At 35.3% G+C, this 144,179-nt stretch overlaps 3 protein-coding genes across 3 annotated transcripts; 1 reads left to right on the forward strand and 2 right to left on the reverse strand.

The window, feature by feature from the left end:
- The first annotated feature begins 29,997 nt into the window (after positions 1-29,997).
- Positions 29,998-100,777, forward strand: LOC137410203 (uncharacterized). The gene is made up of 10 exons (XM_068095781.1): positions 29,998-30,110; positions 48,255-48,396; positions 49,447-49,551; positions 49,811-49,886; positions 54,318-54,459; positions 70,104-70,311; positions 79,130-79,240; positions 95,265-95,433; positions 97,384-97,473; positions 100,210-100,777. The coding sequence occupies exons 2-10, from the start codon at positions 48,267-48,269 to the stop codon at positions 100,328-100,330; spliced, it is 1,152 nt and encodes a 383-aa protein (XP_067951882.1). The 5' UTR covers positions 29,998-30,110; positions 48,255-48,266; the 3' UTR covers positions 100,331-100,777.
- On the reverse strand, positions 40,757-41,374 carry LOC137410200 (octapeptide-repeat protein T2-like). The gene is made up of 2 exons (XM_068095777.1): positions 41,218-41,374; positions 40,757-41,088 (listed from the first exon to the last, which is right to left on the reverse strand). The coding sequence occupies exons 1-2, from the start codon at positions 41,372-41,374 to the stop codon at positions 40,757-40,759; spliced, it is 489 nt and encodes a 162-aa protein (XP_067951878.1).
- On the reverse strand, positions 42,579-44,163 carry LOC137410201 (uncharacterized). The gene is made up of 2 exons (XM_068095778.1): positions 43,991-44,163; positions 42,579-43,002 (listed from the first exon to the last, which is right to left on the reverse strand). Exons 1-2 carry the CDS (start codon positions 44,161-44,163, stop codon positions 42,579-42,581), a joined length of 597 nt encoding a protein of 198 aa, XP_067951879.1.
- Positions 100,778-144,179: the final 43,402 nt, after the last annotated feature.

Here is a 144,179-nt window from a genome sequence, read left to right on the forward strand (position 1 = left end):
TGCTTAGCCATTCTAGTGTGAAGTGATGTCGACTTCTTTAACCAGAAGGCTTGAATCATGTCATGGCCAGGTGCTGCCCAGTTCTTCACACACTGCACTCTGCACTTGACGTCCACTTCACTGATGATGAGTCCTTGCTGAGCCACAGTGTGTTGGTGGCTTTCTTTGAGCCTCTTCAGCCAAGTTGCAGTGGTGTTATGAGTAGTCTCTTTTTCCCAGATGTCCTTCCAGAACTTTGAGGTGCTGGATTGGGGAGGATCTGACATTGACCTTCGCGTGCACCTTTGAGCTGGGAATACACTTTAGATGGATTATCGATGAACAGGTTTTTGATTCTCTTGTTATCCCTCTCTTTGGTATACCGCTTCAGTCGTGCCAAGAGTGCTGTTTGGCAGGTTCTAGAGCTTCTATTGTGGCTTCCCTTTTTGGACGCTCCAAACTGTGGTTAGATCTCTCCCTGAGCCTACTAACTTTCTTGCGCAAGTCTTTGATCTTATTTTGTAGTCTCAGCTGCCAAGATGGAATGGCTTGAAGCCTTGTTGACAATGGCTTAATACCCATCTCATCCAAGATGATGGTTGTCGTACTGGAGATTAGGGCATTATTCTCACTGATCGATGCCGTTGAGATCGACTCCAGTGCCAAAGTAATGTCTTCCAACAGCTTCTTGGGTATGGTCTTGCTAACTCTCCATAGTGGTACCTACTTCCATAATCATTAGAAGCTGGCATCTTGTTGGTGATATTTTATGCAAGCTCCTCCACTCTTGGGACAAGGTCAAAGTGCATGTCTTCTTCAACTCATGAGTCAACACAAGACCGTGTATGTGTGACTGTGTGTTGATATGCATTCCTCGTTGGTCGAGGTTACTTGGGTGAACTGTTCCCTAATTTCATCTACCTCAAGTTCTGATATGAAGTGGCGCTTGACTATGTTACTCCTCTGAGTCACAAGTTGCTTAACAGTTAGTGGCAAGTCAGGGTGCATGTTTATCCACAGTTGACACATCCTTCTCATATAGCCCCACTTTTGAGGTTCATTCATATAGTAGCACTGCATGAGGTCCGTGTTATCAGTCCGAGTCCATTTCATCCGTTTTGAACCAGTAGCCCATTTTTACTGCCTTGTTCTGGTTCAGCTACAAACAGTGCAGACCTTGTTTGACCTTGTTTGACCACCAGAAGGGTGCAGTTGCTGGGGTTTAAACCTAGGACCTAATGATCACTGTCCCGACACTTTACCAACGGCGCTATCTGTCCTGTTTATGTGGAATGCTAATTCTTAAGAATGACCATTCTGTGCTCACAGATGGCCTAAAATGCCAAATGGTGCCATCAAAAATATAGAAGAAAAGTGCAAGTACTTAAGGATCATGCAAAGCAGCATCAACCACGAAGTAGAGGTACGTCACAAAGCCATTACCAAATACAAGAAGCGTCTTCGGCAGGTCCTACGGAGTCAGCTTAATGTCAGGAATCATGTCATGGCAATAAATACCTACGCACTGCCTGTAATAAGATATCCAGCAGGCATAATAAAGTGAACTGAGGAAGCCATCAAGAAAACAAATATAGCAACTCGTAAACTACTGAACACGCATGGAGCGCTCTATCCAAAATCTGATACTACTAGATTGTATCCCGATAGGAAAGATGACGGTAGGGTACTCAAAAGTGTACAGAAGACAATGAGAGAGGAAGAACAAAGCATCAAAGCCTATGCAGCCTCCATGGCCACTTCAGATAAGTTGCTAGCTGAATTTATATCGGCTGCTCTGACAATGGAGCTTCGCCCCGATGATGAGGAAGGTGACTGGCCCATGAAACCTCTTTATGGTGCGTACCACTGACAAGTATCTAAAGTTGGCGATCTTCACCAGACATATATGTGGCTGAACAAAGGAAACCTAATGGCCAATACAGAATCACTACTTACAGCAGCCCAGGAGCAAGTGCTCCCAACAAGGCAATTCAAACAAAAATCTATCACACTAGAGATGATCCTAGATGCAGACTGTGCAAAGATGCGCCTGAAACCCTCCAACACATCATCAGTAGATGCAAACAGCTAGCAGGAAACTCATACACTGAGTGGCATAATAATGTCGCAGGTGTTGTGTATAGAAGTCTATGTGATGAATATAGCCTTAATGAACCACAATACTGGTGGGAAGCTCCTGGTAAAGTCAATGAAAATGACCGCGCAAAGATTCTCTGGGACTTCTACATCCGGACTGACAAGCATTTCCTAGCAAACCAACCAGATATAGTGGTGGTGGACAAGGAGAATAAGAAAGCTACTATAGTAGATATAGCAGTACCTAATGACTACAATATAGCCAGCAAAGAAAAAAGAAGGTAGAGAAATATCTCCTTCTTGAAGAAGAGATTGAAAAATGCTGAGATGTAAGAACAACTGAAATTCCAGTAGTCATTGGGGCACAGGGCACAGTAACACCGACGCGTTAAATGTGGCTTGCCCAGATACCAACAGCAATCAACTCAGATGAGTTGCAGAAAAGTGGGCTATTGGGAACAGCTAAGATCTTGCGGGGAGAGCTCAAATTGACAGGTCTCTGGTAGGAGACCCAAGTTAGAGCAAAAAATACCACCCATACGGGTTAACAGGGGTGAAGAAACAATGATATATATATATATATATATATATATATATATATATATATATATATATATATATATATATATATATATATATATATATATATATATATATATATATATATATATATATATATACTCAGAACTAAAACGTTGGCAACAATCTAACACTATTTAAATTTGTACAATTTAGCAACTGCACTCATCAGATAAAAATCGCGTAATAGAATATGCTTGTAAGGAATACATAATCAGATGGTTAAATTGCTTAGAAGAGATTACTAAAAATGAAAGCTGAAGCTTGTGAAGTGTTTTGTCAAGTACAAGGCTTGTAACATTATGATGTCAAGGCGTGTGCCTAAATGCACTTGAGCAATTCACCAGCAAACGATGAAATGGGAGCGCTCACAAATGCGAATAAAAGTTTGTATAATTAGCTTTTTTTGATTGTATGCTACAAGATGATATTAAAAAATTGTTCTTGCCTTTTTAACAGTAATATTTTACAATTTTTATATATAATTCATTTTATAACAGTTTTTATAAATTTTAATTTGGTAAATATTAATTGTTCTTACAATCTGGTCAACTTGCACAATGATTGACTCCCAAGTGTTGGTTTTTCACTGGATTTTTTGGTAATTCTTGCAGGTTATGTCATACAGAACTACGTACGATTTTATTAAATCTATGAACAATGGAGTGTTTGTTTTGATGAGGTTTCAAGTGTAACAAAATAACAAAATTTTGTTGCTATGCGCTGGTGAACCTCAATACAAAAAATTTACCGGCCATTGAATTGAATTCTGAGACAAACCAGCCTATCGAAAGGCATCTCGCATGCGATAACGTTGTGATAGAGAATGTCTAGTGTTATGGCTCTGCATGAGCTCGATGAGCAAGTTCTAGCTCAGATTAGCATCAAACAATGCGATATCGCACTAAGTATTGCCTGGTGTGTTTGTACCTTTGGGCTTTTGAAAGACTTTTATAATTGCAATTTTTATGTAAAATGTTTATAGCTAATTACAATTTTTTTAATATAAGTGTATAATACTTTGTAAACAAAATTCCAAAAAGAGGTAAGTTTTCCAAACAATTATAAGGTGCAGCCCGCACTTTTCACAATGACAACAATTTTCAAGCCTATTAAAACAATTTTCTTTGGAGAATCTGATTTACATATGTTGTAACTTACATGAGCTTTACATGAACATTAATAAAATTAAATGTTACGTCTGATGAACTTGAGAATAATTGAAATAAAACAAAATCCTGTAGCATATCAAATGAGATTTCTTCCAATTTTTTGTAAGCATCAATCTCTGATATCATTTTACCTCAATCAAGTGTACTACTATTTTGACTGTTTTTTTTGCAAAATATTCGATACACATTTGGTATATTTGCATGTTAATCAATGAAAAAACCAAAATGTTTCATAAAATAATTTTCTTGTCTGACAATCAGTAGTACTTTACCATCTGTAAACAGTTTGTTGTTAAATTCGGATTCATTACCTTTTGACCTGTGATCATTATCTAAGCTGGGTTTTTCAATTTTATTGAGTTCATAGTTGTCTTTTGTTTTCTTGGCTCGTTTTTGCACGCCTTCGCATTCCACAGGTTTCGCTGCAGCTGAAATAGAAAAAAAATTATAAAACAATCAAAATACAGCCAAGAAGTACAATGCTAGAACATCATTGTTTATATCTTGAAGCGAACGAATCTACAGCATTTGTCTTCAACTGATAAATCATAATATATACTGATATAAATTAATTCTTTTTTCTGCTGTTATTGTTACTAATATGTGAAGATCAAAAATACGCCTATGAAATAGTGCAAATATGAGTTTTAAAATTTTTTTACTGATGCAATACCATGTTGATTATTATAGTTATGTAAAACTGCAAAATTCATATTGTAAATTAGTGTAATTTTTGCTTAGTTTTAATCAATAGCGGAAAAAAAGTTCAGCGTCATCGTATTACTGTACTGAGTTTTTTAAAAATCATATTAAACTTGTGTACGACAATCCTATAGATCTTTAAATGGTACAAATGATTTTATTCCAATATCACTGTGTATAATTATATTTGTCCAGCCATTTGAATACTACGACAAAATAAGCAACTGTCAATGCATTGACCACTTTACTGTCAATAAAATATTATCTTCCTTGTGCGGATAACCAGAAAATTAATTTTTCAATTACCATTTTAATTTTTCCAACTCACGAAAAAAATCAAACAAGCAATCAATCAAGTAATACCCTAAACTGCAAAATGTGACACTACGACTGGGTTGATGGTAATGAGTACTAAACAACAAACTTGCGAGCAAATTTGATTGTTTTTTTTTGCTAAACACTTTAAACTATAAATTGGTTGTAGAAATTACAAGAAGGTGTGGCACAGCCATGTTTGAATTACATCTAGTAAATGTCAGAATTTCTGTTCAGACCAAATGCAGATGGAAATGATACAAACTACATGTTTACGAAATATATTAGCATTTACTTAATAAAATATTTATAATATTTGTAATAATCTATGGTTAAATCTTTTGAAAGGTTTGTTCTTTAAGTCTTTCAAGTTCTTAAGCAAAAAGTAAACAGTAGCACTGTTCTGATTTTAAAATCAAAGGAGAAGTAAGAAAGCTGCTCTTTCTTACATCGTGATACACATTTACAAAAGCAGCTGTAAGTTTCAAAGGTTTCACGGCCAGTAAAGAAAACGTTAAACTTGTGAATGAACACTTCCATAAAATAGGTTTTTTTGGCAATTGTTGTTGAAAAGATTTATTCATATTTCCAGAATTTATTTTGCCGATTGAAAACGTTTGTGAACTTTTAAAGAAAGGGTGTCAATCACTCCACATGATTTTGAACAAAATCAAAAAATATTAACCCAATATTAACTTTTGGTTAAAATCATTGAAAGATTATCAACAATAGCATTAAATAAACTATAGAATAAAATATGCAAAATAATTATATATCGAAACTTAACATTTTTCTTCATATTTAATATTTCTATTCATTTATTGTTATTTAGGTTGAACATTTATATATTAAAAAATAAATATGATTTTATCTGTATTCGTTAATGCATACATAAATGTACATACGTTTATAAATATTGATAATTAAAAAATATAGGTATTTTTATAAACATATACAACATTTACCAATGTTAGTTTTTTTAACCCTGACAGTAATTTTGGATTGAGTAGGATGTGCCGGAATAACAAATGACCAGTAATCTAAAATTCACACGCCTCTGTTTACAAATGCTGTTTTTAAGTAATACCATAAAGTAATCAAATAAATGGCTGCACAGGGCGTTAGACTTTCAACTATATATGTTTTTTCAATATTTGTCAAATATGTTCATCTATTTCTTTTGTTACTATAATAATCTTACTAGGAGGAGTTGATAAAAAATGGACAATACTCGTATGCTGGTAATTGTCCATAATATATTATTGAGATGCAGCTAAAAAAAATTGTGAGACTATTTATAACTTTACTGATGGTTTCTAATTGTATTGTAAATTCATGATGAGTGTATGCTCTATAGAGATGATGCCACTGCAAATATTTTTGAATGTATCGAGGACAGTAAAAATTGTTGTTGATTCTATCCGAAAAGCTGTGAAAATTTTTTTTAATTTTTGCTAACATTTGTGGGGTTTTGATAGTTTTTTGCTAATTTTTTTACAATATCATGGTATTATTAGCCTGTTTAATTTTTAGTATTTAATAAAAGTTGAAAAATTCCGATCATTGGACAAATTGTCCTAATATGTTGACACACAACAACAAGTACGACCGAAGTTCAAAGGAGTTAATGAAGGTTTCAGTTTATTTCAAACTGTTACTGGTCTACACATAGTTGGAGTATTTAAAATATCAAGGCATAATTTGAAAGAAAAAACAGTTTTATTTAAAAGACAAATGCTTTTAAAAGAACAACCACTTTCACAAACTATTTATCAAAACTACTTTTAGCTTGAGCTTATTGTGTCATGTATGATACAAAAACTGAAAAAAATACCACAACAGAGACTCCTTTCAAAACCGTCAACAACTAGCATTAAAATGTAATGGTAGAACCAAATCATAATGTCCCATTAACTAAAACAGGTTTTAAAACAATAATCTACCAAGCACAAATGACAAGACATGACACTAGAACTTCTGGAACCATTGTAGGACTTTGCAAATTGTATTTCATGACAGTATCTCGTAACCAGAAAGGATTTGAGCAGTAGACCAAAAGAAAATACTACAGAACTAAAAAAACACATTTAAACATTGACAAAAAAAACAAAATTGACTTCAAATTTGAATAGACTATTTTACAAAACACTAAATCTTACACCAACTTAAATAAAAATTGCACGTTGTAACTTACAGAATATTATTGCATAATTAACAATGGTTACTTGTAAAAAGGTTACTAAAGAACAGAAGTTATTTTATCATGGTTTTATTCCAAGTGTTTCCATCTATTAAATTTTGGTAAGAAAAATTAAGCTATTCAGATCACAAAAGAATCCATTGATTACGTAACCAAGGGGCTTTTTTGAAAAGCAACAATCTTGCTTTAGTTGTAGCTTACAGCTTGAACATTCATTAATTTTGCATACTAAACACTCAGTTCAAGCTATATTTTAATCTTTTACAAAATAAAACTCATTAGAAGAGATTACTGTTAAATTAGGTTATATGATAGGAACAATAGCTGTGTACATGCTTGTCAAGAAATTGTTATCACTGTCCATTTGAACGTTTCAACTTTATGAAAGTCGTTTATAATTGGTTTTCTTTTTTAGCATGACTATTTCTGTTTACAAAATAATTTAAGTGCATTTTATAATGTTTAATAATGATGAAAAGCCCTTTTATATGTGAATTTAGTCAAATGAGTTCTTAAATATTTTAGAATATATATAAATAATTGTTCCCGTTGCATCTTATAATGATTTGAAATGACAACAGGCATTATGCTTAGACTTTGTTGCAGTTCATTGCAGGCTGCTATAAGATTTTTACTCACAAGCTGTGATTGCTTAAATTATTTTAATCAAATTGATATTTTATTATTTAATAATACAATATTAATTTATTGTAACTATCTGTTTGTGTGCATCTAGTGCAGTCTGTACACTCCAATATTGTTAATTTGTTTTCTCCCCTTATTTTTAACTTTGTCGGTTTCGAATAAAACTTCAAAAAATAAAAAATAATGATAATAATCCTTAGTAATTTTGTGCAAATGTTTTTCACACATAGCTTTGGCTGATTCTTTAAAAACACCTTCAAGAAAAGGAGACTATTTTTGCCTAACACTACTTAAGCATAGGAAAAACTTTACGAAATGGACTCCCAATGATGTATGGTCAAAGATAGTGTATTTAATGTATGGTTACCACTTATATTATGATGTAGTCATCATATTGCTAGCTTCTAGCAATATGCTAGTAGCTAGTATGCAGCAATATGTTTGCTGGTAGTATTGAAACCTATGCGCACATGTAATTGTTGAGTAAAGGAAACTGTTATAAGTGAAGAATATCTAGTTTTGCTTGTTATTCAAATGAAAAGCACTTATTGAAATTCTGCAGTTGTTCAGGTCAACTGAAACCATTGCCTGGTGATTGAACATTATATGTTTACAGAATATATACACACTTGATACATTTAGAGTAGAAGTATATTTACATGTAGATTGGTGGTAAAACTTTTTTTAGATATTTTGAACAACTATTTAATTATTGTTGTAACAAGAAAATGGTAATTACTAAATTGCACTAATTTTATTGCAACGTAGCAAACGATGTCTAAACAATTGAAAAACTTTCAAGATTATATTAAAGCTCTGCCACCCCAGTTTGATTACACTAGAAAAAATTATATACCCAAGAAACATTATAAGAAAACGCTAACTTGTGTGGTAATTTATTTCTGACCAATTAAAAGTCATGTCTTGCAAAAGGCAATTTTCCAGAACCTTTCTTCTCTTCGAACGAGACTTAAATTTTTGTATCGTGTTTTTTGTTCAATGTTGTTGCAATCTTTGCTATTTTTGTTGCAGCACTGGCTCTCTTTCAGTTTAGAAAGTTTTTTAATATTTATTACTGTCATTTGTATGATACAATTTTATTTATAAGTCATGCTTAAGTTTTTCAGAGTTTCACATTAGGTTGTTTTTGTACTTTTTTGCATGATATAATTCTGTGCCATTTGCTTTTAGTATTTCCAAACTGATGTTGTGCTAAGTTACTACCTTTAACATCAAAATACAATTAAAAGAGCCAGCATTTGTCGTATAAAACTAAAGAATAGACGGATGTATTATTATTCAAAGAATCAAGTTTTTTGTAATGTGCTAAATCGGTTTGCCATAAGGTCACCTGATTTATGTGATGTTGTTTGTATTCTGTTGTTTGAATGCCCCTAATAATGTATTGGTAAACTGGGTTAGATTGGATAAAGAATAATGAACCAACAGCAAACAAATACCTAGTTATGAGAAAAAAAAGTGGGGCCAAAGCAAATGACACAAGGAAACATGTGACAACTGAATTGACAGTTTTATAGAATTCAGGGATTCAACTGGTTTACTGCTAGTTTATAATAATTAATAAACTACATTTTTATTCAGAGTAGGAAATTTATAACTCATCTTTATAAATGCTGCCTTGTAAATATTAATAAACTACTCTGGTAAGACAAAAGTCGAATTTAAAAAATTAGTTAACAAATGTGTGCATTTGAAATTGTAAAATAATGATATATGTTACGGAAAGTTGCTATGGTGCCATTAATAGCTAAGGAGTAAATAATTTTTTTTGGTTTTCACATGAATCAGTTTCAAAAAACTAAAATTATATGTTTTTTGTATTTCGAAACTGAAAAATCCCAACGTTCAATATTTAATTCATTGAAAATTGTTGTATACAAATGGCTGCAAAGTTAGTAGCTTATGATGAAATTTTACAAAAGTGGTTAACGGCAAATCTGAATATTTGCCTTTATAATTTTTACCCCAAACATAGCAATATATTAATAATCTTTGAAGTAGTTTTTAACACAAAAAGTACCGCCATCTCTTGGGCACTCCACTTCATTAAAGAAAGTCGAGGAATTTAAAACTTTTTAGCCGACATGCACTAATGATTTAGTTTGCATTGGTCATGAAGAACTTTAGCCAATAGCAAATCAGTTCAAATTTTTAACATATTTATACCTGATATATAAACATATCTGAGTTTCATTTAAATTGAAGTTTCTTGTAAAGCTGAACTGTTTTTCTATGCCATTGGGGCTCATAAAAAATAAAATAACTATAATTTGGGCTTTTCTGTTGAAACTTGCGTAGTACAACAACAGAAAACATTTATTTTAAATATATTTTCTGTATCTGATCTCTCCTAGTTTTTTTAAAATAATAACTATGCATTTTACTGCATTTTTATGTGCAAAAGTCAAATTTAGTTAACGCTTACCTCATTTCTAAGATGATTAATTTTTTTTCTTCTTTATCTTTCCATTCAGCAAACTTCTTCTGCGCTAGTGGAAGCAAACTCTCTTCAACATCAACACCAACGTGTAAGAAAAGATCTCCACATTTTGAATGCTTGTTGCATCTTAAACAAAAGTATACACATTGTAACAGCTGCCAGCAAGATTGATTTTCTAACTTTTATATGATTTTCAGTTTTCTTGGTATTCCTAGTGACAAGATAATTCTGATTATACAGCTGACAAAAGTTAACAAAGCTTTCCACTAGTGTTGGCTTGAACATGAAAATGTAAATTGAACAATGTTTCAATAATTTTATAAATTTAATTTATTTCTGCATTGTAGGTAGCCATTATGGTAATGAAACTGTCAACTCTGGAGAAAGATATTAAAATTCATGAAACTTCCAAAAATATTAGAATCTTCTAATAAAAGTGAACATTATTAAACATTTTTTTATTTTCTTGCACATCTATCTATGTCTCAGATGTTCCAATAGCTTATTTTAAAACTATCAAACATTAGAGATATTTGGTAATAAACATTAAAATGTTAGTTTAAAAAGTAGTTTTATCTCCTTGAAAGCCACTATAAATGCAAACTCTTTAATTTTTCCCGTCATGACACACTCATGTTTTTGAATTTTACAGCGTCAATTTTGCTACAATCGTTGGTTTATAGCAGTAGCTCAATTGGGATAAAAATCAGTCTCTACTTCTATTTTTTATAACTTATGTAACTCTACTTGTAAATACTTACATCTAAGACAGTATTTGAGTATGTGGACATTTAATATGATATTTTGTCTCTTTAAAATTAACATTTATCCTCGCTACACAAATTACTTAGTATTTTGTCATGACTTTTTTCATTTATAGAAACAAACTTTTCTTAAAAACAAAAATTAAAGTCATCGGTAGTTAGTGTTGGCTCAAATAGTTTGTTGGCTAGTCGAGGTTCATACTAAACAAGACAAGGTTCAACATTTACCACAAAGTTGAACATTTTCCAAAAAAGATTTTAAAGACTGTTATCAACAGTAATGTTGATTTAGAAACAATGGTCATATAGTCCTAAAATATAAATCAAAGCTCATCGTGAAATTTACTAGATACATTCATAGTACCTGTAGCAAACAAAGTGATCACAATGGGTGCAGTAGAAATCTAGTTTCCTGTCACACTCTTCCATCTGACACATATCTGAAAATACATGTACAATAATGAAAAATTCTTGAAAAAAATGTTGCTATTGCATTTGCACGACTGTATTTTATATACTTTAAAACACAACTTCACCTTATTCCATCAAACATCTTGTTATAATGCTTAAGTGCCAGTCTAATCCTTATTCCTTGCTCACAAAGTTCTCATATGTTTTCACAGTTTTAAAACGTTTAACAGCCGAATTAACAAAATTTGGTGCAACTCTAAAAGTTTGGTATTTTTTGCTACTACCAGAAGTTCCATGTCCTTTAGAGTAGTTTTCTGATTCAGCAGAGCATTTCAATGGTCTTCGGCAGAGAGGGCATGGAGGCTCACTTTCTTTAGAGCAAAGGATTCCTGCACAAAAGTATAAAAAAACTTCTTATAACCACCAAAACTGCAAGTAAGGTAAGGCTATCACAAAAAATATTTTTGATAGTTTTTTTGAAAACAAGATGTAACAAAACTTAATTTCAGAAAATGTTTGTTGTAGCATAGAGGCCCCAAACATCATTGGCAAGAATGGACAGAAACTACTGTAAGATGAGAAAATAGAACCATATAAATGGAACTAATTGGTAAGTTTTAAATTTTTGTCGTATCTTTGTTTTTTATTGTTTAAATAGTGTATTCTGATCGGGAGTTTATTTTGTTGCTGCCAAACTTAGCTACTGCGTTCTATTTATGTTTTGTTAATTTAATTTGACAATAGCTAGCTTTACTGATAAGTAAAAACTGTTTCAATTAGCAAAGATAGGTTAAGTTATATCATATTATCATAACATAAACTTTCCTCAATTCTAGATTTTGTTGGGTCTAGATCTCTTTGTTCTATGCTGAAAATATTTACAGTCGTTCAATTTAACCCTGTAAAAACACAAAATCTGCTCACAGAACCTACAAAACATTATCAAGAATTTTGACTGCATACAGTTTTCACTATTTTTAGTACATTTCGCAATTATTATATTCCTTATAACATATTGATGTCCCTCATTTTTAAACTACTCATTGAGATAAATTCAAACAACCAGTACAATAATTGACATTATGAAAGTGAGAAATATAATTAAAGCACATTACCTAGACAAGGATAACATATTGCATGTTTACAATCAGGCATTTCCAAATTGATGTGGTCAGAGCAAATGCAGCACTGCAACTCGGAACTTGAAGTTTGCATGGAATCAACAGTTGAACTGGAAACTGCCATAGTTTCTGTAGGTAAAAGCACAAATGAGAAATCTTTTCGCATTTGAGCTTTTTTCACTAATCATACAGCATTATACATTTAAGCAACTACCAATTAAGATCTATTTCCTAAGCAATGTGCTAAGCCAGTAATAATTGCCTAAGAGTGCCACTCTAAGTGTGCATATGATTATGCTTAATTTAGTCCGACTTACTGCTTATTTTATTACTAATTTCTAAGCATTGACATGCTTGTCCAGTTGGACTCTAAAATCTAAATATTCTGAAATTAGTATTTGCCAGTATGACTCAAAATTTTATTTAGATTTGATTGACAACTTAGCTAAATCAAACTCATTTTGAGCCTTCCTTTCACAAATTTTTGTTTGCTAATATGCCACTATGTGTGTACAGCTATATTTTAAATTTTTTATAACCCGATAAAGGTTGACTCAGCATCACGACTCATTTTTAGTACCATGATTAGTCTAATAAATAATGATGAGCATTTTGTCTATGGAAAATTTACACCAAAATGAGAAAGCCATTCGTTGATCTACATTGTTGATCTGCATTCAAATATGTAGATAAACACTAATGTGGTGTGTTAACACTAGTGGCTATTATTATTTCATATGAGGGTGTAGCCAATGTATTTCATTTTCAATGAAACAATAAAGTGATATATTTAAAAAAAAACTAAGAATATATTGATGCTAACCCTTGTTGATGATCACTAAAGCACTATTTAGAAGTATATATGCATATATCTGAGAACCACTGAAATGTCATTTAGCTAAAAAAAATTTGAAAAATCCCAAGTTGGTGCATTCAAAGAGCATTTAAATACCCATAACCAAGTTCCTTAACATACTATCTTTACTCATTTGCTTAACTATTGCACAATCCGGCTCATATGCATCTTTATCAAATTGCAAACTATCAAGGCATTAAAAATTACGCAAATGTAGGTTAAGTGTTTTAATTTACTAACAACAGGGCAAATTCTTAGTTCATGTGTCAGCATCAAATACTAGATTTTATTATATTTATTTCTAACTTTTATTCTTGTGGTGGCTCAGCCTCATCCAAAGGAAGAACATGTTTATGTCTTACAGCAATGTGATGCAATTGATTGCCTAGTGGCTTATCAACTGTTTATAGCAAGAATGTAATCAGACACTACAGAGAGTTTTATCTACGTTTTATTGTCAGTTTTATGGCCCAGTGGCTTTATCAAGCATTCATGGCAGACAAGTTGGTCACAGGTATCAAGCTAATTTTGGGCTGTGTGGAAAGGTAAAAAATCCTATCTAGTTATAATGGACTAAATTGTTAACTGAAGAGTTTAACACTCCCATTTAGATAACAAGCTAAAGCTTGCAGATATATTTGTGTAATTCTCAGGAGCATGTAAGCAGTGACGATCAAATGTATTTGAGTTCATACTAGTACATGAAGCAGTTGAACAAGTTTTCTGTTCTGCAAAGTTTACTAAAAACATGAACAACAGCTTGAGTGATTTCAATAGAATAATGCACTCACTGGTTACAACTATCCTATTATTCAGGCTTTTGACATTGCAATATCAAACACGATGTTGTTTTAACATGCCATACAACATTTTTTTACCATATGACATCTGCAAAAGTGCTCTGAAAATTCAAGTTTGGCATTCGCTGTGCTGAATATTTTGGAACAATAAAGATATCAATGCACTATCTACCAAAAACCCTTCTGCAACACCAAAAAGGCATAGGATTTTTGCTATCTTTCAATTCAACGCTATTGATTTTAAGTTATGGTGATAACCAAACAAAAATCAGGTAGGTTATACAATTTTAGTCGACAAATTTACAGATCAGTGTGGTCGAATACATACAAAAACTCAGTTTAAAGGATCTTCATTAATCTACCGCATTTAAAATGGTTCAACATTTACGCTGTATGTCTGTATAAAAGTAAACAACCGCTTATAGTACGTGCAGCACATAGCGCGTTGTAATGTTATGTTTTTTTTGCGGATCATAATCACTAGGTACAATAAATACGGAAATCTTACTTTAGGTAACTTTAGTATGCTTTATATATATATACTAGGTTGACATACTAATTTGTTACAGATTTTACACATGTACATTGCACATGTTAAAGTTTGATGTTGATACCAAGGGTGTGTGAACTAGGGCTTTTATAACTCTATATATGACACCTTTTTTACGATTTCTAATCGTATGGCGAGGGCTTACTGTGTATACATATCAGTGTGAATATTAATGTCTAAACCTGCCGTTTTTTTATAATTGACATATAATAATTAGTTTAAAATGGCTCTGTGGATAAAACCTGAGCCTTTTCCTTTATATAAATATTATTAGTAAACCTACAGACTAACAATATAGATAAGTTCTTGTCAGCTTATATCATGCAACCTACATAGTTACAACTTCTAGTGGTTTTTGTTGTCCCCTGATTGACTCAGGTTAAAGTGTTGATACTGCCATTACAATTTTTTTTAATTTTTTCCAACCTTAGTTTGTAGATATTTTAATAATAACAGAACAAAAAGCCTAATGATCAAACAAGCTTGAATTAAACAATTGCCAACTTATGTTTTCAATGCAACTCAGCTTGCTGCGAAACTTTATGCTAGCGCAAGTGGTGCCATCATGTATGCCATATAGTTGACCAATTAGACGTGACCAAATGAAAACAAGAACCTTGATACTGTTAAAGAACTTACTCTTTTCTTTGATCATGTCTACATTTTTACTGTAGAAATATACTTAGTGCATCGCACCTTCATTTTAGTGTGAAAAGTTAACTGTAACTTCGTAGAGCTATTGACTGCAACATTTAACTTCATTGCTAGCAGTAGAAACACTTTAAACATAAACAATGGTGAAATCGCAACGAAAACAAACATCAGTTTACTGTATTATTATCTCAAGATTCTCTTTAAATTAATTGCAAATTGTTATTCAAGTGTACAAGTGGCAAATAAAGGGCAATATTTCAAAATTATTTAATAAAATATTGGGCTCGAGAAAAAAACCATTGGTTGTCTCAAACCTGAATAAGCACATTTCTAAACGCTGATCAAACATGTATCAACGATGTATTTTAAACGTTTCTAAAACTGCAAATTGAATTTCTTCATGGGCATTTAAAGGTTCTAACAAGAGTTTGCAAACAAATTATCATGATGCTAAGTTTTCTGTGAACAAAATTTTCAATAGTATAAAAATGTACTGAAAAAAACATGACTAATGAAAAATTACTCTTAACATGCAGCAAAAAGATGTAAATCATGTCAAAAATGTTAATATGATGACATTTAGCGAGTCAACCCTTAACTGCATGGTCATAATGACTAAACTAGTTCATGATTGTAACTGAAGGTCAAGGCTGGTAATTTTGTGGTGTGTAACTTTCATTTTTCTCACTGGTTGTATGCACAGAGTAAATGTATTTTATCTAGGAGCCTAAGAAAAATGTGCAAAAAGGTACAGTCAGTCCTTCTAGTGTAATAGATTTAGACAACCAAAATGTTAGATAGTTTGATGTTTAATATAACTGTTTTAGGTTTATAGAAAGTGTGGTTTAAAAGTGTACATTTATCTTAGCTGGCTGATGCGCTGAACAGCTTGCATTCAAAATCTTTGAATACAAACAACACTGCGTATTTTATTTATTTACAATTTTTACCTTAAGTCTTCATTTTTCTCAAGTAAACAGAATTTACTTATGTTAAGATTTTGGTAGTCTCGTTACATTCATCTCCTAATTCATTCAAATCTTAGTTAGTGTTTTTTAGGAATAAGATAAAGAAAACATATCGGTAAAATAAATTAGGATTATATAATTGCCAATTTATGTTCTTAAAGCAACTCATTTTGCTGTCAAACATTCTGTAAACAGAAAACGTTTAGTCATCAATTACATGCTGTAAATGAAAAATCAAACATGAAAAAGAAAAAACTACAATTTTTACTCTCCTGTCAAACTTACCCTTTTCTTTAATACATGCCAGTTCCTTTACACTGGAAATTTTGGTAACACACAACACTTTTGTTTAAAAACATTAAAACAAAGTTTTAACATAGTTTAGCGAATGACTGTTACAGTTAAAACCGTAGCAATCAGTACAATAACTTTAGATGCGGACATTGTTGGCAAAGTGAAGAAAGCAAACAATAATTTACTGTAATACTATGTCAAGAAGTTTTTCATAACAGCATGAAAATTGACATACATTGCAAACAAAAGTAATATTTAACAATTGGCTAATTACCCATGATGCTTGAGCAAAAAAAAACGTTGATTTATTAAAACCTCAGTAAGTACAGTTCTAAAAACTTATCAAACATGTACTGGTGACATATATTACATATATCTAAAAGTAAAAGTCAGTTAACTTCATCGAATATGTTGGCAATTGATTATCTGTAACTGGTATTTGTAAAACAAATAATTATGATGCTAGGTTTCCTGTACACCCAAATTAATTAGTACAATGATGCATTAAAAAGACATGGCTACTAAAATGTACTATAAACAAGCATCCATGTGATGTAACTAATGTCAATACTGTTAAAATGTGGCATTTAACTAGTCAATTCTTAACTGCATGGTTACAATACATGTAACTAAACTAGTTCCTGTTTGTAGCCAAAAGTCATCGATGTTAATTTTTTGTGTCCTAGCCATTATGTTGTCAATAGGTTGCATGTGCAGAGTGATTTTTCTTGGAAGTGGAGTGCATATGTGTGAAAAGGAACAGCCAGACCTTCAAGTTAATCAGATTTAGACAGCTGAAACCTTTGGTAATTTGATATTTACTTGAAGTTTTAGATTTAAAAAATGGGATTTTTGTATCTTAAACAGGCAAACCTGGTTTCATCTCAAAATTTAAAACACACTTAAACTTATACTCGGTTTTGCTTTAAGAGAACCAAATTGGCAGTGTTAAAGTAACAGGTGTTTTATTCATTAATATATCACAGCTTGCTATATAATGGAAACCAAATAAACCATTATGGTCAATCATTAAAATATCTGATAATCTAAAGCAATCTACTACTAGCAATACTAATAGCAAAACTTGAACTGATAATTGATGATTAACAACTTACTGGTGATTGTGTCCTGTTTAATTGCCCTGATTTACAAGCATCGATGAAAGACGTCAACTTCAGCGGAATAAAACTGCTAGTCTGTTTATCTAGCTATCCACTATTCAAATCGGCCACTTAGCTATCTGTGATGCACACACCTTACCATGTGGATACAGATAACAATATAGAGTTTTGACACAATATCATATAATCTGTTATGGCGAGTTGCCTGATGGCAATAAACGTGAAAGCCTAGATGTTACCATGACGCTACCAATTTATTAAGAAATTTAACAAATTAGAAGGTTCAGGAAAAAAGTTCTTGAAAATAAAAACAATGACTTCAATGGTATGGTTTCTGAGGCTGAATTGTAAACATGTGAAAGGACTAAATGCAGCACTAATTCACCAAATGAAAATTGGTTCAACAATAAACAACAACATGAGAAAGTTATTGCTTAAAAAAGACTTTTTAAAAGTCTCAATTGAACTCAAGCTGCTAATCTTCATGGTTATAAAATACTATTTTCATGTTATTCAGTTGGTGAGGCTTACTCAAATGAGATTCTTTAGAATTTCATTCAAGTGAATGAAATCTTTTGAGACTTTGATCACATTATTGGTTGATTCTTTTAATTTTATAACTTTCTTTAACATTGTAGACAAATGATGAGTTGCAACAAGCATAATTTTTGATACAATTTGGAAAAACCAAAATTACTCTAAATCTGTAACAAAATACAAACACTTTTATTATTCTCATTAACACCAGAAATATACCACAATAAGTACGTCAATAAAACAACAAATTTTTACCCAACATGCATTTTAAGGTTCCATTTTTATTATGCTTGTTTTTTGTAACTTCTGCTACTTCTTTACACAATTTAAACATACAAAATAAATTAGATTTGGTACATGACAAATATTCCAAAATGAACCGAATTAGTGCATGGCTATTTGTATTAGGCAGGAAAGTTTTAATACAACTCTAAGTTAAATATGTTTTGGAGAGAACTAAAAACCACACTCAAACAGATACTCTGAGATTTAATGGAAAACCAAAACTGCATACAGCATCCTGAGGGAGCCAGTTTTGGCACCGTCAATGTTCCTACTGCTGATCATTATATCTGACTAGTTATTTTCGGTTAGCAAGCCTCTAGAGAAAAACAAGGAATTCAATGTCTTTGCGAAGAACTGAAATCAAACACTGACATTGATGCATGAAACAAAAATTTGAAGGTCCCATGTTATGTAATTACCACTAAACTGGTTACAAAGGATAAACATAGAAAGATATTTATCAAACTGATGATAATTGCCTTGAAATGATTTCCGACTAATATATATGTATATATAAATATATATATATGTATATATAAATATATATATATAAATATATATATATATATATATATATATATATATACTAGGGTACTGTGATATTTTTTGAATATTTCTTACTTTAGTGGCTGCAGTGCCTGAAACAGCTGTATAATATGGAAAGCAAAAGCCCCACCGCCCATGGGAGTTTCAGCAGTTTTTTCGCGTGACTGCTGCTGGCAGCAAATGGTCATGCACCCCAACCATCTCATGAGGGCCCAATGTGTTTTAGGAGTCGACAGAGCGTTTGCCAGGTTAGAGAAAGTCAGTTTTAATTTTGGTGCATGACACTAGTGGTTCTATTCACAGCTGCTTTTTCTTTCCAGTTTGAGTGATCAGCTTCTTTGGCTTCCACTGGAGGAGAGAGGGTTGCGGGAAAGTGCCGAGATCTGGGACTTACGGACCAACTTTCTGGTCACTGCAGTCACTAGACCATAGCTTTCCTGCATCAGTGATAACTCAATCCCAATGAAACTCACTAAAACTGAATAAAATGAACAGCCGACTGTTTATAAGGTTGTTTAATATTGTTTTCTCAATGAATTTGAAACAATTAAATGTTTATAAACTTATGTCAATCATTTCGAAATATTAGCTAACAAGCAGCTACTGATGCATAATACTATATCAAACCTGTTTACCGGTTATATTACTGTTAACGATAAAATTTTACTAAATAAAGCATTCTAAAGAATTTTCATTACTAAAATTTTTCTGCTTTGTCTCGAAGGCTTTCGTGTAAATATTTCATAGTTTAAAATTCAGCATTTATTCTTCAAGCAAAACTATCTTTAAAAGATCTCAAGTTTCCTATTTTAATGACTAAAATATGTTGGAATAAGTTATTTTGTATGATGGAGTCATCCATCAATAGAATGAAATGAAAAAACTTTAAAGTTTTTGAAGCTGTTTTTTGGCTCTGAAGAAACTATTTAATTTTATAGCCATCAATTTACATATATTTGAAAACGTTCAGTTTGATAGTTTTAGCTACTATTAGCTTTTTTGCTTTTTTTTCCCTTTTGGGGTTAGTCTAAAGTGAAAAAAAAGAAATTAAGTTAAACATGTTTTAAGGGTTAAATACTAACAAAATTGTCAAAGCTTTTGAGACATGGAAATTTTCTTTAGGCAGCATTGTTACAAAAATACAAAGTTAAATCAAACTTTCACTGGAGAAAACTAAAGAGCTATAATGCAACCAAAAACTTTGAGAAGCATTGGAGGGACATATAACTGACAATATCTTGAAACATAAGCCAACCTAGACACTGTCAAGATGGAAATAGACACACCTAGCTCAGCTCCATACCTGAGTTTTTCCATTCAGTTGCGCAACCATGGTAGAGGTTCGAAAGACCAAACTTTGCCATGGATTGCGTAATATTAATGCCCAAGTTTTTTTGGCAATGCAAACGACTCAGGCATTTTAAACTGCAAAAGTAGCTGTGACTCTTTATATTAATAACAACTGAGCAAATTATTAGTTCAAATGTCAGCATCAAATAATGGCTGTCATTTAGTTTTAAACTGACTCACATTCTTCCAGTGGCTCAACTTCAGTTATGGCAAAGCAAAGTTTGGTGTGATGTATAAGTATATGGATAAGTGTACGAGAAAGTAAACAAACTACAGCAGGTAATCTATAAGCCCAAGTTTAATTTGAAGTACATCTAAAAATGAACTATTTATTACTACACAACACTTTACTAAGTCCCATGCCCACTCACTCATCAAACTCACAAGCACAATAATAATTTTTGAGTTTTAGAACTAATTTCTATTGGCTACTTTATACAATTTATTTAATTTTAATATCTGGTAAGCTCAGCTCATTCATAATGGCAACACATTACCGTAAACAACTTACAATTTTTCAAGCATAAACTCATTTTAACTTTAATCTTTTAAACTTAGCTTGGTTCTCTGTCAGTCTTGTTACTTCTTCATGCTAACAAATTAAATACAGATAATAAAAAAGATAAAATCATAAAACTTAAAAATTGCCTGAGATACTACAAAAAGTGGAAACGTTGTTATTTGCGTTAAGCATGATAGCTGAAATACATAAATTGGTCAAAATTCCAATGGAACAAGCTATGGAAAACTGAAGCAAAATATAACACCCTAAAGTCTAATATTATTAGCTTACTGATAACAGAGTAAATCTGTCAAAAGAAACCAATCCTATCAGTTTCATGTCGTAAAAACTTTTATTCATGCACAGGCCCCTCAGCTATTGCCAAAGCAGATAGTAAATTTTACTGCATTGTAATGCCTCAACTGCTTAGTTGCTTATTAAACATTACTAGCAGACATGCCATCAAGCGTGGCAGCCTCTCTTCGGTACATTTTACAGTCAAGTTGGCCAAAACTATCTATTTTTAGACAACTGGCAACACTAGAAACACTTACCTGATTAACTTAGACCAAGTCATTAACTTTACTGGGGAGTGTAACACCACTCTTAACTAACTCAGAGGCTGAAGCTTTCAGAACTATTAGTGTACTTCAGATTAGTTCATTGGCGCTCGTCTTCACTTGTCTTTGTTTATGTCTATTACAGCCAATGTGTTAATATAATGCATATATTATAACCAAATCAAAAACCAACTTTCAAAAGTTATATGTAGTATCATATAGCTATATAGATATAATTTGGAATAGTATTTCTAGAACTTGGCAAAAGAGAACTACCTACCTGAAAATACATCTGACATCAGGAGTTGAAAAAACCGTACCTACAATAATGACAACCCACAACTTTGTTTTACTTCGAATGTACTTTTTGCGTCATGCACCAAATTGTATGCCACACTCATATGATACCAAAAAGACAGGTAGAATTTTTCTGTTTCGGCATTGAGGTTATTTTTGCCGGATATTTTGAAAAGATGTGAATTTATATTTTTTTAGAATACATCTGAATACTCTTTTATAAAATGAATATGAATATATAGTATTATATTCATATTAACTTTTGCTCTTTTTCATGTTCACATCAGATTTTGGCTTTTTGCTGTCCACACCGGTTTGTTACATCACATTTGCTTTGTAATTAATTTATATCAATTATTGGCACTGCCATTACGTATTGTATTAAAGCGAAGCCCAAAGTTTTTATGCTAATTAATTTTGATTAAAAGCGCTATTGAATGTAAAAATACGGAGCTAATGACCAAACTGTGAATGGTTATCTAGTCATTATTGTCTGCTGATTACCCAGTTTTTCGTATGCTAAACAACTGCAGTTAAGAACGAGCTTCTCTCAAAACATTTATCTGAGGTATCGGTAATTTTCTACCATTTGTGATTTTTTATGCTTTTTTGGTCTTACTGTCCAATTCAAAACTTACGAACTTGACAGTTGTTAAAAAATTTACATCAAATTAAAGCATGGTCATCATGTGCTTAGTTCAAAGACAACAACAGAAAAGTAATGCAAAAGGCTCCAACTTCAATGGAATAGCAGCTATTGAAACAAAAACAAATACAGCAGTTCATAATTTGGTGGCAGCACAGATTTTTTTGCATTTCAACCTCGATCAAGCTGGGTTGATAGTAAACTTAGAAAAACCACAAACTCTCTGTACAACTAAACAGACATAAAGCTGACAAGTTTTGTTGAAAGGAAAAAAATATTGGCTCTGTCGAGGTACCTGTGAATACAGCTAGCTATGCTACCAAATTGACTTTTTTCATTCATTTACTCAACTACAGCAAATTTCAGTTTCAATGATGTTTATGGCAAAGCAAACTACTACTTTGGTATTTAAAATTACAAAAAAGTAGGTGCGATGCTCTATGTTACCAAAACAGGGCATATTCTTATTCCAAGTGTGAGCATCAAATACCATTTTTTTATATTTCTTACTGGTTTTTTTCAAGCGGTGGCTTAGCTTCAGCTATTACAAATTGATGCTTAAGTTTCAATGCAGTGTGATGCACTTAATTGTCTCGGGTCTAATGGAACAATTCTAGCATGTATGTCATCAGTCGTGTAATCTTCTCTAAAGCACATTGCCAGTCACAATTATTGAGCTGTTTTTGGATAAAAGGGAAGAGTAGAAGTTCTCATCTTATTATAATAGCTCACATCGTAAACTATCACTAAAGAGTTTAAACCCTATTAGTTAAATATCAGGCTAAAACTATCAGATCTATTTGTGTGATTCTTTCAAGCATGTAAGCATTTACTGTCAAACGAATTTGAGCGCATGCAAGTACATGAAGCAGTTGAATTATTATTCTGTATTAAAACTTTACTAGAAATGAAAACAGAACCTTTAGTAATTTTATTATCATGATGCACATATGGGTTACGATTACACCATTATACAGTCATTTTCCATTACAATGTCGAACAAAATGTTTTTTGTTAACGCCATAAAATATTTTTCCCGCATTGTGACATCACTAAGAATTGCTCCAAAAGTTCATATTTGACATTTGATGCACTGAACCTGTCAGAACGATAAAGCTGCCGATTTGCTATTGGCAAAAAACCGTTCTACAACAGCTGAAAGGGATATAATTTTTGCTTACTTTCAGCTCAATAATATTCATTTTAGTTTCAGTGCTGCCGCTATTAGTATTATGTTTTACTCAGCATATATACAAAGTGCTTGCTAAACGGCTTTTGATTGGACATTCAGTTTAAACTGAACACAGGTTAGTCTCTGACAACAAAATGTATGTACAATGTAACTCTAATAAGAAACTAACCTAGGATATGGTTTCGTTTCAACAAAGTAGAAAGTGGATCAAATAGAGACAGACACCACCGTTTGATTTTTTTTAACATTTTGCTATGTTTTCGTGAAGTTTTCATTTTTTAAGAAATGTCTGATTTGAATTTAAGATTATTATTTTGTCATTTACTAAATTAAATGTTAATTAAAAGTTAATAAATAATTTTTACTGCCACGGGTTTTACAATGCAGTAGAAGTAAAAAAAATATAAACAATAGATACTAAGTGTACCGTTTGTAACGTATCAAATCTTTCATTTTTGAAAGAAAGCTTTGCAGAGTAAGATACTGTTTTCATATAGCATGTATACAAAAAAATTTAATTTAAATAGAACTGGCAAAATATACATGTAGTTATCAAAAATTAGTTCTGGTTGGGTAAAATGAAAAAAAAAGAACGAGAAAATTGTAAATAAGGAAAATATGCGAAGGTTAGTTTGTATTTAGAGATTGTGGCACGCAAGCTGTTCAGCTCATTAGCCAGCAAAAATAAGCATACATTTCTTAACCATCCTTTTTATAAAACTTAACAGTTAATATAAGCATCAAACTACCTAGCGTTTTGGCTGTCTTAACTCTTTTGCTACCGGGCTCGGGTTACTTTTTATTTGTGGCCGGAAGCCGATACATCGGCTTTTAAACAGTGCGTTAGTTTATCTATGATTACTCAGCTTTCGCTTCAGACAGACCAATAAGATTTGATCTCCATGAAAACAAGGTTATTGCTAAAAATATAGACTATCGATATAGGCTAACGATATAGACAGATCAGCAGGCCTTTCACTAGCGGCTCACTGATTATCAAACAGAAAGTTCATCTCGGAAAAATCACGAACAAAAAGATTACCGCAATCATTTAAGCGTTAGGAGCTTCTAACATTCTCAACCATTGAAACTTAAGTATTTCTATATCGAGTAATTCTGAATCTCCTAGTGCATGTATTTCATGTGAAATTTGTAATAGTAACCGAATATTAAGGCGACAGTCAAAATACGACTATTGAAATCGCTGGCAAAATATTGTTGGTGTAGTATATAAATTATTTTACTGTTTTTTAAATGAAGTTAATTTAAGATATTTATAAATTTCCTAATAAGGTATCTTTTTTCAACAACCTGTTCATTAAATTAAGTAGATATTTCCTTTTTTTCAACTTATCACAAAATTAGTGACATTATTTGAACATTTGTGTGAACAGAAAAATTAATTTGGCAAAGCTAGAAATAATTTCGGTAGCGAAAGAGTTAAATTAACAAATTGGATGGTCTGACTGTACTATTTTACACACCTGCACAACCTTTCTAAGATAAACAAATTGGCTCTGCTCATACAACCTATTAGCAAAGTGAAGGCTAAGATGCCAGAAATTTTACATCAATGTAACCAATCAATGAAAACCATGCCTTTAAGGGTTTGCTTGTTAAATGTCACTATTTTAATAGAATGGTTTAAATGACATGGTTTACATTGTTTTGGTGCTTGTTAACCTTTTTACTGCCATCTATGTACAAGTTTAGCTTTTGGCCTATTGCCAGCCAGTTTACGAAAAATCGCCAGTTTTGTAGCATGATACATATTCACAATTATTTCAATTGTACACATCATTTATAAATCTTTTTTTACATATTTTATGCTGTCAATATGTTTAAAAACATAATCATGCCAAAAATATTTAATGTAGTTATGTTGTATGATTTGATAAAGCTATGCAGAGCTAAAGATATTCTAGTCGCAACACTACTATTAATTTATTCATCATCAGAGCAATCGCCATCATTATCTGTGCAATCATTAAAATCTGAGTCAGTTATAACTTCATCAACATAAATACTTCTTTGTCTTCCAACTCGGAAGGTACTCAGAATAAAACTAACTAGTTTAAACGTCAGAGTGAAAATATGTGCATTTTTGAGTTTGAAATTCCTGCACAAAGATCTAAAACGCTTGCAAATTTAGGCTAATTTTGCAGAAAATTCTTCGACCAACACTTTCAATACCATAATAAAAAATTTTGGTTATGTCGCCAACGAATAATAAAATTAAGTTACTATGCAATTGCTAGGAAATTTTCAAAAATGCACATGCGGCAGTCAACCATAGAATTTGCATAAATGTGCATTCGTCAGTAAAATGGCTAAGGGTACTCTTGCAATGGTCATGTATTTTTATTACATTACTGTAGGCCCACTCTCTACTTTTTTACAGGAATTTTAGCATCAAAATGATTTGGTTTATAAACTTTCGATGGGAACCATTTAATGTAAAATTGTACAAAAAAAGTATCTAACTTTTTGTTTTAAAAATATGTATAATATATGGTAACCTTGTAGTATTTAGTGGTTATGATCTGCAAAAAATGTAACATTACAATATACTGTGTAAAGTATATACCATAAGGATTTTTGACCTTTTGGACAGAAATATAACTTAATGATTGATTTATTTTAATCAAACTAAACTTACCAAACACACTCGAAGCTTAGTTTTAGTATGTATTCAACTAAAATGAACTGCAATTTTGTCGTCCTATAAAATTGAAACACCCACTTGTTTTCAGTTTGGTTTTTACTATAACTTAAAACCAACAATGTTAAACTGAAAAAAGCAAGCACCATACCCCTTTTCGGTGTTTGTAATGTTTTTTATTGGCAAATACCATATTTACATATTTATGGTTCTAACATATTCAACACAGCAAATGCTAAATTTGAATTTCGAGAACACATTTGCTGGTGTAAAATGGGAAATAAAATTTTGTTTCCCATGACGCACCCCTTTCATTCATTGTGGAAGAGTTTTTAGCAAATAGAGTATTTACATGTTATTGTTCCAAAGACATGCTGTATGGCGGCGTTAAAAAATATTTTGTTAGACATCGTAATGCGAAAAACACTGTATAACAGGTTAGTCCTATCTTGTGAGTGCGCTGCACTAATAAACTTACTTCAGCAGTCAATATTTTTTTATGGTAAACTTTACAATACAGAAAAGTTGTTTGATTTTTGAATTTTCTAGGATGAACTAAAATACATTTGACAGTAACAGCCTACATGCTCCTCCGAATTAAACAATTAGCTCTGAAAGATATAGCATGTTATTTAACTAGGAGTGATTGACTTTTCAGTACAATTAAAAATGTAGTCTATTATAACCACATAATGACCTTTACCCTCCCAATTGTCCAAAAATAGCTCAATAACTGTGGCCAACTTGGCTTTGTGATCTGTTTGAGAAAAAGTACACAATGGCAGATGACATGCTCGCTATAAATGCTTGATAAGACTCTAGGCAGCGTGTTTTGCTTGAATGCGAGTAAACACCACAATCAATAAGTTTATCTGAATTATAAAAAAATAGCTCCGAAGGCTTCTTCCTGTGAGCCTTTTGAGGGTGGGTGTTTAACCCATCAGTACAGTTAACCCTTTGAGCCTTGTCCGTGTTTGTCAATGTGTGTCGGGCACCCTGAGTGGTTTTTCCAATAATATGAAGTTTTTAAACTTTTATTAAATGTATCTAAATGTGCTCATTATATAATCATACTTGGTGAAACACCAGTTTAAAATTTTTACATTTCAGAGCAAATGCAATTTTACAAAAAAAACATTATTTCACCAGTAGTCGGAATTAAATCATAAAAATTTAAACAATTATAAAGTTCGTAAAAACCTTTACCATAGCATTATATTTATTGAGCAAAAGTTCATCATCGTTTTATGACTCTGAATAATCTAGAAAATTCTCGTAACCATGATGTGGTTCTTCATTTGTACCATAATCAAACGTGACCTACTCAAAAATTCCTTTCGATTTTTTCGCAATGTATTTCCAACAAAAATGTTTATTATAATGAAGGAAGTAGATAAAGATGTTTGAAAAAATTTAAAGTAAATGTAAATTTATCGATATATTGCCCTGCACAAAAACTAATCTGATGGTTTATGCTGTTGTCTAGAAACATTATTTGTAAACAGACCTTTGTGACACTGGGTTTGAAACACACTACTCAATTCCGAAATACTGGCCTTTACGGTTCAAAAGTGTTAAAGACTTAGTTAAGAATCACAAGATCAGAAATTCTACTTTTTAAAATTGTCTAAGAATAGCCAGATTACCGTGGCCAACTTGACTAAGTACATAAGAGAAGATGTCACGCCTGACAGCATGTCTTTCAGCAATCTACTATATAAATGGCAAAAAATCTGTCTGTATACTTGTGTGTATGTTAGTCCACCTTATAGAGTGGTCTCTCCTTTTCTTCAATTCAATCGTACAAAGCGATCTGAATTAATATAGGTAGTGAAATTTCTTTTCAGCCTATTAGCCGCTACTTTTTTCCCTATTTTGAGCCATGGGGCTTATTTAAAGACTGGCTTTTTTCACCGCCAGGGTGCTTTAACCAGAATCTCCGGTTAGTATGCCTCTGGCTGTTGAAAAAAACGAAAACATGCCTAATGGTACTGTTCAGATAGGCACTGGGTTAATAAGGGTCAATTATGTAGTAAATTAATTAAATTTACTACAAAATCTATTTTAAATAAATTAATGAGTAGTAAATTACATGTAATTAATATTTACTATTAATGTTCAGAGGGAAAATCACATGAACGTTTGTTTCTTGCGGCCACTGGAAACAACGTTGTTCTCGCCTACTACATTTCTGCTTCAAAAAGGTAAGTACTTTGATTTAATGTTGTATTGTCTAGAAATTGCCAAACCTCCACTACTTAACAATGTTGTATTTGTCACTGTTCATGACAGTAAACGTGTTTATTTTCTTCCGCAGCTGAGTAACTAATTTTTTTTGTATCTGCGTGTACTCTAACGTACTACTATGACACACCCCTTCAAATAAATTGTTATTGAGCAAACATAGCTACGCCTACAACAAAAGCGAATAGCTACTGCAACTTCTAGAAGAGCAAAAGCTGCTGAACAATCACAGCTATGTTGAAAGCGGGCCAGAATAGATGCTGCAGATGCTAGAAGTGCAGAGACTGCTGAACAAACACAGCTAGGTCAAGCGCAGGCCAGAATAAATTTTGCAGCTGTTAGAAGTGGAGGGACTGTTGAGCCAATCCAGCAGCGACTTAAACAAGTCAGAGCAGCTGCTACAGCTGTCAGACGTGCAGAAGCCTTTGAGCAAATGCAGCAGTGACAAGAACATGATGCGCTAGCTATAGCAGCTGCTTGGCGAGCCGAATTTCCAGAGCAGATGAAACGGCGACAACAGCAAGTTGCACTAATTACAGAGCGGCTGCCAGGCGTTGTGTATGGGCAGAAAACTTCGCACTTGACTACAGTTATGCAACACAGTATAGGATCAAATTTTTCTATGGGACGAATGTCCAAAAATGTTCCAGATGTAATGCCTTACGTTGGAACGGCCAGAGGCCATATATGTAGTTTATATAGTAGATTTTATTGAGAATAAGTTTTATCAACGCAACCACATTACTGCTGCACAGTTTGTGTATACCATGTCAAAACACAGGCTATAGGCAGAGAACCGGTGAGTCATGATTAGTGTTTTAAACATGTAGAAGTCTCAATTCAATAAATGCTGGCAATAGCTTAGCAATGCAAAAGCAAAATATTTTCTAGAATTTCTTTAAATAAATATGTAAAACTTTTCAATACTGCCAGTTTGAAGAACTTCAGTTTGCCTAGCAATGTTAATTTCATTATCAGTTCGGCGTACAAAATTAGGACAACTCCGATTTGAGTGGTTCGAAACTGATGCATTGTAGACTAGCTGTAAAACACATTGCATATTTCCATTGGTATCTCCTACATTATTGACATGTACGACTGCATATGTGTATGTAGTCTGATCAGCACAAAACTTTCAGTAAATTGCATATTTGGAGTTGTTTTAGAGTATGAAAGACATATCTCAATAAACCTACTGCTTACGTGAATCTGTTCCCGAACACGAGCAATGCAGGTAGTGTTTAATAAGCTAATAGACAGTAAAGTATGTCATATTGCAGTGAAACTCACTATCTCTTTGGCCATGACTAAGGCTGAAGCAATGCAGAGAAACATCAATTAAATAATAAGCTAGTTAGAAGCCTTAGCTGTCATCCAGAATGTCAACATAGCGTGTTGTTTACATCACGTTCTTGGTTAACCTTTCACCTCATCGCGTCTGCCTTCTGTCAAAGGTCCTATACTGTCATTTGCAGGCATAAATAAACTGGGTTAAGTCAATGACGGCTGTGTAGCTCTTTTGCATAGTTGAGTGCCAGATACTTGACAAGTAGCTTCATTGGGGATAAGCTGACGTCTTAACTCAACACTCATTATTCAGGTAGACAACCAATACTCATTAGTGTTTTCAGTGAGTTGTTTGCTGCTTGTCAACTCAATTACATTCCCATTACTGATCTAGTTTTAATTAAACATATAGCTGATATCTTAGCATCTACTAAAATGTATCACCTAATGGCCAATACAGTCATAGTAATATAAACGAGTTGAGCCAAAGTTTCATTCTTTGAATTTTTTTAGATACTTGTTTCAAACTACAGTAGTTTTTGTGTCTCTTGAAATCACTCACTTCCAATATTTCCAGTCAAGGCTCAAAATTCACTTTAAATTGGACAAATATTTTTACCATCTTGTTGTTGAAAGACTATAAACTACATTAGCGGTGTTTTTTAGTATATGAACTATTTGAGGTGAAACATAATATAATAAATGCCAGGTTTACCATGATGATTTAGAAATTCCCTGTTTTTCAAGTATTATATTCACTACATTGTTTTGTATTTGGATATTCACGAACTATTGTATAATTTACTTTATTTGCAACATCAAATCTTCCAAATCATCTACTCAGTTGCATTAATTCTTTACTTACAAACATTTGAGAATAGAAATCATGCTGAGCGATAAAAAATTAAAAAATTAAGTTCCTGACATGTTTAGACTACCTTTAATCTTTGACAGCCACATTACCTGTTTTACAAACTATGCTTAGGGTTTGTTAGCTACTAACTTGCCTGTCTGATATGTTCTCCATTTAGCTACTACTTTAAAATTAAAAACTAAACTTTGAGTAAATTACATGTATATAATACGTTGAAGACTGGATACATATCCAAACTGCGTTGCTTTAATGAACAAGTAAACACCCAACCATTCCAAAGTAGGTATCAGTAAAGACTTTCATCTTCATTTTCACATATTTGTGAAATAGGCCATGTCTATCTTGACATTGAAATATTCCGATATCTCCTCTATATGACAGCTATTATCCCATTCAGGGGAAAGTGTAACAGATCTACATACGTTTTATTTGTAATCATTTCTTAAGACATTCATTTACATAATAACTGCACTGAATCTTGACACAATCTTGTAAAGCACCCAGATGCCATCTGCGTCAATGGTAACCTTCTTTGTCCAACCATTGCGTCTTCAACAAAATTATAATAGTATTACTTATCATTTGTGTCCTTTTTGTATTTTGTGTTTGGCTCATTATACAGTATGGTTAATGACTATTATGCTAACAACGCTATATAAAGGAGAGATGACTTTTTATTAAGAGTGTGATCATTGTTAGCCTGTCAATACTCATGACAGTTTTGTTAATAAATGCTCTTAAGACCCGACACACTCTCTATCTCTCTCTCTCTCTTTCTTTTTCTCTCTCTCTCTGTGTCTCAAGACATTTTTAGGTTTTAGGAGTTAAAAGCCACCTTAGATCAGCATACCACGCTGTCACATATTTGCTATCAATTTCTCTATTATAAATATATATTATGGAGATCATGGCTTTCATTTCTCTACATTTATAAATGACAGGGCTAAGGACTATTAACAACTATGTAGAAAAAAAGTTAAAAAATAAATAATAAACTAATCTGAGGTTCTGGTTTTCTTACTATCCAATTCAAAAATATGTTTCATTTAATGTTTTGAAACATACAGATGCTATATAACAACATGGATATATTGATATAATTGCTCACCAATGAACACCCTGTTGCAATAAAAACTGACCAAAGCTTTATCTCTTTGTAAAAGAATTTGCCGGCTTCTACTTGGCACGTTCTAGAATTTTTCATACAGAAATAAATTGCATGTGGTTTCATTCAATTTTTCATTAGAGAAGGAAATCCACTATCCGAGAAGCGTATGGCCATTTGCTCTGATCAACTAAGTTTAGCACGCTCTTTTATATATAATAACATCACCTGTTCTAGCTAACGGCAATTGGTAAAAATACCGGCTAACAAGGTGAATAAACAGGATCACTAGTGCGTTGGCATGACAACAATTTAAATGACGATAAGTGATAGCATAACAAATAAAACAATGATATAATAAAAAGGACATACCATAAAAAATACAACAACATGAGTGATGACAAGTGACAGAACAACGAGTAAAACAGCGACAATAAGGACAACACATACAATAAAATAAGAAATGTAACGTCATGGCCCGGCTTCCACCAGAGGCATTATCTAATTAAACAACATGAGTGAAGCAACTAGCCAGGCCTATGTCTCAAGCTTCTCAACATGGTGTTCTAAGCAGCTAGTTTTTTGATTAAGCAAATGTTTGTCGCCAGTAGCTGGCGTATCCTGTTTCTGGTACTGCGGGCTGCCTTTTGGAACTGTCTCTTTTCTTGCTGAAGTTATCGCGGCTTGGCCTGAATATGGGTGACCAGCTGGAGGCTGTCCTAATAGAGTGGTCTGGCGGTCTGAACTAGGCTCCCAGGTTATCTGGTCTGTGGCTAGGTCATCATATCCTCTTGTTGTCTGATAGACCCAATCACCGTACCATTCCGGCTTTTTCCTAGTACGGGACAAATGATGATTTAGATCTTTTGTAGCGGTGCTGGGGTTTTCTAAGGCCTGGGGGGACATCGCTACGTGTCTAGAGTTCAGGTCTGTAGCTAACTCACCGGGGCTTTCTAGAGAGGAAGGGTTCATTTCCTCTCTAACTTTGCTTTGGGGAGGTGCTGCAGGAATTCTGGAGTTCGAACACTCATTCAAGTTTTCTTTTCTGGCATTGGTCTGTATAGTCACTTTTCCCATTTCGTCGAGCTTATCAGGTGGGCTCATTTGGGAAGGGAACTCCATTAATTCTTCCTAAATTTGTGAGCAGCTTTTTCATGAGAGTGGAGTCCTCTTGGCTTCTTTCATATTTGGCCCCTCTCGAGGCTCAAGCGTTGCTGGAGCACGGCTAGAGCTTCTTGGGCAAGCATGATTGGGTTTCAACCTGAACTCGTGTTGAGTCAAGGTTTGGCATGTCTTTCCACCACATAGGTGTGGTTGGGACAGGTGGTTATGACTTGGTAAAGGCCCATGAACTTAGCTTGTAGCTTAGCATTTGTACCCCCCCCACTTCACCACCGCCTGTTTATCAACCATACCTAATCCCCAGGTGCGAAGAGCGGTGGCTCTTCTCGGTCTGCCTGCCTAGTCGCCATCTACGCCTCCCTGAGGGCCTCATGCGCTTCTTCCAGCATCTGCTGCCTCCCCAGCACGTAGTGGCTGACTGATTGCATCTCCATGAAAGGGATTGACATTCTAACTGGTTGGGCAGATGCAACGCCCTGCCAAACACCATGCAGTTGGTCGTCTCGCCTGTCATGGTGTGGGGGGTGCCTCGATACGCCCACATGAGCCGGGGCAGGAGCTCATCCCATTCCTCCTGGCTTTGTTCCAACAACATGGCCCTCAAAGAGTCGCCCAGGCATTGATTGTACCTCTCTACAATCCTATTGACCTGGAGATGGTAAGGAGTATTCCGTGTCTTGCTCACCTTCCAGAGCTAGCAGAGCTCCTCCATTAGTTGGCTCTTAAATTGAGTGGCTTGATCTGTATGGATTTGCTCTGGAAGCTCCAGGAGCAGAACACTCTTTCATCGAGGGCACTGGCCACCACTGCAGCCGTGACCTCTGGGATGGTAATGGTATCCTTCCAGTGGGTAAAGTGGTCCGAGTGCACTAAGATTAATTTATTGCCCCTCCGGGTGGTAGAGAGGAGGCCTACCAGGTTGACGGAGACCTTCTGCCAAAATCCGCCAGCGTATAATCGATGTTGGCTTCCTGCAGGCTTGGTCCCTTTGTGCTTGGCAGCCTGGCACACCTCACAGCTGTTTACTAACCTGCGGTCAGTGGCTGTCCGTCTGGGCCAGTACTAGGTAAGCTGCAGGCGGCTTACCGTCCTCCCCACTCCAGAGTGAGTCATGGTATGTGTCTGCCAGATGACTTGCACCCTCATAGCTGGGGGGTACACGGCACACCACCGGATTTGAACATGAGGGGCAACTCTGGCTTTCAGCACATCATCCTGCCTAATTCTCAGGGATTCCCTTCTGCTATGCAGAACCCTAAGCTCCTGGCTCCTCAACTCCAACCGTTCCAGAGGCACTTCAGTGTGGCTCCGAAGTGCTCGGTACATTAGGGCTACGGCACTCTTGCCCTCGCTTTGAAGCTGAGTCAACTGGTTAGTTAGCTGAGCCAAAGTCTCAGGTCCTAGGGTGGTCTTGACTAACCTCGAGCCAGCCTTTACCCCCGTTGGGGCAGGGTGCCGGCCCGTATGGCAGGTCGTCTCGCGTGTGATCCTGGCAACCTCTGCCAAGCTCTTATGTCATTCCTGGTGGCGACTAATAGTGCTTTGGGTCATCACCTTCTCGATGTCAGGGAATCTCAGGATAGCCCCGATCGATCCCGGGTTGACCTTGGCTGTTTCAGTGAAAACAAGGGGTTGCACCCGTGGACCTGCCGTCTCGCGTGCAGACCTGACAATCCCTGACAGAACATGGTTTGTCCCGATCACCCTAGCTTCATTCTGGTCCTCTTGCTCTAACTCCAGCCGAGTTGGTCCTTCATCGTGGTACTCTTTCTGAGCACACTGTCGACAGTCTTTGCAGGTCTGTCTGCTTAAGCCATCAGCGTTGCGGTGCTTTAATCCTATGTGATGTTCCAGCTTATACTTGAATTTGGCTAGCACCTGTAGCCAATGCGCCACCTGGTAAGAGGGCTCCTTCTTGTGGTAGATCTATCACAGGAAGGCATGGTCCGTGCCAAGCCAAAACTCCTGCCCGTATAAGTATGAGCGGAAGTGTTTTACCGCCTTGACCACTGCCAACAGCTCTCTGTGTGTCACACAGTAGTTTTGCTCCGAGAGGGTGAGTGTTTTGCTGTAATAAGCAATCACCAGTTCTTGGCCGCGATACTGCTGTGACAGCTCAGTTCCTACGTCGCACCCGCTGGCATCCGTGTCCAGGATATAGGTATTTTCCGGATCAGGATACCCCAGAACCAGTGCGGCTAGAGTTGGGTCTCCAAATCAGGTGCAATAACAATCACTTCATCCAGGTATAATAGTAACGTTTGCCAGTGGAGCCTGTGCAACACCCTCTCCATCAATCGCTGGAAGGTTGTTGGGGCACAAGTCAGTTCGAAAGAAGGTCTCTCCATTTCCACAATCCTGAGCGAGTGATGAAGGCTGATTTTTCCCTGGCATCTTTGTCCAGCGGAACCTCCAGTTAACCTGAACTAATTAAAAAGAGTAGTTGAGTTTTGTAATACAAACTATCACATGTGCAATTTATTTTATGTTATTACTGGTCTATGCACAATATTTTTTCTTGTTATATTTTCCATATTTTATTTACGCAAAGCATTACTCATTAAATTGGTTAAAAATATCACTTCAGGCAACAGCAAGGCCATGCGTTTTAAAACATTTGTATAGCACTGCAAGGTTTTATAGACTTTGACATGTACAAACAACGAATAACAACGATAGTGAGTAATTAACTACTTGGCAAGATCACTAGCTACAATTTACAGCGTAATCTATTTAATCAAGCACGCACAACCACTTGCTAGTAGTGGGATGTCTACATTCATAGAGCTAGCAGTCTTTTTTTACTGCAAGATCAATTTAAAGTATTTCCTCTTTTTAATATTTTACGCACAAGTTATTTGAGGCAATAAAATTCCACAGCGCTTCTTCCTTCTTCTAATTTTTTTATAATGATTGCAACTCTAGCTTTTTTTATCTTTTTTCACTTTGCTCTTTTCTGCTCTTATTAATTGTGGTTTACCTGTCCTATATATCTATTTTGTTTCCTTTTAATTATAGCTAACATTGAAGTGTGTTATTATCACTACATACAAGGTTGCTTGCTTAAACCTTTTGAGCAGTATATACATCTATGCAGAATATGTATGCAGAACTGGCACTGCTGTAATCTCCGCATGATAGTTATAGGCGTCATTCTGGAAGTTAGACTTGAATTACTTCATATATGCAAGTACTTGATTTTTTTCTTCTTCCCTATTATACATTTTTTCTCTCCTCTCTCCCATTCTATTTTCATTCTTCTCACTTAGCTCAGTTTTTTTCTTGTTTGTCTCCAAATTCAATCATCTTCCCTGTATCCCATTCTTTCATCCTTCTTTTCTACCATTGTTATTTTTTTAAGATGCTGAATGGTGAGTAACTAAAAGACATAAAGATCATAATTGCTCAGTTATTCAGTAATTTTGATTAAGCTTTGTTCCTAAACTTACCACATTTTTTTCTGCATAACATACAACTACAAATGTAAAACAAAGCATTAGGCGGTACTATATGTTGCACTCGTTAAGTCTTTGAGTCCATATAAAATAGCATAAGCAGCGAAAGGCCTTATATTTTCATTTACTGCAAGAAAGCTTGTGCCTTTAGTCAGCAATAATTGCATTCCTGCTATGGTTAATGGTAAACCCGATAAGCTGAAACATTATGTTCCAGCATTACAAGTTGGCCTGTCCTCATACCAATCAGTCAGTAGAAAGCAAATTCACTAATAGGTTTATCAGTAGCAATGATAAATAATTACATGCTATCTTCTGTTTTATCTTCTTCTTCATTATGTTGGCTATCTTCTGAACCGTCTGCAAGGATTTGAGTATACTCAAATCAATAGCAACTGGCTGATCAAAACTAGTTAATCCATAATGAACTTCTAGTCCCTTGATCAGTCAGTCCAATGGCAAAAATGTTGCTGGAATGTTTTTCCATCGTTTTTTCCTCGTTTGTCCATTGGCCAATTGAGCTAATTTTTTGAGTTCTCTAGTCACTAAAGTTTGATTCTACGCCTGGATTTCAGTGTTTTTAATTTTTGATATGATAATCTAAATGTCAGTAAGTTAAACAAGCATTTTTGCATGTACAGTTTCAGGCTAAATAAATAATTAGAGAGCAGAATTTCAGTAAAAATGGCAGCTGATTAACTCATTCGCACCCGACTAATTTCCAGGCGATGAGCCCCAAAAAACCGCTCATTTTTCAGAAAGTTTCCATAATTCGAATCACTACTACAAGAAACAGAATTGAGAGAATTTACTCATTAAATTTTCACAAAAACCAATCACCTCTCTTCTTTCAAATGATATTGTATTCATATAGACAAATTTTATTAATCTCATGTAGATCTGTGTTTCAAAGAAGGAAATTTCAGAAAACCCTTGCACCTTAAAACTTGCAAAATATACAAAGTTTGACTAAATTATTTATTTATAGCATACAATACACAGTTATAAATATTATTTATACACATACAGTTAGTCATGAACATGAAAAATTATGAAACTCTAATTTCAAACTTTTGCTCACGAGTATCATCTTTTAAACCAAAACATAGCTAATCTGCATGCCAATATAACTCAAATAAGCTGCCATAAACATGTTTCAAATAACAAAAACTTGTTTAATAGTTCTGTTATCAACTTTTCAGACTATATATACAGCTCTAAGAATCAATATGTTGCTGTCAAAAGTGAATGATAACTTTAGGCTGATTACAGCTGACAGCCTAAAAAGTACATTTTTGTTGGAGCATAACGATTCAAATTGGCAGAATTAAAAGTTAATAAAAACTTTGAAACAAAATTTTTTTATTTCTAACTGGTCAAAAATGTCCTTCTATAATTTAGAAATAGCGATACAACGAGTAGATAAATTTCAGAGACGAGACAACTCGCGATGGATGCATAGCAACATTATAAATACGTGAGTTAACTCGCATCGGCTGCAATTGAGTTAATAGAAGGATCTAGTTATTTTTAAACTTTCAACGCAATTAATAATAATTTTGGTCACTTTACACACTTTTAATAGCGTCGACATGAGGTAGATCATATAAATTATATTGAAAGCATGACGTATTTACTTCATGTAAATATGTCACACTTTTCAGTTTGCTTGTGAGAAAGTACTCATAACCAAGCAGCTTATAAAGTTATGAGTACTTTATCATAGCTTGTTTGATTTGAAGAAAGTACTCATAACCACACTAGTTGGTCATTATAAAAACTTTCTCTTTGGTAATGTATAACTGACTAAAATGCCATCAATAATGGTCCTTTTGTGTTTACAAAAAACTTAACATTATGATATTTTTTGATGCAAACATAATGTAGGTATACCATTCAGCTATTATTTGAACTATGTATAACCCATTACCAATTTTTGTTTGATCACGTTGCTTTATAGAGTTTGGTGTTGAGTATGGTTTTGTTACATGTATAGAAAGATCATTTTTTCTCTTTCCAACAACAACATCTACCAACTGGTACAGATTACTTGTGGTTTTCCTGATTGAAAAATGTCTTAATAATATTCTTGCAGATAAATCTCTGAACAAGCCTGGTTTGCTTGCATCGCCAACCTATTTTTATTGATTAAAAACAGACTGTATAATTTAATAAATCTATCCATGAAGTCATCATATTTGTTTTTAAAACATAAATAAAACTGTTGTTAGCTAAAATATGTTTCTACTCCATGGTCGGTAGCAACAAGCAAAGCATGAGAAATATTATGTTCTATAGAAAAGGTTGCATTCAAAATTGAACTGTATAACTTAACTGGACTATTGAACCTTTAAAAAAGTCTATATTAGGCTGCACAAATTTTTTTAGATTTACAGCTCTACTAAGAATAAGCGGATACATGTACCTCAAGGTCAAGTATTCATGGTAAAGTGATAAGTAGCAAATGGGTAATGACCAATACAGACTAATTAGAAGGAAAATTTTATCTAGTAAATAATTTATTAAATTAGGCTATTTTTTTTCTATTTAATTAATATCAGCAATACAAGAAAAATGGTGTTCATATAGCTAAATGTTTTGGCAGAATTGTAGTTCAGTGTGATAAAATTGGCAGGTTAAAAGATTTTGTTTTAAAATATGCAAAAAATCATGAAATCAGTACTGAAGGTCCAATTTTAATGTAATTCACTTGTAAGACGGCTTTCAAGGTCAATAGTCATTTGTGAGATGCTGTTATGATTTGGGTATACTATATTTAATATTTTATATTGTAATCACCACAAAAAATCATTTCTAGCATAACAAAAAGTTATAACAGTAAACATAGCAGCATAACAGTCAAAAGATTTATAAAGTTATGGTTTGTGATCAAACCCTGGGTATTAAAGCGCTCAAGCAATTTTTGGTGCACTTAGTTTTGTCCCAAGCTCAAAAATTCATGATTCAAAAATTAATGTTATCCATGTCTAGTTCAGTACGTGAACTAAGTACTCTACTACTTACTACTTAAATTCATCTATCCAACTTTGTTTTTAACAATGTACACTACATGTATATAATAGCAGAAATGCTTAATGTATAAAGCAAACTTAAAAGTATATGATAGGTTGGATATACATAGTCGTGTTGTTGTTTTTTATTACAGTGTTGAATGAAAGAAAGAAACTGAAACTTGCAAAAATGTCACAGATCTTTTTATTGTCAGGTATTTAGCAGGATTCACCAAACTAACAAAAAACTGAGTCAATAATTTTAAAAGTTCTCCCTGCCATAAATATTATGAACTTGACATGAGAATGGGTGAGCCCTTACAGCGGTTTACATAAACTTACTTTTTTGTATTCTGGCATGTTTCAAAAAGCAACTTTGTAAAGACAATTGGAACAGCCCCTTTACAATGCACCACACAAAATCTCTATGGACAACAAGCGTGTGTTCAAAATAAATGTATTCATATTTGCATAAAATTTATTACAATCCAACATGTCTAACAGTGCACAGAGGTCTATGTTTTGACTGCCTATCTCTTTGTCTCTGTCTATTTTACTCTATCTCTCGTTCACCCGCTTTTGCACATTTTCAGTATAACTCTCCTTCTCACTGTCTGTCTTTCTCCCTCTTTCTCCCTCTTTCTCTCACTTTCTCCCTGTTTTTTCTTTCACTCTCTTTCTCTCTCTTTCTCTCTCCATCTCTCTCTTTCTCTCTTTCTCTTCCTCTCCTTCTCTCCCTCCCTCTCTTCCTCTCTCCCAATCTCCCTCACTCCCTCTCTCTCTCCTTTTCTCCCTCTCTGATCTCTCTTATCTCATCTTTTACCTTCACCTCCTTCTCTCATCTCTCTCATCTCTCTCATTTTTCTCATCCCTCTCATCTCTCTCATCTCTCTCATCTCTCTCATCTCTCTCATCTCTCCCATCTCTCCCATCTCTCCCATCTCTCTCATCTCTCATTTTTCTCATCTCTCCCATCTCACTCATCTCTCTCATCTCTCTCATCTCTCTCATCTTTCTCATCTCTCTCATCTCTCTCATCTCTCTCTTCTCTCTCATCTCTCTCATATCTCTCATATCTCCCATCTCTCTCAACTCTCTCATCTCTCTCATCTCTCTCATCTCTCTCATCTCTTTCATCTCTCTCATCTCTCTCATCTCTCTCATCTCTCGCTCTCTCTTTCTTTCTTTCTCTCTTTCCCTCTTTCTCTCGTTCTCTTCCTCTCCTTCCCTTTCTCCCTCCCTCTCTCCCTCTCTCCCTCTCCCCCTCTCTCCCTCTCCCTCCCTCTCTCCTTCCCTCTCTCCCTCCCTCCCTATCTCCTCCCTCTCTCTCCCTCTCTCCCAATCTCCCTCACTCCCTCTCTCTCCTTCTCTCCCTCTCTGATCTCTCTCATCTCATCTTTTACCTTCACCTCCTTCTCTCATCTCTCTCATCTCTCTTATCTTATCTCTCTCATCCCTCTCATCTCTCTCATCTCTTTCATCACTCTCATCTCTCTCATCTCTCTCATCTTTCTGATCTCTCTCATCTCTCTCATCTCTCTCTTCTCTCTCATCTCTCTCATCTCTCTCATCTCTCTCATCTCTCTTATCTCTCTCATCTCTCTCTCTTTCTTTCTCTCTTTCCCTCTTTCTCTCGTTCTCTTCCTCTCCTTCCTTTTCTCCCTCCCTCTTTCCCTCTCTCCCTCTCCCCCTCTCTCCCTCTCCCCCTCTCCCCCTCTCTCCCTCTCCCTCCCGCTCTCCTTCCCTCTCTCCCTCCCTCCCTATCTCCTCCCTCTCTCTCCCTCTCTCCCAATCTCCCTCACTCCCTCTCTCTCCTTCTCTCCCTCTCTGATCTCTCTCATCTCATCTTTTACCTTCACCTCCTTCTCTCATCTCTCTCATCTTTCTCATCTCTCTCATCTCTCTCATCTCTCTCTTCTCTCTCATCTCTCTCATCTCTCTCATCTCTCTCATCTCTCTTATCTCTCTCATTTCTCTCTCTTTCTTTCTCTCTTTCCCTCTTTCTCTCATTCTCTTCCTCTCCTTCCCTTTCTCCCTTCCTCTCTCCCTCTCTCCCTCTCCCCCTCTCTCCCTCTCCCTCCCTCTCTCCTTCCCTCTCTCCCTCCCTCCCTATCTCCTCCCTCTCTCTCCCTCTCTCCCAATCTCCCTCACTCCCTCTCTCTCCTTCTCTCCCTCTCTGATCTCTCTCATCTCATCTTTTACCTTCACCTCCTTCTCTCATCTCTCTCATCTCTCTTATCTTATCTCTCTCATCCCTCTCATCTCTCTCATCTCTTTCATCTGTCTCATCTCTCTCATCTCTCTCATCTCTCGCTCTCTCTTTCTTTCTTTCTCTCTTTCCCTCTTTCTCTCTTTCTCTTCCTCTCCTTCCCTCTCTCCCTCCCTCCCTCTCTCCCTCTCCCTCCCTCTCTCCTTCCCTCTCTCCCTCCCTCCCTATCTCCTCCCTCTCTCTCCCTCTCTCCCAATCTCCCTCACTCCCTCTCTCTCCTTCTCTCCCTCTCTGATCTCTCTCATCTCATCTTTTACCTTCACCTCCTTCTCTCATCTCTCTCATCTCTCTCATCTTTCTCATCTCTCTCATCTCTCTCATCTCTCTCTTCTCTCTCATCTCTCTCATCTCTCTCATCTCTCTCATCTCTCTTATCTCTCTCATCTCTCTCTCTTTCTTTCTCTCTTTCCCTCTTTCTCTCATTCTCTTCCTCTCCTTCCCTTTCTCCCTTCCTCTCTCCCTCTCTCCCTCTCCCCCTCTCTCCCTCTCCCTCCCTCTCTCCTTCCCTCTCTCCCTCCCTCCCTATCTCCTCCCTCTCTCTCCCTCTCTCCCAATCTCCCTCACTCCCTCTCTCTCCTTCTCTCCCTCTCTGATCTCTCTCATCTCATCTTTTACCTTCACCTCCTTCTCTCATCTCTCTCATCTCTCTTATCTTATCTCTCTCATCCCTCTCATCTCTCTCATCTCTTTCATCTCTCTCATCTCTCTCATCTCTCTCATCTCTCGCTCTCTCTTTCTTTCTTTCTCTCTTTCCCTCTTTCTCTCTTTCTCTTCCTCTCCTTCCCTCTCTCCCTCCCTCCCTCCCTCTCTCCCTCTCCCTCCCTCTCTCCTTCCCTCTCTCCCTCCCTCCCTATCTCCTCCCTCTCTCTCCCTCTCTCCCAATCTCCCTCACTCCCTCTCTCTCCTTCTCTCCCTCTCTGATCTCTCTCATCTCATCTTTTACCTTCACCTCCTTCTCTCATCTCTCTCATCTCTCTCATTTTTCTCATCCCTCTCATCTCTCTCATCTCTCTCATCTCTCTCATCTCTCCCATCTCTCCCATCTCTCCCATCTCTCTCATCTCTCATTTTTCTCATCTCTCCCATCTCACTCATCTCTCTCATCTCTCTCATCTCTCTCATCTTTCTCATCTCTCTCATCTCTCTCATCTCTCTCTTCTCTCTCTTCTCTCTCATCTCTCTCATCTCTCTCATCTCTCTTATCTCTCTCATTTCTCTCTCTCTTTCTTTCTCTCTTTCCCTCTTTCTCTCGTTCTCTTCCTCTCCTTCCCTCTCTCCCTCCCTCTCTCCCTCTCTCCCTCTCCCTCCCTCTCTCCTTCCCTCTCTCCCTCCCTCCCTATCTCCTCCCTCTCTCTCCCTCTCTTCCAATCTCCCTCACTCCCTCTCTCTCCTTCTCTCCCTCTCTGATCTCTCTCATCTCATCTTTTACCTTCACCTCCTTCTCTCATCTCTCTCATCTCTCTTATCTTATCTCTCTCATCCCTCTCATCTCTCTCATCTCTTTCATCTCTCTCATCTCTCTCATCTCTCTCATCTCTCTCATCTCTCTCATCTTTCTCATCTCTCTCATCTCTCTCATCTCTCTCTTCTCTCTCATCTCTCTCATCTCTCTCATCTCTCTCATCTCTCTTATCTCTCTCATCTCTCTCTCTCTTTCTTTCTCTCTTTCCCTCTTTCTCTCGTTCTCTTCCTCTCCTTCCCTCTCTCCCTCCCTCTCTCCCTCTCTCCCTCTCCCTCCCTCTCTCCTTCCCTCTCTCCCTCCCTCCCTATCTCCTCCCTCTCTCTCCCTCTCTTCCAATCTCCCTCACTCCCTCTCTCTCCTTCTCTCCCTCTCTGATCTCTCTCATCTCATCTTTTACCTTCACCTCCTTCTCTCATCTCTCTCATCTCTCTCATCTCTCTCATCTCTCTCATCTCTCCCATCTCTCCCATCTCTCCCATCTCTCTCATCTCTCATTTTTCTCATCTCTCCCATCTCTCTCATCTCTCTCATCTCTCTCATCTCTCTCATCTCTCTCATCTCTTTCATCTCTCTCATCTCTCTCATCTCTCTCATCTTTCTCATCTCTCTCATCTCTCTCATCTGTCTCATCTCTCTCATCTCTCTCATCTCTCTCATCTCTCTCATCTCTCTCATCTCTCTCATCTCTCTCTTTCTTTCTCTCTTTCCCTCTTTCTCTCTTTCTCTTCCTCTCCTTCCCTCTCTCCCTTCCTCCCTCTCTCCCTCTCCCTCTCTCCTTCCCTCTCTCCCTCCCTCCCTATCTCCTCCCTCTCTCTCCCTCTCTCCCAATCTCCCTCACTCCCTCTCTCTCCTTCTCTCCCTCTCTGATCTCTCTCATCTCATCTTTTACCTTCACCTCCTTCTCTCATCTCTTTCATCTCTCTCATTTCTCTCATCCCTCTCATCTCTCTCATCTCTCTCATCTCTCTCATCTCTCTCATCCCTCTCATCTCTCTCATTTCTCTCATCTCTCTCATCTCTCTCAACTTTCCCACCTCTCTCATCTTTCTCATCTCTCTCATCTCTCATATCTTATCTCTCTCATCCCTCTCATCTCTCTCATCTCTCCCATCTCTCTCATCTTTCCCATCTCTCTCATCTTTCTCATCTCTCTCATCTCTCTCATCTCTCTCATCTCTCCTTTCTCTCTCATTACTCTCATCTCTCTCATCTTTCTTATCTCTCTTAGCTCACTTATCTTCTTTTGTTCAAATTAATTTTGTCAGAATAACTAACTTAATGAAGCAGTGAAAGAGTTAAAGCAATGAGGCTTCTCAATGATTGGAAAGCACAAAAGCATAAAAGGCAAGATAATTGCCTGATGAGCTAGCAGCACAAGCTAAAGGTGAGGTCATAGAGAGTTTCAAACAAGGGCCGAAGTATCAGCATCGAGCCGAGGTCTGATGCTGGTACTTTAGGCCTCGGCTCCGGGTAGGCAGTTAAAACAACCCTAGCAGTCAGGCACAAGAGATGTGGGGCACTTTTTTAGCAGGTTGTTGGTGTTGGCTCAAACAGATAGCTCAATAGATGGTGCCGGTTTACTAAACCTCTAAAAGGTTCTGCAAAAAGAGGCAGAAATCAGCAAACAAGCGAACAGTCTTGAATCCATATTTGACTCGCTTCAAGCCTGGTTTGACCTTTTCTTATGCAGGTAAAGTGGACGCTAAGCGTAATTAAGCCAAGCCTGAGAGCACTATTTTTCAAAATTATGCCCGCCACATAAAATGTGTGGTCCAAATAGCATACAGAGACTTGCTTGTGTTCTACAAAGCAGATATGTCCAAAGAGATGTTTAGCAGCTCCATAAAAAACGTTGGTGTCTAGCGACACTTACCGGCAGTACTAACGGCTACGTCGAGAGAGGCAGTTTGAGCTGAGCCAGAGTATTTCTAAATCAAGCAGCAGAAACGATCTGCAATGGATGTCCTAGCCATTAACGGAGCTTTCAAAAAGCAGACTGCTCTGATAAAGGACTAGACTTTAAGTAAGTCCACACTGCTCATGCAAAAGCTGACACAGCAAGTCTAGCTACAGCAACAAAAACAGGGTCAGTCCGAAAGGCTATCAAGAAAAAACTCTTACAGTATTTAGGGTGTGGAGGTCAGGAACACAATTGTTGGAACTGCCCTATTAAGAAGCTTCAACACTGGGAAAGGGCAAAGAGCCACAACAGAAGCGTCGACAGAAGGTTGCTAAAGGCGCCTAACCATTATCTCCCCAGCAAAATAAGCTCAATTGGTGCCATGTCAAAAGCCTGTCTCAGGGGCTGGCCCAACATGTCACCAGCTAACGATGGCCCAGTAGAATACGTTATAGCCTGAAATAGGCCAACAAGTAATTGGGAAGTGAGACAGAGGAGGTTTTGCACTTTCTTCACTGTCGTTAAGGCCTAGCAAGACAACACATGTCTGATATAGTAGCAGGGCCAGTCTTCTGTGCAGATTAAAAATGGCTGAAGCATTTCCATGCCTGCCAGGCTGCCAGAAGTAACTAAGGCAAACACCATCTACCGTAGAAGCTCAGAGAAACCCAAACATAAAATGGTCCAGTGCCAAGATTCAAGATTATTGAGCTGAGCTAAAACCTGCATTATAATTTGAAAAACAAAGGGAAGAGTTTACTAATAATCTGGAAATTAGCCTAGAATTTGTGGCTAGGTTAAAAAACTGCAATGCTTCGGGAGAACCAGCTTTGCCCGTGAGTCCTCACCAGCTTGGCCTTGGAAATAGGTTCAAAGAGCATTGAGAGTCACTCGCAGCGACCCTCCGACAACTCATATCACTTGGCAAACAGTTCGGTATGAATAGTGAGTGTGGCTATTGGCAATAGTAGCCATTTTGGCCACCTTTTGGCGTAGGGGTACAGAGGCCAAAGAAAGCTGAAAATGTGCAAGTATTAGTGGGCCAGAGCCATTCGCTTCTGCACTATAAAGTAAGCATGTTCTTTCGTAGATACAGAGCATTGTTTCTATCACAGCCACCACTACCGGTATCCCAACTGAAGATTCTGTTGATATGGCTCAATCATTTGAAACAGTTAACTTTCTTGCAGATATCCTGATTCTGGTAGAGTCTAGAGACAGGAGAAGTGTTAGGCAGACTTGCTAAATTTAGACAAGGAGTCTGTGTAAGTATGTGAGAGCATGGAATCACCTATATCGATCAAAGTAGTGAGACCCTTCTAGCAACCATAATTATAGAATAGTTCTTTGGCCAGACTACTTCTATTGAAAAATCTGTTCCATAAAGAAAGGCTCATGTTGAAATACACCTGGTTTACACCCATACTGTTTTCCCTTAAGGACCTTTAAGGAGGCACCAAACAAGAAACAGTGAGACAACGTAGACTCCTCTCAAGATCCAAAACATCTCCGCTTGGTGAAAGCATTAAAAATAATTTTTTTGAAGAATCAAATAGATCTTTTGTTTTTAGAGAGGCACCCCTGGGAATCACCAGGCTCCGCTAAAACATCAGCTGTGTGCTGAGCCGAGGAAAGATATTATTCCTATAGAGTACTACTAGTGGCGACAGGAGCAAGCAGGTCCAGTACTTGTCACCTGTGTGGAGTTACTAGTAGCCCGTGAAAGAACCTGCAACACATTATGTGCATACTCGTTAATGGCAGCACGTCTCCTGCTACCAGGCCATGTCACATCGAAGAGCACACAGCAAAGCCAATTATAGAAGCGTGTTGTACCGAGGGAACAAGATCAAGTGGCAACATGTTCTGCAAACTAGAGAATGACTGGACAACCTTCCTAGGAAGTCATATACGCCTACTCAGAGTGTTGCTGATCAGCCCCTAGAAAGCCAGTGACCAAGTCAGACATCATGGGTGATCATGTATTCGAGACAGCTGCTCAAAAAGAAGAGTATTGCCGGAGCCAAAGCTGACTCAGAGGTCGCGAGTTGCCTCTTTAATGCCGAGCCATTCTGGATTGCTTGATACTCAAACTATAAGCCCGCTTCCAAGAACAGGTCAATACATGATCGACATGAGCAGCCTCGGCCTGACCAATAGACAAAGTGAAGGAGCATATTACGCAAGTCAAATCCTGTGCCAAGAAGTTGACTCGTCTGCTTGAAGTATCTGCATCCAACGGAGCTTTCTTCCAGCGGCACTAAAAAAGAGCCTGCCGATTACTGGAGAAAAGTCGCCACTGGCAGGCTTTAGCTCTCTGTACTGTGGCCTTAACTCGGACTAGGTCACTAAAAAGGGATAATCCAGCTTTTGACGATTCAGAGATCTATTGTAATGAGTCTGAGGTGCGCCAGCAGCAGCTCCCCTCTCTGGTACTCTCGTTTGCCAGCACAGGGTGAACAACACAAAGGGCCTTCACTAGATTGTGTAGCAGCAGGCGGTCCAGTAAACCATACAATCGATTTCAGGGCCTGATAATTTTCCATCATTCCATCAGGAGACTCATTGTCATTGAGCTAGATTGGCACAGGGGTCTGGCTAAAAATGAGCTGCAAGCCGAGACCGCAGGAGAAAGCGAAGCCTTCCATGCGAGCTGTCTATTTAACGATCCTGATGAGAAAAAAAATGCAGATATAGCGGTAATCTCTCAGGATGTTCTTATTTGTATGCACTCATATTGACTTCCTGCATTTGTATAAATATATCGCCCAAATATCTATTCACACTGTTGACACACTAGGTGTATTTTTTGAAGTAAAGGAAACCAACAGTTTCCTTTATAGCCATATCAGCAAACAAAAATGATTAAACACAAAATACAAGCTGTCCAAACAAAAAATGTACATCTAATTAAAACAATATTGTGACTTGTATCAGCAAATAATGGTACATTTGAATAGTGATATTTGAGCCAAATTTGATATGCAATAGTGCCCTTTGTGAAAATAGTTATAAGCTCCAGTAATTAGCCCCACTCAAGTCAGTAAAACTTGCTAACAGTAAAATTAGTAAAGTAGTTCAAAGAAAACTGGGTTTTTAAATTTTTTTGCAGATGGCAGGTGACACTCTTACGCAATAAATACTGAGTTAGCACATTGGGTAGAATTTGGGATTGGTTAAAATACATGTATAAATACCTTTTGCTTTACCCCAACATTACACTCAAACGCAAAAAAAGTTTCATCATTATTTATTTTAGCTTCAAAGAATAATGACTTCTTTCAGTCAAGAAATTAGCTCCTTGAATCCTAACAGTTCCGAGCTGCAGTGCTGCACCTGTTTTAATGATGTCAATCTGAAAATTTCAGACTGTAAACATGAAATCTGCCATCCTTGTCTAGGTAATGTGCCATGAATATATTTTTTACTTCTATCATACCTACTTTTTGAGATATAACAATGAAATATTTTAGAAACATATACTTTCGTTTAACCACACAGCTTGAAGAAAACAGAAAAAAATTATTTTACTGTTACGATCAATTTATTTTAGCCACATCAAATTATTCAAACAAAGTGATTCTACACAAACGGTAAAAAGCTATAAAAATCCCGCCCATCACACAATGTGGCCACCATTAGCTTGAAAACTATTGCGAAAACTATTGTGTTCAGTAATCATTGCTTGCTTTTTTGTTTCTTGAACATTTTTAGTTAATTTTCAAATTCAAATTTTTGTGGGTAAATCTGCCTAGCAGCCTGATTTTAACATAAAATATAATTTAAAGAGTGTTTACTTGGTTCACAGCAACGAATATTTTGTAAAGAAAGAGTGATAGTGGCCACCAAGAGTAATCCCTATCTCAAAAAGGTGTTGAGTTCTCAATTTTTGTGGAAATCACATTATAAAACTTTTGCAAATAGTTGCCATTTTTTTAAACAATTTCATAATATGTATTTTACTTACGTATGTGCAACTTTTGTCTTGAAAGAAATATCATGTATGGCTTTTCTTTTTTTAATAAGTTTTGATCGCTAGCACCTTTGAACACCATTCACCAATATTTTGCCATCAGCACCACATATCAGCAATGGTTTCCATTTTAGAAATTTAATTGTTGAAGTTCAGGATAAAAGCAGTACCTAATTTCTAATCAAAATAAAGTAATCTTGTTATTGAATATTACTTTTAAATAGTAAACAATTCATGAAGTTAGTAAAATTTTAAGTTTAAAATTTTGCATGCGTTTCATTTTAAGCGAATTAAAACAATCGCAGTTTTTCTTGCCACTCCTCACCATTTGAGTATTTGGTCATTAAGCTAGACTATTATACTTAAGCTGAAGTATACTGTTTGCATGTTTCTATAATACTTCCCAAAGTTTATTTTTAATGGCGGTGCCTGACTTACAGCCTTTGCAGTAATAAGAACTTACTTTATTTTTGTACAGAGCGCCTCCGCTTAGAAGAGAGGGAGCCTCCCTGCCCCGTCTGCCGAACGCCTTTGACATTTTCTGCTGAATCAGAGCAACACTCTAAAAGACGTGGAACTTATGGTAGTATTTAAAAAAGCAAACCTATTAGATGTGTAGCTATTTGTGGTCAATGGGCTATTGAATGTTTGAACTTATATAAAGCTACATGTAATAAATGTTTTTTGAATAAGGCATAATGAGTAAATTTGAATATATACTCCAGAACTATATTTTATTAGAGACAAGACAAGTTTATGTTACAGCATATAGAAAATTCAGCCTTACAACATGCAAGAGCCATAATTCTGAAGATATATGTTTATTTCATGCTAAATTTTAGATCTGTGTGAAATGAAAGACTGTGGCAGATATGTAGATTTCATGTGCACTCGCTGTGATCACTTCTTGTGCTACAGGTAACTTGTAAATTGATTTACTAAATTTCCTGATAAGTTTGAACATATATATGTTTCATAAAACATTATGATAATTCATGAAACTGTTTCATTGCATTTAAGTAGAAAAATGATTTGCATAGTAAGATAGTTGCTTTAAAATTTGGATACAAGTATGTTTTTCATTGAAAAAACTATTGCACTAAAATATGGAGAAGATAACTCTTGTTTTTACATGTGATTGTACATAACATTGTTTGTTAACAAATTAGTGTTTTACATGTATTTAAATTTTTTATGTTTTCATTGCATCAATGTAGACTGGCACAGATGTATATCCAAAGAACGACAAGTTTAAACATCTTCTATACATGTAGTTTTGCTAATAAGTTCCAATATTTTGATATACATTAGATATATTTCTTTAATAAGTCGTTTCCGCGTTCAATGAATCAATATTGAAATGGCTACTCAAATTAAAGATTTTTTAGTAAAATCAAGTTTACTGTACTGTTGTTTTGGTAGATAAGCAGTTCTAGTTAAGAACTTAAATTAAGTTCTAGTTAAGTTAGTTTCCAGTAAATAACTTGAAGTAAATGGCAACATCCATTAAGCAGTTCTGACAAGGCACATTTCATTAACAAGGATCAAAAGGTTGTATTAAAAATTTATTTTGGTTAGCGAGCATGCAGGGCAATAAAACAGCGTCTTATTATCTACGAGCTGCATTACCCGTGTTCGGGAACAGATTCAAGTCATGCAATAAGTTTATTGAGATTTTTCTTTCATACTGTAAAACATCTCCAAATATGCAGTTTACTGAACTTGTGTGCGTATCAGACTGCATACACATATGCAGTTGTACATGTCAATAATGTTGGAGAGAACAATAGAAGTATGAAATGTGTTTTACAGCTAGTCTACAATGCATCAGTCTCGAACCACTCAAATTCGAGTTCTCCTAATTTTGTACACCGAACTGATAATGAAATTGACATTGCTAGGCCAACTGAAATTCTCCAAACTGGCAGTATTGAAAAGTTTTACATATTATAAGAAAATCTAGAAAATATTTTGCTATTGCACTGCTGAGCTATTGCCAGCATTTATTGAATTGAGACTTCTTCATGCTTAAAACACTAATCATGATTCACCAGTTCTTCGTCTACAGCCTGTGTTTTGACATGGCATACAGAAACTGTTAAACAGTAATGTGGTCGTGTTGCTAAAATTTGTTATCGATAAAATTTACTATTTAAACTACATATATGGCCGCTTGCCTTTCCGATGTAAGGCATTACATCTGGAGCATTTTTGAACATTTGGCTCATAAAAATTCAGCCCTATACTGTGTTGCAGGACTGTAGTCAAGTGCAAAGTTTTCTGCCTATGCACAGAGCCGGGTAGCTGCTCTGTGATTGAGTGCATTTTGCTGTTGTCGCTGTTTTATCTGCTCTAGAATTTCAGCTTGCCAAGCAGCCGCTGTAGCTAGTGCATCATGTTCTTGTCGCCATTGCATCTGCTTGGAGGTTTCTGCATGTCTGTCAGCTGTAGCGGCTGCTCTGAACCATTTGAGTCGCTGCTGAGTCAGCTTAGCAGCCTCTGCTCTTTTAGCGGCTGCAGCATCTATTTTTGCCCGCTCTAGATGTACCTGTGTTTGTTCAGCAGTTTTTGCTCTTCTAGCAGTTGCAGTAGCTATTCGGTTTCGTCGTAGGCAGAGCTATGTTCGCTAATCAGTTTCTGCCCTTGTAGCAGCTGCCGTAGCTATTTTGGCCTGTTGTAGACATAGCCGTGTTTTCTCAACAGTTTCTGCTTGTCTAGCTGGCGCTTTGCAAATTCGGTCTTTTTTTCTATGGCAATCAATCTGTTCTTGCGTTTTGGCAGTAGGCTTTTTAGGAGGCATTGTACTGCTTCAATACTGTTGGAAGAGGTGAGCGTTTTAATTAGTAAAGCTGTCCAAATTATCTAATGTAACCTAATTTTATCTGTAGATCTTTTCAATGGAGGCAATGAGGTAGCAGGGTAGCTTACAGTGTTGTAGACCAAACATGAACATGAGTGATAATAGATGCATTCTTGCTTGTATGGCTCCCATATGCTTCGGGGACCTTTAAAAACAGGATTGCCATTGGATTATGTGTGCTGTTGTCTGCATCTGAATAAAATAATAAAAATCATGGTAGAGGCATCAATTAGTTTTAAGATGAACTTGTGCTGCCCACAGAAACATGCCAAAGAATGTCGTGCTATAATATATCTATGGGTAGATGCAGGAATGCCATGCTATTAGCTGTAAAAATTAAAAGTATAACCGAATCACTGGTCTCAGAGTTAAAACTTGAAAAAAATTGATGTTTTTTTCTCATGACAAAACTTGGAATAAGAAATTCAAATTTAATTACTATTTAAAAGTCATCGGGGCTTAATGAATAGACGCAATTCGACTCATTGGTTTCTAGTGCCAGAGCAGCAAAAAAATGTGGTGCAGTTAATTCTTGCCTAATGAGTAAGTTTAATAACACGCTGTAAAGAGCGTTCCTCCAAGTTAAAACTAATGAGTGTCACAACAAAATTAATTTGTGTAACTATATTTCAATGTAGGAATAAGTTTGCTATTGTTTGATCACCTCTAAACCATTTAAATGCAAAAAAAATGGTAGCCCTACTCAAGCTAAAATCGAGCAGGTGAAATTAGATATAATATCATTCATCCAAGAAAATTCTACCTCCACAGTCTGTCCAAAGAAACTTGATGCTGTCAATAACCAAGATAGCATTTCTAATGCCCGACTTCGGCTTCATAGCAGTGAAGGTAATCTACAATGAGTCAATAACAATTTATTTGAAGAAATGTGTGGTAGAGGTAAGTTAGAGTATTTGTAGCTAGAAAAAATTAGTAACTCAGCTGTGGAAGAAAATGAACATGTTTACTATCACAAAGAGTGAAAAAGTCAACGTTTCTAAGTAGTGGAGATGTGGCAATTCATAGACAATACAAAATTAAACGAGAAGTACTTACCTTTTTGAAGTGGGAAAATTAGTAGGCGAGAACAATGTTTTCTTTCAGTGGCTGCAAGAAACAAACGTTTACATGACCTTCTCTCTACGTATTGGCAGTATATATTAATTACATGTAGGTTACTACTCATTAATTTTTTTTAATTTTGTAGTAAATTTTGCTAACTTACTACATAACCGACGCTTTTTAACCCAGTGCCTAATGAAACAGTACCGTTAGGCATTGTTTCCGTTTTCCTTGCACTGCTAGAGGCGCACTAGCAGGACATAATACCCCTAGCTGTAAAAAAAAATCCTACAGAATAGTTGCTGTCTCTAAATACGCTGCATGGCTCAAAAAATTGAAAAAAAGTAGCGGCTAATAGTCCGAAAAATACGGTTATTAAATTTTACTACTCATATTAATTCAGTTGGCTTCGTACGACGGAAATTCGTACGACAAAAAAAGGAAAGACCGCTCTATAAGGTGGACAAACATCTACCCACACATATTGATGTTTATATAGTAAATTTAGTGTAACTCACCATTGCATGATTTGTGAATCGTTATATGCATCGGTCAGTGATAGACCATAGGTTCAAGTAATATTGCTGAACCAATCATTTTCTGTTTAGTGGAATGAATTTGATTAAAAGGCTACTGTGCTGCACATGCTGGCTGGTCTGTTTTTGTTGAGACAATGCCTTGTTGCTTTTAAACTTCAGGTGTTTTTAAAACAATATTTAAATTGTTGTATATTTGTTAAACAAACTAGTGAAGAATTGTTTACAGGTCCATTTTTTTTCTTGTAAACAATGGCAAAGCTCAGCACCTGAGATCTGCAGACAAGGAAAGTTAAAAGGGGCAATTGGGGGCTTTATGATTCCTTGACTCGAGATAACATATGGAATATATGACTGCAAACCTTAGATGCATCAATTCAAAAGTAGTAATCTAGTCAGACTAGTGTTTTTATTGAAACGGCAGCTAATGCCTATCAGTGGTGTAATTAAAATAAGATTGGTATCTGAACCAATCAGAGGAATACATGCCTAATTTTGAAATACATTAATTAAATATTTTATCAGGGAGACATGCAAGCGCTAGAGTTGAGACAACATAAAAAGATCAGAAGGACCAGTCTTTGGTGCAAATCTACCAGACAACCTGTCAATGTCAGTTTTTGGTAACCTTTTCAAGTCAGCATTAAATACAACTTTAGCGGGACAGCTTTTGGTCGGATTCATCCAGATTTTGGGCAAATTCAGTTGCACCCCTGTTTGCCATGATCAACCGACATATATTTTTATAACAAGTTATTTTTGTTCCTTTGATATAATAGTATATACTTTTTTCTACTCTTGTTGACACTAGTTGTCGGTACGACTTGAGATCGTGTATAAATCTTTCATATCGATCTTTCTGACCTTTTTTATATTATATTTTTATTCAAGATGCAACAAGAGTTCAAAGTGTGGAGAATCTAGTTCACACATGGGAGTAGATGTTGAGCAAGATTTACTACCACTAGCACGCCAAAAAATTTCTGAATGGCAAAGCAGCAAGGAGAAAGGAATAGATAATCTGAGAAGTGAGGTGAGTATTAATGAAAATATCAATGTTCAGCATAAAAATACATTACAAGAAAAAAATAGAACAGTTGAAATTAGATAGCAAGCCTTGATTCGATTTTTTAAATGAATACAATATGGAAGAACAGTGCCAGAAATTATACGTAAAAACATTGTTTGGTAGTTGTATTACACCAGTTCTAACAAATGAGCTCGACGCCATTATATTGTAATGTAAGTAATCCTAACTACCAGTTACACCGAAACTGATTAGTTTCACAATAAGCTTATGACTAAAGGCGATGCAATATACAAAAGAATTCAGAAGTTGACTTATTCTTTATTGAAGTTTTTATGTTCTAAGCTGAGCAAATTTGTTCTACACAATGTCTGCCAAATTAGAAATTTTGGCCTTTTAATTATGATCAGGGCTTTTAGGAAAATGACTTAGAACTTGATGCATAAACTATTACAAAAAGTAATTGTTTATGGCTATCTATCGGTTAAATTAATATTATCAAAGACAAACTTTCACATCTGCAGTGAGAAGCTTTTAGCAAAGTTTCCACATATTATGCCAACTTTTCAACCTATTATATATGATAAACTTTAAATAATAATGAAACTATTAGTTGTTGTGTATGGATCTGATGTTGAGTTACTATTTTTTAAACTATATATAATTAAATTAATTGATATAAATATTAATTAAAATAAATAATATAAACAATATACTTTAAACTAAAAGTAGTAGTTGTTTTGTTTTTGCTGCTACTCAGTCATTTGAAAACCATTACAAAATAGTTAGTAGTAGTTACAATTTGACAATTTTAAATGCACAAACCTAAAAGCTATTCTTTTGTTTCAGCGTTTGTCTCACAGTAATCATTTATGAAAATTTAAAACTCTGACCAAGATATTTTAGAAAATTTATGATCCAAACTTAAACAATTTTTTAATTATCATGATCCAGCAGTGAAACCATATATAACCTAAATTTCTATCAAGTTAAATTCTTAATCTACAAGTGAATGCTTTAGAAGACCACCCTCAATAACAACACAAAGTTTTGACAATAAATATATTCAGTAGTTGAGTAAGGGCACAGTAATCATGGATTTGAAGCTTAGGTGAAACTGAATAAAGAATCCAACGACACAAAGTGTTTTGTTGACTCGGATACACAGACACAGACACTGACAGCAATACATGCACACACAAAAACCTACAACACATCAAGTATCATGCACCTGCACTATGCATCACACACTACAAACCACTGATTACCCCTGGCCGATCACACTCCACACGCGCGCACACACAATTGTTGCACTAGCCCAGTCCTTTTCACGCACACATACACAACACAAACATGCGTACAATGCACACACATATAATGTATAAGTACACAACGCGCACACACACTCGTGTCACACTTGCACACTTACACACCATCCACATGCGCACAATTGCAGATGCAGGGGCATAATCACAAACTCCCAATTTACAAATCAGGGTTTATTAACATAGAAAAGATTCAACACAATTTTTAGTGGCATCTACTTTTGGTTAACTTTACTGAGTTCTCTTTGATTGTTTACTCAAACAATGTTTCACTCACTTTCACTCACTCATTTACTCACTGTTACACTCAATCACTTTAAATAAACTTCAGGTATTCTTGGGGGCACTTAAAAATAGAAATAATTGGTGTTTGAAGAAAAAAATTTCCACTTAAAAACTCTCCTTTCGAAATACTCAGCCAGTTAACATAAAGTATTCCTTCTCCTGATATATATATTTATTTCTATACCTATACATATATACCTATACCTGTATATATTTATTTCTATACCTATACATACATACATATATATATATATATATATATATATATATATATATATATATATATATATATATATATATTAGAAAATTAAATAGTCCACTTATATTTTATTCAGCTACTGGCAGTATCTTGCTTGTGCAATCCTCAGGCTTTAGACTTCAACTCTGAAGGTTGAAGTCTAAAGCCTGAGGATTGCACTAGCAAGAAGCTAAAACTCATTTAAAAAAACTAGCAGGGAACGCATACACTGAGCGGCATAATCATGTCGCAGGTATTGTGTATAGAAGTTTATGTGATGAGTATGGCCTTAATAAACCACAACACTGGTGGGAAGCTCCTGGTAAGGTCAATGAAAATAATTGCGCTAAGATCCTCTGGGACTTCTACATTCAAACTGACAAGCATGTCCTAGCAAACCAACCAGATATAGTGGTGGTAGACAAGGAGAACAAGAGGGCTACTATAATAGATATAGCAGTACCCAATGACTACAATATAGCCAGCAAAGAAAAAGAAAAGGTAGAGAAATATCTCCCTCTTAGAGAAGAAATTGAAAAGTGCTGGAATGTAAGAACAACTGTAATCCCAGTAGTCATTGGGGCACTGGGCGCAATAACACCGGCGCATAAAATGTGGCTTGCCCAAATACCAACAACAATCAACTCAGGTGAGTTGCAGAAAAGTGCGCTATAGGGAACAGCTAAGATCTTGAGGCGAGTGCTCAAACTCCCAGGTCACTGGTAGGAGACCTGAGTTAGAGCAGAATTTACCACCCATACGAGGTATCCGGGGTGAGGAAACAAAAAAAATATATATATATATACTCATGCTACAGACAGTACTGTTTCAGCTATTGAAGCCTCATCATATATATACGAGTATATATATATATATATATATATATATATATATATATATATATATATATATATATATATATATATATATATATATATATATATATATATATATATATATATATATATATATATATATATATATATATATATATTCGTATAGATATATATATATATATATTATATATGTATATATATTTATATATATATATATATTCGTATATATATATATTTATATATATCAGGAGCAGGAATACCTTACGTTTACTAGCTGAGTATTTTGAAAGAAAGATATTGTAAGTAGAATATTTTTTTCAAACACCAATTATTTCTATCTTTAAATGCTTCAAAAAATACCTGAAGTTTATTTAAACATGGCGTTATGAGTGAAACATTGTTTGAGCAAACATCAACGCAGAAAAGAGCTTTCATTTCATTTCCTGGATAATAGTGACTTCAAAAGTTTTGGAGCGGAGTAGCAAAGATGTATGTATATATATACATATATATATATATATATGTGTATATATATATTAGAAAATTAAATAGTCCACTTATATTTTATTCAACTACTGGCAGTATCTTGCTTGTGCAATCCTCAGGCTTTAGACTTCAACTCTGAAGGTTGAAGTCTAAAGCCTGAGGATTGCACTAGAAAGAAGCTAAAACTCTTTTAAAAACTTTTAAAAGTTAAATGAAAGAACTGCCACTAAACTTAGCAAGCACATATGGCAGTTAGAAGATTTTAACACCAATTATTCCATCAACTGCAGAGTACTTAAGCAGTCCAATTCTCTGGCCACTGGCACTAAAAAAAGGTGCCTGAAAGAAAGATTGTATATCATATACAGGCCACTCCTACCTTCATTGAACAAACGCAATGAGCTCATCAGTGCCTGCAGACACACTAGGAAATATCTACAAATATATATATACTAGCTGTACTACCCAGCGTTGCTCGAGAAACGAAATTTTTGTAATATTTTTGAACATAAGTCATTTCCACACCACCCAGGGGGTAGACAAATAGCGCATTACCCATTTTTAAGGTGGCCGGTTCCCCAGTAGGCATATAAACCACCACAAATGTATACATTTTTATGGTAGCTTTATGAATCTTCATATGCAGCACATAGATGCTACCTAGATGTTGTCTCAGTAATTAGAAATCACTTTTTGCATATTTGACTTTTTGTCTAACATGCTTCTGAGTCAATCTTGCTCATAGTGTTCTATTGTTGTATTAATATTTTCCCTTCACTATTACCTTTTCCCTTCACAATTAGGACTTTGTTTTATTTGTTTTTCTATCCGTTATAATAAAAATGTGTTCGCAAACAGATAAGTGATAAAATTAGAGTTAAAATATGTTAAAACAAAGAGTTAAAAAAACAATAAAAATTTTTTATAATATTATTATAAACAAAGAGAACTTTTTTAAATAGAAATGATTGAAGAAGTTATTTAATTTCAAAGAGCTAACGTAAAAACCATGATTGAAATAAAAGTTTTGTAATATTTGTGGACATGTCTTTTCCACACCACCCAAGAGGTAAACAAATGGTGCATTACCCATTTTTGTAAAGTGCCGGGTTCCCCAGTAGGCATATAGACCACCAAACATGTATACATTGTTTAATATCTCAAGAATTTTATTGTTGAAGTTTATTACATGACCATGGAAATATAAATTCAGAACATTTTATGAGCAAGGCAGTTTGTGCTATTCTAAACAATTTAAAGGAAAAATAAGACATCCGTAAAGGTGTTTAAACGTGAAATAATTAGCAAGAAATTGTTAAATGTAGTCTGTTCTACTACAATGATTGCAAAAAAATATGAATTGATAGAAATATGATATACAAAATGAAAAGCCAAAATATCATGAATAATAACAATGAAAAGTTGCTGTTGCTGAGGAAGATATCTTTGAAAATTTGCCGAGCATAATGCTAGTGTATCACTGAAGCGCTTGAGGGTAAACAATGTTCTTTGTCTGACCGAATAGCGAGAGAATGTATACACCATTTTTACTGGCTGCTCGGGATAGCGCAACATACAACTGTTCATGTGAAAAGCATGGTGTTAGGAGGTGATTGCTGACAGATTTAAGTGTTTGACCTTGGGATTTGTTGATAGTCAAAGCAAATGACAGTCTAACAGGAAACTGAATACGTTTAAATTGAAGTGGCACATTTGTCGGAATTAGTGGAATTCTAGGGATAAAAACTTTTTCACCCATCGCAGCTCCGGTAAGCACAGTAGCACAAATAAGATTTGGAGATAGATTTTCGATGATCAATCTTGTTCCATTACAAAGTCTAGGTAAATCCAAATTTTGAAGAAGCATAACTGGGGCACCAACGCATAGTTGAAGATTATGAGGAGGCATACTGGCAGGCTGTAAGAAGTTCAAGAATTCTGTAGGATAATTGACAGAGTCATTCTCTTCAACAACACAGTCTATGCTGAAGAATGAAGTCGTAGTCCCAGGAGTTTTTTCAAAAAGTAGTTGATTGATGTGGTCAACAGTGTCATTTTATGTGCCAGAATTACCTTTTTTTCCAGCCATTGGTGCTGACGATAGTTTTTGTGCATGTTTGGGTACACTTTTTGTAGTAAATTGTTTTCTGTGTCTACAATAAATCCACAATTATCAGGTAGAGAGATTAGCCCATTGTTAACTGGTAGCTTTCCCTCACCGATTTTTAAAAGTTGTGCAGAAAACTCCCCCATAGCGTCATCCCCTTCCATATGCACTCTCATATTTGTCGTTAGTTTACAAACTTCTACGCAGTGCCATATATAAGAATCCTTTAAGCAAGCTTTGAGTTCATCAGCTGGAGTTCCTTTAGGTATGACCGGTAGGATTTGACGAAAATCACCAGCAAGAAGTACACATACACCACCCATAAGTTTGTCACTGTTATAAAGGTATTTAAGCGTGCAATCCAGAGCTTCCAATGTTGCTTTATGTGTCATTGTGCATTCATCCCAAACAATTAATTTTGTGGTCTGTAACAATTGAGCCAATCCAGTACCTTTACGGATGTTGCAAACAGGAGTCTCCAGGCGTCCTATATCTAATGGTAGTTTAAACATGGAATGAGATGTTCTTCCACCTTCCAGCAACGTAGCGGCTATACCTGAAGATGCGACTGCCAGTTTGACTTGTCAGTTAGATCTGATTTTAGCAAACAAAAGATTGAGCAAGAAAGTTTTACCAGTTCCACCGGGAGTGTCCAAGAAAAAGATCGCTTCACTCTCATCATCCACAGCTTTTGAAATTTTTCCATAAACTAAATTCTGATCAAATGTGAGGTTTGGTTCGGTGCTGCTAACAAATCTATCTAACTTTGCCATGTCTTAGTTGGTTTCTCGTAGCAATTCTGTCTGTAGAAGCAGGTCTAAATCTCTGCATGGCGATGTGAATCCAAGTTGCTTTAGTCTCTTACCAGAAATGTTCATGACTTTGTCTTCTAAAAAAATCAAAGCTTTGTTGAAAATTTCAGCTGTAAAATTTAAAGAGATTTGCGGTTGAAATTGATTTAATTGTCTGTGTACATCATCACTCCTGCTTTTTCTATGATCTAGCCATAATTGCTTAGGATCAGAAAAATTGCAGCTAATAAGAATAACAGCAAACAGATTACGCAACCGAGAAGGTGAATCTGAAACTGAAGTTTCCTGAAGAGTGTTGTGCCACTGTCTGTCATCTTCTAGTAATCCTCGTTTGAGACATGCCTCCTTAAATGTTGAGCAAACGATTCTGTCGACAGTTCGAAGCTATTGAAATGAAGTAGGTCCTGTAACTTTGTGTAGTAAAATGCGCAAGTGAAAACATTCTACATTTGTTGGATGAACAGTATATACTCTTCCCAGCGCATCTGATGCACGTATGTGAGGCCAGTTTTCAACAACTTTTCCTTGTTTTCTAGATTGCCACTTTTTCTGTGCTGTCCATGTGTAGTAAGTAGGCATTTGATGATATAGGAGTGTTTGAGCAAACTCATCGTTTTGGCATGCTTTAAAAAATTCTGTTAAACTAGTCCTTGGTGGTTCCTGTGCACGTTGTTTGATGTTCTCCTCATTGAAGTATACTCGCTGTCCATTTTCCAGATGTGCACTAAGGTGTGTTACTGCAGGATGTCTCTGATGAACTGGCAAACCTAAAATCCTCCAAACAGCCTCATTGCTAGAAATATATTTACCAATTTGAAAAGTAGTAACTTCATCCCTGTTATTTTCTATAACAAAAGCTGCTTGATCACTACCTTTGTGAATGTATTTGCAAATGTATTTTATTGATTTATCCGAATGACAATATTCCACATTGAGATGGGTGTTAAAAATCTTCGATAGAAGAGGGCCGTATGGCACAATCCATCTGTTGTCAATTTCTATTTTTGTACCACCATGTTGAATTATTGCAAAATGTCCTCCCATCTCTGGCATTCGTCTTCTATACTGTGGATACCCATCATCAGCAGTCAGAGTGTCATGAATTAGTGCTCGCGGGTATTATTTGGTGCATTTTCCGTCTCTCATACAGGAAGAAAGGCGATTGAGGTTGCCACATGGTCCATGTATCATTTGCTTGGTAACGATGCTGTACAGAGTTGGGTCCTCCTCGTTATCTAGAAGTTCTGCAGATATTATTGAGTCGACCTGAAATGAGCGTATTTTTTCTACCAGCCATAGAAGAAGATGACAATGAGGCAGACCTCGTTTTTGCCATTCAATTGAATAAAGGAAACATTGAGCATCGCCAAAAACTTTTTCCTTGGTTAGCAAGTTGAGCAGTAGTTTCACTTTTAGCCCAAACACTCTAGCTACAACGTCATGTCTGTCATGAGCTGCTTGCCCACCTAGGAGAGCTTCTTTGATATCCGTCCATTTTAGATTGCACGTTGATGTTATAAATAGATCTGGTCTTCCATGTTGTCTGACATAGGTCATAGTATCTTGGACATACTCATGCATGTATCGAGGACTTCCAGTAAAGGAAGAAGGAAGAATGACTAATTGGCCGATGTTCTGTGCATCATCGTTTAGCATAGTGTCTCTTAGGTGAATGTAACTGTCAGCTCTAAGTCTTCTTTGTTAATGTCTAATATAAGCCAATCCTTCACTTTCAATTTTTGCGTACATGTCTGTCAGAAATTGATGGAGCAGGTGTCTGCATCTGAGTAAGTGGTTTGATCCTGTGTTTCGCATCATTATCCTAAAAGCATAAAAATCTATGGCAGATACTGTCTTCCTTTGTGCTTCATCACCTGTGTTTGGGTCCACCTGCCTAATTGTAAGATAATATCCATCTTGTCCTTGCCAGTATATGATTGGGTACTGTAGCGCATCATAGGATATATGCGTTTCAGAAACTCTTGTAAGTCCTGATTGTCGTTTGTGCAACACGATATCTCTCTTATCAAAGTCTTGTCCTACAATAACAATCGCTGGTTTGTCTAATTCGGATGCATTATATCTTCGTTCATGTTCTCCAGCTGGCCGCCTATCTGCACGAATTGCAATTTTCAAACTGTCATCTGTTAGATTTTCCATGGATGTTTTAAACTCCTGAACGTAGTTGTTGTAGCGGTGAAAAAAGTTTTGCAAATCATGGATGATGCTACGCCTGACACCTGAGACATTTTCACATCTTTGATTTACTTCGTCATCAGAATTGCCCATGAAGAAAATTTGCAAAAAACTTGTTGTTTTCGTTTTCAGCTGGCAAAAGCGATCCGTGCAAATGATAAATCTGTCCTTGCACTTTGAAAGTGGGCATAAAACCTTGCTCGCGAATTTCTGTTGATGCTCCAAAAGATGTCATCTGAAAACAATTGTTATATTTGTGAATGTTAGATAGAAAGTGGCGAGAATATGCATTATCTCCAATCATTAAACTTTGCAATGGTTCCAGGGATGCAGTAATGACTGGTATTTTGAATTTTCTATTAGCGCAACACATGCCTGGAGCTTCGTCCTTCCACTTGAGTGCTTGACATTAGTGACAAATTTTATTCATATTTCCTATTAAAAAAAAGAATCACTCTCATAATTAAAAGAGCAGTCGTACAAAAATGCTAGATTAAACTTTTCTCTCCAAGATGTGCATCTCCTTGCAGCAATCCTCTCTCAATCACACGCTTGTTTTTGAGCCTGTTGTTCGTCAGTCTCTAAAGATCTTACAGTTTCAATCCGCCCTCGATTACACACTAGTCTTTGTGAACATTGTTCATCAGTCTCCAAAGATCTTACAGTTGCAATCCTCCCTCGATTACATGCTTGTCTTTGTGCACGTTGTTTGTCAGTCTCCAACGATCTTACAGTTGCAATCCTCTCTCGATCACACACTTGTCTTTATGCATGTTGTTCGTCAGTCTCCAATGATCTTACAGTTTCAATCCTCTCTCGATCACACGCTTGTCTTTTTGCATGTTGTTCGTCGGTCTCCAAAGATCTTACAGTTGCAATTTGGTCTCGATCATACGCTTGTCTTTGTGCGCGTTGTTCTTCAGTCTGTGATGCTCTCTTTTCTCTAGCCTTTGCTAAGCGTTCATTTCTCTGCTGCTCAGTTTCCAAGGCTTTAGCAGCCGCTTTCCTCAGTCTGTTTTTTTAAGTCTTTCTTCTTTTTCCCGTGATGACTCACTGCAGGTTCTTTTCTTTGGAGGCATTACACAATGTGTAACTTTTGAGAATACATGTAATGAACAGATTATTAAAAAACGTAAAGAATGTAATAGGAGAATGTAAATCTAGATATATATTTCTCAAAATATATATCTAGATTTACCAATGCGTGTGTAAATATAAAATAATGAGGAATAACTGATACTTATAATGTTACACGATAAATCTTGCAGTAAATCTTACAGATAATCTAACAGATAATCTTACAGTAATCTTACGAATGTTTGTTGCAAAATTAATTACAAATTACTAATATTAATAATAAAGATTGGAAACTGACTAAGTAATAATAGCGGTGTTTGAAAATGAATAATGTTAAAACTTCAAACATGATACTCAATATACGTTTTAAAAAATGCAAGGTGAAACAATAACAATAATGAAACAAACTTTAAAAACTAATATTATAAACTTCAAAAGTTATGAGAAGTTTAAGAATGTAATAGGAGAATGTAAATCTAGATATATATTTCTCAAAATATGTAAATGATAAATTTTACAGATACTCTAACAGATAATCTAACAGATAATCTTACAAATGTTTGTTGTAAAATGTAAAATTAATTACGAATTACTAATATTAATAATAAAGATTGGAAACTGACTAAGCAATAATAGCGGTGTTTGAAAATGAATAATGTTAAAACTTCAAACACGATACTCAATATATACGTTTAAAAATATGCAAGGTGAAATAATAACAATAATGAAACAAACTTTAAAAACTAATAATATAAACTTCAAAAGTTATAAGAAGTTTAAGAATGAAATAGGAGAATGTAAATCTAGATATGTATTCCTCAAAATATGTAAATAATAAACCTTACAGATAATCTAACAAATAATCTAACAGATAATCTTACAAATGTTTGTTGTAAAATGTAAAATTAATTATGAATTACTAATATTAATAATAAAGGTTAGAAACTGAGTAAGAAATAATAACGGTGTACAAAAATGAATAATGTTGAAACTTCAAACACAATATTCAAACTATGTTTAAAAAGGGCAAGGTGAAATAATAACAGTAATGAAACAAACTTTAAAAACTAATATTAGAAACTTCAAAAGTTATAAAAAGTTTAAGAATGTAATAGGGGAATGTAAATCTAAATATAAATTCCTCAAAATATGTAAATGATAAATCTTACAGATAATCTAACAGATAATGTAACCGGTAATCTTACAAATGTTTGTTGTAAAATGTAAAAGTAATTACGAATTACTAATATTAATAATAAAGATTGGAAACTGACTAAGTAGTAATAGCGGTGTTTGAAAATGAATAATGTTAAAACTTCAAACACAATACTCAATATATACGTTTAAAAAAATGCAAGGTGAAATAATAACAATAATGAAACAAACTTTAAAAACTACTATTATAAACTTCAAAAGTTATAAGAAGTTCAAGAGTGTAAAAAGAGAATGTAAATCTAGATATATATTTCTTAAAATATGTAAATGTGTGTAAATACATGTATTAGATAGCGAGGAATAACTAATACTTGTAATGTTACACGCTAAATCTTACAGATAATCTTATAGATAATCTTACAAGTGTTTGTTGTAAAATGTAAAATAAATTATGAATTGCTAATTGGTTAGGTTTAGAAGGAAAGATGTTTAAGTTAGTACACAAAGCGAGCACTGATAGGAACTTTTGTGATTTTCTTGTGTGTTTGCGAACTTCGTATTATTCGTCTGTTGAGAAAAGGAAATTGCGCTTGGTAATATACTATATCGCTATTAAAATAAAGGTTTAATAACAAACTGGAAAATATTCATCCAAACAAAGATGTTTTAATTTAAACTAAAAGAAATAACGTAAAATATTTTTTAAACAAACAATGATTTAGTTCGTATTTAATGATTGTAGAACGCAAGGTACCAAATGAGAAGTCAAAAAACATAAGTCTCCTGAGCAGTGGAAATAAATTACTAACTAAATGTAGATGTAAAATAAACAGCAGGTATGTAAGGTACGAAATGTCGACGAAACGTATATACCCAGTTTGGTAACGTATATAATCTGTACAAAAATCATCAAAATTATAGTTCGAGATAATTTACCATAAAGACTTTCAAAAAAAGACGAAGAAGCATCGCATTGCATATACTTAGGTTCCAGAATATTTCCGAATAGTAGCATCCTAATTCGTGGACGCAAGGCTAAAATAAGTAGCACTGGTGTATCCAATAAATTCGTCGTGAGTTAAAATGCAGTTTTAATGGCAATGCTTTAATAGCTTTTTTTAGCACGGCTAATTTGTAGTTTGCACGCGCATAGCGTATCTGTTATATGAGAATTTATATAAAAACACACAGGTTTACTAAGGCGTTATAGCTCAGTGGTAAAGCTTACGGAAACGGTATACCAAATAGCCTGGAAAAACCGTTGTGAGTTCGAGTCCATCAGATGGCATAAAATCAAGATTTTAAGATCTATTGCCGGATTCTGATTAACGAACACACGACACACGGACTTTGAGAAATATATATATAGATATATGAATATATATATATAAATATATTTATATAACTAGAGTGTTGGATTAGGTTAATGTTACTTATCTTTTGTTCAGATTGATGTTTTTCTCTGGGGTCATGACATGTCTGTTTGTGCTGGTGCACTTTTAACCCTTTAGCGACCGCGCGCTTACGGCTGGAAATTCCCCAGCACACCAGAGCATATACTTTGGCGATTTGAGCCTTCGACACGACTACGTAAAAACTACATGAACTTTCATCAAAATTGAGGTAAATACATAAATTAACATGCATAGGAATGCTGAGAAATTTGTCTGCAAGCTGATACTTTTTTATGTAGATAGCTTGCAATTTCTTACCTGCAAAAGTCTCAATTCGTTGAAGCTACCTTTTTTTAATTTTTGTACACCATTTTCCATTGTATTTTATAATTAATAAAAGCAATTGAAAGTGTTGTATAAATAATGCATTGATTCATATGTTCGCAACAATTAGCAAAAAAATTAGTTGTCCTAGAGCATTGAAAGCGGAGTTATGAGCTCTGATGTATATCTGGAAATCCACTTGAAATGCTCGTGACGCCATGTCCATAAGCAGCACAAGACAGTCACCTGACATGGTTTTTCCAACTTTGGTGCAAATTGGAACAAAACTGCAAATGAATATGCATCTGAAAGCTGAGACATTTTCCTGGAGAATGAGATTTTTTCCTCCACACAGCTTGCAAAAACTTTGCAGCTAGAGATCTATATATACACAGTTACAGTTTTTTGCTCTGAATGTTTATGCATTTCATGAAACTATAGATTTATGCCATTTATGTAACAATTTTACATATAAAATCATTGCACAGATTCATGTGTGCTGCAGCAAAGATTAACTGGTTGTGTGCAAGAAGAATTAAGTCGTGAGTCTATATTCACACATTTGGTGAAGCAGCAAAAGACAGAAAGCAACATTTATTATAAGCAGACACAGCAAATCATAGCCTGCTAGATTGCAGAACAATATGAGAACTGAACACTTTGATTAGACTGCTGCTCTGAAGATGGCAGTGTACAGCAAATACAGCACATCGATGCACAACTAATACAATAGATTAGCAAATGTATGTACAAAAACTAGCAATACAAAGCAGTGAAGCATTTGCAGAAACTAAATAAAATACCATTTGTTAATAAATTTAGTTAGCATGGTAAGGATCGAAACATGACTCGCGCAAAGATATTCCACAAATGACTCTGCTGCCAGTCTCTTCAGCTTGCTCTTGCTCATCGACGATGTATACAGACAACTTGTGCACATAGCCAGAGACAGCAACGGAAAGCAAATAACTTAATTTCAAATTTAGATCTGTTAGATGGAATATATGGCCTGAAGCTGAGCCATCCTTTCCAATCTAGCAAGCTTTCATCTACAAATAAATTTATCAGACAGAAAAACAGGATAGAACTTGAACAATTTATTGCCAGCACGGTCTTCAAAATTGTATGTAAAGTGTAAACTTGCTTTTAATTTTATTTCTGTTTTTAATTTGATTAAAAATCAGTGTAGATAATAAAGGAATGTGGACTAGTAAGGCACAAAGTAGGCTTTTTGAGAATACCTATATGCAAAACTAAACAAACAACTCGCCAAATATTTATCATCAACAGGCTCCGAAGCATCGCAATGTTTTTGAAGGCCATATTTATTTGTTTCATTAAATATAACAGTTATAATGGCCGATCTAATAAAAAGCTTTATGTAATAAAACACTTACCTGTTTAAGAATTCGAACTTATACTCCTGCCAAGCTGTCATCAAAATGTAATTCTTTTAGTTTTAAATCTGCTCCTTTTCGATATCCATCATTATTCCCTGTTTCAATGCCAGCCGTTTCAGTCTCACTTTCGCAATCCAATTCACTCTGTTGAATTTCTTTTTTACTTTCATCGTCTTCCTCACATTCTTCTGCTTTAAAATCCTTTTCTTCACTTTCAAAATAGTCGGTATCTTCCAGTAAACAAATCGTTTTAGCAGCACTTGAAATATCACGTTCGTTCATGATGAGAAGCTTTTCATAAAGAACGATCCACTTCTGGCAACGTGTTCTTTTTGTACATGCGTATTAGAGACTAATTATTGGCTCAAAATAGTAGTATGATATCTTTTAAAGCTCCTGAAATTATTAATTAAAAATTTTAGTGCCGATTTTTAAAATGAATAAATAAATTTAAAAAATACCTATTGAAGACTCAGATCTGACGAGCATACACGAGTTTGGTGCACTGAGATTGCGCTCTCAACCCGTAAATTTACTGGAACGGGGTGGAACAGGTTAAGGTGACTTGTGTTAAATGGCTGGTGGGATTGCCTCTCCTGGTGTTGTTAGTGGTGTTTGTAGCTCCGCCTCTGCCTGGATCGTATTGGCTAAGAAGGTATTTCTTGGAGTGTCGGCATGTGTTGCTTATCTCATTTCTTTTGTTAAAGGTAGATGTTTCTGGCCTGAAAGTTCGGCACAGATGGCATTTCTTTGTTTGGTTTGAAAAATGTCTAGCTTTTTGCATAGTTTCCCATTTAATCTTGTAGCTTGTATTGTCATTCTTAAGTCTCCAGATGTGTTTACTAAGCTTTGTGCTGTTTTGTTTGTCACTGTGTATGAAAGAGGCCATGTGGTTTCTAAATCTGAAATTGAAGTCAGTTGTGCATAGTCCTATGTAGGCGCTCTCGGTGCCAATATCTTCTTTAGTCACTATGGCCTGGTATATTATGTTCGTAGTTGGGCAGTTTCCGTCTAGTGGGCAGTTGTTCCTCATTCTACAATTGCAGGCTCTACTATTAGTTGTGCTCTGCTGGTTGTTTAACAAGCGTCTGTTATGTGAGTTTATGTGCTGTTTCAGGCTAGACATTCAGGAGTAGCTGAGTTTTAGTGTGTGTCTGTTAAAGACTTTGTGCAGCAATTAGGCGGGAAGCGTGTATCTATAATGTTTATAAACTTTCTGCCTATGTTAATCTGTACGCTGGCATTAAAAGGTGGGTTGTACCATGCTACGTGTTGCTTATGCTGTCTTTTGTTAGTCGGTGGCTGAGTCGGGATGTGTTTGTATTTTAGTGTGTGGTTATAACCACTGCCATTGAGTGCTTTTTGGTAAGGTGGTGCTGCTTTGTTAAACTCTTGGTCATTACTGGACAATGTAGTTAGTCACAAGTTAATGTTCTTTGGTAGATTTTTTATTACCGTAGATGGGTGGTTATTGTTTTTGTGAACATATAGTGTTGTTTTGCTAGGTTTGGCATAGAGTGAGTAGGTGTTTGCGCTGAGGTTAAAGGTTACATCAAATAAATTTACAGACTTTTTATTTGCTTCGATGGTTAATTTTAGTTGGTGCTGATTAAATATTTTGCATATCAACTTCTTAAGTCATTCAATTTTTTTGGCCAGCTGTGCTGATAGCTAATCCATTGTCTCTGTATAGTCCGATGATTTTCAAAGCTGGCTGGGTAGCAGCAACAACATGTATGTGCCAACCAAATTGCATGTTTCGGCTCAGTCAAAGCTACCCATTGTTACGTCAAAGGTTTTGTTGCTAGAAGATTTTGTTCTTTTGTATATTTGATATTTTATATATATATGTACATATATATAATTTATATATATATATATATATATATACATCTTTATATGAGTGCTGTTAGCAGTAGGCCTGACCACTTATCTATTATACATCTATATATGTATATGTAAATACATATAATTATGACAGATGTAATTATGACAGACATATTATGCACACATAGATATCAAAGAAGGCAATGGAGCTGAGTGAACTCACCAAAGCTAGTGAAAACTTTTCGAGAGACAGAGCAAAGGAAACTTCAAACCTTATTCAAAAGCTACACTCATTATCAGAGCAAACAACAATGGAGCATGATACACTCTACTTATACCACGACTTGGAAAAGATTAAAGAATGTGATCTGATACATTTCATGCAACGAATTAAAAGTGAATACTAATAATTTGTTTATACAGTATATCAATCAAAGACGCTTGTAAGAACAAATATGATATATAGGTTTTATAAGAAAAAAAAACATACGGATTTAGCACTTTGGCTACCGTAAACGCATTCATGCATTGTCTAGGGTCCACTGCCATCGATGCACCTTTGCGTCTTTCCCAGCAATTGCATGGTAACTTAATTTTATTATTTGTTGACAACATAACCCACCACCTTGAAGACTTTTATAAAATTGACAGTGTTGTCTGAAGATTTCTCTATAAAATCAGCCTAAAACAACGAAGCAATTTTAAAATTTTGTTTGACAATTTCTAATTTAAAAGCCCACATTTTTTGTGTGTTTATGAAGTACCGCGGGCGATCCAGAAAACAGGTAAATAATTATGTTGATGACATTATAGCCAATTCATATTTAGATTTTTGTGATCATACAGGTAATTAAAATAGCAGTACTGTATCTGATAGTGGTGAAAGTAATAGTTTTGTAAGAGTAAGGAACATTGTGGAGGATCATTTTAGATTTGCATCGATCATAGCATCACATAGCTTTATCATCGCACAACGTATAGATCCGTTGAATTTTTGCATAACAATGTTGATTAAAATGTTGGCAAAATAAAATACACGTATGTAACAAAAATGTTCTAGAAAAAAATTGAAATTGAAAAAATACAGTATACATATCATGAAGCAATATCGGTTATTTTCAGCAAAATGGCTGGCACTAGGTCGATAGCTGAATTTGTACATGGTTGACAGCGAAAGGGTTAAGAATCTCAAGTATAAAAGGTACTTTAAGTTTGAATAAAACTTAGTTTGCATGGTTTACTTTGATATTGGTTCAAGCCTGTGATTGCTAGCATATTGAACACGCTTTTGGGCGCCAAGCAAATCGGAATAAACCAATAACTTCTAAATTTTATTAATACTTATGGAGAAAAACAACCATATTTTTTGGAAAGCTCATAAACAAGTAAGGTTTACAATAAAAACTAGATATCAGATCAAAACACCTTTCCAGCATCTGTGAATATTTATAAATAAAAAATGACTTGTTTTACGAAGGTGCTTATTATCAAGCTAACATTAAATATCTAAGGCTATCAGCTTTTTGAAACCGCTAAAAACTTTCACCAAACGAGCATTATAAGATTACAGAAATCTGTCATTTTTTTCTCTTTCAAAGTATATTTTTAGGCTACTCTATATTTTTATACCCATTGCATTCAAGGATTGCAACGCATTAGATGGAGTAGCATAAAATCAAATCAGGGAATAGTTTGAACGCTACCTCTTTTTATGAAAGGACTTCTGATATCTTATCCAAAAAAGGCAAAGTTCTTGTTATCTTCATCAACTTTTCGTATGAAAAAAACGCTATATAGCCGGTTGAATGACAGGTAACAGGATGGTGTGGGCCAGCCAGGTCAACAAGAACTTGAACAAGCAACTACTCCACAGAGTTCAAACGAGAGCATACCGAGCCTAGATGAGACTGAGTTAGCTGAAAGTATATCTGTCAACTGCCAGATAGTAAAGAACAGACCAGTCAGCCACCATGCTGCCCTCTAGAAGACTGAGCAGTCGACGCACCAGCAAAAGGTTAAGCTCAAGATATACATGTAAAGATAGAGCCCAACCCTGCCGCAACCATATATTAAAAAGATGAAAAGTATGTATAGCCGGAAGAACATGGGGAAGCCTTTTTGTACCCAGTTTACTTTATGCACAAACACTGGCAGCATTTCCCAACAGTTATATACATGTATATATATATATACATATATATATACATATATATATATATATATATATATATATATACAGATATATATACATGTATATGTATAATTGTTTCCTCACCCCGGATACTCCGTATGGGTGGTAAATTCTGCTCTAACTCGGGTCTCCTACCAGAGACCTGGGAGTTTGAGCACTCGCCTCAAGATCTTAACTGTTCCCAATAGCGCAGTTTTCTGCAACTCACCTGAGTTGATTGTTGTTGGTATTTGGGCAAGCCACATTTTATGTGCCGGTGTTATTGCCCCCAGCGCCCCAATGACTACTGAGATTACAGTTGTTCTTACATTCCAGCATTTTTCAATCTCTTCTCCAAGAGGGAGATATTTCTCTACCTTTTCCTTTTCTTTGCTGGCTATATTGTAGTCATTGGGTACTGCTATATCTATTATATTAGCTCTCTTGTTCTCCTTGTCTACCACCACTATATCTGGTTGGCTTGCTAGGACATGCTTGTCAGTTTGGATGTAGAAGTCCCAGAGGATCTTAACGTGGACATTTTCATTCACCTTACCAATAGCTTCCCACCAGTGTTGTGGTTTATTAAGGCCATACTCATCACATAGACTTCTATACACAACACCTGCGACATGATTATGTCGCTCAGTATATGCGTTCCCTGCTAGCTACCGCCATCTTTCCTATCAAGATACAATCTAGTAGTATCAGATTTAGGGTGGAGTGCTCCGTGCATGGTCAGCAGTTTACGAGTTGCTATATCTGTTTCTTTGATGGCTTTCTCAGTCCACTTTATAAAGCCTGCTGAATACCTTATTACTGGCAGTGCGTAGGTATTTATTGCCATGACTTGGTTCTTGGCATTGAGCTGGCTCCGTAAGACCTGCTGAAGGCGTTTCTTGTATTCGGTAATGGCTCTGTGATGTACCTCGGCTTCGTGGTTGATGTTGCTTTGCATAATCCCCAAGTACTTGTACCCTTTTTCTATATCTTTGATGGTACCATTTGGCATTCTTAGGCCATCTGTGAGCATAGAATGGCCTTTCTTAAGAACTAGCCTTCCACATTTCTCAATTCCGAATGTCATTCCGATGTCCTTGCTGTATACCTGAGTGAGGTGTATTGGCGAATCAATGTCCCTTTCTTTGTTAGAGTACAGCTTGATGTCATCCATGTAGAAGAGGTGGTTTATCTTGGTGCCACTCTTAAACTGGTACCCATATTGAGTCTCCTCCAGCATATTGCTTGGAGGGTTTAGGCATATGCAGAAGAGCAGCGGTGATAAGGAGTCACCTTGATAGATGCTTCGCTTGATTTGTACACTCGCCAGCTTTTTGCCATTAGCCTCCAGTTCCGTCTTCCATTTGGTCATTGACATCTTGATGAATGCCACAAGAGCAGGGTTAACATTGTACATACTGAGGCACTCAAGTATCCAACTATGGGGAATTGAGTCATAGGCCTTTTTGTAGTCAAGCCAAGCCATGGCAAGATTGGTTTGCCTTCTCCTGCTGTCTTGACAGACCGTTCGATCCATCAGTAACTGATGTTTAGCTCCTCGGGTGTTGCGACCGATTCATTTATGATCACTGGTCATATAGTGACTCATGTGCTCTTCCAGTTTGTCTGCAACTATTCCTGAGAGCAGTTTCCAAGTTGTGGGCAAGCACGTTATTGGTCGATAGTTTTTGGGAATCGGCCCCTGCTTTGGATCTTTTATCAGAAGTACAGTTCGTCCTTTGGTCAGCCATTCTGGATGGTCACCTTGTTCTATTAGGCATTCCATCTGCTTAGCCATTCTAGTGTGAAGTGATGTCAATTTCTTTAACCAGAAGGCTTGAATCATGTCATGGCCAGGTGCTGCCCAGTTCTTCATACGCTGCACTCTGCACTTGATGTCCTCTTTGCTGATGGTGAGTCCTTGCTGAGCAACAGTGTGTTGATGACTCTCTTTAAGCCTCTTCAGCCAATTTGCAGTGGTGTTATGAGTAGTCTCTTTCTCCCAGATGTCCTTCCAGAACTTTGAAGTGCTAGATCGGGGAGGCTTAGACATTGGCCTTTGCAGTTCACCTTTGAACTGGGAATACACTCTAGATGAAATATTGATGAACAGTTTGTTCATTCTCTTGTTATCCCGCTCTTTGGTGTACCGCTTCAGTCGAGCCGAGAGTGCTACTAGCTGCTGTTTAGCAGATTCTAGAGCTACTATTGTGGCTTCCCTTTTTGGACGCTCCAAACTGTGGTTAGATCTCTCACTGAGCCTACTAACTTTTTTGTGCAAGTCCTTGATCTTATTTTGTAGCATCAGCTGCCAAGATGAAATGGCTTGAAGCCTAGTTGGCAGTGGCTTAATATCCATCTCCTCCAAGATGACGGTTGCTGTGCTGTAGATTAAGGCATTAGTCTCACTGATTGATCCAGTTGAGATCGACTCCAGTGCCAAGTTAATGTCTTCTAACAGCTTCTTAGGTATGGTCTTGCTAACTCTTCGTAGTGGTACCCTGCTTCCATAATCATTAGCAGCTGGCATCTTGTTGATGATATTTTCCGCAATCTCTCTCACCCTTGGGTCAAGGTCCAAGTGCATGTCTTCTTCAACCCGTGAGTCAACACAGGATCGTGTATGCGTGACAGTGTGTGTTGATAGGCACTCCTCGTTGGTTGAGGTTACTTGGGTGAACTGTTCCCTAATTTCATCGACCTCAAGTTCCGATATGAGGTGGCGCTTGATAATGTTACTCCTCTGAGCTACAAGTTGCTTAGCGGTTAGTGGCAATTCAGGGCGCATGATTATCCACAGTTGACGCATCCTTCCCATGTAGCCCCACTTTTGAGGTTCACTAATAAAGTAGCACTGCATGAGGTCCGTATTATCAGTCCGAGTCCATTTCATCCGTTTTGAACCAGTAGCCCATTTTTCACTGCCTTGTCCTGGTTCAGCTCCAGGCAGCGCGGACCTTGTTTGACCGGGCGACGTCCGAGCCGGCATGGCTTTGGTTTTTGCACTCATCATAGAGGTTGTAGGCGTTATACAAGCAAGGGTCTTGTCCAAGGACCACCAGAAAAGTGCAGTTGTTGGGGTTTGAACTGAGGACCTAATGATCACGGTCCCGATACCTTACCTACTGCGCTATCTGTCCTGTATATATATATATATATATATAATTATATATATAATTACAATGTTCTACTTGATCAAGTGTTTGGTTTATTGCGGATCAGTAAAAGGTTTACAGTGGGTCTTTCAGACGGTTGGCAGCAATAGGGTCTCATAGATCATTGACATCGCCATAGCCATATCTGGGTATAGAAGGGTATCTGAAAGACTTATTTAAGGCTCTTGTAACAACGTATAGGAAGAAGCTCAGAAAACACAAGTTGCCCAAATCCAGATACACAAATACGGTAGCCTGTAGGAGGTACAGATGATTTTAAAGTAGCAGCCTGTTTCGGAACTTCCCATAATTTTCGTTTGAAAAGAGAATTCTCTAGCATGGCTACCAAACATGCTAGACAAGTAAAAAGAGTAAAAAAACTGTTAGAAAACTTGAAAATAGTTCCTCAGACCCCTGCCCAAGCTCACCAACTTAGATTTAAAAGGTATCCGAGGTAAATTTTTGAACAGAAGCAGCCATGACGTTACACTAAGAATATGAAACCGAGTTGAATCCTTTTTTGTTGTACTCAAAGCTTAGTTAAGCTTTTTTCTTTGGCATGATCAGACAGAACTAAGTAACCTGAAAAAAGCCACAGAAGTCACTTTCCAAATCATGTCTTCCAATTTGAGCAGCTACTCTTAAGAGGCCTATGACGATTGGCTGAACCCCAACCAGGCTAACCTGACAACCTCGGAGACAGTAGTGCTGACTACTTGTTGCTTTAAAGCCCTGAACAGTAGTAACACAATGAAATAGCATACCATTCAGCTATGCCAGTGAAACCAGTGCAGATTTCAGCTCAGAAGACCTTAAAGAGTGACAAAGAGGTGACAAAAATAAGCTCTACTACAGCCCCTAAAATAGGGAGGTGGGCCATATCTTCTCTGCCATGCTCACTTTGCCCCATCAATTGTCTAGAGGCTGATGGATAAGCTGATAGGCATCAGCGTCAGTCGCTGTTACTATATATGTGATCATGATCATGATGACATAATAGACATCGTAGTCATTGCATTAGACTTTGATACACATCACTGCAGGCTATAGGAGCTGCTCCAACGGCTAAAAATGGTTGAACTCAAGCTAAATAAAGCCAAATTCAACTTTTTTTAGTTGAAGGAGCATGACCAAGGCTACATGGTAAGCAAACCAAACATGACTATTGCCATGAAGAAGTCAAGAATGAATCGACAATGAACCACTTCATAAAAAATAGGTAAGCTGAAAGGCCGCCTGCTTATAGAAATATAGGGCCTCACAATTTGTACAAAGGCGGACCTTGCACAAATTCGCAAGCAAAAATAAACCCAGGGGAAGCAACAGGCCACTTAGGATGACCTAGTGGCAGTAATGCATCTTCTTCGAGATCATGGCGGATACCCCACTCCAAAACAGTCATATATTTTAGATATAGATGCAAGTTGAAGCTGAGCAATAGCCACACTGTCCAACGTACAGGACTAGTACAGAAATAGTGATTGTCTACCTCAGCAAGACCATGAAATCTGCCAAAACCAATACTCTGTCACACAGACTGCTCAGCAGACTCAAAGAAAGCCCAATAGCTGTCTCTGATAAAAAAGACTTGACTGTTTGGTCAACTTGCTTGTTTTAAAATGATGACCTTTTTCGACCAATGCCACCCTGTTACTTTGCAAAATGGCTATAGGGAAAACTAGCAAACACCTATGCAAACTAAAAATAAATTGACATTATGGATCCCTCAGTACTATTTTGGGCATCAGTCTTTTCTTGGAGCAACTCTCGGCTAACTTGGAAAACTCTAAAACCATATCATTACGATGAGCAGACGCGTCTAAACAATGCGTAAGCTAATCCCATACATTTCCAGCAAAGTAATTTATTATCAGACAAGCAGGGCTGAGCCCCATGGCCCTCTTTTGAAAAGAATTTCTATTAAAATCACAACCGAGAAGGTTGTGCTCAGACTTTTTGTGATAGGGCTAACCAGTAAAATTGTTTTTAGACTTTATACATTGTTTAAATGGACATCCAGCAGCAAGGTAAGCTTGATAATTCATTGAAGCCTATCATTATCTAGTTTGAATTTATAGAGGCAGGAGAGCAGGAGTAATTAAATGGCACTTTAAACTCGTATGAGTAGCTTGTGGTCATGTGTCAGAAAATCGTCACAGAAAAAAGGGCATGGTGATGGGAATTGGAAAAAGGTTTCACAAAAAATGGGTGAAGTGGTGAGGATCATTGAAGTTGGAGAAAGCTGAAAATGTGAGGCGCTTTGGTCACGCTAATTTCAAAGGTATCAAGTTTAAAATTTTTAAAACAGAGGGTGCTCATGTCAAATCACACTTGAGTAACACCCAACCTACAGGCAGAAAATCACCAGACTTGCAGTCTCAATGACTCTCAAAAAGCATTAACTAAAAGGAGCCATTAGCAAATCTATTTCAAACAAATTTTGACCACTCAGTATTTATGATAACTCTACTCTGTCTGGCTGGTGGAGGTAAAGATGACTGATCATTCCATCAGCACATAGGTTATTTAAGTTAACCTAAGACCAAACTCGAAAAGCCAATTATCTCAGGACTGGCAGCTATCATCAAGTTACCCTGACCACAGCTCTCAGATTGATAACCATCGGATAACCACCACATTCAAAAAAAATGCTGCAAAAGCATAGAAATTTTGACCATGGGCTAGCTATGTGGGACTGCAAGCTGCAGCCATGATGGACAGAGAGGACAAGTTCAAACTCTGCTGGTATGAAACTAGTCGTTGTCTGTGCCGACTCAACTTACCAACTAATTTTGCCATTTCTCTGTGTTCCTGCATATGACAGCATACACCAAATGATCAGGTAATGATGTGTAAGGGAAAGTACAGAGGTGACCAGCGCAAAGACTTGGTGTATCATATAACCTTCCTTAGTTGCTAGAGTTTTTGAATGTGTGCCACTAGCCACAAGGTCTATCTCTTAAGCTGTGCACCACTCTCTGACCACAATCTGCTAAATCCAAAAAAGAATCAGTTGGTGCTGTTAGCCAATAAGAAAAAAATTAGGCTCATAGTGAAAAAAGCTTTGAAAAAGCCACAGTCACGTCTATCAAAGCTATCAAAGCTATCAAAGCAAGAACAAGCACAGCCTTTGGTATCTTTGCCAACAGAACCCACAGTCATACCAAAGTCGCATCAAGCTTGTCCTATGATTCTGCCAGTGTACTGATCAGTAGTGTTGCCACCAATTGGGACTGACCAAGACTGATCCATTGGTAGCTGACTCCTGAAGACAAAGAGGCAGTGTTAAACGAGCTATAAAAGCAAGAAGATTAAACCTCACAATGCCTGCCCAGAGTCTAATGAGCTAGTTTTCTAGATTGTGACTTAAAGAACAGCACCTCCCTTTCTACTTCTAACAGAAAATTAGCGTTATGAATGAAAATGACTGTGCCAATGGCTGGTTATGGCTACCACGGCCTGCTAGTTGAGAAGGAATCATGCCGGCTCTATAGAACCGAGCCTACAAAACACCCCAACAGCTAAAATATGTCTTGACAGCAGCCAGAAGCTGAAGAACCAACGCCAGCGCCTGAAGGTTTGGCCAGCAAAAACAGCCCTTTGATATCCTGATAATGAAGATGGAATCTAAGCTTTCCCAAAACGATATAAAAAGGCGAACCTATCAATGCCCAACAAATCACAAGGACATATCATCATGTGCACTCATTGTAAGCACAAAAATTGACCAGGTTGTTGGTTCATTCATGGCCTGTGAAAAATTCTAAGCAGATGCTTCACACATATTTATAATATGTTTGCTTCAATTATGAATCATTGTAATTAGTAATTGCAACAAAATTAGTTTTATCTTGATAATTATTGTACCTATCATGCATTTCTGTTGCAGAAACATCTTTTGGAAGCAAAGACATGCAAAATCAAACTCTAAAAACGATTGAACTAGATGACTTAAAAAAAATTTCGAAGAAGAGCTTGGAGAGTGATGAAAAGCCCAAAGGTAAAAGATAATGCTTTGGTAGGAAACTGTCCTTATATTTTTTGTCCTGCAACATGATGAAGACCAAAATTATTCTGCTATATGTTGTAGGTTTTTGATATGTCATGTGTGATTATTACTTAGTTATCTGTTATTCTTATCAGGTACAGACGGTTCCCTACTTACGAACATTCGAGTTACGAACAACGGTACATACGAACGTATGTACGTTGTTCGTAACTCGATTAACTTTCGAATTATTTGTTTGAACTTTGTTTGAACTTTACATACGTATTGTAAAGAGATTTGCCGGCCTTTACTTGGCAAAATCTATACTAATAAATAAAGAGTGCGCGTAGTTTCATTCAGCTTTTAATTAGCGAAGGCAATTTCACCAGCCGAGGAGCATACGGCTATCTGCTCTGCTCAACTAAATGAGCGCACTCATTTATACACAATAATATCAACCATTCTGGCAAACGGTAAGAACACCGGCTAACAAGGTAAATGGATAGGACCGCTAGCGCGTTGGTATGACAACAATCTAAGTGACGATAAGTGATAGTGTTATGACGGTATATCAGATATAACAATAGCATAACGAGTGAAACAATGATATAATAAACGGACAACACATACTAAAAATAAGACAACAACGATAAGTGATAGCATAACGATTAAAACAACAATATAATAAAAAGGACAAGACATACAATAAAGAAGAAATGCAGTGACTTGGCCCGGCGTCCACCAAAGTACTATTTCCATTTTACTAAATATTTTTTTCAGTACAAACCAATACAGGTTACTTATACAAGCCTTAAACATACTTATATAAACCTTCAATATACTTATATAGGCCTTAAACACAAATTATAATACAAAATATAGCACTGAAGCAACTTACGAACAAATTCACCGTACGAACAATTGTTCGGAACATAACGCGTTCGTAGGTTGGGAACCGTCTGTATTCAAAACTACTTAAATTTTCCTGTATTAAATAAAGGTCACCTATTTTTGCAGGAAGATGGATTTTGAAGCAAATTTAGCCAAGTTGAAGTGAAATTATACAGTTAAATAGCATTTTTTCTAATCCCAGTGATGATAACGTGATATACGATAATAATTTGTTTGGATGATTAAAAAGATTGATGGTTATTCTTGGTTAAAACTACAAAATTTGCATTTAACAAGCAATGATTGATGCTTAGACTTAGTTTGTTATTATTGAATATTTGCCTAAGTATTCTCGAGAATGATTAGGCATTGTTTTTGTCGAGTTTTACTACTTCAGCTTACAAATAACAGTATCTATTATCATTATCCAACATTCCATGATGTGCTTAAAAATTGTTCTCAATACTGGGGGGCCAATTTGAAAGCCGAAGCATAACTATAACCAACTTCCACTTAGTTAAAAGGTTCCAATTGAGAATGATCACAAAAGTTTGTAATGTTAACTATGACATGTGCTAGTTGCACAGATATTTTTTTCCACATGGTTTAGACTCTCCCCAAAACATTTATTCTCAAACAATGAACACCAACTTTTTTCAAGCACCAGTTTAACCAGCTTTCTAGCCCTTCATTTTTTATATACATGTATATACTTGCACTGTCATGTTCTTGTGAATCTGACATAGAAACACGCTACAATGCACATGGAAGGCTGGAATATTTTTAAAAGCAGTTGAGTAAGCAAGCTAAGTTTAGTGATAATCTAAAATAAATACAAAAGGATTTTGAGTATGTCTGTAACATGTCAGCAGATTAGACATTTGCAATATAGTTTCGAGATTACAAAATTGTATATATGTCTTACATAGATTTGTTTCAAGCATATGTTAAGGGTAGAGCTGCTCTCATTAATTAATTACGTCAAAAATAAAGAACACTTCTTATATTCTGTCTTTTGGACGCCATCAGCTGTTATATGTACAAGTTTACCCATACATTTATATATGTTACTATGTGACATAAGTGTTATATATGTCTCTCTTTGTCTGCTCAATCAAAAGCCTGCAATACAGGCAGTAAGACCGACTCACTGTACGCATTCTGGTCTGACTCTGCATGTACCCCAGAATACAGCATCAGCCATTTCAAAAGTGCCTGCATCATGGAGATCTGCAGGGCTTAGCAATCCTAATACTAAGCCCGCTCGGGCGCAGCTGCTGAGCTGTCTCAAGTTCAACAGTCACTCTCTTCCCTGGAAGTTGAAGAGACAGCTGGTTCTGTTTTTGCTCGATTACGCTATTTGGATGCATCATGAACCTTCTGAGCAAACACATGTTTGACAAGTTCCCAAAGCGGCAAGGAAATCATTGGAAAAAAATAACTACCCAAGAGTCATAGCAGATTGAACCAAGCTGCCTTTCTATGAGATTGTATAGCTGCTTGTGCAGCCACAGTATGTGAAGACTAAAGAGGTCTTTGTAGTTAGCCAGATCAGCAAAAAAAGCTATCTTGAATATGCTTTTTCTGGTGGCCACCTGGTGTGTTGTTGAATTTTAAAAGCAAGTCGCCTTTGCGAATGGTCCTTCTCTGACTTCCGCAATTAGACACAGCCGGCTGCTGCCTAAGACGGTCAAATTGGTGAATGATATGAGGGTGCCAGCAAAGACTGAGATGGTTGTTTGGCGCTTGGTAGCAACTAGGAGTTAATAATCATTAGGAGTGATTGAGGGCTGACTACATCGGTCATTGCTGCCTATCGGTTACACCCGATCTGGTTCCAGGGAAGAAAAGTGGGGCATTGTCTCAACCTAATGTGCCTTTCTCTTTACATCTGTGCCATTAGTACATTCGGCAGCTACACTGGAGTACCGGATTATCAAATAGATGGTGTACCACCCCATCTGGTTTAGTAGCCACATCCCGAGTGTGAATATACCAAAATGGTGAGTACAAGCCTACTTGAAAAACCTTGATTTGGTAATGTGACGTAGCTGCACTGAACTGGGACAGGTCAAGTGGCTGGCATAATTGCCAAAATGCTAATAAAGTATGTTCAGCAAAGGGACGGGAATATGGTGCAAACTTCCAAAGTGGAACGTTCTAATTTGGTATAAAAGAAGCCCATTCTGTCTGACAGCACCCGCATTGACTGGACCAGGAAGACGAAGCAAATGCTGAATGTCAAGATTCAAGGCTGCTGGACAAGGGAATCATTGAGCTAGGTGGTAGTGTAGAAGGATCTGTGACGGTATCTATCTAAAAGAGGGAAAGCGAGTGACGTTTCTGTGTCGATTACTAATAGCTGACACTGTTGTCAAACAGGACACATACCCCCTTTTTTGGATTGATGACAGCATCAATGCGTTTTCTGAAAAAAGGCACTTTTGCTCATGAGAATGAATGTTGGCAAGTACCATTAGACAGCAATGTACAAATAAAGTTTGACATTCTTTACCCGCTCCCGTCTCAGAAAGTGGGAAGTCTTGCCCTCTGCTCTTACCTCCGTGCTGGCCACTCTTCAGTGATTGCTTAAGCCCGTGCTGCATTGCTTGCATTGATAGATGCTCATGTTCTTCCTCGATGACACCGTAGTTGTTGCCCGTGAATTTGACATTAATTTGTAATAATTGTAGGTGGTGCTCTAACGGTTATAACACAGCGGTCTCAAATTGAATCCCGAACAAATGACTTGAAGATAGTTTCCTTTGGAGCATCAAAATATCTTGGAGGAAGTTGAGTGAAACCTGTTCACTGTGCCAAGAATGCACGCAAGACACTCACATTAGAACACTTGATGCTTCGTCGGTCGGTAGAAACTGCCCAAAATTTTCCGGGATACCCGAGATCCTGTCGCATGACCTGGGTGAGGTAGACACTAAAAAGGAGGTAGCTTGAATAGAAGGTACTAGCAGGGACTGGTAGAAACCATGTACCTGTTTAGCAGCCTGAGGGTATGAATTAGAAGCTGATAGAGCTCAGGGACCAGGAAAGTGGCCAAACACATTGAATTCATTCATTTCCAAAGCTACGATCTAACCGGGCGCTGGAGGCCCAAACTTTTTCTATAGCTAGCTACGATGCTGCTCAGTCTACCTACCAGCTATCAGAGAAACGAACCTCTGGAAGACTCACACCCTTGATCACTGTGAACAGCTAGGAAGGACGATCAACCGGCTCCGCAGACGGGGTACTGGACAAGAATGACAGCTACAGTGAACAGACTAATCAAGAGCTGTAAAGTCTGCAAGGCTGCAACATCCAGTGGTATTAAGACAGCCAGCCATCTACATACTTGTAGATTATGCTAGACAGAAGGCAATCCTGGACCTGATGAGACTGATTTCAGAGAATCTGAGAATAAGCAAGTTGATTTTGGTAACCTTGGTCCACTTTACAAAGTGGTAGGATAACCTACCCCTCTTGAAAGCCACCCTTTCAGAAGTGGCAACTGCATTGAACTAACAAGTGTTTTTATAATGGGTAATCTGACCAGAAGGCACAGATGGAGAGTGAGCAGATGAGCAAGCCACGTCGACTCATGCAGTAGAGAAAACTCATACTACATCTTATCACCCCAAAGCCAACTGCCATTGTCGAGCAGAACAATCGACAGCTGGGCATTTCTAAGCAAGCACTGCTACTGATTAGGAGTAAAAAAAGTGGAACTGGTTGCTTTTTCATTAGATGTGAGCATAATGCTGCACACCACACTCTGCCATTGGAGAGACGGCTAACTTGCTGATGGTAGGAGTTGATGCTTCTAGATCAGCTGAAATTTCAGCTTTTGTGCAATTATCTGCCCTTTCCAGTTAACCAGTTCTCTCACAAAGACATCGGCATCACTGCTTCAAAATCTACTATTCATCCTACTCCAAGAGTACCTGTCAGTACAGCTGTGGAAAATTTAAGTGAGGTTATCCATTATTTAGCAGAGACGTGAGGGAATTCTGTTGGAGAGAGAAAGTTAGAAAGAGAGTAGTTGCTGAGCTTGCTGAGATCGGAAGAGGAGTCTATATTTTTGTTTTAGAGCACAGGCCTGGCCACTTAGATGGCGCAGACGAGCTACCTGGTAACTCAAAATTGTTCTGACCAGGCTGCCTTTTCAGGAAAATCTGCTGCCAGTAAAAATGCTTGAGTACCAACACACTGGGTCAAAACTCTATTGACTATAGATAAGACCATACTGACTGCTATAGTGACTTTTACATCAATGTTGAAAAGCTCACTGATTGAGCCACCTGAAAGGATACATGAGCATCTCGACAGGTGAGAGGAGGTAGAAAAGGCCTAGTTGGTCAAGCCGGCTCAGATGTTGTGAGTAATCGAGACCAAGTCCGATTGGTTGCTGGCTCCAATGCCACGACTTTCACTAGGGCTGAACAATGAGCTAGCAGAGTTTTTAACGAAACACAAAAAGGAAGCTGTTTTCTTCAAGCAAATCATTGACGGCAGCACCTGCGAGCAGGTGAAGGACACACTGAAAAAGCTTGGCAAGTCTAGCTTGCGGAAAGTGATGATGAGTGCGCACAGGAGCCGGCAGCACATTTTACAGTATTTAGCTGTCTACATCTGCCCCTGCCAGTACCAACGTATCCCCAGAGCTCGGCTCATGGCCTCTAGAAAGCGCATCAGAAAACAGAATGTAGTGATGAGGCTCACCTGAATGACCATGCACATTGCAAATCCTTCTTGCATGCCAGAAGATAGCCGACTGACCTGAAAACATTAGCTTGCAATCTGACAAAGACAGTGACCAGAAAGACTTCCAAAGAGCCAGCAGCCTCATTTGGTACTAAGAGGAAGAAACCAAAGGACCAAGGCTGCCTTGGTTTAGCTAAGCTCACCAGAGTATGTTGCTCTAGGAGCCAATAGCTCACCTCAAATAAAAAAGCTACAACAGACTATAGAAGCGGCTCTTCTGCTTGAAAGCTTCACAAACGTCCTAATGTCTAATCACAAAGATAAGATCGAGAGTTGAAGGGACAGGTTGGCCTGCTTTTTCTGTGCTCATAATCCAAATGAAATGTTGTATAATTGCCAAAAAAGAGAGCCTAAAAACTCCAAAAAGATAGTCAAAACTAACAAGAGATCCGTGTCCTCACACTGCCATGAGCCTAGTGATTATAGGGAGAGAACAAAGCTTTTGCTCAAAAGGAATTACGGTGGTTAAAATTTGGCATCTCACAGGAGCACCTTTGGCTTCAGCTGCTCTCGCTTCTCAGCTATGTGCTGACAGCCTCCAGAGCCTAAAAACAAAGAGCTGTGCAGCAAAGCGCCGTGATGAATAAGAGCTGAAAGACTAATCCTTCGGTCACCATCATCACCGAACTGAGCCTTCCCATCATCCAAGATGGCTCATTCAACCGGGTGATAGACAAAGAAAAAGGGGTGATGCCTATCGCGAAGCAATCATTATATGAAAAATAGCAAGAGTATTGTTAAGCTGTGTGGTGGTGTGCCTACGCTCCATGCATGCTTGCTTATTAGTGTTAGAATGCCATTAATTTATATTTTTTATGTATTTATATCCAAATATATATATTGGTGGCTAACACTCTGTTTCTTCATTGTTTCACAGTCTTGTGAAGAGTAAAGGAATGAGAAGCTTTCAACATATATGTATATATATACATAAGCATATATATATACATATATAAATTGTTTCCTCACCCCGGTTAACCCGTATGGGTGGTAGTTTCTGCCCTAACTCGGGTCTCCTACCAGATACCTGGGAGTTTGAGCACTTGCCTCAAGATCTTAGCTGTTCCCAGTAGCGCACTTTTCTGCAACTCACCTGAGCTGATTGCTATTGGTAATTGGCCAAGCCACATTTTAAGCGACGGTGTTATTGCGCCCAGTGCCCCAATGACTACTGAGATTACAGTTTTTCTTACATCCCAGCATTTTTCAATCTCTTCTCCAAGAGGGAGATATTTCTCTACCTTTTCTCTTTCTTTTGTGTCTACATTGTAGTCATTGGGTACTGCTAAATCTATTATAGTAGCCTTCTTGTTCTCCTTGTCCACCACCACTATATCTGGTTGGTTTGCTAGGACATGCTTGTCAGTCCAGATTAAGAAGTCCCAGAGGATCTTAGCGCGGTCGTTTTCATTGACCTTACCAAGAGTTTCCCACCAGTGTTGTGATTTATTAAGGCCATACTCGTCACATATAATTCTATACACAACACCTGCGACATGATTATGTCACCCAGGGTATGCAACTGCTAGCTGCTTGCATTCACTGATGATGTGTTGGATGGTTTCAGGGGCATCTTTGCACAGCCTGCATCTAGGATTGTCTCCAGTGTGATAGATTTTTGTTTGGAGCTGCCTTGTAGAGAGAACTTGCTCCTGGCTGCCATAATTAGCGAGTCCGTAGTGGCCGTTAGGTTTCCTTTGTTCAGCCACATATATGTCTGGTGAAGATCGCCAACCTCAGATATTTGTCGGTGGTAAGCACCATGAAAAGGTTTCGTGTGCCAGTCAATTTTCTCATCGTCAGGGCGAAGGTCCATTGTAAGAGCAGCCGATTGAAATTCAGCTAGCAACTTATCTGAAGTGGCCATAGAGGCTGCATAGGCTTTGATGCTTTGCTATTTCTCTTTCACTGTCTGCTGTACACTTTTGAGTCTCCTACCGCCATCTTTCCTATCGCGTTATAATGTAGTAGTATCAGATTTTGGGTAGAGTACTCCATGCATGGTCAGAAGTTTGCGAGTTGCTATATCTGTTTCTTTGATGGCTCCTTCAGTCCACTTTATAATGCCTGCTGGATATCTTATTACTGGCAGTGTGTAGATATTCATTGCTATGACTTGGTTCTTGGCATTGAGTTGGCTCCGTAGGACCTGCTGAACGCGTTTCATTTATTCAGTGATGGCTTTGTGACGTAACTCGGCTTCGTGGTTGATGTTGCTTTGCATAATCCCCAAGTACTTGTACCCTTCTTCTATATCGTTGATGGTACCATTTGGCATTCTTAGGCAATCTGTGAGCATAAAATGGTTTTTATTAAAAATTAGCCTTCTACATTTTTTAATACCAAAGGTCATTCCGATGTCCTTGCTGTATACCTGAGTGAGGTGTATTAGTGAATCAATGTCCCTTTCTTTGTTAGTGTACAGCTTGATGTAAACTATGTAGAAGAGGTGGTTTATCTTGGTGCCACTCCTAAACTGGTACCCATAGCGAGTCTTTTCCAGCATATTGCTTAGAGGGTTTAGGCATATGCAGAAGAGCAGCGGTGATAAGGAGTCACTTTGATAGATGCCTCGCTTAATTTTTACACTCGCCATATTTTTGCTATTAGCCTCCAGTTCCGTCTTCCATTTGGTCAGTGACATCTTGATGAATGCCACAAGAGCAGGGTGAACCTTGGACATACTGAGGCATTCAAGTATCCTAGTATGAAGAATTGAGTCATAGGCCTTTTTGTAGTCAATCCAAACCATGGCAATATTGGTATGCCTTCTCCTGCTGTCTTGACAGACCGTCCGATCCACCAGTAACTGATGTTTGACTCCTCGGGTGTTTCGCTTAATTTTTTTCTGAGCACTGGTCATATAGTGACTCATGTGCTCTTCCAGTTTGTCTGCAACTATTCCTGAGAGCAGTTTCCAGGTGGTGGGCAAGCACGTTGTTGGTGGATAGTTCTTGGGAATCAGCCCCTGCTTTGGATCTTTTATCAGAAGTACAGTTCGTCCTTTGGTCAGCCATTCCAGATGGTCACCTTCTTCTATTAGGCATTCCATCTGCTTAGCCATTTTAGTGTAAAGTGATGTCAATTTCTTTAACCAAAAAGCTTGAATCATGTCATAGCCAGGTGCTGCCCGGTTTTTCATATGCCGCACTCTGCACTTGATGTCCATTTCGCTGATGGTGAGTCCTTGCTGTGCCACAGTGTGTTGGTGGCTCTGTTTAAGCCTCTTCAGCCAATTTGCAGTGGTGTTATGAGCAGTCTCCTTCTCCCAGATGTCCTTCCAGAACTTTGAGGTGCTGTATTGGGGAGGATCTGACATTGGCCTCTGCAGTTCACCTTTGAACTGAGAATACACTTTAGATGGATTATTTATGAACAGTTTGTTCATTCTCTTGTTATCCCGCTCTTTGGTGTACCGCTTCAGTTGTGCCGAGAGTCCTGCTAGCTGCTGTTTGGCAGATCCTAGTGCTTCTATTGTGGCTTCCCTTTTTGGATGCTCCAAACTGTGGTTAGATCTTTCACTGAGCCTACTAACATTCTTGCGCAAGTCCTTGATTTTGTTTTGTTGCCTCAGCTGCCAAGATGGAATGGCTTGAAGCCTTGTTGACAGTGGCTTAATACCCATCTCCTCCAAGACGAACTGACAAGCATGTCCTAGCAAACCAACCAGATATAGTGGTGGTAGACAAGGAGAACACGAGGGCTACTTTATTAGATATAACAGTACCCAATGACTACAATATAGCCAGCAACTAAAAGGTAGAGAAATATCTCCCTCTTGGAGAAGAAATTGAAAAATGCTGGAATGTAAGAACAACTGTAATCCCAGTAGTCATTGGGGCACTGATCGCAATAACGCTGGCGCATAAAATGTGGCTTGCCCAAGTACCAACAGCAATCGACTCAGGTGAGTTGCAGAAAAGTGCGCTATTGGGAACAGCTAAGATCTTGAGGCGAGTGCTCAAACTCCCAGGTCTCTGGTAGGAGACCCAAGTTAGACCAGAAACTACTACCCATATGGGGTATCCGGGGTGAAGAAACAATTTTTTTTGCATAAATCCATACATATATAATTACTGAATACAAGAAACGCCTTCAGCAGGTCCTACGCGCCAGCTCAAAGCCAAAAACCAAGTCATGGCAATAAATACCCACGCACTGCCAGTAATAAGATATCCAGCAGGCATAATAAAGTGGACTGAGGAAGCCATCAAGGAAACAGATATAGCAACTCGTAAACTGCTGACCATACATGGAGCACTCCACCCAAAATCTGATACTACTATATTGTATCTCGATAGGAAAGATGGCGATAAGGGACTCAAAAGTGTACAGAACAGTAAAGGAGGAAGAGCAAAGCATCAAAGCGTATGCAGCCTCTATGGCCACTTCAGACAAGTTGCTAGCTGAATTTCAATTGTCTGCTCTTACAATGTACCTTCGCCCTGGTGACAAGAAAATTGTCTGGCACACGACACTTTTTCATGGTGCTTACCACCGACAAATATCTAAGGTTGGCAATCTTCACCAGAAATATATGTAGTTGAACAAAGGAAACCTAATGGCCAATACAGAGTCGTTAATCATGGCAGCCCAGGAGCTAGTGCTCCCAACAAGGCAACTCCAAACAAAAATCTATCACACTAGTGACGATCCTAGATGCAGACTGTGCAATGATGCACCTGAGACCATCCAACACATCATCAGTGGATGCAGGCAGCTAGCAGGGAACGCATACACTGAGCGGCATAATCATGTCGCAGGTGTTGTGTATAGAAGTCTATGTGACGAGTATGGCCTTAATAAACCACAACACTGCTGGGAAAGTCCTGGTAAGGTCAATGAAAATAATCGCGCTAAGATCTTCTGGGACTTTTACATCCGGACTGACAAACATGTCCTAGCAAACCAACCAGATGTAGTGGTGGTGGACAAGGAGAACAAGAGAGCTACTATAATAGATATAGCAGTACTCAATGACTACAATATAGACAGCAAAGAAAAAGATAAGGTAGAGAAATATCTCCTTCTTGGAGAAGAGATTGAAAAACGCTGGGATGTAAGAACAACTGTAATCTCAGTAGTCATTAGGGCGCTGGGCGCAATAACACCGGCGCATAAAACTTGGCTTGCCCAAATACCAACAGCAATTGACTCAGGTGAGTTTCAGGGAAGTGCGCTACTGGGAACAGCTAAGATTTTGAGGCGAGTGCTCAAACTTCCAGGTCTCTGGTAGGAAACCCGAGTTAGAGCAGAAACTACCACCCTTACGGGTTAACCGGGTTGAGGAAAAAAATTTTTTTAATTTTTTTATGTATATATATCTATATATCTATTTATATATATATATATATATATATATTCATGTATATATAGTATATATATAAACATATATAAAATATGTCTATATATATAGCTAGTATATATATATATATACTAGCCATATGTATATATATATAGTTAGTCTATATATAGTATATATATACTAGCTATATATATAGCTAGTATATATAGCTAGTATATGTATTTACTAGCTATATGCTTATACTAGCTTTATATATAGCTAGTATATGTACTATATATACTAGCTATATATAGTATATAGCTATTATAGAGTTAAGTATATATTATAGAGCTACTATGTATACATTTGAAAAAATATTACGAAGAAAGTAAACTTTTAGTAATGGCGCTAGACTACTAAAAGCGCTAGACAATGAGCGCAATTACTAAAAGTTCACTTTCTTCGTAATATTTTTTCAAATATTTCATACTCCACTAATTATCTTTTAGGTTTTTAGTGTAGAGTTCTCTTTTTATATGCTTTTGTACCTGCTTTTAGTTAATATATTCATATATATACAGTATATATATATTTATATATATATACAGTATATATATATATATGTATATATATATATATGTATATATATATATATATATATAGATGTCAAGTGTATATGTATATATGTATATGTATATATATATATATATATATATATATATATATATGTATATGTATATATGGAAGTCAACTCTCATTGGTAATGGGATTTGTGTCCCTTGCCAAAGCTCTGAGCTGCACTGATGAGGCTTCAATAGCCGAAACAGTACTGTCTGTAGCATGAGTATATATATATATATATATATATATATATATATATATATAAATACATATGTATAGATATATATATATATATACATATATATAGATGTAAATGTAAATGAAATGTTGTATAATTGCCAAAAAAGAGAGCCTAAAAACTCCAAAAAGATAGTCAAAACTAACAAAAGATCTGTGTCCTCACACTGCCATGAGCCTAGTGCTTATAGGGAGAGGACAGAGCTTTTGCTCAAAAGGAATTACGGTGGTTAAAATTTGGCATCTCACAGGAGCACCTTTGGCTTCAGCTGCTCTCACTTCTCAGCTATGAGCTGACAGCCTCCAGATCCTAAAAACAAAGAGCTGTGCAGCAGAGCGCTGTGATGAATAAGAGCTGAAAGACTGATCCTTCGGTCACCATCATCACCGAACCGAGCCTTCCCATCATCCAAGATGGCTCATTCAACCGGGTGATAGACAAAGAAAAATGGGTGATGCCTATCGCGAAGCAATCATTATATGAAAAATAGCAAGAGTATTGTTAAGCTGTGTGGTGGTGTGCCTACGCTCCATGCATGCTTGCTTATTAGTGTTAGAATGCCCTTAATTTATATTTTTATGTATTTATATCCAAATATATCTATTGGTGGCTAACACTCTGTTTCTTCATTGTTTCACAGTCTTGTGAAGAGTAAAGGAATGAGAAGCTTTCAACATATATGTATATATATACATAAACATATATATATATATATATATAAATTGTTTCCTCATCCCGGTTAACCCGTATGGGTGGTAGTTTCTGCTCTAACTCGGGTCTCCTACCAGATACCTGGGAGTTTGAGCACTTGTCTCAAGATCTTAGCTGTTCCCAGTAGCGCACTTTTCTGCAACTCACCTCAGCTGATTGCTGTTGGTAATTGGGCAAGCCACATTTTAAGCGACGGTGTTATTGCGCCCGGTGCCCCGATGACTACTGAGATTACAGTTATTCTTACATCCCAGCATTTTTCAATCTCTTCTCCAAGAGGGAGATATTTCTCTACCCTTAGCTCGGTCATTGACATTCATTGACCTTACCAAGAGTTTCCCACCAGTGTTGTGATTTATTAAGGCCATACTCGTCACATATAATTCTATACACATATATATATATATATATATATATATATATATATATATATATATATATATATATATATATATATATATATATATATATATATATACAGTGAAACTCGGATCACTCGCCCTCGGATATCTCGAACACATGGGTAACTCGAACGGATTTGTTTGGTCCGTTCCCACGCAATGATAAATTGCTTGAGATAACTCGACCTGAACATCATTAACTCAAACGGTTTTTTGCCCAACGAACACTGAGATGGTTGTTATCACTTTAGAATATCACTTTATTCCAAGCCATAGAGATAAACAACAATTTTTAGTAGTTCTTAGGCATCATTATTACTACTATCGGCAAAATATTTTTGTTAACAACTTTTCTAAAGGTTCCAAAAAATCAAATTTTACTAAGCATCTGCTTGAGGGCAGCCTTCCGCATGCAAGGAGAAGCGAACTAACTGTCAGATAAAACTTTAAGAAAAATCGGCAAACTGTTTTTTGTTAAAACGCTCAAAAGAACAATATGTCTTTTTTTCTGAGAGTTTCAACCGCGATCAGGTTTTGCTTATTTTAATTTGAAAACGTCCTAGGAGTCACATCACCTAAAACAAACAAACGAATCTAAAGTAACAATAGAAAATATTTATACTTTCTCATAAAAATTGTTAAAACATTACATGAGATGTCCCTTAATTCTTGCAACAAGCAATCAATGTTTTTGGTTTATATATAGTTGTTATATGTATTGAAAAATACAATAAAACATGCACTCGTGACAGTGTTCTCATTATTTGAACGCTCTGATAACTCAAACCCTTTCTCTCGGTCCCATGAAGGTCGAGCTAGCCGAGTTTCACTGTATATACATGTGTTTCTCAAAATTGGCGTATCCGTATGTGTGATAAAAAAAGTGTTTGCTTGGAATCATAGTTTTTGTTTAACAAATAATTGCAGTTATCATTCAAACTTTTAAGTTACTCTTAAGTTTAACAGTCAATCTATCACTTGTAGACATGAAACAAAATTGTTAGGATTTGTTTTGACATATCGACTCTCTTGGAATAATCATGTCGACACTGTTTGTAGTAAGGTCACGAAGTCATTGACTTTGCTCCAGTTTTGCAGGCCATACATGAACTCAAAATCTGCTATTGCATTTTATTATCAGTTTATATTTTGCCATATTATTTATGGTATCCACATTTATTATAATCTAGCTCCAAGATATGTCACTAAGGATTTATTTTTGTTGCAAAAAAGAGCATTTCGACTCATTGCAAATTTACATCATATGCCAGCATATATTATTCCAACAAATGATCTTTCCAAATCTCTGCGTCTTCTTACTCTGCCTATGCTAAATATTTATTTTACTTCAATTCAATGTTTCAAGTTTTTTCATGGTTTGTGTCCTCGTTTTTTACATGGCAATTACAGGTTCTTAACTCATTTCAACTTACGTGATATGAACAAATTGCATACAATCACTAACAATCATTTTGAAAATGTCATTGCCAGCTGCTTTAACAATCTTCCACCAAATATCCGTTCTCTTAGCAAAGAAAGGCATTTTAAACACTATTTGTCAGACTATTTATTCAATTTTAATGGCTAACTGTTGCTTTTTTCCCTTTTTTTTGTTTTACTATTGTTGTATGGCCTAATTTGAAAAACATTTCTATTTGTGAAATGAAATTATTGCCAATAAAATACTATATATATATATATATATATATATGAGGAAATAATTCTTTGCAGTTCGAACAAGTTTACAAAGAGTAAACATTTTGAAGGCTTTTTAAATTTGTTCAAACAAGTGTAACTTTTAAACTACACATCAGGAAATAAATGTTTTGCGCCTGCCAAATAAATTAGGAAGCATAATAAAAAACCAGAATTGTCTTTAAATGTAAAGATGAAATTATTATCAAATAATGGCTAAAAAGACTGCTTTGCCACATTACCATAAAAGCTGGTTTGGCCAATAAATCTAAAACAAAATAAAAAATTTTGATAATGTTGAATTAATAATTTTAATCAAAGTATAAGAGTGTTTATATAAAGACCATATATCGGACTGTCTTTGTCTGACGAAACATGGATAGAATGTACAGGCTATTCCTACTCAAAATAATACAACTGTTCACATCAAAACATTTTGTCTTCACAGATATAGCAATCAAACCTTAGGAAAAAAGTGGAAACATGAGTGTAATGCACAATGGAAATGCCATATTTAAAAATTACAAATTAAAAAAAAGGTAACTGTAGCAACAAACTTGCACCTAAAAATGGTTCAAGTTAAAGAATTAAAAATTTTATATTCCCTAATAATACATGTAAAACGTCCGCATTTGGTGTGTGAAATCAAAAAAAGGGTATACAGCATGCGATAAGAGTAATGAGGATGAAGACATAAAACGATAGCTTATCGTAAATGAACGATTGCCAACTATGCAATAAAGCGAACTCTTCAACTCCTCAATGTGCGTCTATATATCTATATAATAATATACTCATGCTACAGACAGTACTGTTTCAGATAGTAAAGCCTCATCAGTGCAGCTCAGAGCTTAGGCAAGGGACACAAACCCCATTACCAATTAGGGTTGACTTCCTGCCACGAAACAACTGAGTTGCCTCACAGACTTTAAGAAAGTCAATATGCTGGCACCAGAGTGCTCAAATCACAAATTGATGAGCTTTGCACAAAGGCGAATAGTGCCACACCTCTCACAGAGTGCTCAACCAAACCGAAGTGAGGGAGCATATACTACACTATATATATATGTATATATATCTATATATAGATATGTATGTATATATATATATATATATATATATATATATATATATATATATATATATATATATATATATATATATATATATATATATATATATATATATATATATATATATATATATATATATATATATATATATATATATATATATATATATATATACATATATATATATACATATATATATACATGTATATATATATATATATATATATATTAGTTTAATTGAACATACACATATGTAGATATCTAAATATTTTGATATTCACTTAAATAAGTTTATACTTTTTTTAAAATAACCACATCAAATATTTGTTCCCAAAATAATTTGATATTTTCATTTATTCAGAAGATGATTTGGAGGCTGGTGCAAAACCCAAATTGCCAAGAGTCATTGAAGGGTCTGGATCAGATAAGCAGTTGGAGTGGGCCACCAATTATTCTTCACCCAGAGGATACCTTCCTCAGATAGTACTTGTACATGAACGAGTTGGTTTACAACAGTGCAGATTCACATGGTACACGTTTTACCTTTGTAATTATTACTTTTAAAATATAGGATATAGTTTTGTAACTTTGATAAACTTTGATAAAAGTTTTAGTCACCAGATAAATAACTGAAGATAAACTTACAGCTTGTTTTAGTTTTAAATATTTAATTATTGTTAGAATGAGATCCATTTAAATCTTTAGCAAACATAAATTATTGTCCGTAAAAGTAATCGATATCACCAATTTCTCAAAACGATATGAGAAAACTCAAAAGCTTTTTCATGCATATGAACAAAATCTTATAAAACCGGAAGAAATTTTGAAATGAAAATATAAAGCTATAAACTTTGAATATTTAGTTTTAAAGGTTTTTGTAAACTATTAATTAATCATACCATCACTATTCATCAAATTTCCTTGAAATGTACAAATTGTTTTTTGGTAAAAACATTACCGAACTCATTTTGGAAAGCAACACAGTTTAAAATGTGAAGTAAATTTTTATGAATACATTAAACTGTGGATATACATATTATATAGACTCGACATATACTATCATTCAAATAGTTTTTGACTGAATCATGTAGATTACTACTTAAATTATTGCGCTCATTATTTGTTAAAAATTTAACAGTGATTTTTTTTTCTACTCTCATTGAAACTTTTAGCATATTTATGTGAATAGTGACAGCGAATACAAAATAAAAAGAAAATACTATGAACACTTGCTGAAAATTGATTCCTCATTTTACAGATTATTGATTAGAAGCCTTCAAAAACAAGCTTCACAGGATAGTGTTTTCATAGGTTCGACCTTCATATATTGTGCTTTCCTATGCAATCAAAGAAGTCGTGACCTGCAATTTTCTCATGTACAGTGTACATTTTATTTTAAGCAAGAATCCCGGAAGGCTGTGGTCAAAGATAATATTTACTTTGATATCACTGCTTTGATAACAAATTGATCAACATTTAGCCACTTTTTTATAAATCATGGGTTTTAGGTCATCTGAAGTATTAAAAGATTATGGTTTATTGTGCTTGTTAATCAGAAAAAAACTCGACTTGCCCATGTACATAATAACACACACACTTTTTTAACTGGCTCAAGGCAGACTGGCATATCTTCAGTAATTTTTCATAAAGATAAAAAAAATTATTGTAATGAGTTTTGGAAAATTAAATATGGTTTAAAAATAGCCTTACTAACATGCGTCTGATATTAGCCTACATGTCAATTTTTGCATGCCAACACTGAAACGAACTGAGATCCTATAATTATTATATCAAATAATTTTGGATTGTAATCGTAGCAAAACAGACTATATTTTGCCATTATTTGCTAATTATTTCTCATTTACATTTAAACGTCCTTCCATTTTTAATTTTTCTTCTGATTTATTTTAGCAAAACACTTATTTTATGTTATGGAATTTTAAATTTGCATTAGTTTTAAAACCCTTTCCGCTGTTTGATTTATTTTTAATTTACAATGTAGTTGTCCAGCTCAAAACCTTTTTTCTTATGGTAAAAATTTTGAAAGTTACAGTTGTTTGAAGAAGTTTGAAAGCCTTTACAGTTGTTTTTATTTTCTCTTAATTTATTTCAATTACACAAAACACTTCTCCCATTTTATGTAATTTGAAAGTTAGAATGGAAAATGTTGTTATATATTAAATACAAATCAATTTTCTGTCCAATTACTTTTTTATTACATCTTTTGCATGCCAACACTGAAATAAACTGAAATTGAATAATTGTATACCAAACAACTTTTGACTTTAATCGTAGCGAAGTAGACTATATTTAGCCATTACTTGCCAATAATTTTTAATCTTTAGTTTGAAAGTTATAATGGCAAATGTTGTTATATGTTTACAACAAATCAATTTTCTCTCCGAAGACTTTTTTATTACTTTTTTTGCCAGGTAGAACAGTTAGTCAGTGTATATAGTTTAAATTACTCAATGTTTTAGCATCTCAAATAGCCTGAAGGTATCTGGAGGTATGGGAAGGGTCATAATACCAATCTGCACTTGGACAATGCAGTGTTACTGCATGAGAGAGTAAGTAAATGTGGTTCTTTCCAATACTGCACACAATCAATTAGATTTTGTAAAACATCAGTCATTAAAATGGCAGTGGGCAGTCTGCATATGTACATTACAGTTATGATGGAAACTATGTTCGAACTATTTTTATGTACAGAAAGCATGACATCATTACCATTGTATATTTACATATACATGTATATGAATAAATATACATGTATGTGTTAATAAGTAGGTGTTAATAACTGGATATACAATAAATATATAAAATAAAGTTATATATAAATATATACCAGCTAAATCTTCGGCATTGACTGAGTTATGAAATTTTTTGCAAATAAAACTTATTTTTAATTTACATATACAAGAGTTACTATTTTAACTTCTAAATAAAGATGATTAATTTATTCCTGTGTTTATGTCTGCATAATTTATGTGGTGCTGACTGCTGTGACTATGACAGCTTTAAATTGATTGCAACCATTTTGTTAGCAATGTGATTTTAACACTTTTTCTTCATGTATGGGCATTCGTTTTGTTCTGGCATAGCTTTGCGCATTTTAGCTGCAGTGTTGAGCATAAAGCCATGAAGTATTAGGACAGTCACTAAGTTTCTGCCTGATTTATTCCATAGTTTAGCCGGTTGAACAATGTATAGTATTAGATAAATACCAGTCAGCAGATATGGAGATTTGGAGTTCAAGCTCAGTTCACAGCAGACTTCTCTTTTTTTAAATATTATCGCCATAACTGTACAGAAAAAAATTAAAACAGGCACCAGTACAATAATCACAAATTCGAAAATAATTGAAAAGTTTATAGCTCACCTCAGCTCAATATGTTAAATTTAGCAAAATGTTTTAAAGATGGCAATGGGCTTCAATGTGTAATGGTCAAGCACCGTGATCAGGGCCGTAGAAATAGAACTCCTCGCCACCAAGATTGTAGGATCTTGCAGGGCCCAAGAGAGGCCCTTACACTAGTAAGAACTTGGATTACTAAAAAGAAAAATCAAAAACCGAGAATCAGACCGAGAAGAAAGCAAAGACGAAAACGTGTAAAAAAAGGGATGGAGCCTAAACTTGAATAAGAATATAAAAATAGCAAGAATTGATCATTGAGGCAGAGTCGTAGTTTGCATTCGTTCTTTGCATGTATATTTTTGTTGCCTGTCTTGCATGTATCGTTATACATATTTACTTAGCAAATATATATTTCATTGGCACTTGGTGTTGTTGTTTGAATGCCTTCAGGAGAATTAATAAAACCAGCAGCTTTTTGTTGCAAATGAAACATTGTTAAAAATAATTAGACAATAGAATTATCCATTGAAAATTATACAATAAAGAGTTGAAAACTTTAATTGCGATGCAAGCAGTAAAATTGCCAGCAATAGAGATCAACTGGAAAAGTTTTTTCTCAGCTTTTTGATGCGGGATTATTGAGTGATCCTCAACAAATTTTACCTGAGTTAAATCAGTTTTCTTGCATCCATGTCAAATGGTACAATTGCTCAAATAATAAACCTGGTCTGCTTGGCAGTTTCAAGCCATAAATGCTCTGTAGCCAAAAGTTTAAAAACATTTCTTACTTCTTATACCACACAATAGTTTACAGTTTAAAACAGCTTATATAAGTGGCAGTTAATGTGGTTTCAATTGGCTAAGTTTTATTGTCATTGAATCAGATTAGTTTCAACAAGTGAGTTTAGCTAATATTCTTATTTGAACCATGACAAGAGCCGCTTCCATCCTAGCATCGAACCATTAAAGTAAGTTGCCCATACAGGAGTTGAACCTGCTCGTTAAGATACACAGATGTGCAACCCTGCACACTATCAATGAACTATACTACAACCTTGCCCCATTAGAAAATAATTGCGCATTTAATCAATACAAGTCATGATTTTTTTACGTAAATAGTACTACTGTACTAGACATGGGCTAGCAACCAATGATTATTTGGCACTAAACATATTTCAGCCAACAGCTTCTAACTGAACATTAAAACCAGTGACATAAAAACGGACACTATTTGAAACATTTATATATATATATATATATATATATATATATATATATATATATATATATATATATATATATATATATATATATATATATATATATATATATATATATATATATATATATATATATATATATATATATTTATTTATATATATATACATGTATAGATATTTACACATAATTATATATAGGTCTGAAAATTTGTGCCAGTGAGTACAAAATACTAAACAAATGTTTACCTCAATGGAAATATACTTCCCCTTTGTTTTTAATTTCTGATTGTTGCGATCTAATGTGAATAATTTTAATTTGAAACAACAATATAAAAGCTACTATAATATGACGATTATACTTGTTCAAACGAATATACATGTACCCAACCAATAGTGCATCAATAAAAAGAATCAAATGTTTTACTAACTACAGCAGTCATACTTTTAATACAATAAAACAAATTTTTTATTTTCTTTGTATGATTAGGAACCTTTAACGATATTATTTAGGTTTCATTTTATGTCAAGCTAATCCATTATACATGTGATAATGGTTGTCATGTATGCGATATAACTGGTTTATACATCTATATTTAATTCGCAGATGCATTTTTTATATATTTCTTCTACCACTATAAAACTCGTTACTTTACAAAACTGTTTGTTATTTATTTTGTAGTTCCAACCTACTTGTACCTTTAAATAATAGATCAACTTTAAAATTTTAGCGATAGTGTGACTGAGAAGCATTACAGCAGAACGTGCAGGTGGACCAAAATTGTTGATCAACAAAGTGGAACCATGTATTTTGTCAGACGATGCCGTTGCATAAAACCCCCACAAGCATAACAGGAATCTCAGTTGCAAAGGTTAATTTTCATGTAGAGAAAGCAATTCTACTATCTTTCGTGATTTATTTATGTAGATACAATGATAAGTGTAGCTAAAGTTTTGAGTGACACTAACATGTGTAAGCTTTTAACTGGAGTATCTTTTACCAAGCTTTCACTATTTAGTTTATTGTAGTTGTTGCTTTTGAGAAATAGTAAATAGACAGTATGGACAGTCACACAATGCTGAATCGTCAGTGGAGATAAAAAGTGAGTCCGGCCTGATAGCCTTTTTACTTTTGTTAATATGATGCTTGAACTTTTGGAATATTTGGATACTAGAACAGCATCTTTGTGTTTTTGTTTTAATCGTGATCTAAACTCATTTTGTTACAGCATTACTATGTGTTAGCCTGCAAGCAACTATGCTTTTCGTCTCATTTGAATAAATGTAGTGTGTGAATAATTGCTAAATAGATGCTTCTTCGTGTCAACAAACTTTAGGCAATGCTTTCACATGCAATGGTTTCAAATTGTTGGTTGTTGGCTAAGTATTACCAAGTTACATCTGACTCTGACAGACAAAACTTTCAGCAACTTTAGAGGTTATTCTAATGCAAAAGAAGTTGTTCCTCTCTTTTAAGTTGTTTCCTTCAAACTCCAAAATGCTAACAGGAGGTTGGAGCAGCTTTAAAATAGTTCATTACCACATAACAATAAGTTCAATGGAAAATGTTTGTGACACGGTTATAACGCTCAAGTTCCCATTTATTTTGTGCAATATGTTTTATTTGCAAGCTCAGATTAGGGTTCTTCTAAACTTAGACATCAAACATGAGTTATTTAAACAAGATCAAGAATGTTACTTCTAACCCAAATCGGAAGATTTTTTTACCAAAGAATGTTGATGGTTTTGTTTTAATATTAATCGCCAATTCCGATATAGTTATTACAGTATTGAGAAAGCTCTGCCAAATACAAATGTATCAGGGGCAGTCAACAGTGTGCACATACGATCAACTGCATCAAATTTTATCAATGACATTCTCTTAATTTTCTGGATCATTTCTTGCTTGCTTTGGTATATACTGCTAGAGATTGGCTAGACTCAACCTCTATCTGCCGTACCACTGCTCTGTTTTCTGTCAGCCCTGTCACCTTCTTATGTGCCGACTTGGTGGCGATTGGTCATTTTCCTGCCTTCTGCTAGCTACATTGGTGTATTATTAACCAAATCCATTTTTTGACATGATCCAGTAAAGCTGGTCCAAGTCCTGCTTGCCTCTGCTGAGTTGAGTCACTAGTCAACTGGCTGGCAGGCACTTGTATCAGGCTTTACGTACTGCTTGTTTCTTTTGTTACACTCTTCCCTTATTGAAGGGTGAGTGTTAAAATATAGAGTTCAGATGAACAACATACTGGGTACAATTTCAGTACTGCACAGCCCAATCCTCTGCATGTACGTGTTGAACCTCTCGTTGTAGGATGTCCCCTTTTGAATGGTCTTAGTGGTCTGTTGGTGAAGTTGGCTGTAGCTGGTTCCGGGTTGGTTCAAAGCTGCCCATCTGCCTTCAGCTGCTAGGACACCTGTTTCTGCAGATTATATAGTAACTGAATGCCCAGCTAGCACTAAATTTGTAATTCAAGTTGACTGTAAAGGCACACAGCCATATTTACATGCTAAATGGTGTATTCAAATTTAGAATTGCCTTTTAATTCTCCTGGGGTCTCGCTGGTGTTCTTCTGCATTTTCCTTCTGTTTCCCTTTGCCCGCTCGTAACTTGCCTCCTTAATAACCTGCGTCAAATGTTCATCTTAGGCTTGACAGGCTGTGACCAAAAAGGGGGTGCATGGGCTAACAGAAAAGTCTGTAGGCCAGCCCAACGGCCTCCAAAAATGTTTGCTGTTTGGCAGCCTCGATGTTTGATACAAAATCTTTGCATCATTCATCTTCTCTGTGTTTCCCTCTTTTCTTAACCATGAAACACAGACCACCAATTAGGGAAGGTACAAAAACAAAAAATGGTCAACCCTATAATTTCACCTTCTCCAGTAGCCCGCCTCTTAGCCACAGAAACTGTATTTATTCTGCTGGTCCTTGGGGGCACATATGATAGTGTTTCACATAGGTTGTGAAATTTAAATCTCAGTTTTGACATTATCTTTCTATGCAAATAGGTCATAGCTATTTTAACTATCATCTTTGTAGCTAAAGGTCCAGTTGCGCCTAGTTCTGATAGAACCATCTTGTCTCTATAATTTTTATAGTATCCATACTCTCAGCACTGGAAAAAGGATTGATCGTTTTACCTCCTCCAGCCAATCATAGTTTTCATCAAAAAAAATCATTGGAAGTAGCATGGTTAGTGACTCTCCCCCATGACTGCAGCTTTTATAGTACAAAAGTAGCCGTTTAAAGCACCAACCAAGTGAGAGTAGATGCAAGCACCCTCTAGCTCAACAGCAGGTATATTGATGCTGCCCAATTCAATCTTGCTAAAACCCTTCGCATCTCCAGTTTCTTTTTCAGTTGAGCAAAAAGACCACTTCCTCTTGTATGTGGCTGGCAGGCAGATATACAGTCTGACCCAGATGCTGGCTAGAGTGAGGTTACTGCCGAATTAGTTGAGGGTGAAAGCTCTGAACTTGCTGATGGTTTGCCAGATTTTATAGTGCGGCAACTTAGTTCCGCAAACATACCTGATGATCAGGTTTACTTCTCCAATTACTGGAGTTATTCACTACAGTAGCGTTGATTTCAACTATGGTTAGAGACAAACAAGTACTGAATGATAATAACATTGCTACAACTTTTATGCATCTTCAACTGCAAAATTCCGAGTCAATTCTTTTATAATGACTTAAATAGCCTGAGATTTTGAAGTTGTCATTCAGTAAATCTTGCCTCTGGCTCAATCATGACACATATCTAATTCACCCTTTATTGCTTTGTAATTAGCATATGCACCCCATGATACTGAGCTATTTAATTTTTATGGCATAGGTATGCGGCAGGGTATATAGCATTGATAGGCTCAATGAATCTCGACTCTTGGTTTCGTCGCCGGAAAGACTGTACTGCTGAGGAGATGCGAAAGTACTTTGCACTCAAAACAAACATCGGAATAGTAAAGAAGAAAAACACATATGGCTACTAGAAAAAAAATCCTCATCATATACACACCATTATTTTGTGTGATTGCGTTGTCTGTCCTGATGGGTCTGCCAAAGTTCATAAGCAATCGCGCACCTAGTGGGCAGCATGCAAAATGGGCTGTCATTTAGGATGCAATGAGATCTTCAGCCATAGGCTGTAATTACTTTAGTTATTTTTAGTTCTATTAAAATTTTATTAATCAAAGATGATATTAATTTGCTGTAAATCTCTGTTTGCGTTCAACTAGTGCAGTCTGTACACTAGAATACTATTAATTGATATTTTTTTCTTAAATTAATTTTGCCGGTTTAGAACAAAACTGAAATAAAAAAAATAGAAATTCCCCTGTTATACAGCCCACAACCAAAGTGAGATTGGAAAAAAGAAAAGGTACTGCTGGTTGATAAATGCAATATTAGCAGTCAAATGGCACTGCAGTGCAATAGGATAACTGCAATGGTAGCTGTAATGTACTGGGTGTGGGTGTTATTATGTACAACAAACAGCAATAATGAAAGGAGAAGATTATATGTTTATATTTCTCTTGCTGCAATAAGAAAAATGCAATATTAGAAGTACAATGCACTGATAGTATTAGAATAACCAGTATTATTAATATAGTAATACAGTAATAATAGAAAACCAATGCACAATTTTGTTTACATTTCAAAACGTCATAGCTAAGAATATCAAGAAGTTGGGATATTTATATAGATTTTTAGAAAATCTATTTGACAAAACTATTTAGAAAAAATAATAATAGTAACATATTGCCCATCATCGATCACTATATACTTCGATCTTGTAAATTCGAATGCTTATTCTTATAATTAAATCTTATAAATTTGAATGTTTAATCTTATAATTAAATATTGTAATAATGTCATATGAATTGTTAGAAAAAATATTGTCATCATTTCCTTTACTTTCACTGCTTTAGACATCAGTTAGAATACCAAAGTACTCAAGAGTGTCTAAAATGTCAGTTACTTTGAAATCGGCCAAAAAGACACTATTATATTTCAGTACTTCAACGTTAATTACAGAAACCGTCAGCAACTCGACAATGCTATAGACTGGTAAAATGTACACGTTTGTTTTTTGAAAAATGCGCACAACTTAATGGTTCTATTCTCTGTCGCTCGGCGTTTCGTCGGCCAGTCTTAATTTTGACAAAAATAAGGCTTGAAAAGGTTTAATAATGATTTTAGGCCAAATTAATCTGTCTATTTATGTATAATCCGATCAGATGGGTAAGGTTTAGGATAGTTTCTACACTTTTCAAAGACTTGGTAACATATTTAAATAGGTTTATATGTGTTTGTATCATTATTGTACTTAAACGACTCCATTGAAAAAAGGTTAAATTTGTTATGAGATTTTGGTCTAAGGGTTTGCGACGGCCGTTTATGAATAATTTTTGTGAGATGTGTGCACATATGCATTTATCATAAATCTTCCAACCAATCGCTTCGCTCGTGTTTGGTCGTGAGAAAACAATGAAGATATCTTTTAGTGAAGAAGTTTGTCTCAACTTTCTCGCTAGATTTTACAAAACATCTTTAAGAGAAAAAAACTACTTTTGCCTACAACTGTTAATGCATACGGAAAATTTCACGAAATTGTTTTGCGATGATTTATGGTAAAATATAGTGTATCTAATGCACATTTACAATTTAGATTTTAGTGTGGTTGAATTTTTTACTTTGTTAGCTTTCAAAAAATATATGCGTTGTGCAGGTTTAATAGACATCTTTTTGATTTATTGGGAATTAGCCACTCGTCTCAATTATCCATGAAATAGACAGTCATTTGAAAAAAATTTATGGTCAGTACTTGGATTAATATTACTACCTTTTAGGTTTGTTTTTATTTTTTATATATTAATTTAAAATACATTACTAGTTTTCACTACAATGTTTCAAATTAAAATGTCCTGTTACGCTCTTATTTCCTGTTTTTGTTAGGCAATCACATAATCTACATAGTTCTTGCGTGCACTTCACTGCTGCACATTTGCACCAGCATAGGCGGTAGCCTACCAGTATCGTCTATCAAAACTTCAAATACAACAAGTTTATGTTGCAACAGACAATTTTTTCGTACACACACTTCTTTATATTCATCGTTATTATTAATCTATATATATATATATATATATATATATATATATATATATATATATATATATATATATATATATATATATATATATATATATATATATATATATATATATATATGTATGTATGTATGTATGTATATATATTTTTTTAAAGTGGTGAATGTATCTTTATTCATTGTATAAGTTCAGCTATAGCTATGAAAATTGTGGAATAAAAAATAAGTATCGCAGAAGATTTGATCTCGGAATCTCTGGTTCACCAGTACGGCGACTGACTAAGTAAGTCACGCAACTTTAATAGATTTGCTTGGCATTATATGTCACTATGTGGGAGCAAACCTACCACCTCAAAAGGTTGTGGTGTATTGTCATGAGAAGCGGTAGCTCTTCTTAGTAAGCTTACTGAAAATAATTATTGACAACGTGCTAGGCTAATAGCAAGTAGCAGGCAACCCTCATTACATTTCATTGTTTAAAAACTAATTTTTAATATCCGGGCGTTGCCTGGTAGCACATGTAGTCTATTATAGTAATTAGTTTGTTCAAACAATTGGCACAAAGGTACTAGTTTGTTCATGAATTGTATGGGAGCCAGCGGAATACGAATACTCAGTACTTCAAACTGAATTACAGCTGCTGTTGGTATGATATGTGCTTGGTCTTAATCCAATCACTACATGAATGATAATGTTGTACTAAATGGTAGTGCCGTAAAGTGTATTTGTTCTGTCTGTACAAAGTTGGGAGAGGCGTAAACCCCTTTGACCTCTTCCTTAGAAGACACTCAATTCTTCCATGGAGGATTGTTTTAATAATTTAATAACCCAACCATTGTGGACAATCAGTTGTGTTGCTTTAGTTGACTACTAATTTTTGAGTGATACATAAGCAGTTTTATTTTGTGTGTGTACAAGCATGTGTTTCGCTATCAACGAAATTATTCAATTTCTAGTGGTAACGCTGATAACATCGTTCAGGGATGATTTCAACAAAATAGTAGTTCGTGACTAAAGCTATGACAAAAGCGTGCAGAAATTTAAAAGCAAATATGGCATTCAGTTAAAATGACAAACTGTGGCTAACTGTGAAAGTAATTTAATTGGCTACTAAATTGAAAATCAGCTTAGAGTTTTCTATTGATTGGGCACTGCCAAATTAAAATTCTCCCTTTACACAGTATATATTGGGCTTATTGGCTCGGTTTACATGACAATACTCTCAATCTCCAGACAAATTGTTTAAATAATCAGCCTAAATTTTTTTGGACATAATTGCGGCTGGAGCTTGCTAGGTTTGGCTTTCGGTTTTTAGGAATAAACTTGTGGTATTTGGAAGCACTGGTAATTATTGTTAGTTAGTTCATGTAAATGCTTTAGTAAGGCAGTGTTTTCAAGTTCACTGATTTTTAATTTGTCTAGGAGCTTAATAGAAACTGGGGTTTTCAAAATAGAAATAGGTTTATTTTCTTGAGAGTGTTGTAAGCTGAAGTATATATCAAACTTTACCTGATTTTTTGATAATTTTTTCCAGTTCTGATTTATTGTGAGCTTCAGTGATACTCTCTCTGCCTTTGAATTTTGAGATGTATATAGTGGCTTAGCTTTGTGTCATTTCTATGTCATCAGTCAGCTATTCGAGTGAGGGGTTCACTAATGAAGCAAAATTTTTGTCACAAGACCTTAAATACGAGTTGGTGGTTGTATCGTAAGAAACTCTCTGATTACAAAGAGCTACCAGAAAAACTGTTTAAAATCTAAGTGCATTTATTTCAAGAACTCACTAGATAATAACTGCAATTACTCTACTATCTTCAGACTACACTTAACACAAGTAGTTCTATTGTATACCTATAAATCTGGTTACTCAGTGATTGGCTTGGTTTGCTGAGTACTAGTATCTTTGTCAGATTTATTACCGTTGGCATAAAATGCTCAATCGCTCAAATTTCACACCATTTCATATTGGTAATAATGGAACTCTATGCATAACAGCTCAATGGTAGATGAATGTTTTTATAAAATATCACAATTTCACATTACATTTTTTCCCAAGCTTATGAGCATGCTTGGCTTGGTAAGTGGCATTAACATCTGCTAAGAAGGACATTAACAATAAATTATGTTTAAAAATAGTGCTTTGAATAGAATGTGTCCTCAAAATAGTAACTTTTACGGTTGCTAAATTCTCACCCATTTTTCTGAGTCAGCTTTAAAGTGGCTTTATGCTAGAAAACTAGTGACATTGTTTTCATTGCTTTTTGTTCCACCTAACTAGCACACATTGATTCTATTGACTGTAATGCTTATGCTCACTTATCCCATTCGCTACCCCACTACATGCCACTCAGTAACCTAAATGCAGAATATTGTTAAAATTTGGTTGTCCAACACTTTATAGAGGTGAAGCTTTTACCTGAATTTAAAAATAATTTTATAAGTTTGCAGTTAATATCTGAGAGATGGTGCAAGATTGATATCATTTCCTGATTCTGTTGCATCTCTGTGAGACTTGTAAATGGCCCCTTTTGAAAAAGCCACTAAGGTTTTAGTATCAGCTGCTGTCGAGGTTTGCAACTTGAAATTATATTGAGCTGACTTAATGCGTGTAAGTAGTTCATAAGCAATTTGTAGTCAGCATATTGAGGCAGCATTTAGGCATGATAAATGAAGTATTTCAAAGTTGTCACAGTTAGCAGGTCTGAGGCCTTCAAGCTTGATTTCAAAGCATTATTTATTACAGTTTTTTGCATAAACTAGCTTTTAGTGCTGTAACAATTTCAGTTTTATTTTAACTGAAATCACTTTATGTCTATTGTGTCCACAGTAGTGAATATGAAAATAGTTCTCAATGGTTACAAATATTTCTTTCAACTCAATTACAGTCCAAGACATAATACATAAATAGATAATTTTTAGTTGTGGTCATCGATGACAACAACACTGCTAGTGAAATTTCAATATGTGATCCAATTAAGCTATAATATTGATAACATAGAAACTCCTTAACTAGTGAGCCATACTTACTACCCAGGCATTTGTATAGGCTCAGATAATTAAATGTCACTCTGTTTGACTATTTTATCCCGTTCGCTGTTAGACTGAACTGACTCTAGAGTGTATTGTTGCCAACCCTTCTCATTATCCTTTTCATCATCACCTTGCTTTCTCTTTTCTCTGACTACGTTCTCTCATTAAAAGTGTAAAACACGTGGCTGAATAGAGCTTATGGCGCTCCTGAGCTCTATAAAAGTAAATTTTGAAGGATGTTATAAAGTTTTTGTTTGCACCGTTTTTTCTAAATAATTTTTATCATTTTAGCAGTTTATTTTCAGAACATGGATAAAACATTTATGTAATGTTGAGTCCAAACACATCAATGTTTAGCAAATAACACTGTAAAAATTTAATGTTGGACTTACAGCCTACTGCAATGGAGTTTGTTGCGGTAGCTATATTTAGTTTTATGATAAGAGCTCTTGAGAAGGTAATCTTGTAAATGTTTTATTTTTACTAAACATTTTACCAACAAATTAATGTTCTACTTTTACGCTCCATTATTTTTGATCACAGAAAGTAGGATTTGTAGTGCAATTTTAGTTTATCTAATTTAGCACTTTCAAGTCTAAGCCTGAAATAACTCAAAAGTGTGTTTTCTATCCGATTCTATGAGCCAGTAAACTCAGATTTGTAGTTTGGCTTTTTTACGTACTTGTGGTTTACGAAACCTTACTAAATTATTAAATTGTGGTAGCTCTTTTGCCGTAGGATTTTAGATAAGTGTTAGGTGGCTGCATGTACCTTGAAAGTATTGAGATTGATTTCTTATGACAAATGTAGTCAGTTATAAGTGATGCTTTTAGACCTCAATGCAAAAGATTTTGTTCAAGTTTTCTATAGCTTCTTCCATTAGTATTTTGAGATAGTTAGGTAATTTAGCAATTATGCTTAATGCAAATGAACAAATACATATTTTTAGTAATTTTTTTCGATTTTAAATTTGTACTTAATTTAATTGTTTGTGTTTAATTAGGTAGTGTTAAGAAGTAGCAAAACTAAAAAAGGACAAAAACATTTTAAAACTTGTAGTTTAAGTGCATTATTGTTTGAAAATCTGTTAGTTTCTACTGTATTATGTTGTAATTATGAATGAGTTGGGCTTAGCAGTTGATGAAATTAAATAAAATGCAAAGTGGCCAAAGGAATCAAGTTCTAAACTTCAAAGATTTTCATTGTGTTTGTGAAATTGATAAAGATGTGGGCTTGGAACTTTGAAAAGGGTTAAGCAGCAATAGACTTTTTGCAAATATACATAGATGTACTTTGAAATAAACATAGGCTTATATATTACTTGATGTAGTTTATCCTCCCTCACATTTACAAAGTATACTTATGTGTCATACCAAGCTTGGGTGTATCAATGAGGGTCAAACTAACTCCTAAACTCGTCTGCATTTTACTTTGAATACTGTTTAGGTAGCAGCATAAGATAAAAGATAATAGGCTGTTGTCCACATTGTTTTTATAGTCTGTTGTTTACATTGAGTTACTGGTTAACCTTTGAGCTCATCACACCTGCCTTGCGTCAAAAGCCCCAAACTGGCATTAGTAGGCATGAAACAAGTCAAGCTAGTCACTGGCAGCCATTTTGTTCCTTTGCATAGTTGAAGGCTACATACCTGACAAGTAGTTTTGCTGGGTAAAATTGGGTTTCATATTTCGACACTCATTTACCAGGTAGGCAAGAAACATACAGTAGTTGTTGCTGTGAGATATTCGCAACTTGTCATCTCAGTTATATTCCTATTACTGCTCTAGTTTTTAATTAAACATGTAGCTAATTATGAGCCTCTACTAAAATGTATTGTCTATAGCCAACATAGTAATATGAATACAAACTACTTAATTTAAATTTTCATATGTGAATTTGTTTAAATTCAAGTCAAAACTGTTGTGCGTTTTGTCTGTTTCTTGAAATAGTTCACCTGTTAGGTAATAAAAAAAGCTAACAATGCCTATTTTGTTTGCATTATCAACTAAACATCTTTGTAGTTATTCACTGCATTTACAACATTTTTATTGTTCTGCTGTCTTCAATATATCAAATACAAACTTGATATTTAAGGGCAAATTTTGTTGATTTCATAAGGCGAAAAAAATTTAGTATGGCGAAGTGAAAAATACATTGTGTTTGACATGAACAAAATTGTATAACAGAGTAGTTAAAAGCCGTTAGTGCACAGTAGCTGTATCAACAAATTGACTTCAGCTGTTGTTACTGTTTCTAGACAACATTTACTATTCAAAAAATTTATCGAACTGCTTCATGTACTAGTATGAACTCAAATACATTTGACCCTAACTGCTTACATGCTCATCAGAATTACACAAATAGCTCTGATAGCTTTATCATGCTATCAACCGGTTGGGGAGTTAAACTTTTTAGTAAAGGTAATGATTGGATCTATCATAACCAGGTAAAAGTTTCTTATATAGAAATAGCTCAACAACTGTAGCCAACGGGGTTTTGTCATGTGTTTGAGAGAAGATTACACCCCAGATGACATGTCTGCTAAGAATGCTTGATAAGCCATTGGGCCATGAAGTGCCTCACATTGCATTACAACTTAAACATCACTTGGCAATAGCTGAGGCTGAGTCACTGCATATATAAAAATCAGTAGAGAATATAACAAAAATCAATCATTTATGCTGACACTTGAGCTCACAGTTTGCTCTGATGTTAGTAATATAAAACATCACACCAACCTTATGCATAACTTTAAATGTCTAAGTTGTTTGCTTTGCCATAAAAGTACATTTGAGCCAAAGTTGGCCATAGTTGAGCAGCAGAATGAGAGTAGTCTGTGAAAACGCTTGGCTAGTTTTATTTGCATGCACCTTGATAGTGTCTAGATTGACTTTCATTCAAGAATTTTGTCTGTTAATCATCCTTTCAAGTAATTTCAGATGTCTTTTGGCAAATAGCATATAGAAATATTATTTTTCTACGTATTCAGCACAGCAAATGCCAAATTGGGATTTTGAGAACATTTTTGGTTGATGTAATATCGCAAAAATATATTGTATGGCGACATGGAAAATACATTTTCTTCAGCATGGTAATGTGAAAAACAAACTGTATAATAGGAGAATCATGACCTGTGGGTGCCCTGTACTGAAAGAATGATTTAAGCTGTTGTTATTGTTTCTAGTAAACTTGGACACGTGAAATTTATTCCACTGCTTCATGTTCTAGTATGAACTCAAATAAATTTGACGGTAACTGCCTGCATGCTCCTCAAAATTACTTAAACAACTCTGATAGCTTTAGCTTGTTATCTAGTTGAGAGTGGTAAACATTTCAGTACTTTTAACAATTTAGTCTATTACAACCAGACAAGAAATTCTACCTTTTCAAGTTTTTTTTCAAAACTAGCTCAAGAACAATGGCTAGCTTGATTTTGTGATGCGCTTGAGAGAGGATCACACATCCGACAACGCTTATATACTATTCAAAATTGTATATACAAATATATACAATTCAAAATAAACTTAAGCTTATAAAGCAAGTGCGGTTTACCTTCTTCCACACTTACACAGTGTACTTATATATCTTACCAAGCTTGGTGTGTTAATGGGTGTCAATCTCACTCCTAAAGTCACCTGCATTTTACTTTACAGTCTTTAGATAGTGGTATTAGATAAGCGCCTAGTCTGTTGTTTCCATTGAGTTTATGGTTAATCTTTCAGCGCCTCGACCTGCCTTGTATCAAAAGCCCTAGGCTGTCATTTGTATGTAGGTATCAAGCAAGTCGACTGAGTCACTGGCAGCTGTGTTTTTCCTTTGAGCAGGCAAAGGTTAGGTACCTGACAAGTAAAAGCAGGCTTCATAATTCAACACTCATCTACCATGTGGACAAGAAATATACGCTATTTTTTGCTGTGAGTTATTTACAATTTGCCATCTCAGTTCTGCCCATTGTTGGTAAAACGTGTTATCTCTCATACTTTCGCATTTAATGCCGGCCACTGCAAGATTTTCATTATATGGCTTTGAAATTTTGTATGTGTATTTTTAAACCTGTAAACTAACTGGTGTAAAAATTTCTGATAATCCCATTTTCTTAATCTCTTGTAATCTTTTGTTAATATGTTTTACCATCACGCTGAAGGTTAGCAATAGCACTGTAATTTGCCAGTAAAACGTGTTATCAGCTGCTAATAGGTTTTGTCTGCAACTTGGCTCAACAATGCTGATGGTCCATTGTGTGTAATGCATAACTTTATTACTTAACATTGCACATAAAGTCTATGGAATTAGGGGCTGCACTCAAATTTATATATAAAACTTACACTAGTACACTTTCCAAGTTACATTCGTAAGTAAATATGGCAAAGCGATTCGACATAGATGTGCAGACTTCTCAGGGGACCTCAACATAGACGCGAACCAACAAAAAACAAAACACACTAGACAAAATTCTTTCACATGAGCGCACAAAACATCCAATGCGTGAACCTTGTAGCTTCTCTAAAAACTGCATCACACTTAAAAAATCAAAGACAGCACATTAAAATTTGTTTGCAATACTGGAGTGTTAGCTTTGTGGAGAGGAAAAGTTTTATTCACCGTCTGGTTCAACGTCGAGATGCCAACATGAAACGTTTTTCTTCACATCAACGAGGAGTGAGTATTCAAACTTTATTATTAGATCATTTAATACTTTAAGAAACAATGAAATGCTTACCTTGAGACAGTTTGTATCTGTTCTGTTCGAATCTAAAGTTATATTTTATGTTTGCTGCAAAAGTTAGTGTTATGTTCCCATTATTTGAAATAGGCTAAAAGTAATTAATGATTTGGTCTTGGCAGAGTTTTGGTTTAATTTATGTCTCGTTTACTTTTAAGCTATAACAAGAGTAAAACTTGTTATGGCTATTTTAGGTTCACTACATTTATCGTTTGATGGACAATGAAAAATGTGCAAGAGTTGGCTGCAAAAGGTTCTTTTTGGCAACTTTTAGATATGCTATAACTTCAAGCATTGTAGCAGTTGCAAAGTGATCGAGAGGTGTTATGGCTAGCCCAGAGATTCGTGGAAACAAGAAGGATGACACAAATCATTTTAATTTAAGAATTGATGAACATGTGATGTTTTTTTAAATTTTAACCCAGTGATATCTCATTAACGTATAGAGCACACCCCTAAAAGAGCTTACCTAACCCATGAACTGTCAGCTAAAGATATTTACAATGACCTTAAGGCAAAAAATCCGGAAACAAGAGCTGTATGAGAGATGATGAATAATTTGTAACCGGCATCAGACAAAATTAGCAAATATACTTTCAGTTGCATTCCTGTCAAATTTTGTGTTTCTCACTTTAGAACATTCAATGTTCTTTCAGCTTATTGCTTTGTTCTGTCTCTGTAATAAACTATCTAAATAGACTCGCCACTACGCAATTATTGGGATTCACTAAAAATTGGTAATCTAACATAGAGTAGTAGAGTTATGCACAATGGACGATCAGCATTGTTGAGCCGAGTTGCAGACAAAACCTATTAGCAGCTGATAACACGTTTTACTGGCAAATTACAGTGCTATTGCTAACCTTCAGCGTGATGGTAAAACATATTAACAAAAGATTACAAGAGATTAAGAAAATGGAATTATCAGAAATTTTTACACCAGTTAGTTTACAGGTTTAGAAATACACATACAAAATTTCAAAGCCATATAATGAAAATCTTGCAGTGGCCGGCATTAAATGCAAAATTATGAGAGATAACACGTTTTACCAACAATGGGCAGAGTTTTATTCCCATGACTGCTCTAGTTTTTAATTAAACGTGTAGCTAATTTATAGCCTCTACTAAATGTAAGGTATGTTTCCAACAAAGTAATATAAATATGAATAAATTTATTCAAATTTGAATTTTTTTTAAAGTTTCAGGTGTAATTTTTTATGCATTTTATGGGTTTCTTGAAATAACTCAACTCATTTATTTCCAGTCATGCTCCATATTCAACTTAAAGGTTGACTTGCAACAAAATTCACATTACAGTTATTTGGTATCAAAAGATTCACCATGTCTTACTCTGTTGTGTGGTAGGTGCCAAATATGTGGAAATGTGATTAAAAGCTCTTAAAAGCTCAAAAACAAAAAGCCGCCGTAGATTGGAATCTCTTGATCTCGATGACGTATCCGCGGATTTTGGTTATTGTCTTGTTACGTGATGTTCTCGCGTGAATTGAAAGGCCAATACAAAGCTCAATATCAAACTTATCGTAGCAATAGTTTATGACAAACACTTCAGGTTTTACCTAAGACCCCGTATCAAATATAGATGCTCGCTACTTTACAGTTTCAGCTTGGCCATTCCGTCCGACATTCAACATACGCGTACATGTCCGAATTGCGATCATAAAAAATGTCAAATTCTGAAGAGTTAAGATCCTGGCGTTTCGAGTCTGACGCTCTATCTAAAGAAGATTCTCAACAGAATCAAACCTCCCGGCAAGTAAGCACCACCACTAGCCAGCTCTTATGTGCCAAGCTAGCTAGTAGTAATAGTTTTAGCTTGAGAGTGATAGAACAAATATTATTATATACATGTATATGATTTTAATGATGATAATTATTGCTTCATATTGCGAAAAAATAATTACAGATTTTTCTCAAATGACAACGTTAACAATTTTAATATTTAAATCTAGTGCTGCACTGGTATACTGTTGGATAACATCGACCTGATGTATTAGCTACGGTTGCATAGACATATCTGTTCATTTCTTTAGGAGCTAATACCATCGGCTACAGAGTGGTGTGTCTGCAAGCGCTGTCAAGACATGCCATCTCTTCCTGAATGTTTGTGCTGCCATGATGCTGAGTTTGCGCATCGTCTCCATGACCGCGGGGAGCATGAATGCCTGTGTATGCATCCTGGTGTGGACGAACTTGTGGCGCCTGCACCCCTTGAGTTGGGGCAGAATAATTCCCTGCGATATCATAGTGAGTTGGATTTTCATTTAATGCCAACAACACCAAAGCTATGATAATGTGTCAAGCATTATCTACAATTCTTGTGTTACACATTTAATGCATCGATTGAACACACATATTCTGAACTCGTGGAACACAAGGAGAACTGTTATATTTGGCTTGTACACTTACTACAGTATAGGGTGTATTAGTTTTATTATTTTATTATAAAAAGATCAAGATTATTTTGATGATCAGCAATTATTGTTTTCAATAATTGTTTTGGTAGATAATCTATTCCCATTTGGAGAGCCATCGCCAAATGCTCGGAAAAGGTTGTGTGCATACCGCAATCTTGTGTTTTGGCTTATGCCGCAAAATCGTCGTGGTGAGCGACGGCCTCTACCTGCCTGCTTGGTGTCTAAGATTCGGGCTCTTTTCCCACCAACGGATGATGAAGAAGAGTTTGCAGACTACGTCTTCAAGGGCTTCTGCTATGGCGATGAAGAGACTCAATGACTGATGGAGAATTCTAGATCAACTCTATATCATAGGTGGTACTCATTTTTATTGCATTGTCATTTTATTTTTTTACTTTTACTCAGGCTAAGCCACATGGTGACTACACACCATGTGGCTAACAAAGTAATTTTTGTTAGTAAACTGCTGTTACATCACTTCCATATTTAAAATCACATGCTTAACGTGCATAAATTTGCCATCACTGATTTTATAAAATAAAAACAAATACATAGAAGAACGCATATTGGTTTCACCGCTTACCATCAGTTACTAAGCCCCAGCACTTCGTCAAAGTTTGCGTTCATGGCTGGGGTTCCCTACCTGGGCGCCCACTCTGAGAACCTCGTCGCCGGGGAATGAGTACCATCTACTATCATTCTGGCTTCGATGCCTCAGAGCGGTCTTTAGAGTTGAGCTGGAATTCTCAATTCCTCCGGAGAATGCCGCGTGATGACACCTGGCACTTCGCAATAGTTTCCTCGCGTATTTCCTGGGGACCCGTTGAGTAGAGCGACGAAGGCTGCAAACGCTGATTGTCAGGTTTCATACCGGCAGAAAGGTGGTTCTCTAACCAAGTCATCAGTTCTCCAATGAATTCTGTAAGACAATTCTTCTGTAAGCAATTTGAAATAAGTTGATGGTTCATATGTAATTAATTTCTTAATATATTTTTACCATATGTTGGGTTGACTTTTTTTTTCCGCCGTCTGTGTCGGCTTGTTGTCTTTGCTTGTGCCATTACATATTGCTGGTTGCCCAAATGATCAAACTTGAATGAGCGGGTGGCGTTCTCGTTGTGGTACATCACAGCTAGCCGAAGTCTGTGAAAAACAATTCCAACTGTACATAGGAAAACGTTACCATTGAACAATTTTGTTTATTAAATCTGCACTAACCTTGAATTTATTCCATGATAAGAGAACCAAACCATCTTTGAAGCAAAGTGGTTGAGCTGTTTGTGGAATGATTCAAGCTCTGCAGTATTTTGCACACCTGCTTTCCTGAGGTCACTAATCAGCCGTTTGGATGATAATTCTTGACTGAGCCAAGCGTCAAGTTTGGTTCCTGTAATATTTGTAAATGTCAACAGACCAAAATCTGTGCTAAAATTACTTGATCGAATATTAGGTTACATACCAGGTCTAATTCAAAGCTTCTTCAGTGGAAGGTGGTCACACATACGGTGGTCATCTCTCATGTGGGGGAGTAACTGTCGCCATTGTGCCTCACGTTCATCTGGCACATCTGTATAGTTTATTGAGTACCATAAATGATTTATGATGGCCTTTATCCAGTTGCCAGTTGGCTCTTTATTACCTGGTTTAGCCAGAAGTCAAAAGGCGGCAGTCTTCGCCTGATTGTAGAGCTTCTTTTTAGTCCTACAACAGTAAAGACATTATATCAGTTTGCAGTGCATAATTGCTGCGTTTTTGTTATGATTAACTAGTTTTTATGCTCCATTATTAATCATTACTACCTTTCACGATGTGCCATGCATCATAATAGTGACAAACATCGGCCCACTCCTCTCATATGTATTTTCCGACACTCAAGTGCCGGTCTGTCGTAATTGACCTCACGCTCAGGCCGTGGGAAATTAGATCAGACTGGCACCGCTTGAAGCCTTCCAGCTCCATGGCGTTAGAGCTGGTGGTCTCCGTTGACTGCAAAGTAAAGCAAGTTACGACCAACAATAATCACTTTCACATTGTTTGAATAAATTTTTTAGCTAGATCAGCAACTTCATGTTTATGTATGGATAACTACTAAAAAATTTGGGTTTCTGTCAGGCTTTGAAGTAAAAACTGTCAATGTTTCACCTTGACAAGATGACTGCTGACTATTAAACCGCAGCTCTGATCCATAAGAGTGTAGGCCCCGTATAGTGCGCAATGCCCTGGACTGTCACATCTACCGTAACCTGCCAAATCGAGCTCCCAATCAATTGCTGCCATCAATCCCTCGTTATGCAGGGTGTGCTGCTCAGCAATACACTGTAAAATATTGTAAAACTTCATTAAACAAGATTTATTGGTATCATTATCATTAGTCTAAGAATGTAGAATCAATGCACAATTAATGTGCCAAGCTTTCACTCACATTTTTCAAGTTTATGGGTAAATATTTATTAACACTCACACCATGTAAGTATTCTTTTTGTTGGTAGAGGCAAATGCTGTGGCTTGGTATCGCGATGTTCAGGAGCGACAGAAAACGGAGGTTCTGCGTAAGGCATCCGCCAGAAAAGAGTGATGCAGCTGCCAGCAGGGGGTTGATGACGTGTGCTCTGTTCACCCTGGCAGATGTCTCCCAAGTGTAGGATTGGTGACAGGAGGCACATGTAACCTTGAACTCTACCCATCCGCGTTCTCGCACCATCGTGAATGAGCAGGGGAGGGCGCAGACGTGACAGTGAAATAGTCGCTGGAGTGCTGTCACACTTACTATTAATTTCTCCTCTTTGAAGAAGGATTCCGGTCTGAAATCACAACACAATATTTGACTTGCAATAAGATTTGTACAACATCATTTCCTGTTATTATATCATATTTGCTCAATCCAAAAAGAATAAATATATAGCCATCCAATCATGACACAGATTTTACAAAACCTTATCAGAATCCATGAATTGTAAACATAAAAATGTGAGTAATAACTCTATGGATATTCTTTATATTTTGTCAAGTTTGGTTAAGTTCAGCTCTATCTTATATGTAATTGGAGAGCGTTTGACGCTGGCCAACATAGCGCTCAAACTCTTCCCAGTCTTCAGTGGTTGGCACAAACTCTTCATCATCTAATACCAATGAATCTTCAACTTCCTGTTCACATAATATTGAAAAGGTTGTGCATGTAGTACATCAAGTGTTTCTTTTTCAAAGCTGTAGATTAGTGTTGTTTTACACACCAATACTCCACATTTGCCAAAGGAGGCTTACTTTTGGACCAAAACACTTTATTTAAAAACCACCTTGTCAGAGTTGAATGTTCATAATTTCTTCTTTATTTACAATTTTTAACAGCTCTGCTAGATTTAAAGGCTTTAAGGCTTAGAGTATCCTATCGGCAACTAGTATCCAAGGGACATAGCATATGGCGACATCACCGTTTTTGGTAATCGAAGAATTGAAAATTTTACATTTTCGAGGAATTCCTCAACCATCACTTCGTCCTCCCTTTCAGCCCTCCATGACTCGGTAGATGGCAGACTCATACAGCACGGTATTGTACATTCTTCGCTATGATTAAAAGATTAACGCAACAATTAAGTAACACATAGAATTATATTGGTGAATGAACTACGAACTACTATAGGATTAAATATATTAAAATTAGAAGTTAATGAATAGAAAACTTTAAAAGTCAAGCAGACGTTTACCAATCTATCAGAGATCTCTATAATTCCTTGCACCAATTTCCTAATCAAAAATCAGCCTATAGTATAATAGTTTGTATCACCTTTTAAGCTGAGGGTAAGGAAAGTCTGCTTGCACCCCCTTACTTTGAAAGTGGGGCCGAACATTTCGATCCTTGTTAGTACCTGAGTAAAAAAAATTGGAAACTCCATTGCCGATACAATAAGGGACACATTGTGCCAATCAAATTATCAGTCAAATAATCCAATAGAACAAACAATCAAACAACCAATAGCTCACCGACAACCATCAAACAACCGGAAGAATATAAACTGATGAAACCATTGGTGTGTTATAGCGATAATGAGCTTCATGTATGACGCATCTATAAATTGTCATGTCTAAACCAAAACAAACCAACACCAGAACAAAAACCAACAGCACCAATGGGATGAACAACTAACTGGGTCTATCACCCATTAAACACACCTTGCGACACTTTGTGGTTAGCCACAATCAGCACCGGCAGAGGCAACTTTCTCCCTGGTGGAGGAAATGACTGGCATGGTTGGACAGCAGTAGGCGCAGCAGGTCTGCAACTACACAAATAACATACCGGTAAGTGAAGGAGCTCTGCAAATGTATTGTGTAATATATTGTAAATGACGAAATTAAATGGTTCAAAAAGATTAAACATGTATGACGAAAAGATTGGATTCACTACAAACTGACAACTGAGGAATATCTTAGCAAAAGCTGGTCTCAGGGATATGAATATTTAAATAAGTCAATAGTGAACTTGCATTGTTAATAACATATAAACATAAGTATCATCATACTCCCTGTACTCGGTCAGTGTCTGGCGCAGCACAGTGCGGTGGTCCCTCTTAGTCATTGCAGCATCTTCCAACTTTCTCTTCCGAGGTGTCAGGACAACACGGGAGCTCTCCTCACTCCGGAAACGAATGGATGGAACTGCCTTAGTTCGATCGAGCTTCAAACTAAATAAATGTAGGTGACAACCACTGTAAGATGTGTGAATGATAATAATATTAATATGCTATTAACGATGATACCAGAAAATGACAATAAGTATTTTATATAACATATCTATAAGTGAGTGGGGTTAAGAAATTTGGAGAAACTAATCGTGAAACTTATAACATTATTTTATCAATTATAGATAAATATATTACGTTTTACAGATAGATATGCAGTATGAATTAGTTTTGTTATTATAATAAGAATAATACACGTAATTAAAAAGATAAAATACTAATAATACCATATTACAATTAAATGACATTAATATTGTAAAATTAAATATAGATTAATACAGTAGTATTAGGAGAATACTAGAAAATAACCCGAGTTACTACTACTAATACAAGTAGTTCATAAAATAAATTACTCACGTGTTTTGGTGACATGTGGAGTACGCAAACAGGTTAGAAAACATGTCATCTTTGAAATGGCGAAAACAAAGGTAAGAGTGAGTAGGCGAATAGATAAAGTTTTTAACATCCAACTTCACCCAGTTGCTCCACGCCCGGTGAAGGTCTGGTCTTTTCTCTGCTCTTGGCCAAGAAAAAAGGTGCTTATCAGCTTGGCAGTTGGCAGCTGCACAAACACGATGTGGCGTGTTAGACATTATGACGAATATAAGTTTTATACGAGAAAGCGTGTCTGCTATATGCGACAGATCAAACTTGAACTGAAACTAACATTATCTGATCATGTGACAAGTCCCGCCATATGGCGCGAACAATTTCTACAGCATTTTTTGATCATCATAGCGGACCAAAAGCCTCATCATTTTTGTCAGAAGATGATATGTAATCGTTCAAGCTAAGTTTAAAAAATTAAACATATTTTTATGCTATGTTTTGAGATATCAGTGCTCAAAGTTGCAGCATTACGATGTCAATGAAATAGACGCGTAAGAACAATAGACATGGTTTTTATTGCAAGCGTGAAGTATATTTGTGAAAATATTTCGACGAATACAAATGCATGAAAGTGTAAACATAAACCATCTCCCACACACACGTCACATTTTAGCCGTTTTTGAAAGATAATCCAAACTAAGACGGTCTCGTGTCGCTGCGATTTTCTGTTCGTTTTTGAGCTTTTAAGAGTTTTTAATCCCATTCCCACCTATTTGGCACCTACAAGACAACAGAGTAAGACATGGCAAATTTTTTGATACCAAATAACTGTAATGTGAATTTTGTTGTAAGTCATCCTTTAAGTTTGACTAACATGGTCACCACCTTAATGTGAACAGATTATAAGTTACATTGTAGCAGTGTTTTTTCTCTCAGTAATTGAGCTACCTTAGGTGAAACAGAATATTATAAAACCATTGTTTATAATGATGATTTAAAAGTTTCTTGCTTTTAAAGTATTTAATTTGCTCAACATTAGTTTTGCCTTTGTATATCTATGAATTCTGGTATAATTTGTTGCATTTGCAATATTGAGTCTTGTTAACACTCTACTTAGTTGCGCTTTTTTATTACTTACTGACATTTGGAAATAAAAATAAATGTAGTTTCAAGCTAGAAAATGATAAAAAACTCAATCGTACAAGTTTGAACTAATTTTACCCTTCGACTTCCACACTACCAGTCTTACAAACTTAATTTAGAGGCTGTTAGGTACGAGCATGTTTAGCCAATATGTTCTTTGTTCAGCTATTATTATAGCAATAAACGGAAAAATTTAAGTGAGTTAAATATAGATTATATGATAAAGAGTGAAAAACATCTTAACTGCAGTGCTTTAGTGGGCAAGTAGACACTCAACCAATCAAAAGCGGATATTAGAAGAGACTATGTTCTTCATTTTTATACGCTTGCTATCAATTGCTCAACTAATTTTAATTAGTTAACTTAGTGACTCAGGTCTTAGTTTTTCTACATTCATTAAACACATTGCTAATGACCAATAATAATTACTAACAAACTATAAAATAAATTATGAACTGATTTGGGCTTCTGGTTTTCTTTATATTAAACTCCAAACTCTAAAAAAGTGCTTAGCTACATTCATGGAAATATATAAATTCGACATAAAATCATGGATAGAACAATAAAAATTGTTATTGATGAACACCCTGGATTTGATAAGAAGTGGCAACAGCTTATATGTCTTACATTGTAAAAATACTGTGAGGTAAGAAGACTAGATAACAATGCTTAATTTGTTTGCATTATCAACTAAACATTGTTGCAGTTATTTACCGCATTTACAACATGTTTATTGTTTCGATGTATCCACTATTGCGAATGCCAAATTTGAATTTCGAGCATAAATTTTGTTTATCTCATACGGCGAAAAAAATTTAGTATGGCAAAATAAAAAATACATTGTGTTCGACGTTCTAACCGAATGAATTTGTATAACAGAGTAGTTGTAATCCGTTAGGGCTCAGTACAAACAAATTGACTTCAGCTGTTGTTATTGTTTCTAGTCAACTTTTACTATTCAGCAAAATTATTTAACCGCTTCGTGCACTAGCATGAACTCAAATACATACGACTTTAACTGCTTAAATGCTTGACAGAATTACACAACTAGCTCTTATAGCTTTAGCTTTTTATCTAGCTTGGAGTGTTAAACTCTTCAGTTCAGTTTACAACTTTGACTATTATAACCAGATTTTACCCTTCCCAGTAGTCCAAAAATAGCTCAATAACTGTTGCCAAATTAACTTTGTGATGTGATTTAGAAAAGATTACACGCCTGATGACATATATGCCATGTATGCTTGATAAGACCCCATGCAAATAATTGCTTCACATTGCAGTAAAACTTGGACACCAGTAAAATAGAAGACAATTATTTCTACCATTCCCAATTGTTGACAAATAGTTCGATAACGATTGCCAACTTGATTTTGCAATGCGCTTGAGAGAAGATAACACCCATGTGGACATATCTGCCATGAATGCTTGACAATGCACTATGAAGTAAAACTCGGACATAGCTTTGCTATAACTGAAACTGAACCACTGCAAGAATAAAAGTCAGTAAGAAATGTAATTATAGCCAGTATTTGATGATTACATACAAATGTAAAGTTTGCTCTAGTTTACCAATATAAAGCATCCCACATACTTTACCACAATTTTAAATACCTAAGTTGTTAGCTTTGCATTAAAGGTACTTTTGAGCCAAACTTAGCCGAAGTTGAGCAACTGATTAAAAAATGTGTGTAAGCAAGCTTAACTAGTTTTATTTACATGCACCTTGACAATGTTTAAATTGGTTTTATTTAGAAATGTTGTCTGTTTTTGATCTCCCCAGTGGTTCTCAGATCTTTTGGTTTCCAAGAATGCTCTAGTTTTATCTAATGAAAGTTTAATTTATTTTTAGGGTTTCTGTAATGCTCCTTAACATAAATTTCTTTCTTCAATATTTTGGTAATTTAGTTAATATTTAACTTGAGCAGATCAGCCAAAAATTGTTTTCTAAAACTTAAAGGGGGTTTTTATTGCAAAGAAGATCTTGATAGAGAAATCAATCGTCTAAATTGAATTATTCCAAAATATATTTACATTATTAAGTTTAAAATTTTCCAGATTTTTAAAACTATTTTTGCTTGCGGAATAACTGCTGTAATTAAAACTGTAAAATATTTAGCTAAAGTCTAATAGACCGAACAAAACATACTTAATAAAATCCAAAATCTTTTAATAATATATTTAGTAAATTTTGATTGTTAACATGTATTCAACAAATCACTAGATTTACCGCAGTGTTATGTATCATTCAACAGTGTCTGACTATTAGCTGACTTTTTGGAATGATTGACAGATTTTTATCGACTTTAAACAGTTTATCAATACTGTGATTGATTCAAACAAACCAACCAGTGATTTGTTTGAAAGCATCTAAACAGCATCTGTCGACAGCAACAAGCAAATTTTTGCATGTGGTAATCACTGAATTAAGTAATCCTGGGGTATGCTCATAAAGTAGTAACTTAAACGCTGTAAGCTGGTATATTTTTAATTTAGAGAAAATAACAATATGCATACATTAGCGTAAAATTTATCACACGATAAATTATGTATTCTCATTTTAATTTTTGTATTTTAGCAGTCTGTTAGTTTGTTAACTATTTATACACAAATAACAAGTAAAGCCAAAGTAATTATTCCTTTCACCAGCTGCGCGCAGTGCTAAATACTAAAATGAATCATAAAATTATTGTTGCGAAATAACTAAAGAAATAATTTTTAATAATGTTGTTTCTATTAAACGAAATATGCATAAGCAAGTCTTAAACACTTAGACAGTTTACTGTAAAAGGCAAAATGCACAGTGTTTTTTTATGTAAAGCATATTTAGAGGTTCACATCGTAGGCACAATGATACTAGATTTTACAGTGCCATACCTCTTTCACGGCCAAAACTCCATTACCAGACATTAGTATAATTCTAGAATCATATTTTGGTGTATGTAAATATAGTACATATATACATATAGATGAACATGTATATATCAACATTTATATATAAATGTAAGTATATGTATATACAAGCATATATATGTATACATGTATATATATATATATATATACATGTACATATATGTATATACATATACATATATATACATGTATATCCTATATATATAGACACAAGGACAACACTATAATATATTTATGTGTACATTTATGCATATATGTTTTTATCTAAATGTTTTTCTTTCCATCTTATTCTTTAACCTGTGTTTAGGTATAGCAATTAAAATCTATATAATATGCCTCTATATTATAAATGTATTAATAAATATATATTCAAATCTATTGACATGTTGCATATACTTCACGGTATATATATTTTAATATATACTGTAATATAGATATTACATGCATATATATGTGTATTATATACATAAATCTATATATCTTTTTTCGAGTTTATGTGCATATCTAGTATATATATATATATATATATATATATATATATATATATATATATATATATATATATATATATATATATATATATATATATATATATATATATATATATATATAGAACTATATTTCCCAACTAGGAGGCTTCTATCAATATATAATCTATGTTAGGAGGCTCTGAAAAATTAGGAGGCGTCCAGGGAGCCTCCTAATTCTAGCAGTGCTTATAGTGCTCAACAACCCTATAGAAGTATTTTAAACATGATTCCCATAATTGCCTTATATATCTATATTCATATATATGGAAAAGAGGAGACAACTCCAACAAAAATGTGTAATTTTCTATCAATAAATTATAAACTCTAGGAGGCTCTGATATATGGAACTAGGAGGCATATATCAATTTTAAAATATTCTTACTTTTAATTGTTTTGGTATCGTTTCAGTTAATAGCACAATCTATTTAAAAACACATTGCAATAAGCTTATGACTAAGCATCAACCAATACAAGGAATTAGCAGCTATGTCGGATACAGTCAGTTTTGCTAATATTCATGATAGCTTTATTAGATTTGAGAAACAAAGTTGTATATCAACAAACTACAATACATTAAAATTTATTTGCTGACCCTCTTTACGGTTTTCAAGACTGCCATTTAAGCACTCCCTTTTTTTGCAAGGCTTCTCATTGATCTGCTCTTTTTTGTGAAAATTCAAAATAATTGCACATTATGGTTTCAACTGATGTTTAAGCATGGCTGTAGTAAAAGTTTAAATAAGTCTATAATCAGTACAATTCATATTTTCGCTGCCGTTGCATCCAGCCACAAAATAAATCTTTTTTTGAAACTTTGCATCCAAACGCAATACCTGAGAGATGGTTTTTTAGTCGAAGAATTGATTTTTCAAATTTATTGAAGTAAAGTGGCAAAAGTATAACCACAGTATATAACAGCTAGAGAGATGCGGCTGTTATAATGTTGCTGTGGCGGTTAGGACTATTAGCTCTTCACCCATGTAGTCTACTAGAGCTTGGTAGCAGCAGAATAACTACATGTAAGGGAGCACGTCACATTTGGTAAGTTGATCATGTTATTTTAATCAATTTACAGTTTATTTACTTGAAACATACAGTTGTTGAAAAACAGTATAAATGTTATTTAATATTGAAATAGGACTAGCGTGAAAAAAGTATGTTTCAATTATTATAGCTTTTAAGGAATGTAGCATAAAACATGTTTGATATATATTTTTACACCCGTTTATGTCATCCAACTGCTGATATTGTTCTGCATAGAAAAGTCCAGAAAGGTCAGTATTATAATACCATAAAGGAGAATATCAAAACTTTTTGTAAAGTCCTAATTTTGGACTTTATTATTGTTACACAAATGTTCAGTTTTGTAACATCAACACAGACACGCCAGCTGACAATTAATAGTTATTTTAGTGAATCAGTTAGGTCTCCAACTTTAATCTATTTTCAGTTATTATTATGATAATTTTTGATGCTTTTTTATAATGATAAGTAAAGTTATTAATGTGGTTCTACCAACAGTCAAAACTGTTATTAGAATAACATGATAATTATGTTATTGTATTATTGTTATCATGAATAGTGAGAGTTTGCGTATTTCAGTTATGATTTTGTAAGTAATAGTAGTACATGCAATGATAGGCATAAGCAAGTAAGTGGGGTATATGCAGCCTTTGAATTTTAAAACTTTTAGTATTTAGTTTGAATCTTGTGTTGTAATTGTGTAGTAATTAGGAGCTTAGCTGTTTTATAGAGCTTCAGTAGTAAGAGGCAGATATTCAAGTTTGCCAAAAAAACCTAACCAGTGAACTAAAATGTGTATTTTGCATTCATTTTGGTTTGTATATCTGTTTATGCTATTTGAATTATCTTTTCATTTTTTGTAGAAACTTGGTAAGCATTATTGCCAGTATATTCATCAGATGGCAGAGAGTATTAGACAAAGTTGGATGTTCTTTTCTAGAAATGGTATGTTGCTAATTACACGTTGGTTTGCATAAAAAATATGTCAAAATAATCAAGGTTTCATTTACCAAATTTTTTAATATTATGGAACATATACATAATTATAGATTAAAAACTATAAAACATATCAGTAAGGTTGTATTTTGAAATGTAGTAATGTTTGACGTTTTGGCAAAGTTACTATGATAAGCAAAACTTTAAATTCACCAACACAAAATATACTGTACAAAGTTTTACTGTAACTAGCAAATGTATACCTGACGTAAGAATGTAACAGCATGCCCAAAAGTAGTTTTTCTTTGTATAGTTGCAAATAATCAATGACGCTTTAGTTATAGATAACTGTTGGATGAGAAGAATTGATGGCCCACACCAAAGACTGATTTGCAGACATCAAATTAAAGGTATGCGGTATTGCAATAAGTTGCTGTAAAATAGCACATTATACATGCGAGCCAAAAATTAGTGTGATAATTTGATATAACCATAGCTTCAGTAAGAAAAGTTGTCAATTTTTATAGGCATTGTATTATTTCAAACGCTTACATAAACCATTATGCCACTTTTGTGTTCTATTCATCTATTATTGGCAGATTACATAATACAGATAGTGCAAACCAATCAAAGGAATGTAGCATAGCATAGAGATTTAGTATTACTTTTCTTAGTCTTTATGAGTCATGGTAGCAATTGCTTAGCAATTGCATAATTATATAAAATGAATAGTTTTCTATGGTTACCCATTACCACTTTTAGTTACTCAGCCAACACTGAGAGTAATTATCAGATGTGAGATATCATGTTTAGAGGCAGGAGATTGACAAATATTTTGTTTGTTTTTACTCTTACCCTACCATATGCGAATTTATGCTAAATCTATCAGCGACTGCCGTATGCACATTTATGCGAATTTTCCAACAATTGCGTAGTCACCTAATTTTATTATCCGTTGAAAACATAACCGATGATTTAAAAACTTTTATGGTATTGTCAGTGTGGTCCGAAGATTTCTCTAAAAGATTAGTCTAAGATAACCAAGCAGTTTCAAATTTTTTTTTGGGAATTTTCAGAATAGAAATGGACATTTTTTGTGTAAGTTTTGTTAAGTATCAAGGAAGTCAGAAAACAGATAATTACTTATGTTGATGACATTATAGCCAATTCAAATTCAGATTTTTGTGATTACACAGATAATTAAAGTAGCAGCAGTGACTCTGATGATATTGAAAGTAATAGTTTTGTAAGTGTAAGGGACATTGTAGAGGATCGTTTTAGCTTCGTAGCGATCGTAGCTTCACATAGCTTTAGCAATGCACAAAGTGAAGGTACATTGATTTTTGCATAGCACTATAATAGCTACTAGCATTGAAATATGTTTACATTTTAGCAAAATAAAATATATTACAAAAGGTTTCTAGATAAACTTTGAAGTTGAAACAAAATTGTATACATATCATGAAGCTAAATTGGCAATTTTCGGTGAAATGGCTGGCGGTAGGCCGGTAGCTTAATTTGTACATGGGTGGCAGTAAAAGGGTAAAGCTATAGAAGAATTAGATATACAAATGCATGTATTTCCTTTTGAATGATTTAGTGAACTTTGATGATTCAAGACAATGAGTTTGGCGAATGATATATATATATAAGATGCTGCTGAAGTTGCGCAATGACTTGCATTTAATAGTTTGTTAGAAATTCAACTCATGGCTTTTAATTATTACCTCAAAATGTTGAAAACACGCGATAGGAAGGGTCAGAACACTACTAAAAGTCATAGTTGCTCAAACCTGAAATACAGTAGGTTTTATACAATTTGCTATACAATAACAAAACTGCAAAACTATTGGTAAAAATATAAATAGCAATATATATTATTATTTTTGGCCTTCGGTATTGGGCAGCATGTATGCAGTTTGTTTGCTGATGTTAAAAAAAGTTTTACTAATAAGTTACATAATTTGCTCAATTATTGGTGTCAACTTTAAAATTTAAAACAAATGTAGTGTTAGCACTTTTAGAATATACTACAAACAACGCAGAGGAATTTTTGTGGCATATGACTTGAATTGAAGAGTTCTCTGAAAATGCAACTTGTATTTGCCCATTTTAATACTTTAAAATGTCAAAGGGAGCTCATAATGAAAGCAACTTTAATATAATTTCAAGATGCTCAAAGCGGTATGGATGTTATGTTGACAAACATTAAAAGGTCACTCTGTACTATGGCTAGTAAGTATTTACATGTATTTAGATTTTGCATTGATGCTTTCAATTAGGTAGTGTAGGAAATCTATTTACATTAGCTAAACTACCAGCATGTGCAATACCCAGCTTTGCTTCCTATCCATCACAAACATTTTGCCAACGCTTATAATAATTCATTGCTCTTTTTAAATCTGATTTCTGAACCAAAGGTAGTTTCAGCGGTATAAGAACATATACTTCTCTTCCTATGGGTCTACTCACTGTTTTGTAGCAGCAAAGGCCATTGTTTTTAAAAGGTCTGTAAGAATTGTATTACTTATTTTGACTTCCATCGGTGCTCGTAGCAAATATAATTTCAGTACCACTTGCATCAATAAAGTTATTATTACTTGTTTCGTAAAGTATTTAGAGCAAAGCAATATTTTATGTGCACAACAAACATTTTTGCTGCAAGCTTACCAAAACAAACTAAAACGTTTATTTTTATGTTACATTTTAATTAAAAAGCATGTTCTATTCAGTTATTGCTGTCAGTACTATGCAGTTATTGCTGTCAATGTTCTTTGTGCATTCTTGGCACATTTTTATGTTAAACTTCCAATGCATTAAACACTTTAGAAATAAAGTGTCCAAACAAGGATGCATAACATGAAATTTGTCACTGGCTTGTTTTGACCTATATCTAGCACTCTTTAGCCAAAGGTGTCTAGCTTTACTAAAAAGTTTGGTAGTAAAATTGTACATAAATTCATTGCCTGCATACACGTCAATCATGATGCCTATGCTCTTATTATGTGTGTTCTACTATTGCCTGCTTAGCTAATTCACTTTCTACTTCTCAATAGCCTCAGCCTCGGAATGAAAGCTATTGTTGTTATTCCTATTCTTTGTAACTTTATAATGAAGGAGGTTGTGGTTGGGCAGCTCATTTGCTTTTCACTCTATTAGAAGTATTGCAGCACAATTATAACTGCAGTAATAAAATCTGCACAGAATTGCATAATGTGGTCTTATTCTCCAAGGTCTTCTCACTAGCAGAAATCACCTATGTACTTATGCAATTGTGGTTTGTGCTTAAAGTGACTCATTATCCTAATGTGGCATGGCTTGCTACCCCTTCTTGCATGCTAGTCAATTGATTAAATAGATTGTAAGAAACCAGTCAACCTCTCATTCCTACACAACCTAAAGACTTATCACATAAGTTCAACCTTCTAGCGAGATTGTAGCTGCTAAAATTTTTGCTTTTTTTCACGCGTCTAGCCATTTAGGGTTTTGCAGCAGCAGAAAAACAGACTAAGCATGTCACAATTGGTATATTTGTTTGTCACAATTGTTTTATATTACTTTTGCCAATTTTGTCACTGAATTAATTGTACCATATTATGGTGAAAAGTCCTCATGAAAAGTATTTTACTTTGCCTCAATACCAATGCAGAAGGTTAGACCGGTAGTGGCCTATTTTGATATTTGGGGCGAGCCACTTTAAATACTATTTCTAAGCAACTTACTCATGTCATCAAATTGCGACGTCAAACAACAATGCATAGGTTTTCGCAGCTATATTCGATTTGGATTTTACTGCCTTAATTGCAGGATCATAATATTGTCAAGTTAAAAACGTCAAGAAACCCCAACTTTATAATGCTAAAAGAATGAAATTATTACTAATTTTCATAAAATGATAACTTTGTAATTATACACGAGGGTAGCTTTGTGAGATTAACCGACACACATTAAAATAATTATGGTAACATATAGCATGGTAGCCAGCAATTGATGAATATCTGTGACTCTATCGATGCTCCTAACTTTTGTAACTTTTTAAAAAGCATTAAAATAATTATGGATGCTTTTTATTCTGATTAGTAGTGTTAGCTGATTGATAGCACCAAACAGGTAGAATTATTAGTATACTATACTGCCCTGAGCAAGCAAAACGCAGCATCTTGATATTTGTAAATTGTTCAGCACAAGCACAAACGCGTTTTGGTCGAGCCTGGCATCAGTATTAGCAGTATTTTAGTTGTTTTTTATTTATTATAGTGAGATATCTAACAATCTTTAGCGAAAAACTTTTTTCGTGAAACTTTAGAATCAAAGGAGTTATTTCACTTAGGGCATTTTTTTTGCTTAAATTGACAATTTACTAAGCTGGCACTAGGCAATCAAACGCCCTATCACAGCAGATAGGGCCTTTTGATTGCTTAATTGGACTGGTTTCTCATTGTTAGTTTGCCACAAGACCATTTGCCATGACTGGATTATCAAAGGATTACAAGTTTAAATTCTGATATTAATCCGCAATTAGTCAACAAAATGATATATGTTGCAATTCCTATTACTCATCCAGTCAACACATGGATTAAAGCCCTGTAATAGCCATATTCAGCTCAAAAGTTAAGAAATGATCAAAGATCATGGTATCCTTCAAACCTGATGTTATGAAATGAAAGGAATAAGTAAAATAGTAGTTTAAAAAAGATCAAACGCTTTTATTGAAAATAATTTAAAACAAACAACTGAGTGCAATAATGTCAGTATTTAAAAAAGCAAAACCTTCCAATGGACATGTAATTGAAAGAAATTTTTCATAAACTCTCTGAGTCGGATTTGTAAATCGAGACTTTTGTCACTTAGATATCGTCCTGTCATAATAAATATATTACGATAAAAAATATAGCAATAAGATTGAGCACTTAGAAGTGCACTAGCTTGTATGAGCTGCCTTAAAACAACCAATTATATATGCTTCAGTTTCGCTTCCCTTTGTTTATATACTCTTTGATTACATAATGCTGTTCATAATGTCCAACTTTGTGTATGCTCAGGCCAATCAAAATGCCGTATCTGCAGATAGAGGGCTTTGATTGCCACTTTATGTGTGGTAAATATGGATAGGGCGTTTTGCACATTGTGAAAAGTGCTATTTCTGGTGGTCTCAGATATATGAAATTTCGAGACATGTTAGATCTCAACCTAAATTACATTAAAGCACAAAAAAGTGAAATTTGAAAAACTTGTCAGATAGGGCGTTTTGCTTGCTTAGGGCAGTATAAAGTTATGATAATGTATTATTTTCATTGTAATTAACAAGTTGATGCATTTTAGTTGTAATTTGATACAGATTTAAACTAGAAGCTGAGTCATAAGTAAGTGACTGGAGTAAATGAAACCCTTTAAATTGTTGAAGCTTTAAAATCTATGATTCAATTTTGTAGAAGAATATCGCATGAGATAATTTATTACTGCTTCATGGAATTTTAGTAATGGGAGGTATGGACACGGATTTGCTGAAAAATCTAAAAACATCAGGCATCTTTTCCATCAATTTTTAATCTGCATAACATCTGTTTGGGCTATTCAAATTGTTTTGCTTATTTTGGTAGAAACCTGGTCACCGCATCCAAGCACTATATCCACTACATGGAAAATGGTACGAAGCACAGCTGGACGCTTTCTTGAAGGGGGTATGTTGCTGATTAACGGGTAATTTACACAAGAGCGCGCCACATTAATAAAAGTTTTATTTCACAAAGTTTATAAGAAATAAGATTACTGTAAAACTTTTGTTTGAATGCCATGGCACTGCAGTTTTTAACCCTTCTAATTATAGTGGCAAAAATTGTCGATTGCGCTTCATAGTATATGTTCAACTTTTATTAGCTTCAAATTCTATCTAAAACACTTTTGTTATAGATTTTATTTTTCCAACACGTTTAAAAATAGTACTATTCAAAAAACTTAATGCATTCCTACTCCGTGCATTGCTAAAGCTATGTGAAGCTACGATCACTTCGAAGCTCGAAAAACGATGCTTTGCCATGTTCCTTACTCTTACGAAACTATTACTTTGACCACCATTGGAGTCACTATTGGAGCTGCTACTTTTATTATATGTGTAATCACTGAAATCTGAATCGGTCATCAACAATCATCAATACTGTCATCAAAATAAGTAATTCTCTGTTTTTCAATTCTGGATGTACTTGCGAAAGCTATAATAGCACTAACTAATTTGAGAATCAAAAAGAATCTCAAATTAGTAAATCAAGAAACCTAAATGTTTCTTTTCAGGTTGAAAAGTCCTAAACAAAAATTTCAAATTGCTTTGTGAGTTTAGAGTAATTTTATAGGGAAATCTTCGGACAACACTGTCAATACCATAAAAAGTCCTGTACTACAACATAATATTATTATGCTTTACTATTTATCTTGAGGTGTTGACTGATGTTCTAAAAAAAGAATCAAGGAGATTGACCAACCAGAAGCTGAGATATAGCCTGCCAAACCCAAGTCTACCAAAAAACAAGTGTTTTGGTAATCATCATTATATGACGTATGAAATCGACTTGTGTGCCATTGGTCAATTAAACCAACTAATGCGCTCTCCTATAACAATCACGACCTTTTAATTGGTTTAATCCCTGGAAGTATAGCACAATCAAATTGGGCCTCACAATCACTGCTCTGAGAATTCCGAACCAGTCCTTCTGACGTGTAGATTAGTTTTAGCATAAAATGATTACACGCATCTATCATTTTGCAACATTTCGCTATCTTGCTAGTTCAGCTCAGTTTTGTTGTTCTCCCACTTAGCTTCCTTATTCAGACTCATCTTTAGCGCTGTTCAGATTTTTTTAACTATAGCTAATAAATGGAATCGATTAAATCAATCAATAATCTTGGTTATTAATTGGACTTTTGTACAAATTATATTAGTTACATCATTTATTCCATACGCAGTTATATTATTATTTTGTATAATATACATTATGATTATTATATTAATCATAAAAATAATTACAGATAAGATAATAGATAAATAGAAAAATCAAATTAAAAACTATCGTTTTCTTTTCATACAGCAAAAGCAGTACGGTCAAGATATTCTTTTTTAAAATTATAGCTGTAGTGAACTTACCGTCTGTTAATAGTGACGATAGTCATGATAATCTACTGAATGATGCAGTAGGTACACAGTAGAAAAATGATGAATGAACAAAAATCCACAATCCTATTTCTTATTCTAAACAAACTGCAAATCGCGGATGTCGCATGTAGACTATACACAGGCTGTTCGTTGAACAGAGGATCTTCGGAGCAGATCCGAAGAGATCGAGTTAAAATTTGAAGCACCATAGTCAAAATCTGCTCTTCTGTTTTGAAAAATCATGGCGAGGGGTTGTGGGCAGATGCCTTTACCACACAATGTTTGCTTGATTTTTCTGAGAAACCAGAGCTAGTCTGTAAATTCTTTACTATCGCGAGAAGCGTTTCACATCTCGTAGCCTAAAACAATCATTATATGTAACAGTGGTAAGGGTGCGCAACACCGGCACATGACCAATAAGTCGATTTCATATGTCATATATCTCCGGATTTTTGAAGGGTTTTCCTCTGATTCGTTATTAGGTAGACCTGTGTTTGGCTGGCTATATCTCAGCTCCTAGTGGGTCAGTCTCCTTGATTCTTTTTTTAGAACATTAGTCAACGCCTCAAGAAAACTAATAAAACATAATAATATTATGTTTTCTCTATTCTTTAAGCTATAGAATAACTAGCGGTACAAATATTTGTATTTCTTTTTGAATGATTTGGTGAACTTTGATGATTCAAGACAATAAGTTTGGCGAATGATATAATTATATAAGATGCTGCTGAAGTTGCGCAATGACTTGCTTTTAATAGTTTGTTAGAAATTTAACTCATGGCTTTTCATTGTTACCTCAAAATGTTGAGACCACCTGATAGGAAGAGTCAGAACACTACTAAAACTCATATTTGCTCAAACCTGAAATACAATAGGTTGCATACAAATTGCAATACAAAGACAAAACTGCAAAACTATTGGTAAAAACATAAATAGCAATATATATTATTATTTTTGGCCTGCGGTATTGGGCAGCATTTATGCGGTTTGTTTGCCGATGTTAACAAAAGTTTTACTAATAAGCTACATAATTTGCTAAATTACTGGTGCCAACTTTAAAAATTAAAACAAATGTAATGTTAGCACTTATAGAATATTCTACAAACAACGTAGAGAAATTTTTGTGGCATATGACTTCAATTGAATAGTTCCCTAAAATTGCAATTTGTATTTGCCCATTTTAGTACTTTGAAATGTCAAAGGAACTCATAATGAAATTCACTTTAATAGAATTTAAAGATGCTCAAAGCGGACGGATGCTATGTGGACCAACAATAAGAGGTCACTCTGAACTATGGCTAGTAAGTAGTTACATGTATTTAGATTTTGCATTGATGCTTTCAATTAGATAGTGTAGAAAATCTATTTACATTAGCTAAATTACCCTCATGTGCAAGACCCAGCTTTGTTTCCTAGCCATCACAACATTATGCCAATGCATATTATAATTCATTGCTTTGTTCAAAACTGATTTCTGAGCCAAAGGTAGTTTTAGCAGTATAAGAACATGTACTTCTTTTCCTATGGGTCTACTCACTGTTTTGTAGCAGCAAAGGCAATTGTTTTTTAAAAGGTCTGTAAGAATTTTATTACTTATTTTGATTTCCATTGGTGCTCGTAGCAAATATAATTTCAGTACAATTTGCATCAATAAAGTTATTACCACTTGTTTCGTAAAGTATTTGAAGCAAAATAATATTTTAGGTGCAAAACAAACATTTTTGCTGCAAGCTTACCAAAACAAAATAAAACATTTTTTATGTTACATTTTAATTAAACACCTTGTTCTATTCAGTTATTGCTGTCAGTACTCTGGCCTATGTTGGTAAAACTAGTTACCAAACCAAATTTTAGTTTTTCGGCTCGCCGCTCCAGAGTATTTAATCAACTGAGCTAGTTTTTACAACAGACCTGTATTACAAGACAAAGAATGTTCCTATTTATTTTGAATGATCAAAGTATAACCTAATCCTCAATAATCCCATTGAACTAGCTATGCAAGCAAAATGTTGAGTAATTATGCCAGGTATTCTGCTGGATTAACTAAAAAAATCAGAAATTCACTACACAATAAGAAACAACTTTTTTTGGGTCATTTTCCAAATTCAAGTGAATGTGTCTGAGTAGAATGTTTTATCAATTTCTTGACAGTTCAGGGCATTATTATTACTGGCAAAATGTGAATAATAGGACTCAGTATTACTATTGATCAATAAAACCACCCAAAGTCGAAAGATCTAAAGTTAGAAAAAATTTGGTGCCGTGCTAGGTTCAGCCCGACTGATCATCGCTAACAATAAATTGCAGTCAAAAAGAAGTTTTGAACAGCGAAAATGCCCTCAAGATAGAATGTTATTGTATTTTTATTGGCTCTCTATGTGACATTAATTTTTTCCCCGGGTTCTACATAGACACAATGGGCTTGTTTGGAATCTACCCAATTTATGGTGTTGTGGTATTGTGCCGGTTTTGCAACCTGACTCTCCAGGTTCCATCCCCGAGTGGGAAAATGTTTTTACTTAACGTTCTAAGAGTGGCTTAAGATGAATAGAAATAAATTGTTGTTATTGCATGTTAGATTGAGTAACTAAGTATGTTGTGCAAGTAAATCATATTATTACTGTAGATAATATGCACAGCAAGGAAAAATGTGTGAGTTTCATTTTAGCAATCACAGTAACTGAGTTGTGTCCATGCATTGTTTCCAACTAATTTTTTTAAGTTTTTATTTGTTTATTTTAGTGAGTAGAAAGTTATGCAGCCTAAAAGAAAATGGAGCATTCAAAAAGCCATGATCGGATGATTTATGCAAACTACCAACAATGTCAGAGCTGTATACTGTTAAAAGAAATTGATTGGTGTTTGAAAATTATAATGATGACTTATGCCCGAGCCCACAACTTACTCAAGAAGCTGCAAAATTAAACTGGCAGCAGGGTCTTCTTGTCGTTGAGGCTTTTGTAATATCGCATTAAACTTGACGTCTGAATAAATTTACTCTGTTTGGCGACTAAGCAACAACCATTCTATGGTACTTGACTTGTTGAATTTTTTGGTATCAAGCATGGTGGCTGTTGTTGTTTTATATACACATTTATGGAATCCTACCTTAAAGTTTAGCATACTATGCAATATGTAAGTTTTAACAACAATTAAATTATTTCAGAAAAAAATACTTGGAAATGTGCAACAGAGGCCGGTTTGCCCACAACTCATGATCGCACCAATAGGCAAAAAGATATAGTAGATTCTATAGTAAAATGTTGTAAGTGTTTTTAGATAATTTTGTTACTTTTCTGATATGTCATAAGTCAGAGAAGTCATTATGCGTATAAGTTGCTAAAAGAGAACAAGGTTTTATGGCCTCTTAGCTAATGTGTGCAAGTTATGTTACCTTCTTAACATAGTACATAATTGATCATAGCCTTTTTGAAGTATGTACACTGTATACGTCATAGGTACCTCTAGAACCTATATTTAAGTTAAATAGCTTTTTACAAATGTGAAAGGTATATCGCTATAAGATACAAGTTGTATAGTTTCATGCAACCTTCTGACTAGTACATAAATTATGTTTGTTAAGTAATAATAACAGATAAATAAGTTATAGCACCCTACTAAATGATATATAAATAGCAGCAACCTCTTAAATAATATACAACTCATAGCAGTCTCCTAACTGATATATAAATAGTAGCTACCAACTGAATGAAATTCAAACTATAGCAAACTCTTACGTGATCTATAAGTCATAGTAACATCCTAAATTCTATGTAACCCATATCAACCTCTGCAATGATATGTAAGTTATAGCAACCTCCTAAATGATACATAAATAGCAGCAGCCTCCTAATTAATATATAATTCATAGCAGCCTACTAACTGATATATAAATAATTGCTATCAACTATGGAAAATTCAAATTATAGCAAGGTCTTAGGTGATCTATAAGTGATAACAACATCCTAAATTATATGTAACCCATAGCAACCTCTGCAATGATATGTAAGTTATAGCAACCTCCTAAATGATATATAAATAACAGCAGCCTCCTAATTAATATATAATTCATAGCAGCCTACTAACTGATATATAAATAATTGCTATCAACTATGGAAAATTCAAATTATAACAAGGTCTTAGGTGATCTATAAGTGATAGCAACATCCTAAATTATATGTAACTCATAGCAGCCTCTGCAATGATATGTAAGTTATAGCAAACTCCTAAATGATACATAAATAGCAGCAGCCTCCTAATTAATATATAATTCATAGCAGCCTACTAACTGATATATAAATAATTGCTATCAACTATGGAAAATTCAAATTATAGCAAGGTCTTAGGTGATCTATAAGTGATAACAACATCCTAAATTATATGTAACCCATAGCAACCTCTGCAATGATATGTAAGTTATAGCAACCTCCTAAATGATATATAAATAACAGCAGCCTCCTAATTAATATATAATTCATAGCAGCCTACTAACTGATATATAAATAATTGCTATCAACTATGGAAAATTCAAATTATAACAAGGTCTTAGGTGATCTATAAGTGATAGCAACATCCTAAATTATATGTAACTCATAGCAGCCTCTGCAATGATATGTAAGTTATAGCAAACTCCTAAATGATATATAAATATCAGCAGCCTCCTAATTAATATATAACTTATAGCAGCCTCCTCACTGATATATAGATAATTGCTACCAACTATGTGAAATTCAAATTATAGCAATTTCTCAAGTGATCTATAAGTTATAGCAACATACTTTATTATATGTAAATCAGAGCAGCCTCTAAAAGAAACAAGTTATAGCAAACTCCTAAATGATATATAAATATCAGCAGCCTCCTAATTAATATATAATCCATAGCAGCCTCCTAACTGATATATAAATAATAGCTATCAACTATGGAAAATTCAAATTATAGCAAGGTCTTAGGTGATCTATAAGTGATAGCAACATCCTAAATTATATGTAACTCATAGCAGCCTCTGCAATGATATGTAAGTTATAGCAACCTCCTAAATTATATATAAATATCAGCAGCCTCCTAATTAATATACAATCCATAGCAGCCTCCTAACTGATATATAAATAATAGCTATCAACTATGGAAAATTCAAATTATAGCAAGGTCTTAGGTGATCTATAAGTGATAGCAACATCCTAAATTATATGTAACTCATAGCAGCCTCTGCAATGATATGTAAGTTATAGCAACCTCCTAAATGATATATAAATATCAGCAGCCTCCTAATTAATATATAACTTATAGCAGCCTCCTCACTGATATATAGATAATTGCTACCAACTATGTGAAATTCAAATTATAGTAATTTCTCAAGTGATCTATAAGTTATAGCAACATACTTTATTATATGTAAATCAGAGCAGCCTCTAAAAGAAACAAGTTATAGCAAACTCCTAAATGATATAAGTTACAGCATCTTACTAAAGGGTATGTAAGCTATGCCATGCTATGTAATGTTTCCATTGTAACTATTACCTAAGTTACAATGGTAACATTTTAATTTATGTGTAATTTGTAGCAATCTGCTAACTGGTAATCATTATTTTTGCTTACTCATTGAGGTATGAATTATTTTACCTTCAAATTGATATGTAATTTACAACAACCATCTAGACATTCTCCAAGTTTTGACAGTTTTTCTAGTATGCATATATACAAAGTATGATAAGGCAATGAATATATATATTGTATGATACCATATTCTCCTAAAATTTCCATAAAAATATATAATAATTAGGAGGTGAATAAATATATATATATCTACAATGTAGATAAATTAGACCATATAGGAGGCTTACCCATATATATTTGCGTTAACTCCTAATCCCTTATATTCCGAAACCTCCTAACTGGTATATATTTATTCAACTCCTAACTCGGAAATATGGGTATATATGTATATATATATATATATATATATATATATATATATATATATATATATATATATATAATATATATCTATATATATATATATATCTATATGTATATCTATATATATACATGTGTATATATATGCATGTAGATATATATATATATATTTATATACATGTGTATATATGTATAAATATATACATATATGAATATATGAATATATATACTTATCTACTATATAAACGGCAATCGTTGTCTGTCTGATAGATTGATTGATTGTCCGCCTTATAGAGCGGTCTTTCCTTTTATCGTCATACGAATTTCGGTCATACGAAGCGAACTGAATTAATATGTGTAGTAACGGTAAATAAATTATAGAGCGGGCTTTCTTTTTCCATTCGGTCGAACGAAGCCAACCGAATTAATATGAGTACTAATTATCGTAATTTCGTAATATCGTAATTTCGTAATATGGACTATTAGCCGCTACTTTTCTCTGACGATTTGAGCCAAATGGCTTATATAAAGGTATGGCGATTCTGTTGTTTTTCTTTCACCGCTCGGGCGCATTAACCGAAATCCCCGGTTAGCACGCTTTCTAAACAGCAAATTTTCTGCCGTGTTAAAAAGCGCCTTCCTGAGTTCTGCGGCCTATACAAAGGTGTCTATACAGCTATACAAATGTACTATTCATTAAATTAAATAAATTAACGAGTAGTTATTTACATGCAATTAATATTTACTGCCAACGTGTACCGACAAGGTCACATAAACGTTTGTTTCTTGGAGCCACTGGAAAAACGCATTTCTCACATTCTAAATTTCCACATCAAAAAGGTAAGTGTTTCTTATACGATGTTGTATTGTCTATGAATTTCCACATCTCCACTACTTAATAACATTGGATTTGCCGCCGTTCATGATAGTGGGTCATGTTCATTTCCTTCAGCAGCCGAGTTACTAATTTTTTTCAGCTACGAGTAGGCCTACTGTAACTTACTATTACAGAACTTTCACGAGTACTCCGAGGGTTGCGATACGCTATTGTGAAAAGAAAGAGAGCAGCTGCTATCGACTTACTGTCACCCTGCATCAGCCATGGCCAGCTATACGTAGCCTGCTCAAAAGTAGGCACACGCCGAAAACTGTTTCTTCATACGCCCGACAGAAAAACCAAAAATGTTGTCTATCCGCAAGTGTTGCGTTGAACTAAGGGAGAGAGAGAGAAAGGGAGAGAAAGCAAGAGAGAGGGAGAGCGAGGAGGAGAGGGGGGAGAGAGGGGGGAGAGAGGGAGAGAGAGAGGTAGAGAAGGGGAGAGAGAGGGAGAGAAGGGGAGAGAGGGAGAGCGAGGAGGAGAGGAGGGGAGAGAGGGAGAGAAGGGGAGAGAGAGGGAGAGAGAGAGGGGGAGGAGGGAGAGAGGGGAGAGAGAGGGAGAGAAGGGGAGAGAGAGGGAGAGCGAGGAGGAGAGGGGGGAGAGAGAGGGAGGGAGAGAGAGGGGAGAGACGGAGAGAGGGAGAGAGGGGAAAGAGGGAGAGAAGGAGAGAGAGAGGGAGAGAAGGGGAGAGAGAGGGAGAGCGAGGAGGAGAGAGGGGGAGAGAGAGAGGGAGAGAAAGAGGGAGAAGAGGGAGGGAGAGAGAGAGGGGAGAGAGGGGGAGAGAAGGAAGAGACAGAGAGAGGGAGAGAGGGGAAAGAGGGAGAGAAAGAGAGAGGGAGAGCGAGGAGGAGAGGGGAGGAGAGAGAGAGGGAGAGAAAGAGGGAGAAGAGGGAGGGAGAGAGAGGGGAGAGAGGGGGAGAGAAGGAAGAGACGGAGAGAGGGAGAGAGGGGAAAGAGGGAGAGAAAGAGAGAGAGAGGGAGAGCGAGGAGGAGAGGGGAGGAGAGAGAGAGGGAGAGAAAGAGGGAGAAGAGGGAGGGAGAGAGAGAGAGAGAGGAGAGGAGAGAGAGGGGAGAGACGGAGAGAGGGAGAGAGGGAAGAGAGGGAAAGATGGAGAGAGGCAGATGTAACTGCATATTTGGAGTTGTTTTACAGTATGAAAGCCAACTCTCAATAAACCTTATGCTGCCCGTGAATCTGCTCCTGTAGACGGGTAATGCAGCTAGTACATATATATGCATATAAATACGTATTAATATATGTATAAATATAAATAAATATATAGACAAAAAGACCACACTCAGATATGCATGTATGTATTCATATATGTTTATATCTAAGTGTTTGTCTTTTCATCTTTTTCTTCGACCAATTTTCAGTTCTAGTGATTACAATACTGCAATGTAAAATCTCCTCGTAATGAGATTGATCTCAGAAACCAAATTTGATCGAAACATTTAATACAACTTTTAACTTTTTACTTCAAGTGGCTTTTTGGTGCTAAGGCATAGCGTGCATATTTATTGAAAAACTAAAATAAAATGCGTTGAGCTTTGCATCGTTGCATCCCAATTTACTCGATTTGGTTGCGAATGTGTCCAATCTTTTTACCTAGTGTTTCAGTGATTCGATAGTTAAGCTTTGTAGCGCTGCGAGTTTTTATGATAGTTGTATCCGGTTTTAAAATAGGCTGGTTTTAATATGTGTGCTTATCTTTGCTGGCTAATGCGCTAAACAGTTTGCGTGTCCCAATCTTTAGACTATATAAGTAGAAACTATGTCCTATCAAGTTAAACCTCAACATATAAAACTAATTCATTTTGAAAACTATTTTTTATGTCGAAATCGTTGTCTATAGAAGCAAATATTCTTGTAAGAATTCATTGTATTTTCTTTAATTTGCGTTAAATCTCGAAGAAATCTAAAAAAGGTAATTACATTATATAGCATTGAAATAAACATAAAATATGCTAAAAAGACTAAACATAACCTATATTACATGTAAAAATCAGATTAATGATATAATAATCAATGAAGAAATTAATAACATGATAATCAGTGCTGAGAGGTTATTACTGCTACTGCTGAGATATATGAACAAAAACGCATGTAGGTCTAGTGATAAAGTGCATGCTAGAAACATACAGCGTAACTTACTCTAGCCTATATTAGAAATACAATAAGCACTCTTATAATATAGACCTCCTTTAATGTAAATTCCACATGACATAAATAATTTATAACATATTTTGCTTCATACTACATAAAAAATCCAAATAACATAAAGCGTCAAGTCGGTGCAAGCTCTCAAATTGACAAATATGACAACCAGTCACAAAAGTAAAATATATATTCTGAAAACTATATAAATTTTTAAGATAATAATTGGTCTTGAAATGCCTGCTTTGCAAATAAATTATGTTGTGAATATGACACTCTAATTCAATTATAATTGTCATCCCATTAGCACTAATCTAAAATTATCCTAGCCTCCATATTTAAGAATGAAACAGGGCCTACATAGTTTATTTGGAAATTGGATAATTTGCATTAAAGTTGGAGGAAAGAACAGTTTGAGTTATTCCTTTTGCTTTTGATAACACATATTGTTTTACAATTTTTTAAGTACAGTAATATTGAAGAGGGTATGTAGGAACAAAGACAATCCTCTCAAATTTTGCATAGTTTAACTAACTGTAACTGTATGCTGTAAGCTTTGAGCTTGTTTTACACTAATAATTTAGTTAATGCGCTTTGAAACATTCTATTGTCACTTGTGACAGTCATTTGTATTTTATTGCTAAAAAATTGTTGGTAAATAGTTCCCAGCAATCTAGCAAGCTTTTTTAATAAAAAGC

This window comes from Watersipora subatra, unplaced genomic scaffold (assembly GCF_963576615.1).
Source record: "Watersipora subatra unplaced genomic scaffold, tzWatSuba1.1 SCAFFOLD_105, whole genome shotgun sequence".
NCBI classification, from domain to species: Eukaryota; Metazoa; Bryozoa; class Gymnolaemata; order Cheilostomatida; family Watersiporidae; genus Watersipora; species Watersipora subatra.

Coding starts and splice junctions, on each gene's coding strand:
- LOC137410201 (XM_068095778.1), bottom strand. CDS start 44,163: ATGAGAGATGAGAGAGATGAGAAAGATGAGAGAGGTGGGAAAGTTGAG. Junction 43,003..43,990: donor GAAAGAGATGAGAGAAGGAG/GTGAAGGTAAAA, acceptor GGAGTGAGGGAG/ATTGGAAGAGAGGGAGAGAG.
- LOC137410203 (XM_068095781.1), top strand. CDS start 48,267: ATGACTTCTTTCAGTCAAGAAATTAGCTCCTTGAATCCTAACAGTTCC. Junction 49,552..49,810: donor TAAAAGACGTGGAACTTATG/GTAGTATTTAAA, acceptor GCTAAATTTTAG/ATCTGTGTGAAATGAAAGAC. Junction 97,474..100,209: donor CAGTGTTACTGCATGAGAGA/GTAAGTAAATGT, acceptor TTAAAATTTTAG/CGATAGTGTGACTGAGAAGC.
- LOC137410200 (XM_068095777.1), bottom strand. CDS start 41,374: ATGAGAGAAAGAGGGAAAGAGAGAAAGAAAGAGAGAGAAATGAGAGAG. Junction 41,089..41,217: donor GATGAGAGAAGGAGGTGAAG/GTAAAAGATGAG, acceptor AGCGGGAGGGAG/AGGGAGAGAGGGGGAGAGGG.